At 45.2% G+C, this 130137-nt stretch overlaps 2 protein-coding genes across 2 annotated transcripts in view; both read right to left on the bottom strand.

Annotated features, from left to right (window-relative positions):
• Positions 1-23497: 23497 nt before the first annotated feature.
• On the bottom strand, positions 23498-99904 carry YPEL2 (yippee like 2). Its single transcript, XM_087717087.1, has 5 exons — positions 99740-99904; positions 55206-55517; positions 36482-36525; positions 33915-34023; positions 23498-23872 (listed from the first exon to the last, which is right to left on the bottom strand). The coding sequence occupies exons 2-5, from the start codon at positions 55320-55322 to the stop codon at positions 23783-23785; spliced, it is 360 nt and encodes a 119-aa protein (XP_087573213.1). The 5' UTR covers positions 55323-55517; positions 99740-99904; the 3' UTR covers positions 23498-23782.
• A 21147-nt stretch (positions 99905-121051) lies between these two features.
• GDPD1 (glycerophosphodiester phosphodiesterase domain containing 1) overlaps positions 121052-130137 on the bottom strand; it is a 61929-nt gene continuing 52843 nt past the window's right edge. Inside the window, exons 9-10 of the mRNA XM_087717086.1 lie at positions 129978-130029; positions 121052-122310 (exon numbers count right to left, since the gene is read on the bottom strand). Of these exons, the coding sequence (XP_087573212.1) occupies positions 122188-122310; positions 129978-130029 (175 nt within the window). The 3' untranslated portion in view covers positions 121052-122187. The remainder of the gene's footprint in view (positions 122311-129977; positions 130030-130137) is intronic.

Below are 130137 nucleotides of genomic sequence, written 5' to 3'. Positions count from 1 at the left end.
TAGGGATGGGCATCCATCGGACAAAATTGCTTGGAGTGGGTGGCAATTGGATGCTGGCCTTTTTTCAAGGTCTGGAAGAGATTTTATTTTTATTTTATTTTATTATTTATTTTGTTTTATATTTTATTTATTTTATATTTTATTTTATATTTTATTTTATATTTTATTTTATATTTTATTTTATATTTTGTTTTATATTTTGTTTTATATTTTATTTTATATTTTATTTTATATTTTATTATATTTTATTATTTTATTATTATTTATTATATTTTATTATTTTATTTTATTATTATTTTATTTTATTTATTATTTTATTTTATTTTAATTTATTTTAATTTATTTTATTATTATTATTTTATTATTATTATTTTAATTTTAATTTTTAAATTTTTATTTTTTATTATTTTTATTTTATTATTTTATCATTTTATTTTATTATTTATTTTATTTTTATTTTTTTATTTTATTTTTTTATTTTATTATTTTATTTTATTTTATTTTTTGCTAGTCCCTTTCAATACAATACAATAGCAGAGTTGGAAGGGACCTTGGAGGTCTTCTAGTCCAACCCCCTGCCTAGGCAGGAAACCCTATACCGTTTCAGACAAATGGCTATCCAGCATCTTCTTAAATACTTCCAGTGTTGGGGCATTCACAAGTTCTGGAGGCAACTTCTGTTCCACTGATTCATTGTTCTCACTGTCAGGAAATTCCTCCTCCTGCTTCTTGTTTTACTCTCAGGTGCCTTGGATAATATCTTGACTCCCTCTTCTTTGTGGCAACCCCTGAGATATTGGAAGACTGCTATCATGTCTCCCCTAGTCCTTCTTTTCATTAAACTAGACCTACCCAGTTCCTGCAACCGTTCTTCATATGTTTTAGTCTCCAGTCCCCTAATCCTCTTTGTTGCTCTTCTCTGCACTCTTTCCAGAGTCTCCACATCTTTTCTACATCGTTGTGACCAAAACTGAATGCAAATATTCCAAGTGTGACTTTACCAAAGCCTTATAAAGTGGTATTAACCCTTCACGGGATCTTGATTCTCTCCCTCTGTTTATGCAGCCTAGAACAGAGGGATAGAATCCAGATCATGAGAAGTGTGATTTGAACGTCCCTTCCTTACTCGGTTGCCGAGGCTTCCCCTGGCCAAAAAGCTTTTTGAAGGCTGTTTAATTATTGAGTTAAACCAGTGGAGAGAGGAAAGGCAAGGGGCATTAATTCGACAGCTGTAATGAGCTGCGCCTTGATCGGCGTGTCTCTTAGATGGTTTTTATACCTAAGGCAGGACTAGAACTCAGTGTTACCTAGTAATTAAGCCAAAGTCACTTAGATGGCTTTTATGCCTAAAGCAGGACTAGAAACTCAGTCACCTGGTGTTCAGGCCAAAGTTACCCAGCCAGCTTTCATGCCTAAGGCAGGATTTAGAACTCAGCGTCCCTGGAGCACCAGATATGATCAGCAGATAAGATCAGCATTAGACATCCCGCTAAGAAAACTTTAATCTGTCTCTTGGCCAAACTGCAGGCATTGAAAACGTCTGTTCCTGGGCTATAAATACTTAACTTTTTCTTTTTCCCTCGAAAAGCTGAAACAAAAATAGCTGTAATGAGGAGATGTTTCCCTCCCTCCACGCCAGTTTTCCAAGGCCTCCTGGAACCGTATTATTTTTGAAAAAGGTTCAAGGCGTTGAATGGAAAGAGGGATTGTGCTTTCGGTCTTTGGAAAGGTTAAAATCATTGCAATAAGTTTTCGGTTGGTTTATTTATTTTATTTTATTTTATTTTGGTATGTCAGCCTCTGCTTTAGCCTGGTGGGAAGGAGAGAAACACGGTTTCTGCAAAGGAAAATGAGATATCTCAGCAAAGTTCTCCCTTTTGGGGGTATCCGCTGTCCTCAGCAAATGTTCCTAGCACCTCATCTTAAATACAATAACACCCCAGTGTGTTTTTATTTCCCCAAGAGACACACCGTCAGGGATAATGCTTGCTCATTGAAAAGAGCACCAAGAGAGAACACACAGTTTTGAACAGCTGCACCATAAGGCACGGCTGGGGATTGTGCATCAACACTTCAGGAAAAGTTGTCGGAGGCTGCCTCGCCATTAAGACGAGAGAGAAAAAGAAAGAAAGAAAGAAAGAAAGAAAGAAAGAAAGAAAGAAAGAAAGAAAGAAAGAAGAAAGAAAGAAAGAAAGAAAGAAAGAAAGAAAGACCAGTTGTTAAATCCGCGACAGGTCAAAACTGCGCTCGACTAAGCTGCGCCCGATTAAACCGCGTCGCTGATGTCATCAACAGGGCGACAACAGCCAGCGCGAAGAAAGAAGGGCGCTTTAAATAGCGCTTTGAAAGCAAGCTGATTCAACTTAAGGTAAGGGTTAGGTTTAGGGTTAGGTTAAGGGGTTAGGGTTAGGTTTAGGGTTAGGTTAAGGGTTAGGGTTAGGTTTAGGGTTAGGTTAAGGGTTAGGGTTAGGTTTAGGGTTAGGTTAAGGGTTAGGGTTAGGTTTAGGGTTAGGTTTAGGGTTAGGTTAAGGGTTAGGTTTAGGGTTAGGTTTAGGATTAGGTTTAGGGGGGTTAGGTTTAGGTTTAGGGGTTAATTTTAGGTTTTAGGTTTAGCGTTTACAGTGTGCTTCTGCTGTTGTCGCCCTGTTGATGACGTCAGCTACGCGGTTTCGTCAAGCTCGGTTTAGTCGAACGCGGTTTTGTGGTGGAACCGTTAAATCTGCAAAACTGTTACCGTACGACTACTATCAGAAATAAAGATATTTCAGGCTTGTCAGCTTTTAAAAGAGACCACCATATATCTCTGCTATTAAGCAAGGCAGAAGAGAATTGTTGGGAGAAATGTCCATCTGGGTTCAGCTCCAAGTGGGAAAAAAGACACTGGAAACATGGAGGCTGATTGGAAAGATGGTTGAATGGTGAACAGGACCACATGGATTTGAAGTCCTGGGTAGCTGACCACATGGAGGAGAGAGAGAGAGGGGTGGAGGGAGATATTGATACTGTCAGGCCTGCAGTTATATCCCTTTTACGATATTTGGCCTGCCACACTCTCTCTTATTTCATTATGCTGTTTCATTAGTGTAGTAGTTGGGAGGGGGGAATAGAAAGGAGTAGAATTGTGGAATGGGTTGTTGTCATTCTTTTCTAGAAGCCCAAGGTCATCTTTTATCTCTGCACCTCTGCACCTGACCGGAAGCAGCTGGATGGAGATGCTAGTGTGAAAGAAGAAGATTGGATCATGTGATGGATTTGTGGGTGTGGGGACAAGATCATGAACTTTCAACTGGGTGGGAATCCTAGGTAACTTCCAGAATTGGGATTCCACAGATCCCATTTTTCTCCTTTCCTAACCATTTTCTCTCAGTTCATCTCTTGCTCTCTTTGATATTGTATTTTTCTTTAGTTTCTTTTTTCTATTTCTATCTCCTACTCTTAAATTCCCTTCTCCCCCCCCCCCCGCTTTTGTATATCTTCTTGCTTTCACCTATCATTCTTCTTTGATTTATTTGAGAAAACCCTCCCTTGGATTTCTCTTTTTTGCTCCCCATTATTTCTCTCTTTACTTTTAGATTTCTTTTCCCTTGAATAGTATTTTCCTTTTTCTCTCCCTCCCTGGCAAGGACTTTTAGGGCAGTGGTGAAATTCAATTTTTTTTACTGCTGGTTCTCTGGGTGTGATTTGGTGGGGGTGGCAGGGGAAGGATACTGCAAAATCCCCATTCCCTCCCCACTCTGTGGCCAGCCAGAGGTGATATTTGTTGGTTCTCCGAAATACTCAAAATTTCCCCTACTGGTTCTCCAGAACCTGTCAGAACCTTCTGAATTTCACCCCTGCTTTAAGGTCATCCCAGCGTTTCTCAATCACATCAATGCTGGCTGGGGGATTCTGGGAGTGGAAGTCCTCCAATCTTAAAGCAGACTGGCTGGGGAATTCTGGGAGTGGAAGTCCACCCCTCTTAAAGCAGGCTGGCTGGGGAATTCTGGGAGTGGAAGCTCACCCCTCTTAAAGCATGATGGCTGGGGAATTCTGGGAGTGGAAGTCCTCCCCTCTTAAAGCATGATGGCTGGGGAATTCTGGGAGTGGAAGTCCTCCCCTCTTAAAGCATTCTGCCTGGGGGAATTCTGGGAGTGGAAGCTCACCCCTCTTAAAGCATTCTGCCTGGGGAATTCTGGGAGTGGAAGTCCACCCCTCTTAAAGCATGATGGCTGGGGAATTCTGGGAGTGGAAGTCCTCCCCTCTTAAAGCATGATGGCTGGGGAATTCTGGGAGTGGAAGTCCTCCCCTCTTAAAGCATGATGGCTGGGGAATTCTGGGAGTGGAAGTCCTCCCCTCTTAAAGCATTCTGCCTGGGGAATTCTGGGAGTGGAAGCTCACCCCTCTTAAAGCATTCTGCCTGGGGAATTCTGGGAGTGGAAGTCCACCCCTCTTAAAGCATGATGGCTGGGGAATTCTGGGAGTGGAAGTCCTCCCCTCTTAAAGCATTCTGCCTGGGGAATTCTGGGAGTGGAAGTCCTCCCCTCTTAAAGCATGATGGCTGGGGAATTCTGGGAGTGGAAGTCCTCCCCTCTTAAAGCATGATGGCTGGGGAATTCTGGGAGTGGAAGTCCTCCCCTCTTAAAGCATTCTGCCTGGGGAATTCTGGGAGTGGAAGCTCACCCCTCTTAAAGCATTCTGCCTGGGGAATTCTGGGAGTGGAAGTCCACCCCTCTTAAAGCATGATGGCTGGGGAATTCTGGGAGTGGAAGTCCTCCCCTCTTAAAGCATTCTGCCTGGGGAATTCTGGGAGTGGAAGTCCACCCCTCTTAAAGCATTCTGGCTGGGGAATTCTGGGAGTGGAAGCCCACCCCTCTTAAAGCCTGCTGGCTGGGGAATTCTGGGAGTGGAAGTCCACCCCTCTTAAAGCAGGCTGGCTGGGGAATTCTGGGAGTGGAAGCCCACCCCTCTTAAAGCATGATGGCTGGGGAATTCTGGGAGTGGAAGCCCACCCCTCTTAAAGCAGGCTGGCTGGGGGATTCTGGGAGTGGAAGCCCACCCCTCTTAAAGCATGTTGGCTGGGGAATTCTGGGAGTGGAAGCCCACCCTCTTAAAGCATGGTGGCTGGGGAATTCTGGGAGTGGAAGCCCACCCCTCTTAAAGCATGCTGGCTGGGGAATTCTGGGAGTGGAAGTCCACCCCTCTTAAAGCAGGCTGGCTGGGGGATTCTGGGAGTGGAAGCCCACCCCTCTTAAAGCATGCTGGCTTGGGAATTATGGGAATGGAAGCCCACCCCTCTTAAAGCTTTGCTGGCTTGGGAATTCTGGGACTGAAAGTCCTCCCCTCTGAAAGCATTTTGAATGGGGAATTCTGGGAGTGGAAGCCCACCCCTCTTAAAGTTGCCAAATTTGGCAACCATGAATGTATCCCAATCCCTCATCATTACAATGTTCTATTCGAACTGATCAAAGCACCCAGTCACTGCTTACACACGTCTAATAAAAGAAAGTCCATTTTTATTCGGGGCCCCTCATTCTGTTACCGAACAGCTGAAACCCACAGGAAATTCTTCCTAATCGTTCGTCCAATCCCTTTTCCTGGACCTTACTTTGAACTCTGATTCAAGTCCTACGGCCTCACGCTTTTAGCAGAGGGAAGAATGCCGTGAAATTCCAGGACTTGCCGTGGGCGCCAGGTTGGAGAAACTCTTCCCCCATTTCTTTGCAGGGCTGGCTCTAAATTTAAGCGACGTCGGCTGTCCTCGTCCGTGCAATCTTTCATTCCTGGACGCATGCCCCTGGGTTAGGTGCCAGGAATGCCTCCAACACAGCAATCTGTGGCAGCATCGTGGGAGACTTGAAATGTGCGCTAAACAGAGGTTGCTGCATGCTGGTGAGAACATTGTCAAGGGTTGGGAAATGACCGCAGAGACTAAGGATAGCGCAGCCGGCTGGAGGGGCAGAAGGCTAAACCAGGGGTCTCCAACAATGTTCCCTCTAATTTTTTTCCACTGTGAGCAGAAAAGTATGGTGTTTGAGCGGCACATTTTCACGCCTGAACCCCTGAATATTTTTTTTCACAGATGTCACCTAACACAATAACGAAATCAGTATTATTTGAAACTCAAAGTTATGTTTGTTCAAGGTACCCGCTTAATTAAAAGTGTGATATGATATCAGTATTACTTAACAACGGTCCTGCTTAGCAACCAAAATGTTGGCTCAGAAACTCTGGCATTGAAGCGTGCATGTCTTAAAGCTGTCAAGTTACAAGACCCTCGCACCCCTAACCCTTTAGACAAAAAAAAACCCAGGGGTGTTCAAACTTGACAGCTTTAAGACTTGTGGACTTCAACTCCCAGAATTCCTCCTCCAGTCATGTTGGCTCAGGAACTCTGGCATTGAAGCCCGCAAGTCTTAAAGCTGTCAAGTTACAAGACCCTTGCACCCCTAACCCTTTAGAAAAAAAAAACCCAGGGTGTTCAAACTTGACAGCTTTAAGACTTGTGGACTTCAACTCCCAGAATTCCTCCTCCAGTCATGTTGGCTCAGGAACTCTGGCATTGAAGCCCGCAAGTCTTAAAGCTGTCAAGTTACAAGACCCTTGCACCCCTAACCCTTTAGAAAAAAAAAACCCAGGGTGTTCAAACTTGACAGCTTTAAGACTTGTGGACTTCAACTCCCAGAATTCCTCCTCCAGTCAGGTTGGCTCAGGAACTCTGGCATTGAAGCACGCAAGTCTTAAAGCTGTCAAGTTACAAGACCCTCGCACCCCTAACCCTTTAGAAAAAAAAACCCAGGGTGTTCAAACTTGACAGCTTTAAGACTTGTGGACTTCAACTCCCAGAAATCCTCCTTCAGTCATGTTGGCTCAGGAACTCTGGCATTGAAGCCTGCAAGTCTTAAAGCTGTCAAGTTACAAGACCCTCGCACCCCTAACCCTTTAGAAAAAAAAACCCCAGGGTGTTCAAACTTGACAGCTTTAAGACTTGTGGACTTCAACTCCCAGAATTCCTCCTCCAGCCATGATCCCTGGGCTAAACGGTAGAGCTCAGGCCCCCATCCCCGAGAGGGTAAACCCCACCGTTCTTCGTAAGCCTTCCTACAAAAAACATGGTGTACAAAATTAACACACACATACACCACTCCTACAAAGAATGAAACATTTTGGGAAGCATTTTTTAAAAGGCAGAATATTGTTATTTCCCTAAAGGAGAAATATAGGGACTCAATGGTGGCTCAGCGGCTAAGACGCTGAGCTTGTCGATCGGAAAGGTCGGCAGTGCGCCGGTTCGAATCCCTAGCGCCACGTAACGGAGGGAGCTCCCGTGACTTGTCCCAGCTTCTGCCAGCCTAGCAGTTCGAAAGCACGTAAAAAATGCAAGTAGAAAAATAGGAACCACCTTTGCTTGGGAGGTAACAGCATGTGTCTTCGGCGTTGAGTCATGCCGGCCACATGACCACGGAGACATCATCGGACAGCGCTGGCTCTTCGGCTTTGAAACGGAGATGAGCACCGCCCCCTAGAGTCGGGAACAACTAGTACATATATTATCGAGGGGAACCTATACCTCTATGTTTATAGTGGATAATGCTATTTTAAACCAGGGGTGTGAAAAAATGCAGCCCATCAGCCAGCAGGAAGCAAAAATATCACTCTTGTTTGGGGGCGTTTGGAGAGAAAGGGATAAGAGGCGAAAAAGACTTCTTCCGTGGTTCCTTATCTGATTAGGTGCCAGTAACTCGCTATAGAGTCTAAGTAACCACATTCTAAGTGGACCTAAAGCATCAGTTTACAATACAATATCTGCTCTCTACTCCATCCGGTTTCGTTTTGACTCAGCAAGGCTATATTTAAATCTCTTTGTGGTTGGATTTTCACTTTTCCTTCAGCAGCTGATAATGGACTATTTTATAACCAACCACCAAGATCTCGAGAGCTTGTGCTAATGTTCATGGGGATATTTTTGGACAAGATGTTTGACTTTTGAGTATAAATAGCAGGCCAGAGTCTTTTTCTCCCCTCCCCCGCCCCCAAAGATAGGTGTATGCTAGGAGTAGAAGCCGAGCAGAAAGCAAGTACAAGGTCAGTTAAAGGAGACTGTGGCCGCTAAACAGAACCAGCGTGGCCCGAAGATCTCCAAATAAATTGAAAGCACGTGGAAGTCTGTAGGGCGGGGGAGGTCAAAAAAGTCAAGATGGCAGTTGCCATTGGAGGTCTGCTTGGTCTTTTTGAGTATAGAACACAGAACAACTAATAATAGAGTTAGAATAGCAATAGCAGTTAGACATATACTGCTTCATAGGGCTTTCAGCCCTCTCTAAGCGGTTTACAGAGTCAGCATATCGCCCCCACAGTCTGGGTCCTCATTTCACCCACCTCGGAAGGATGGAAGGCTGAGTCAACCTTGAGCCGGTGGGATTAGAACCGCTGAACTGCAGATAACAGTCAGCTGAAGTGGCCTGCAGTACTGCACCCTAACCACTGCGCCACTTCGGCTCTAAAGAAGGGACTTTGGAGGTCTTCTAGTCCAACCCCCTGCTTAGGCAGTAAACCTTACACCACTTCAGACAAATAGCTATCCAACATTTTCTTAGAGACTTCCAGTGTTGGGGCATTCACAACTTCTGGAGGCAACTTCTGTTCCACTGAATAATTGTTCTCACTGTCATGAAATTCCTCCTCAGTTCTAAGTTGCTTCTCTCCTTGATTACTTTCCACCCATTGCTTCTTGTCCTGCCCTCAGGTGCCTTGGAGAATAGCTTGACTCCCTCTTCTTTGTGGCAGCCCCTGAGATATTGGAAGACTGCTATCATGTCTCCCCTAGTCCTTCTTTTCATTAAACTAGACATATCCAGTTCCTGCAAATGTTCTTTATATATTTTATCCTCCAGTCTTTGTTGCTCTTCCCTGCACTCTTTCTAGAGACTCCACATCTTTTCTACATCATGGAGACCAAAACTGGATGCAGGATTCCAAGCGTGGCCTTACTAAGGCTTTATAAAGTGGTATTAACCCTTCACGGGATCTTGATTCTAACAACCAGTTGGACTAGAAGACCTCCAAGGTCCCTTCCAACTTAGTTACTCTGTTATTCTGTTTCTCAGAGAGTCCGCTTCCTGCACCTGTTGTGGGCACACTGCCGTACTTCAAATCCAGGAAGGATTACATCCCCTTCACCCAGTGTTGGTTCCCAACAAGTTTTGCACCAGTAGGTGACACATTTTTAACTTCTCCAGAGGCTGGTTGTCGTTTCCAAGAATTAAGCCCTTAGATCTTGTTACAGAGTCTAAAATTCAGGAATCCTAAAGATGGAGCTAGCTATGTGTGTAGCACAAAGTGTGTGTAGCCAGAAGCAACACTGGAAGTCTTTAAGAAGATGTTGGATAGCCATTTGTCTGAAATGGTATAGGGTTTCCTGCCTAGGCAGGGGGTTGGACTAGAAGACCTCCAAGGTCCCTTCCAACTCTATTATATTGTATTGTATTGTATTCTATTCTATTGTATCTATTCTATTCTTATTCTACTCTTATTCTATTCTTTTTCTATTCTATTCTTATTCTATTCTTATTCTATTCTATTCTTTTTTTATTTTTTTATTTTTTGAATAAACACAAACACCTTAAAATCATCTTCCATTACAAATTGTAGAAAGTGTGTCAATTGGTTACAAAGAACTTTCGTGCATCCTTTCCACAGCTATATATCACATATATATATGTGATATATTTTACATCACATATATTTATATATATTGCTATCATCATACCTCATCCTTCATATGACTATAGTTGTTTTAACGTTCCTTTATAACAAACATTTCAAAATTTAAAACAAAACCACATAGTGGCATTCTCTTATCTATTATTTATCTATTTTCAATATCATCCAACCACATTATACCTTTATAACACATTCAAAATAAAAATTAATTATGTTTAATAACAAAATTTTTAGACCTCTTTTCTTAATCATTGTTTACAATTTATATCCAATTTCCCTTTTATCGTGTCAATACAAATTATGACATTATTATCATTATCAGTCATTTATTTAACAATAGTTTGACTAGGTTTAACTTACCTTTTTTCCTTTTTTCACCATTTAAAATTTATACCAAATTTCTTATTATCAAACCAATACATATGTATACATTTTATCATTATCAATTATTTACTTAACATTATCACTACATTTTTAACATAATGCTTAATTTTAACTAAATTTAACTAGTGTTTTATTATTAATTTTTATATCTCAACCTGTGTCTTTCCAGTAATAGGGTAGTCCTATTTCTTTTGCCATTTGTGGAATTAGTCTTCTCGTTATTTCCTTAATCAAATTTGTTTGGACTTCTCTTCGCAACTTGTTGCTTGTTACATATCTTGTAAAATCTCGAAACCCTCCATCAGCTTCTTTAATCAGCTTCTTTGGTTATCAGTAGTGTTTTTGTCAAAGTTTCTCTCCTTAAGTCCATCCATTCTTCTCTTTTTTCTTCTTCTATACCTTAAAATCTGTAATAAAGCACCTTTCCATCTATCTTCGCTTTCCTTGTTTCACTCTTTCCATCTCCAACCACACTCAGTTCACTGTCAATATCCACGGTTATCTTGCCTCTTTGTTCATTTTTCCCTTGGGTTTTTAGGACTCTAGCCTCCATTTTTTCCATTTGCTGATTATCTTCCGTTTTTCCATCAGGTTTTACCACATTAAAATTTATATTTTCAATATTTTCCCATCTCTTCTCAATTCTCTCTGTTGTTTCTAATAATTTTTGAATTCCAAACATAATCTGTTGTAATGTTATGGTTTCTTTTTTAAGTCGTGCCATCCTTCCAATTAGTATGTTGAATGTTTGAATGTTTATTCAAGGGGGACTCAGGGCGGCTCACAACTCAAACCAGGGAAGGGGGATACAGACAAATTAACAACAACACAAAACAATACATAATTTAAAAACACGCAACAATCATACCATTTGAGATAGGGGCAACGGTTCTTTAGCCCCAGGCCTGTCGGAACATCCAGGTTTTAAGGGCTTTGCGGAAGGCCTGGAGGGTGGTGAGGGTGCGAATCACCACAGGGAGTTCGTTCCAGAGGGTCGGAGCAGCCACAGAGAAGGCTCTCCTCCGAGTGGTCGCCAGTCGACACTGGCCGGCGGATGGGATTCGGAGGAGGCCTAGTCTGTGGGACCTAATTGGTCTAGTGGAGGTAATCGGCAGTAAACACTGCCACTCTAGTTTAAAAACAAATCTTTTTCTTCACTTCTTTCCAGCTACCAACAAGCATCCAGAGAGCACCTGCATAAACAACCCATGCTCTTCTCTATGAACAAGCTGAATGCTTTGAAGTGCAAGGTCAAAATGATCAAAGAGAAAAAAGAAAAAGCAATGTTTTCAGGTCTCATCCTCCAACCTCCAAGTGGCAGTGTAACTTCTTTTCCCTCTAAAATTACTACCTTCTTTATATTTCTTTTATAACTTCTTTATGTTTCAGGCTTAGAAGAAACAAAGTTCTTAAATGAAACAAAATAAAAAGAAAGAATCCATCCCAGCCAGTATTGTAGAAATAAAGGAAAAGATTTAATCCACTGGTAAAAAAAGGAATAGAAGAAGAAAATCCGATACTTTCACTTTAAAAAGTAGAAAATGTTCACAAAACTTCCATCGATAGAAAAAAATAAAAAAAGATAACACACTGTCCAATAATGCTTAATTTTACCGCTTATTTCCTTTTCTTTACCAGTTTAATTTAACTTCATTTTTTTTGGGACAGTCTTTTATAAAAATAAGATTTCCTCACCAGATGGGCACACTTTCTTTTTCTGCTTTTCTCCCATTGTGGAACTGTCCCAACTTCAGCAGCTTGAGGCTGTGCTTTTTGTCACCGGCAAGAAGAGATTATCTTGGATCAATCAGGGACTTTGCGGTGTCGCTGAGATCAGCAAGACGTACTCTTCTCTGTCACCATCTCTTCGGGATGGTTTAGAACCAAATGGACCATCCAGCAGCAAAGGTGTCAACTGCAAACTCGTATTGTATGAGGTTGCACGTCGTACAATCACGATGTCAGCTCCTTTCCCCTTTCTATTCTTATTCTTATTCTATATTTTGTATTCTACTCTATTCCATTCCATCCTATATTTTCTATTCTATTCTATTCCATATTTTCTATTCAACTCCATATTTTCTATTCTATTCTATTCTAATTCTACTCTAAATCTAGCTTGTATTCTAAAATTTCAGTAAAAGTCCAAGTTGCCTGCTTCATTTTATGTTCCCAATTATCCAGAAGGTTGAAGGCTTGTGTTAGCCTCACTTATATCTAAGACTCCTTCTGCCTTCTAATTTTCCGCACAACAGCCCTGTGAGGTGGATTGGGCTGAGAGAGACTGACTGGGCCAAAGTCAACCAGCTGGCTTTCGTGCCTAAAGTGGGACTAGAACTCGCCATTTTCTAGAGATTGGTCCAAAGTCACCCAGCTGGTTTGCATGACTAAGGAGGCGCTAGAACTCCCAGTCTCCTAGTAATTGGCCTAAAGTCAGCCAGCTGGCTTTCAAAGCTAAGGCAGAATTAGAACTCAAGAGTCCTGATGTTTGGCCCAAACTCACAAAGCTGGTTTATATGCCTAACGCGGGACTAGAACTCACCATCTCCTGGTGATTGGCCCAAAGTCACTCAGCTGGATTAGAACTTACCGTCTTGTGGTTTTTAGCCTGTTGCCTTCATCACTAGACCAAACTGGCTGTGTTTACAAATTGCCGTTGGTTCAATGTTGTGGCCCAGCAGGAGCCGTTGGAGCTGCCACCAGACTCTGACAGCGAGGGGCCCTCTGAGTCGGCTCTGGAGGATGTGGAAGACCCTGGACAGGGTTGTGACTCTGAGAAGGGCCCAGAGAGACTGGTTGGTCACCAGGTGGTGCCTGAGCCTTGGACCAGTGGGGAGGAGACAAGGGAGAGTGATCCAGAAGCCAGCAGTGAGTTGTTCCTGGATGCATGCCATCAAAGAGCTACTAGGTGTCAGGAACAATTACTCAATTACAGTAGGTAATTGTGCTCAGCTGGTGGTCATTAGGCTCCTCTCCAGACTATAAAAAAGACTGCTTGTGCACAGGCCCCTCTTGCAGAAGTCAACGCATTGACTAAAAAGAACTGTTGTAACTAACTTGGCAGGCTGGATTGCTGCCAAGGTTTGTCTGAGTTGCTGCCAAGGTCCTTATCTGTTTGTTTGCTTGGCTTTCAGCCACCGAGATTTTGGTCTTGCTATTAAAGGACATTCCAGTTAAGCTTGTCTCGGCATTCGTTACTGGATGAAGGAGGGGGTCAGAACACATGCCTAATGCGGGACTAGAACTCACCATCTCCTGGTGATTGGCCCAAAGTCACTCAGCTGGATTAGAACTTACTGTCTCGTGGTTTTTAGCCTGTTGCCTTCAACACTAGACCAAACTGGCTCTCTGTGTTTACAAATTGCCGTTGGTTCAACAAGCCGCAACTGGCTGCAAGGTCACACATCAGCCGAAACACAACGTAGCAAATGGCTGGCACCCGTTTGAAACACTGTCCATGGAACTGCTCTGATTACTACGGTGCCCACGTCCCAATCTGCCAACTTCAAGATCCATATTGCCCAGCCAGCACAGTTATGCTCTCTTGACAGGTTATGTGATGGTGGTTGGTCTCAGCTCTTGGGGGCCACTTAGATCAGGGGTGTCAAACTCAAGGCCCACGGGCCGGATACGGGCCATGATGTGGTTGGATCCAGCCCGTGGGGCCATACTGGAAAATGTAAGGGGCCAGTTTGTGTTGCTTTAGCCCAGTTTACACAGTGTGAAGAGGAAACATGGGACCAAAGTGGTTTTGGCCCAGTCTACCCAGTGCAAAGGGGAAACATGTCAGAAGTTTGAGGAGTGGCATCAAGGTGGCCATGGACACTCAGTCGGCCATGCCTATCCAGCCCTCCAAGGTCAGCCACAGCCCTGTTGCGGCCCTCAATGAAATTGATTTTGACACCCCTGACTTCGATCCATTTTCTCCAGAAGTGTTTTGACCCGCCAGCAGAGCTGGCAGCAGATTTGGACAGTGAGGAGGTTGGGGAGGAACCTGGGCCAGTCCTGGAGTCTGGGGAAGGCTCTGAGGAGGGCTCTGTGTCGGAGGCAGAGAGGGGGCCAGGGCCGTATGCCAGTTATCAGCTGTCGGACATCAGTGAGGCAGAAGAACAGCTGGAGCCTGTTCCCAGAGTCCACATGCGCAGAGCTGCCAGACGAAGGGAAGAGCTAAAGAACAGGGGTCGACTTGGGAGTAAAGCCACAGGTGGATGATGAATGGCCCCTCCCAGAGGAAATAAAAGAGGAGCGAAAGGGGAGTGGAGTTTACAGGAGACAATGAGTTCGCTCCATTGGTTCGTGACTCTCCGAGGCTCCTTGCCAAGTTTTGCAGAGATCGGCCTGGCAGCTCTCCAAGCCTGATAAGGTCTGTGACCATAAATCCTCCATTGAAAGACTTTGCTGGATTTGAATGAGCAGAATTCACAGCAAATTAATAAAAGGTGTTTTTATTGGGACCAGGAGTTTGCTTCATGCTCTTGGGAAGCCTCGGTCAGAAGAACAAGAACCATCTGTCCCCCGTCTCCTCCTTCAGAATGTCTAATGGTGCTTCCATCACTACATAACTTGAGTCCTTCCACCTGGCTGTAGGCTGTCCTTCTCTCTCACTTTCTGCTTTTCCCACCATGAATGGACTTCTCAAATCCATCGTGTCCCTCCTGTCTAGAACAGTGTTTCTCAACCTTGGTAACTTGAAGATGTCCGGACTTCAACTCCCAGAATTCCCCAGCCAGCATTCGCTGGCTGGGGAATTCTGGGAGTTGAAGTCCGGACATCTTCAAGTTGCCAAGGTTGAGAAACACTGGTCTAGAAGCTACAGGAGAGGAACTCGAAAATATTTGGGAAAACATATCCTCTCCTTTCCTCCCCCCCCCCCAACTTCTTTTTGTTCTAGCAATGTTGTACAAAGCCCATCCAGGATCGTATCTTCTGTCGCCATGGAAACGGTGCGATACCCAAAGAGGGGTCCCTTCCTCTCGTTGCCATGGGAACAAAGAAGCAACTGATGAGGAAGCACAAAGGCAGCTGGATGGCTTTTTAAAAAGACAATTTAGCCTCAGGCGAGTTTATATGGCTTTGGGATAGTCTTTGTTATTGTATTCAGAAGCCATCTAACTTCTGAATACAATTTTCAGTTTATCCCTTTAGCGTACAAAGAGATATGCGCCATGTACGGCTGATTTAAAAAAAAAACCCCATCGTTTGCAAAGATTTCGGAGTTGAAAAAGCTGTCATAACAGAAATAACATGTGTGTCTTCTGGATCTGTAGAACCACTGTGCCCATCATCCCCAGCTGGTGCTGCCATTGGCTACGCAGTAGATGGTAGAGAGGAAATATGTGCAGATAGAGGTAGCCCTCAATTCACAACCATTTATTGAGTAGCTGTTCAAAGTTACAGCGGCATTGAAAAAAATGCTTTATGGCTGTTTTTCACACACTTACGACCGTCGCAGCATCCCCATTATCAGAACTGGGGGCACTTGGGAACTGGCATGTCCTTATGACGGTTGCACTGTCATGTGATCAGCATTTATAACCCTCCCAGCTGGCTCCCAACAAGCAAATTCTATGGGGGTAGCCAGATTCACTTAATGAACATATGACTCACTTAACAACCGAAGCCGTTTGGTTAACCACTGGCAAAAAGATCATAAATTGGGGTAAATTCGCTTAACTCTTATTTAGCAACCGAACTTGACTAACAATCACAATGGGGCTCCCATTGTGGCTGTTAGTTAAGTACGACCTGTAGTCCTCGACTTGCGACCTGTGAGTGTGGCAATTATGGTCATTATGGTCGTGACAATCATAAAGCAGGTTATTCTGTGACCGGAGCCATTTTTAAGACTGGTTCCCCCCCCCCCACTGTGGTTGTTAATATGAATATGGCGGTCATAAAGTGAATGTTATGGTCATTAAGCAAACCCCTTGTTAGCTATGGGGTGATTTTTGACCGAGACTAGAAATAAATGCCAGTTTCCACGAAAAATGTCATAAATTGTGGTCATGTGACCACAGGGCACAGGCTATGGCCATAAATGCAGGCCGGTTGTTAGGGGCGGGCCCAACATGCAGTCACATGACCACAAGAGGGCGGAGCCCAACATCAGCACTTCAAACATGGGCCATCAGTCCCTCTGGGGAAGTCGGTCGTAAGTCAAGGTAACGCTTGACTTATGACCACAATTGAGCCCAAAATTTCTGTTGCTATGTGAGACTTTTATCCCAGTCTATGACCTTTCTTGCTACAGTTGTTAAGTGAATCCTTGCAATTCTTAAATTAGTAACATGGTTGTTAAGTGAATCTAAGTTCCCCATTGACTTGCTCCTCAGAAGGACGCAAAAGGGGAATCACATCACCCCGGGACACTGCAACCGTCATAAATATGAGTCGGTTGCCAAGGCTCTGAATTCTGATCACGCGACCTCAAGGATGCTGCAATAGTCGTGAGTGTAAAAAACGGTCATAAACCACTTTTTTCAGTACTGCTGCCACTTCGAACCGTCATTAAACGAGGACTGCCAGTATATTTGCAGAGTGACAACATCGAAATTGTTCTTGCCTGAAAATCATGACCAACATCGGTTTTTTGGTTTTTTTTTTTAATATTTGAAAACCTTTTACTTTTCTTTCAAATGAGCATCAACATATATGTTGTAAATCAGACAAAACAATAATGCTCCCTTCCTTCTAATACTGACGTCGCATGTACAATATGCCAACATGTGACACGGTTTAAAACAAATTAGGCCATTAAAAAAAACCAATAATAGACAAGTAAACATTTATTACTAAAGCAAAATAAGACCTGAATAATTTGTCAAACAAACAAAACACCCATAAAATAAAACCAAGATATATTTTTTTTGTCTTAAATATTAATGTATAAAGTATGCACAGTTCTGTAAACACAAAAATGTCCAACATGATGGGCTGGTATTAGAAATATAGTCTCTTTATTTACGGGAAGGATAAAGGATATCCATGATACCTTTGCAATAATTATAATCATCTTTGCCTGCACAAGTATTATTATGCAGCGTTTATTTATTTTTTTAACTTAAAAACCATTCCTTTTTTTTCCTCCCCGAACGTCTTTCCAACTCTCTATTTCTTTAAAAAAAATATTTATTTTTCTAAAGTACAATTCCTGAACGTTTTACACAAGGTTATATCCCGCTTCTCCAAACAGAAAAACAGATTGCTTTAGATGGATTCTCAGATAGAAGCAGAAAAAAAGGTGATTCATCATGAAATGATGCTACGAAATGTATATTTAGCACACTAATGATCTCGGGCCCAAAACGCACACCTCCCCGGACAACGCTTGTCATGATTGCATTTCGAAAGGGTGTGTGTGTGTGCATTTGTGTGTCTGTGTTTGTGTGTGTCTGTGTGTGTACCACAAAGTGTGTAGTCAACAGGGAGGAAGAGGGGAGTGTGTTTTCTCTGTCATTAACAGCAACACGGATGCACAGCGCAATTAGGTTAGCTGGTGGTATTGGTCCATTTTGTATTTTATTAAAAGTCAGACACTTTGGAAAGAAAATAAAAATACAGCCTGTGTTTTGGTAGTGTGATGAAAGAGAGATGATTTACTGGGATGCAAAATATGGTTTTTACTGGGATTTAGGGACTGGGAAATGGTCCTATAGAAAGAAGGACACTCCAAAACTTTTATTTCCGGTTGCTATTTCTGTATTTTATGCAACAGTTCGATCCAGCTGGGGCAAAGTTTTAATCACTTTAGGTCTAGAAATGCTATTCTGGAGACCACCAAAAGAACAAGGCCAAAGGGGACCGAAGAGAAGGCAGAATCTACTTCCCTTCGTCCCCAAATCGAAGAACCAGGATTGCTAACGCCTATTCAGACCGGTTTCTGATCCAAAACAAATAAACAGAACAAGCTAGAACTGCAGAAACCTGGTTTACGCCAATGCAGTCAGTGCGACAATTTGTGTTGCCTTGTTACAAAATGCCTGCGCGTGGGGAAAACCCGTTCGGGGGGTGGGGGGGAGAGACGGGACACAGTTCTATTCCAGTTATTTCTCAAGCGTGGTCGCTTTAAGAGGGATGGACTTCGACTCCCAGAATTCTCCCTGCTGGCTGGGGAATTCTGGGAGTTGAAGTCCAGACGCCTCTTAAAGGGGCCACGCTTGGAGGAAAAAAAAACTGTAGGAGGCTGACGGAAGAGTTTTGTAAACAGCTCCCTGGTAAATAAAACACCACACAAATCACAAGCAGGCCAGGATGACAACAAGACTCATTCACAGCTTAGTGGGTTTTTGTAACATGATGGCAGCCATGAGGAGGACAAAAATGAAAGGGGAAGAAAACAGACTCTTTGGCTTGGATCGAGATGCTGGGGAAACCTGTAGAATTTCTCCTTGTCCAGGGCAGAAAACTGCCACGGGACTCCCTTTTCTCCCACCTGTTTGCCGTAAAAATATTGCAGTAAAAACAACAACATCGCAGCATGTTCTTTCACTGCAATAAATTGCAATAAACACAAGAACAACAACTCATAATCAAATAAATAACAGTCGCTTGCATTAGCCTGTAAATTTAAAAAAAAAAAAAAGAGCTTTTATACTGCCAGCTGGGAGCCCTGAGGAAAAAAGACACTTATGGGCTAAGAAAAGAATTAATTAAAGCTTCCCAGAGTCCTAACGGATCTATTGAAAGTTGTTTTTTTTTCTTTCAAAGTTGGCCCTTTAAAGGGGTGTGGACTCCAACTCCCAGAATTCCGCAGCCAGCATGGGGGATTCTGGGAGTTGAAGTCCACTCCCCTTAAAGGTTCCATGTTTGAAAAACACAGTATTTAAAGAGACAAGAAAAAGAAATGATTTCTCCGCTACGAACAGTGTCACAAGGGTTTTGGGATCTATCGGCCCCAATTTTCTTTTATCGTTTGGATCTATTGCAAAAAGGGGACGTCACTCCGAAACAGCAAGTTTGATCAGAAGGCGCATCGGTGCATGTCACCCAAATTGTCTTCATCCTCTTAACTGGCTTGCCACCTCAGGAATAGCAAAGGACACCATCCCGTCACCAGTGAGGAATGTAGGACTGTAACCCTAACCCTAACCTTCTCCTTCTCCTCTACCTGAGCTGAAGAGTGATCTAGAACCCAAGTCTGGAAGCATCCAACTTCCCAAATGTCTGAACGGCTCCTCTTATAGAAACCTGGATTAGAAATCCATATCCTAGGTTGACCTGTATGACTGATGGTTTTAATATACTGAGCCCGTACCATTGGAGATATCTTGGAGGCCTTCAAGGCAAGACCGATGGAGGAATTTTAGATGGTTGCACACCAACATTTTTTGGAGGCTGGTGCAAAGTCCTGGTGAAGAAATCTCACCTTTTCCTCAAATAAATAAGCAACCTCCACTCGACCCAAATCGGCCTTTCAAAACACAACCGGACGCAGTGCGTCAAAATCACAGTCGTAGATAGGAAGTCCACCTCACCATGTCAGAAGCTGAAGGATGCTACAATTTTTAAGGATGGTCCTCTATCCCAGGATTTCACAGGATCTCAGCAACTTTTGTGTGTTTCTCAAACTTGGCGACTTGAAGATGGGTGGACTTCAACGCCCAAGGATTTCCCAGCTCCCAGTTCTGGGAGTTGGAAGTCCACCCATCTTAAAGCTGCAGAAACTGAGAAATTCTTGTACCTTCCAGATCAGAAAGATCAAGAATTGAGGTTAAGAGCTAGGCTGTGGTACTACTGGTCTCTACCCCAAAACACAACTGTGCTTGAGGTGTTGGTTTCCCACTGCCCCAAAATCACAACGACCAAAGGGACCTGCGTGGCGATTCTGCAATCTGGGTATATTTTCCTGCAATACTTTTCTCGAACATTTGATCATGAGCCCTGGGGATTCTGGATTTTGCTGGAATTAAAGCTGCTTTGTAGCCCCAGGCTCCGAGATGCAAAACCGCGGTGATATTTCATGTTAGCTTAGGGTTATCTATAGTTAGGCCCAGCTGTGGCCAGCTGATAACGTCCTTGGAAACAATTCAGTCTCTGTTCCTGTCTAATTCCTACCGAAGTTGTGACAGATTAGATCTTCTATATATTCTGTTTCTCAAATTTTAATCAGGAATGCCTCTTGGGACCTAAACTTGCATTTGTTTTTTTAAAATTATTATAATTTTGCAAGGAGTCCAGGATTGCAGGCAGATATTCTTTTTGCTCCTCTTGGAAAATAGGACTGGCTGAAAGTTAGCAAATTGTTCAAAGTCACACCATGAGTCTTATATCTGTTTGAGCCCATAACTCCTTAATTTTAGACCATCTACTGTACCATATTCTCGATTATTGTTTCCATATTCCTTCTCTGACAGTAATGTGGGCTAGAAACCTCCTTGAAGTTCCATGCTTTAAATCAGTGTTTTCCAACCTTGGCTATTTGAAGATGTGTGGACTTCAACTCCCAGAATTCTACATGCTGGCTGGGGAATTCTGGGAATTGAAGTCCGCAGGTCTTAAAGAGTACCAAGTTTGAGGAACACTGATGTAGGGATTCATGGTTAAATAATCTACCCCTTCTTCCTAAATCTCCCATCCAGAAGTTCCAAACAAGTCTTCCTTTGGTGTGGCACATAATATTAATATTGTGGGAACACGGGTCAGTCTTAACACCAGCACATAACTAAGTTCCTGAAAAATTTAAAGTGAAAATAAAGCTTTTGTCCCCTCCCTGTCTCTCTCGATGGTACAATCCAATTCAATATAGCAATAGCAGTAGACTTATATACCGCTTCATAGGCCTTTCAGGCCTCTCTAAGCGGTTTACAGAGAGTCAGCATATTGCCCCCAACAATCTGGGTCCTCATTTTACCCACCTCGGAAGGATGGAAGGCTGAGTCAACCCTGAGCCGGTGAGATTTGAACCGCTGACCTGCTGATCTAGCAGTAGCCTGCAGTGCTGCATTTAACCACTGCGCCACCTTGGCTCTTATTCAGCTTCCTGCTCTCCCAATTATTCTGCTGACTTGGAAATTATCTCTCTTCCCCCCACAAGCCCCCTCCCCAAAGGTCCAAAAAGACACCAGGACATTAAAAAAAAAATCCATTTGCTAAGACCCTACTTTATCTCTTGCCAATTATGGAATGTTTCTCTATGGGCTGCTTTGTGTCCTACAGAGGACCACACACAGAACAATTTCCACCCCTTACCCAAATGAAATTGAATGAAAGTAAAAAGCAGGAGCGGGGGAAATATAATAACCAGAATGAGGTTAAACTCAATGGTTCCACCACAAAACCGCGGTAGACAAAAGCGCGCTCGACGAAAGCGCGTACGTGACGTCATCACAGCGCGACGAAAACAGCACGCTGTGAGCGGTAAACTTAAAATTAACGCGTAAATCTAAACCTAACCCCCCCCAAACCTAACCCTAAACCTAACCCTAAACCTAACCCTAAGCCTAACCCTAACCCTATACCTAACGCTAAACCTAACGCTAACCCTAAACCTAACCCTAACACTGAACGTAACCCTTAACCTACCCCTAACCCTAACCCTAACCCTTACCTTTATGTGAATCGGCTTGCTTAAAGCGCCCTTTTTTCTCCGCGGTCGTATTTGTCGCGCTCCTGATGACGTCACGTACGCGCTTTAATCGGGCGCGCTTTAGTCTACCGCGGTTTTGACGGGTCACGAAACTCAATGCCATTCGAACTAGACCTGTATGAAAAATTTCACACCCTTATTGACCGATCCTATAAAATGCAACGGAGAGGAATTGGAGGGCTTTGGAGGGAGGGGGAGGACAGAGACACAGCCCTAGAAATTTTTTCCAAGGTCCTTCAGCCTCCCATTTGACCTCAAGGCTCTCCTTGAACCCGAAAGGAATGCCTTCCAAGAATGCTGTCCCCAAGATAAGCCCGTTTGCAGACTTAGTTCATCCAGATTTATCTCCTGCAAAAGCTGGAGGGACAATTAAATCCTTAGCTAGGTCAGTGGGGCAAGGATGCCTTTTAAGCCACCCGGTGATAACACACGTCAGGGGAGGATTCCCCCCCCCCCAGCTTTGCAACCTGAGAATAAACGGGATCGCTTTCAGACAAGCTTCTGCACCTCAAAAGATCCGATCCAACAAAGGAAGAAAATGCTCAACCTTATGTCCAAGTCCTCTTCAGATCATCAAAGCGGGCGGGGTGGTGTTGGTGTTAAGAGAAGATGGAGATGCTAGCCACAGGAATGGATGCCCTGCTTCCTCTTATAAAGTTACTTAATCTATTTATTTTTCTCAACACAGAGAAACAAAAAGGAATTTCCGGTCAAGCCTGGTGATTCCTGCTCTTTAGCAGAAGCGACCACCTCTTTTGGATTCACTGTTGTTGACCCCACCCAACTTATTATTGTCATTCGCAAGGAAGACCCTCAACAAAGTAGGAAGTCCAGAGACCCTAAACCACCAGCGCTAAACTTCTGGAGGAGAAAGGGATACAGGAAGAAGGAACGATCTTCCCAAAACAGAAATGAAGGAATGGATGGAATCACCAACGGATGGTCTACAGGTCCTCCTGGTTGACCCAAATTTGAACACCTCCAAGGCTCTGAAATATTTCCTTCGCACAATGTCATGGCCAAAACCTGCTCCTGGGTGAGGAAACGTTCTAAAAACAACCGACAAGACAAGAACATTGAGCTTTGGGTCTCCAACATCAACATGGACACACCCCACAGCTGGCGTTGCTAGGACACCTGTAATTAGGCATCGAGTGACTCCTGCATCCCTCTTTCTCCTTTTTTTGCTTCTGACACAATCTGTGCATCCTTGAGGAACCTCAACGGCGTGAAGCTAGATGACAGCCCGAAACAACAACGTCGACAACAACCCCGAGATAATCAGGCTTATCTCTGCAGAGTTTTGGGATTGGGCTAATTCTCTAGAAACCAAAGGATGTTAAAAACATCCCTTTTCAATCGATATTTCCCTCTTCCTTTTCAACAAGCTCAGCGTAAAAGACAAGATCAAGAAAAGCCACCTCAGATCCAAGGAGTATCCCAGGTAGCTGCTTGGAGAATACTAGGACTAGCTAGCCTAAAATTAGGAGGCGTACAATATTTTGTTTTCTTTTGAGACGCAGAGAAAAAGACAGGCATGAGGTATATATATTATTTGTACAGTCCCGCGAGTTTCAAGCCATGGTTTGTCAGGATTTAAAAGGACAAAGGGGTCGAGCGAAACTCCGACCCATTCCCTCTCATCTGCCCCACACCCCAAATCACTGATTTCCCCGTCCCCCCAGGAGTCATAAACCTGGACTTTAGCCCCCTCCCCTCCCCAAAAGGCAACCATCCATTTCTACTGAGTCAACGGTTTGGCATTGGGCTCATCCCTTGGTTTTTGTTGTCGTTTAAAAAAAAAAACAGAAATAAGAAGAAACACCACGCGACACAATGCCAGAAAGAGGAAGACCAGAAGGCGCTAACTCGAGGCTGGACTCGCAAACGGATATGGAAAGCGAAGAGACACGGGGGGGGGGGCGGTGTCGGCCGGTCGCCGGTTCAGGATGGCAGAGAGGGGTGTGCGAGGAAGCGTGTCTCAGGACGACGACGAAGCCGCCGGATGTGTGGAACCCAGCGAATGCCGCTCGCTCGCTCGTTCTCGGAGATTAAATGTCCAGTCGGAAGAGTGAACCCTCGCGTGGATCAGTCGTCATTCTTTCCGGCGGCGGTTCAATCCCAGCCGTTATCTTTGATCATATGAGCTAATTCAATGATGTATTTGCCTTCTTTATATTTCTGACTGCTCTCAAAAGCGTGTTCCTTTGAAACAACGACAACAACAAAAAAGCCAGTTATAACATGAATAATAATCAAACATACGTTTTCTTTACTATACGTTTCTGGTGAAGTCCCCAAACAGGAATATTTCAGGTTTGAAGTCTTTATGTTGTTGTATCATCCTTTCCAGCCACGTATGTATTTTAGACCAATATTTTCTCACTTCTACACGTGTCCACTACATATCATAGTATGTGTCAGGTGCCTGGTGGCATTTCCAACATTTAGCCGATTTATCCTTGAACATTTTCACCAATCTTGCTGGTGGCAAATGCCACCTATAAAACATCTTACACATATATTCACAAAGTAATAGAGACATCAATATTATATATATTTATGTCTCTATTACTCCCTGAATATATGTATATGTATATGTATATGTATTATATTGAACAAATGAGAAATTATGAAACAAAGGCCACACTTGGAATACGGCATCCAGTTTTGGTCGCCACAATGTAGAAAAGATGTGGAGACTCTAGAAAGAGTGCAGAGAAGAGCAACAAAGAGGATTAGGGGACTGGAGGCTCAAACATATGGAGAACGGTTGCAGGAACTGGGTATGTCTAGTTTAATGAAAAGAAGGACTAGGGGAGACGTGATAGCAGTGGCTCCAATATCTCAGGGGTTGCCCCAAAGAAGAGGGAGTCAAACTATTCTCCAAGGCACCTGAGGGTAGAACAAGGAGCAATGGGTGGAAACTAATCATGGAGAGAAGCAACCTAGAACTGAGGAGAAATTTCCTGACAGTCAGAACAATTAATCAGTGGAACAGAAGTTGCCTCCAGAAGTTGTGAATGCCCCAACACTGGAAGTCTTTAAGAAGCTGTTGGATAGCCATTTGTCTGAAACAGTATAGGGTTTCCTGCCTAGGCAGGGGGTTGGATTAGAAGACCTCAAAGGTCCCTTCCAACTCTGCTATTGTATTGTATTGTATTGTATAAAGAGGAATATTTATAAGACACTATGTTGTAGAATGAAAAACCCGAAATTAGAAAAAAGAAATACCAATAATGGAAAGCTGTAAAAGTCTAATTGTGATTTTAATGTTTGGAAAATGTTGAACAAAAATATAAATTAAAAATAAAACATTTTACACAGGATTGTATTTGCACAAAATTGGAAAAGCGAAGAGATTCCTACAGAGGAGAATGTGATTAGGAAAATATTAGAATGTGCAGAAATGAACAGATTAACACTGGCAATCAAAGAGAAAGAACAAACTGATTATTATATTACATGGGAAGCATTTTACCGATGGTTAGAGAATAAACATAAAAATTAGAAGTAAAACTAGCTGTGTTAAAATGTATTAATTAGAAGGAATATAGTTAATAGAGTTAGATAAATTAAGAAGAGGATTGTTATAATGTCAAACATGTAAGATATTGACGTTAAGTTGGAATAGATAAATAATGAATATGATTGTAAAACTTAACTGTTATTGCACAAAATATTTGTACCCAGGCCACACACTGTTTAATGGACTATTCGTATTAAGATAAAATAAAAACTTATAAAAAAAACAACAAAAACATTAACAAAATCTGGAAGGGAGGCGTGTGGTTTTGAGAGTTACGTTCAAACTTTGCTTAAAACATTAATGAAGTAAACTCAAAGGCGCTTTTGTCAAAAGGCAACAAGACTGGGTTTTTTTTCCTGGAGGATTTTGGTCTTAAAGTTCCTTGATCTAAAACAGTGTTTTCAAACATGGCAGTGTTAAGATGTGTGGACTTCAACTCCCAGAATTCCCCAGCCAGCCATGCTGGCTGGGGAGTTCTGGGAATTGAAGTCCACACATCTTAATGGTGTAAGTTTGAAACAAACAAATAAAAAAAAAAACCTGATACATCCTCCTTTTCCAATTTCCAAACTCCTACCAAAAGGGACAATGATGGCACAAAGGGGATGATGATGGCACTATAAACTCTTCCCCTTTTGTATGTGTGTGGCAATGTCACACCCACAGGAGGGGTGCATTTGCATGGTGACTCTCCTTAGGATTAAGAAGAAATTTCCTAGAACCAAGTAGAAAATGCCTGATAGTTAGAACAATTACTCAGTGGAACAACGTTTTCTCCAGAAGTTGTGAATTCTCCAACACTGGGAGTTTTTAAGAAGATGTTGGACAACCATTTGTCTGAATTGGTACTATAGGATTTCCTGCCTCAAGGTCCCTTCCAACTCTGCTATTCTATTCTATTCTATTCTATTCTATTCTATTCTATTCTGTTCTGTTCTATCATATTAAATTCTATCATATTCTATTCTATAACCATGTTGCTTGTATCTTTGCAATTCATATTGGTTTATTTGTTCCTAGTACGATTTCATTGCTTATTAGTAACCTATGACTATCACTAAGTGTTGTATCTTAGGATTCTTGATGAATGTATTTTATTTTTATGTACACTGAGAGCATCTGCACCAAAGACAAATTCCTTGTGTGTCCAAACACACTTGGCCAATAAAGAATTCTATTCTATTCTATTCTGTTCTATTTTATTCTATTCTATTGTTCTGGATGAATGTATTTTATTCTCCTTCTGTACACTGAGAGCATATGAACCAAAGACAAATTCCTTGTGTATCCAATTACATTTGGCCAATAAAGAATTCTATTCTATTCTATTGTTCTGGATGAATGTATTTTATTCTCCTTATGTAAACTGAGAGTGTATGCACCAGTGGTGGGTTTCAAAAATTGTTCGAACCTACTTTGTGGGAGTGGCTTGCCGCCCATGTGACCGGATGGGAGTGGCTTGCCACCCATGTGACCGGATATGAAGATGCCGACGACACTTGTCAGAACCACCTTAAATTACCTCACACACAGCACTGGCATGCATAAGAATGTGATGTAAGCTTGTTTTTTAAAAGGCATCTTTGGTTTGCGTTAAAACAACTTCAACACACGGGATGTTCTGATTGCACCACAAACGCAGTAGTCATCCTTACCTTTCACAGAAGCACTGAGTTTTATAAATATGAGCATGATAGTGTAGAATAATCATATCCAAGGACCAGTGGTGGGTTTCAAAAAATGTTGGAACCTCTTCTGTAGGTGTGGCCTGCTTTCCGGGTCCACTGGTGGAACCTCTTCTAACCGGTTCGGTAGATTTAGCAGTTAGACTTATATACCGCTTCATAGTGCTTGCAGCCCTCTCTAAGCGGTTTACAGAGTCAGCAACTTGCCCCCACAGTCTGGGTCCTCATTTCACCCACCTCGGAAGGATGGAAGGCTGAGTCAACCTTGAGCCGGTGAGATTAGAACCGCTGAACTGCAGATAACAGTCAGCTGAAGTGGCCTGCAGTACTGCACCCTAACCACTGCGCCACCTCGGCACAGATTTGACGAACCGGTTCTACCGAATAGGTGCGAACTGGTAGGAACCCACCTCTGGTATGCACCAAAGACAAATTCCTTGTGTGTCCAATCACACTTGGTCAATAAAGAAATCTATTCTATTCTATTCTATTCTCTATTCTTCTTGACAATGTATTTTATTCTCCTTTTGTACACTGAGAGCATATGCACCAAAGACAAATTCCTTGTGTGTCCAATTACATTTGGCCAATAAAGAATTCTATTCTATTCTATTCTATTTCATTTCATTCCATTCTTCCTATCCTATTCTTATTTCTATCCTATTCTTATTCCCATCTTTCTTATTCCTATTCTATTCTTATTCTTACTCTCTTATTCCTAGTCTCTTATTCCTATTCCTATTCCTTTCTGGTTTCAATAAAGATAAAAAAAATACAAATATCCGAGGCTTGAAGTTCAAGAATCGAGAATGTTTGGTGTATTGTTTTTGTTTTGATCGAGGTTCCTTTTCATTCCCGCTCTGCTTTTCTTCTCTATCAATTGTGCCTCTCCCTGAGATGCATCAATCTAGGGCACGCTATAAATATTTGAATTGAATAATGAATGAATTATCGGAGTGAAATTCCAGGGCCTTGCTGTAATTCTAAGCATTGGTTTTTATTCTCTGTGTTCTAAAGAGAAGGATGGATCACCTCTTAGAGCTGTTATTTGCCAGGTTTTGACTCAAGACTCCATGGCATCCAGGTATGGCTTTACAGGTAGTCCTCGACTTACAACAATTTGTTTAGTGACCATTCAAAGTTACAACAGAACTGAAAAAAAAAGTGACACGACCGTTTTTCTCAGCTACGCCCGTGGCAAGATCCCCGTGGTCAGGTGATCAAAATTTGAATGCTTGGCAACTGACATGTATTTAGGACGGTTGAAGTGCCTTGGGGCCACTTTTGCTAACCTTCTGACAGTGGCAAGCCCGATTCACTTAACAACCGTGTGACCAACATAACCATAGCAGCAATTCACTTAACAACTGGGTCGAGAAAGGTCATAAAATTTGGGGGGGGCTCATTTAATGGTCTTGCTGAGCAACATAAATTTTGGGCTTGATTGCGGTCGTAAGTCTGAGTGGCGCGGTGGCCTGGAGGTGGAGCTCTCACCTCATAATCAGGCGGCTGTGAGTTCGATCCTAAATACAGGCAAAGATTTCTCTCTCTGGGCATGATGAGAATATGTATCTGCTGAACAAAACTCTGCCCTGGGGACAGGCAGGGCAGCTGGCCAGTAAATACTCTGCTAGCTCCATTCAGTTGTCCAGACTTCACCCCACAAGGGATTACGGTGTCGTTAAACAAAGGGATGACGATGACTAAATGAACTGTCATTAGAGTGGTGAGGTGGCCTAGAGGTGGAGCTCTCGCCTCACAATCTGTGAGGCTGTAAGTTCGATCCTAGGTAGAGGTAGATCTTTCTCTCTCTGGGCACAATGAGAATATGTATCTGCTGAACAAAACTCTGCCCTGGCAACAGGAAGGGCATCTGGCCAGTAAAACACTCAGCTCCATTCGGTTGCCCAGACTCCACCCCGCAAGGGATTATGGGGCCATTAAAAGATGTTGACGATTGTGGTTGTAAGTCAAGGACTTCTTATAGTGCAGCAAAGGAGTAGCTCGCTAGAGTTTCCACAGAAGCGAGGCGCTTGTATCGCAAAACACTTTGCTTAGTGTGAAAAGCCACAGACGTAAATAGTGAGAATGACACATTTTCTTAAAATATCACAGGTCTAAAGTGTGCACATCGGAACATTTGAAAGAATTTGTTCTGCTGAAATCCAGAAGGACAGTTATAAACTTGTTTTTTAAAAGTAGTCTTAGACTTACAACCAATTGTTTAGCAACTGTTTGGAATGACGACACCTTCCCGCCAAAAGCTACTTACGACCTGCAGGTAATCCTTGACTTACGACCATAATTGAGCCCAAAATTTCTGCTAAGTGAAACATTTGTTACGTGAATTCCCTCCCCCCTTTTTATGACCCTTTTTTGCCATGGTTGTTAAGTGAATCACTTCAGTTGTTGAGTTAGTAACACGGTTGTTAAGTGAATCTGGCTTCCCCATTGACTTTGCTTGTCAGATGGTTATAAAAATTGGTCACATGAATTTGGGTCATAAAATATCAACCAATAAGCATTTTTGCTTGCCCGAAAGTCGCAAATACAATGTCATAAATACGAGTCAGTTGCCAAGCAACCTGATTTTAGTCACGTGACCATAGGGATGCTGCAAGAGTCATAAGTTGAAAAATGATCTTAAGTCACTTTTTTCAGTGCCGTTGTAACTTTGAACGGTCACTAAAAGAACTGTTGTATGTCGAGGATGTTCTGACCCGGCCTTAGCAGAAGCAAGAAACAGCCTCCTTGTCACAAAAAAAAACCCTCCTGTGAATTAATGGCATCCGCCCACCGAAAAGCCCAGGCCATAGTCCTTCAAGGAGTTAACTGCAATACAGACCTTATCAGTTCCTTACGATAACTGCAAGCCCGAAAGGCTGTAAGTTAAGTTCTGGCAAGCAGCCTTTGATGCACGAAACACCATGAGCAAAATCTTCAGAAATACGAACTGTTGTCTCCTACGACAACCACTACCCTTTCCTTTTATTTATTCCCCAGCCAGGGAGGAGCCATTCAGCATCTATGGGTGCTTTGCTTCCTGTGTCTACTCCTTGTCCTCCGTTGTTCTCCTCTCCTAACAGCTCTGCACATACGTGCATCTGGAACAGGTCCCACCTGTTCTTCCGCCTCACTTATCTCAGCCTCCAAAGGCAACTGCCTCTCCGGTGGCTGGGAAACGTTGGACGGCCCTGGCTCTACCTCTCTCTGCATCTGATCATCAGAGTCTTCCCCAGACCCCAGAACTGATTCAAGTTCCTCCCCAATCTCCCCATTGCCTGAGTCTGCTACCAGCTCTGCTGGCAGCTGGTGGGCCACAACAAGAGGACTTTCTATATTATAAAAATTATGATGCTTGCGATCGTGTTTTGGGGCATTTGACAATCACCTCACTTTGTGGTTTGCTGTGTTTCGTGATCACATGACCAAAATTTGTGACCTTTTTTGCCAGTTTCTTGTGTTTAGAGCTGAATCACTTTATGACCCTGGGGTTCACTTAACAATTGCCACATTCATTTAATGACCACTGCATTCATTCACTTAATGACTGCTACATTTGCTTAACAACCAATGCAAAAAAGCAGAAAAAAGAGAAGAGCCAGGTCGCATGATGTCTTGACTTATGACCAGAATTCCAAGCTCAATGATGGTTGTAAATCAAGGACTATTTGTAAAGTACCAGATATGTACTACAGGTAATCCTTGACTTAGGATTCCACAATTCTCTGTTGTTAAGTGAGACATTTGTGAAATGAATTTTGCCCCATTTTACGACCCTTCTGGCAACTGTTGTTAAGTGAATCACTGCTGTGGACATGTTAGTAACTTGGGTTATTAAGTGAATTTGGCTTCCCCTTTGACTTTGCTGGTCAGAAGGTCGCAAAAGGGGATCAAGTGACTCCAAGATGCTGCAACCGTCATAACTACGAGCCAGTGGCCAAACGCCTGAATTCTGATCACGTGACCACGGGGATGTTGCAATGGTGTGAAAAATGATCGTAAGTCACATTTTCCACGGCTGTTTTAACTGTCAACCTTGAAGCGGACCTGGCCCAAACTGTTTTGAAGCTTCGGTGTTGCCAGACTGCAGCTGAGGGATTGGGAGAGGGGGGAAATAGAGATAGCTGGGGTTTTGTAGCCAAAACAAAATACTTTCTCCTGGGAACCAAGGTCATTCTCCTGGAAACCAAGGACATTGGTCAGAGAGAGAGGCGGAGTGACATTACCAGGCAACCGGACAGAACCTCAATTGGACCATGTGACTGATTGCACAGATGACTTACTCTCTGGAGAAAAATATTGTGGGGGTGTAAGATACCCCTAACACTCCTCAGCGTGTGTGTTCTGTTAAGATACAGCCTGTTGTGCCTTAAAATGGCTTCTACTGTACTGCCGTAAAATGGTTTCTACTGCACAGCGCAGTGGATTTTGCCATGGTAACAGCTTCCCGTTCCACAAGGAAGCTCCCTCAAGTAAGGGGGAAAATCCAACATTACAAATTACATTTGATCCGGTCAATTCCCCCCTATAAATGAATAAATAAATACCCAGCCAATGCCAGGTTATTGGCTAGGATCCAATAAAACTATTACTGGAGGAATCTACCTGCCCCAAGAGTTTTGTTAGCTATGGGTGTATTACTTGGAACTCTGACATTAACTTTGAATGGCCATTAAATGGACGGTTGTAAGTCGAGGACCGTCAGTGTTTTATCTTTTAACCTTTAATTTTTCTTCGCGTGGTGAACGTGTGTTTCTCCCACGCACATTTAAACTCGGTTACTGATGCTCGACCTTCTGCCCTCTCCTTCTCTATGACCTTTCCTTCCATTGCCTTATTAATTGCTTAATAAGATTGCATCGCTTCTGCCATTAAGCTTATTCAGGTGGATAGCAATAGCAATAGCAGTAGACTTATATACCGCTTCATAGGCCTTTCAGGCCTCTCTAAGCGGTTTACAGAGAGTCAGCATATTGCCCCCAACAATCTGGGTCCTCATTTTACCCACCTCGGAAGGATGGAAGGCTGAGTCAACCCTGAGCCGGTGAGATTTGAACCGCTGACCTGCTGATCTAGCAGTAGCCTGCAGTGCTGCATTTAACCACTGCGCCACCTTGGCTCTTTTATGGCCTGGAAGGCCTGGATGCCTGGAAGCATTCAGAGAAAATTAAGTGCAGGAAGTTCTCGACTTACAAAGGTTCATTTAGTGGCCCTTCAAAGGTACGGTACGACGGCGCTGAAAAAAAAGTGACCTAGGACCGTTTTTCCTCACTTTACGACCGTGCCAGCATCCCCGTGGTCAACGTGATCAAAATTCATAGATTTATTTGGCTTACATGCCACCCGTCTCCCAAAGGACTCAGGGCGGCATATGACATAAAAACACATATTACAAAAGTTAAAAGAAAGATTAAATAGAATATATCCCAAAAAAACCCAATAGACATTTACAATGAGATTTAGAAATTAAATTAAAATTGACAATCCAAATTAATAATTTATTTTATTCAGGAAAGGCTTGCTTGCTGGAAAAGCCAACTTTTTAGGGCACGCCAGAAGGACCGGTGCTGAATGGCAGATGGCAACTGGCTCATATTTATGACGGTTGCAGCGTCCTGGGGTCATGTGATTCACTTTTGCGACCTTCTGACAAGCAAAGTCAATGGAGGAAGCCTGATTCACTTAACAACCGGGGTTACAATCTTATCCGCGATTCATTTAATAACTGTGGCAAGAAAAGTCGTACACTGGGGCAAATGCACTTAACAAATGTTTCACTTAGCCACATCAATTTTGGGCTCAATTGTGGTCGTAACTTGAGGACTATGTGGATTTATGGCGATTACAATGTCCAGGGTGTGTGTGTCACGTGATCAACGTTTGGGACCTTCTGACAAGCAAAGTCAGCAGGGAAACCAGATTAAAATTTACACAACCGTGTTACTAACTTAACAATTTCAAGGATTCACTTAACAAAATTTTCACTTAGCAACCTACCCGTGTTTCCCCCAAAACAGGAGAGGGTCTTATTTTCTTTTGACCCCGGAAATAAGCGCTTGGCCTTATTTTTGGGGAGGCCTTATTATTTTTGAGGTGCAGGAAGCCTCTTAACCTCAGCTCATGCGCCGCGGATCAGCTGATCCAGAGACGGGCGGAAGTTCTGTCTCTGTTCCGCGTGGATGGCAGGTGCTTGTGTGGTGTGTGGGCAGAGGTGGGTTGCAGGAGGTACGCACCGGTACGGCGTGCCAGGAGCACCGGATACCGTTCTGGTACGGTTCTCCGGAGGGCCCACCTGCCCGCCCGAAGCTCCTTACTGGTCTTCTAAGTCTTCAGTGCCTGCGCAACACTCCGCTGAGCACCTGGATCGTTGCGGAGGCTCGCGGAGGCACTAAGACGCATGTGTGCATTGCGCGCATCCATGTGGATGCCGCCGGGCCCGTTTCAACCATACTGGTTGTAACGGAATCCGGAACCCACCCCTGTGCGTGGGGCATGTCCCCTCCCTTCCACCTCCCAGGAAGTGGCGGGGACTGGCTGCGCATATGTTTAGATATTTTCATGGAGGGCTTATATTCAGGGGAGGGCTTATTTTAGCGCATGCGCTCAAAAGCATTGATGTGGCTAAGTGAAACATTTGCTAAGTGCCTTTGCCCCAGTATACGACTTTTCTTGCCACAGTTGTTAAATGAATCACGGATAAGTTTGTAACCCTCGGTTGTTAAGTGAATCAGGCATCCCCGTTGACTTTGCTCGTCAGAAGGTCGCAAAAGCGAATCACACGACCCCAGGACGCTGCAACCGTCATAAATATGAGCCAGTTGCCATCTGCCATTCAGCACCGATTGGGCTCATTATCTGAGGAGATCTTATTTCCGGGGAAATAGGATAAATTATGGGCTCAATTGTGGTTATAACTTGAGGACTACTTGCACCGACTCCCTGCAGATTGAAAGCCGGGGTTTTCAGGGGGGGGGGGGAAAATATGTTCGGTCCTTGATATCAGATTAAGAATCAACCCATCACTACTCACATATTTCCAACCAAGCGTGGTTTTGCAGTTTTCACAGTAAATATCAGCCACAGCATGAAGTCCCGTTAGCAGAATTCGCTCCTCTGCAGGACCACAGCCCACATTCACTCTGCGGGTGACAAGGGGATGGGAAGAGGGAGAAAAATTTTAATTTCCCCGAAGGAGCAAATTATTAACTTCATCACAGACTGTCAAGCGTTACCAACTAACCAATTTTGTTGTATTTATTTTGTACAACAACAGACTATGCTAACTATCTTCCAGAGCAGTGTTGCTCCAACCTGATCCCTTTAAGAAGCGTGGACTTCAACTCCCAGAATTCCCCAGCCAGCATGTGGACTTCAACTCCCAGAATTCCCCATCCAGCATGTGGACTTCAACTCCCAGAATTCCCCAGCCCGTGTGGACTTCAACTCCCAGAATTCCCCAGCCAGCATGTGGACTTCAACTCCCAGAATTCCCCAGCCCGTGTGGACTTCACCTCCCAGAATTCCCCAGCCAGCATGTGGACTTCAATTCCCAGAATTCCCCAGCCAGCATGGCTGGCTGGGGAATTCTGGGAATTGAAGTCCACACCTCATAAAGTCACCGAGGTTAATTAAAAAAAAAATACTCCTCCGGGGTACAGAAATATTAAAAACAAAAGTCACTTTTAAAGACCCGTTTCACAAATTGTACACTGAGTTTTTACAAAATTCGTGTGAAATATTAATAAGGCTTTAGGAAGCCTTAGTAAGGCCACAGCTGGAATCCTGCATCCAGTTTTGGTCCCCACATGACAGGAAAGATGTTGAGATAAAGTACAGAGAAGAGCAACCAAGATGATTAAAGGCCTGGAGATAAAAACATATGCAGAAAGTTGCTAGAATGGGTTTGGCCAGTCTAAAGAAAAGAAGGATTTTGGAGGGGACGTCATGGTGCCAGTATTTGAGGGGTACCACAAAGAAGAAGAAAAAAAGTGTGTGTGTCAACTTATTCTCAACTTTAAGCCATGGGGGGAACTTCAACTCCCAGAATTCCTTACTCGGTGTGACTTGAATTCTGGGAACTGAAGTCCACATATCTTTAAAGTTGCAAAGTTTGGGAAACACTCTGCTTATCAAGATTTCCATCGTAGAAAAAAGACAACGTTATTCTGTCCTATAGGCCTTCATTCAAATAATAGAAAACTACATTTCCCCCATTAAAAAAAAAATTACCAAAAATCCCCACACACTTCTATGAGGGTCTAGGCTCATTCAAACCAGCATTTCAACTAACTGGGGTTTTTTGACAAGATGCAATGAATGGAAACTAATCAAGGAAGGGAACCAACCTAGAAATAAGGAGAAATTTCTTTGACAGTCAGAATAGTTAACCAGTGGAATAATAGCTTGGCTCCAGAAGTTGTGAATGCTCCATCACTGGAGGTTATCAAAAGCAGACTGGATAACCTTTTGACCAGGATACTATAAGGTCTCCTGCCTTCCACAAGGGGTTGGACTAAATGACCTCTGAGGTCTTTCCCAGACCTATGATTGTGTTCCATTTTTGTATCCTAATTAGTTTAATGAAAAGAAGGACTAGGGGAGACATGGTAGCAGTCTTCCAATATCTCAGGGGCTGCCCCAAAGAAGAGAGAGTCAAGCTATTCTCCAAGGCACCTGAGGGTAGAACAAGAAGCAATGGGTGGAAACTAATCAAGGAGAGAAGCAACCTGGAACTTCATGACAGTTAGAACAATTAACGAGTGGAATCACTTGCCTCCAGAAGTTGTGAATTTTCCAACACTGGAGGTTTTTAAGAAGTGATAGAACAATCATTTGTCTGAAATGGTGAAGGGTTCCCTACTTGAGCAGGGAGTTGGACAAGAAGACCTCCAAAGTCCCTTCCAACTCTGTTATTCTCCTGGTTGAGCAGGGGGTTGGACTAGAAGACCTTTAAGTTCCCTTTCAACTCTTTTATTCTGTTATTCTCCTGCTTGAGCAGGGGGTTGGACTAGAAGACCTCCAAAGTCCCTTCCATTATTCTGTTACTTTCCTGCTTGAGCAGGGGGTTGGACTAGAAGACCTCCAAAGTCCCTTCCATTATTCTGTTATTCTCCTGCTTGAGCAGGGGGTTGGACTAGAAGACCTCCAAAGTCCCTTCCATTATTCTGTTATTCTCCTGCTTGAGCAGGGGGTTGGACTAGAAGACCTCCAAAGTCCCTTCCATTATTCTGTTATTCTCCTGCTTGAGCAGGGGGTTGGACTAGAAGACCTTCAAGTTCCCTTCCAACTCTGTTATTCTGTTACCCTGTTATTCTCTACTGTCAAACCACAAAAAGTAACACAGCTGTTCCTTACAGCTTATCTTTCAGTAATAAGATAATTTCCTCCCCATCTGGAAGTTTTATTTTAGTCCTCCAGCAACAGATAGCCTTAAAAAGGAGAACAAGGTTAAAACCATTACGGTTCACAGTCCTCTCTGTTGGCTAATTGTGTCCCAAGACCAGGCAGACCTCATGAAAAAAAAGCTACGGTGAGATATTTTACAAAGACCAACAACGACCACAATACTTTAAAAAAACAAAAACACAAAACACTCACACTGAATTGAAGAGATAGGCTCGCCCTTGACTTCCCTGGAAAGACTGAAAGGCAAGCAAAAATAGGATAAAATAAAATAAAAATTGATTAAACTCGGTGGGTAGTATACAAAAGCAGTTCTAAAAAAAAGGTATATTCCTTTAAGACAAAAGTTTTCCTCAACTGTGACAGCTTGAAAGTGTATGGACTTCAACTCCCAGAATTCCCCAGGCCGGCTAGGGAATCCTGGGAGTTGAAGTCCACCTATCTTCCAGCTACCAAAGTTGAAGAAAAATGTGTTAAGAAATTGCTAGACGCTCTTTAGCGATTTCTGAATTCCCCCCCTCTTTTTCTTGCGTTCTTATCACACCATTCCGCACCAAGTCTCCTTAACTAAAAAAAAAAAAGAAGAAAGGGAAAGAGATTTTTGTTTTATTTTCTTTGCAAAAATGTCTCTGTGCCAAGAGATGTCAATAGTTGATGGAATTGTGTCTGACTTGAGCATTTATGGGGAAAAAATAGACTAGCATTCAACAAAACACACAGTTATTTTAGCCTGCAAGCCCAGGGGGAAAATATGTCAGCTAGGGAGAAAAAAAAAATCAAAAGCCCAGACAGACAAGCGAAAATCAGGGGGGGGAGGGGGGAGAAGAGATCTGAAAATACAGATTTTTTTTAAAAAAGGGAAATTTATACTCAGCAACACTCTATAAATAACAAGAAAAAAATTGGCACTTACAGGAGGTCCTCATTTGTTTAGCGAGCATAACAAGTTAACAAAGGCACTAAAAAAATGACTTATCACCACGTTTCACACTTACGACCACTGCAGCATCCCCATGGGCCACACGATTGAAATTCAGGTGCTCGGCAAGCGACTCGTATTTATGACCGTCAAAATCAAACGGAGTGGGGGGACCGGGGACGGACCAATTTGCTTAATTTAGGGATTCACTCAACAGGCTGTGGCAAGAAAGGTCGTAAAATGGGGCAGAACTCGCTTAACAACGGTCTCGCTCAGCAACGGGCATTTTGGGGCTCAATTTTGGTCGTACGTCAAGGCTCACGTGTGATAGCTTTCTTGTCCCTTTTTGTATAAGGTGGGCAGCTATATAAATTAGTTAAATCAATAGATATTTCCAAACTGGTAGTCCTTGACTTATGTCCGGTCGCTTAGTGAATGTTCATGTTATGACGGACACCCCCCCCCCAAAAAAAACAGCTCTTACGATGGAGATTCGAACTTTAAGCAACCAGTCCATATTTACAGACATTTGCAGTGTCCCTCAAACAGCTAACTGCAATTTCCGATATTTTTGCTGGAAAACAATGCCTGCATTGGATTTTCTTAACAAGTTTAATGTTCATTGACAACTGTGGATTCACTTAAAGACCGTGGCAAGAAAGTCACAAAATTGGGTTGGTCATGTGATAATCTGAAAAATAACCGGCATGACTTACAAACGTAATTCTGGCTCAGTGACGGTCGTAAATTGAAGATTACCTATATGGACCAATAACCTTAATTTGCAAAACAATTTTATGCAACCTGATTCCAAGGTTTTTTTAAAATACCCTGTTGGTTGTAAAGAGAGCAAATTTTCTAAAATTAATCTCATTCCAGTAACTGTCATGTGCCTTTAAATTTGTCAGCTGCCAAATACAGTTGAGGTCCAGCCAGCCAATCCAGTATCACAGTCCTGGGCGTGCCCCGCCTCCTCTACATGGCTCCACCTTCATTTAAAGGGAAACATTCTGTTTATGTTCTGAGTTTTTTTAACATCTGGAAAAATAAGCATTTGGTTTGGATTAAAGATGCAGGCAGAGGAAGAGCCACGCCACAAGGAGCTTTTGAAAGGGCACGTTTTCGTCATGGAGGAGTTTAAATTCAGCGCATTGATGGAAAATGAAAACACATTTGCTCAAAGAAATAAGAGAGAGCTCTTTGTTAAGTTTCTCATGGGGATTGCCAGATATTTCTTTTGCTGCTTGCTGGAAACCAGCCATACCAAAATTAAGATTATTTTGTTCAGTGTCTAGACCAGAGTTTCTGAAACTCGGAACGTTAAGAGAGGTGGATTTCCACTCCGAGAATTCCCCAGCCAGCACGCTTTAAGGTGGGTGGGCTTCCACTCCCAGAATTCCCCAGCCAGCATGCTTTAAGAGGGGAGGACTTCCACTCCCAGAATTCCCCAGCCAGCACGCTTTAAGATGGGTGGGCTTCAACTCCCATTATTCCCCAGCCAGCACGCTTTAAGATGGGTGGGCTTCAACTCCCATTATTCCCCAGCCAGCACGCTTTAAGGTGGGTGGGCTTCCACTCCCAGAATTCCCCAGCCAGCATGCTTTAAGGTGGGTGGACTTCCACTCCCAGAATTCCCCAGCCAGCACGCTTTAAGATGGGTGGGCTTCAACTCCCATTATTCCCCAGCCAGCACGCTTTAAGATGGGTGGGCTTCAACTCCCAGAATTCCCCAGCCAGCATGCTTTAAGAGGGGAGGACTTCCACTCCCAGAATTCCCCAGCCAGTATGATTGAAGAGGAGAGGACTTCCACTCCCAGAATTTCCCAGCCAGCATGCTTTAAGAGGGGAGGGCCTCCACTCCCAGAATCCCCCAGGCAGAATGCTTTAAGAGGGGTGGACTTCCACTCCCAGAATCCCCGGCAGAATGCTTTAAGAGGGGAGGACTTCCACTCCCAGAATCCCCCAGCCAGCATGCTTTAAGAGGGGAGGACTTCCACTCCCAGAATCCCCGGCAGAATGCTTTAAGAGGGGAGGACTTCCACTCCCAGAATCCCCCAGCCAGCATGCTTTAAGAGGGGAGGACTTCCACTCCCAGAATCCCCCAGCCAGCATCCTTTAAGATAGGTGGACTTCCACTCCCAGAATCCCCCAGCCAGCATCCTTTAAGATAGGTGGACTTCCACTCCCAGAATCCCCCAGGCAGAATGCTTTAAGAGGGGTGGACTTCCACTCCCAGAATCCCCGGCAGAATGCTTTAAGAGGGGAGGACTTCCACTCCCAGAATCCCCCAGCCAGCATGCTTTAAGAGGGGAGGACTTCCACTCCCAGAATCCCCCAGCCAGCATCCTTTAAGATAGGTGGACTTCCACTCCCAGAATCCCCCAGGCAGAATGCTTTAAGAGGGGTGGACTTCCACTCCCAGAATCCCCCAGCCAGCATCCTTTAAGATAGGTGGACTTCCACTCCCAGAATCCCCCAGGCAGAATGCTTTAAGAGGGGTGGACTTCCACTCCCAGAATCCCCCAGCCAGCATCCTTTAAGATGGGTGGGCTTCCACTCCCAGAATTCCCTGGCCAGCCTGGGGAATTCCTATGCCATTATTTATTTATCTCTCTTTACAAGGCATCTATAGTGCTTTAACTGAAATATGTGACCCAGGAGGGTGTACAACGATGTAAAGTCCCAGGAAATATAAATACTAAGCCACCAAATGAAGCGACCACAAAAACACACATGAACAGGGGAAGGCCCATAGGCACCAATTGTCTGGAATCCAAGTTTTTCACCATCTTGAGGACAAAAAAGGAAGACCCCCTTCTGAGCTCCAGGGAAGACATTCCAAAGATGGAGGATTGGCCAGGGAGAAGGACAGCTGCCCCATATCCTTATCCCAGGATCCTCTCGAGGAGGAGGATTCATGAGGAGATCTTCTTGAGATGTTTGAACACCTCACAATGGGGTTGACTATGGCAAGTGGAGAGCCTGGTGAAAGGTTTCCGAAAAACGCCCTGATTGATTCATGAGTATCGAGCCAAGTTTCAATACAAATTTATTTATTCATTCATTCATTTATTAAGAGCCCCATTAGGCAAGATCTGTTCGCAGTCAAGCCTATGCTTGGTTTGATTTATAGCTGAACTTTACCCCTCTTCCTCCACTCAGTCTGTGTCATAAATCACATTCCCCTATAAGATGCACCCCTCCCAAGCCTGCTGCAGAAATCTGAGATCGGACTCCAGTCGACAGTATGCGTGGTTATCTCTCCTCATAAGGCTACAAGTAGTGCAATGGCCGTAACTGCGAGGAGTAGTCATCAGTTACTTTTTTCAGTGCCGTCATGTCAGAACGTGTCTCTATATGAATGAATGGCTGTAACCAGAGGACTACCTGTGCATATGTGTTGTGGCCCAGCAGGAGCCGTTGGAGCTGCCGATGGACTCCGATAGCGAGGACCCCTATAAGTCTGCTATGGAAGATATGGAGGACCCTGGGCAGGGTTCAGACTCAGAGCAGGGACTGGAGTGGCTGGTTGGCCACCAGGAGGCACCTGAGGCATGGAGCAGTGGGGAAGATCAAAGGGAGTTTGTCACTGATGCCAGGCAATGAAGGGTGAAGAAACGGAGGCCGCAGTTACGGAGACAGACTCATAAGAGATAATCAAGCCCAGGTGGTTGTGGCTTGGCCCCTCCCAAGAGAGTATATAAGAAGAGACTTTGGGAGGAGTCCTTTTGCAGGACACAACCATTCATAGTAATCTGGAGAACTCCTTGTCTGGTCTTGCCAGTGAGTCGTGTCTGAGCTTCCACACAACAGGATTATAATTGCTGTGAATAAAGAGTGGCAAACAGCTAAGCCTGTGTCTGCGTTCATTACCGGACGGAGGGGGGCCAGAACACATATGTGTTTGCGGTGCAAGGCCAGTAGTGGCGGGGCGGGGTGGGGCCGGAGAGCAGTTTAACAACCGATTCACCCAAACCTGGCCGAACTGGCTGAATCTCACTACTGTTTGTGAAAATACAGAAAATATATATAATATATAGTCCCCAACTTACAACAGTTCATTCGGTGATGGTTCGAAGTTGCAACGTGATTTATGCCCACTTTTCCACACTTATAACGGTTGCAGCATCTTGTCACGTGATCAAAATTTGGATGCTTGGCCCCCGGCATGCATTATGACGGTTGCAGTATCCTGAGGTGATGTGACCCCCCCGGACCCCTGCTTTAGCGAGCTTCTGACAAAATCATTGAGGAAGCCAGAATTACGTCACAACCATATGACTAACTTAACAACTGGACTGATTCACTTAACAACTGGTGCAAGGAAGGCTGTAAAACGGGGCCAAACTCACTTTGCAGCCGTCTCCTTAGCAACCGAAATTTTGGGCAAAATTGTGGTCATAAGTCCAGGACTGCTATATATGTATATGATTGTTTTTACATATCTATATATCTATATCTATATGCATATTTATACATCTATCTGTCTATCCGTCCATCCATCCATCCATCCATGAAAAACAAGGAATATATTTGTATATACATAAACATACATATACATAAATACAGTGTATACACAAAGGTGGTCCTCGACGTACGACAGTTCATTTAGTGACCGCTCAAAATTACAACAGCGCTGAAAAAAAGTGACTTATGACCATTTTTCACACTTACGACCATTACGACTTGAAAACTGGTTCATATATACGACGGTCGTAGTGTCCTGGGCTCATGTGATCCCGTTTTGTGACCTTCTGACAAAGAAAAGTCAACGGGGAAGCCAAGACTCACTTTACAACCGCGTGACTAACTTAACAACTGCAGTGATTCACTTAGCAACGTTGGCAAGAAAAGTCGTAAAATGGGGCAAAACTCACTGAACAAAGGTGTCACATAAATTTTGGGATCAGTTGTGGTCGTAACTCGAGGACTATCCGTCTATTCCTTGGTTTTCATATGAATGGACGAACCTATGCTAAAAAAATATCTCTTGATTGTTCAACCATTGAGTTTTCAAAGTCGGATGTTCCCCTGGCTTGAAATTCTCAGGAGGGAATTTCTGATCAGAATTTCAGAAGCCAAGGCAGGCCCTGGTGTCACAGACACACTCCTTACATGTCAGTCGAACTCCCAAAGTGGCACAAGATCGCGACAGCCACACAATTAATCTGCCAGCGGCGTCTTCGAATCGATGTCAGCGGGATCAAAAGCCGAAAAAGAAAACGAAAAAATAATAAAAATAAAAATGCCGCTGTAGCTCAGGCAGCATTGGTGCCAACCCTCATTTATCACTTAGAGACCCAGCAAAAGAAGGGAAACACACACACATACAGACACACACACACACAGACATACAAAGCGGATTCACAAATGTGTCAGAAAGGCCAGTAAATCTTCCTCAATTATCTGACAGTTCCCTTGCTTACATGACAGCTGAGTCAAAGGCAAGGAAAAGAAATCTTAATTTTTTTTATGCTTGCAGAGAGAGAGAGAGAGAGAGAGAGAGAGAGAGAAAGAGACAGAGAGACACACAGAGAGAGAGACAGAGAGACAGACACAGAGAGAGAGACACAGAGAGAGACACAGAGAGACACAGAGAGAGACAGAGACAGAATCAGAGAGACAGAGATACTCAGAGACACAGAGAGAGACACACACAGAGACACAGAGAGATATTGAGAGAGACAGAGAGACAGAAAGAAAGACAGAGAAACAGAGAGAGAGAGACAGAGAGACAGACACACAGAGAGAGACACAGAGAGAGACAGAGACAGAATCAGAGAGACAGAGATACTCAGAGACACACACAGAGAGACAGAGAGATATTGAGAGAGACAGAGAGAAAGACAGAGAGACAGAAAGACAGAGAAACAGAGACAGAGAAAGAGACAGAGAGAGAGACAGAGAGAGAGACAGAGAGAGAGAGACAGAGAGAGAGAGACAGAGAGAGAGACAGAGAGAGAGAGACAGAGGCAGAGAGACAGAGAGAGACAGAGAGAGACAGAGGCAGAGAGACAGAGAGAGATAGAGAGAGAGACACACACACAGAGAGACAGAGAGATAAATATTGAGAGAGAGAGACAGAGACACACACACACACACACACAGACAGAGACAGTCAGAGAGAGAGAGAGAGACACAGAGAGATATTGAGAGACACACAGAAAAAGACAGCGAGAGAGACAGAGAGATAGACAGAGACCGACAGAGAGAGAGAGACAGAGAGAGAGAGACAGAGAGAGAGACAGACACACAGAGAGAGACACAGAAAGAAATATTGAGAGAGAGACACAGAGAGAGACAGAGAGAGACACAGTCAGAGAGAGACACAGAGACACACAGAGAGAGACACAGAGAGACAGAGAGAGATATTGAGAGAGACACAGAGACAGAGAGGGACAGAGAGATAGACAGAGACAGAGCTAGAGAGAGAGAGACAGAGCGAGAGAGACACAGAGAGACACAGTCAGAGAGAGAGACAGAGAGAGAGCGAGAGAGACAGAGACAGAAAGAGAGAGACAGAGACAGAGACAGAGAGAGAGACACACAGAGAGAGAGACAGAGAGACAACGAAACTAAAATAGCATCACATCAGTGGATTTTTTAAAAAGAAAAAATACAACTTTATTACCACAAGAGTTCTCGGCTCCCCATCTTCCCTTGAAAGGTGTGACCCAGGTAGCAAATGCCATGATTTATCGGTCATCCTCGACTTACGACAACGATTGAGCCCCAAAGTTCTGTCGCTAAGCGAGACGGTTGTGAGGTGAGTTTTGCTCCATTTTACAGCCCAGCCTTGGTTGTTAAGTAAATCACTGCAGTTGCTAAGATGGTTATTAAGTGAATCTGTCTCCCCCACTGATTTTAGTTGTCAAAAATCCGCAAAGGGGTGATCATAGGACAGCTGGACACTGCAACCGTCATAAATACGAGGCAGTTGCCGAACGTCCGAATTCTGATCACGGGACTGCGCGGATGCTACAAGGAAAGGTCATAAGACATTCTTTTCATTGCCAGTGTAATTTTGAACGGTCGCTAAATGAATGTTGTAAGTTGAGGACTATCTTCTACTTCAGGGTTATGTTTATTACTCACGGGGGGGGGGGAGCATTAGACAGGATAGTAAATCTGCTTGTCCAGACAAAAATTCGGTCCAGCTTCCTTCTGCTTCCAAAAAGGAACATCCAGAGATGCTACCTCTGTACATAAGAACAGTAAGGACAGTCCTCGACTTACGACCACACTTGAGCCCAGAATTGATATGGCTGTGAGAAATTTGTTAAACGAGTTTTGCCCCATTTCGCAACCTTTCTTGCCAGATTTGTTGTGAATCACTGCAGTTGTTAAATTAGTCACACGGTCGTTAAGTGAATCTGGTTCCCCCCTGCCCCCAATGGATTTTGCCTGTCAGGAGGTTGCAAAAGGGGATCACACGATTCCGGGACACTGCGACCCATCATAAATATGAACCAGTTGTCAAGCATTTGTGTGTAAATGACCACGGAATGCTGCCGAGGTTGTAAGTGTGAAACACGGCCATAAGTCACTTTTTTTCTGTGCCGTTGTAACTTTGAATGGTCACTAAACAAACTGTTGTAAGTTGAGGACTACCTGCATTCAATTGTTGCTATAGGTAGTCCTTGATCTATAACCACAATTGAACCCAAATTTCTGTTGCTAAATGAATCATTTGTTAAGTGAACTTTGCCCCATTTTACGACTTTTCTTCTACAGTTGTTAAGTGAATCACTACAGTTGTTCAGCCAGTAGCACCATTGTTAAATGAATCTGACTTCTGATTACTTGACCCCAGGACACTGCAACCGTCATTAAGATGAGTCAGTTGCCAAGCATCTGAATTCTGATCACAGATACTGCAACAGTCGTAAGTGTGAAAAATGCCATAACTCACATTTTTCAATGCTGTTTAAACTTCGGTCACTAAACAAACGGTCATAAGTCTGGGGCTACCTGTACTAAATGGGGAATTTAAAAACAGTCATTATAACTAGTAGCTATACAGATTTTCCATAAATCTGTGAATTATTTGATGGTCTATCCAGAGCATGCAGGTAGTCCTCGGTTTACGACGACAATTGGGCTGAAAACTTCCGTTGTTTACTGAGATATTTGTTAAGTGAGCAGTGTCCCATTTTAGGACCAGCCTTGCCACAGTTGTTAAGTGAATCCCTGCAGTTTGATAATTTAGTCACACGATTGTTAAGTGAAGCTGGCTTCCCCATTGACTTTGCTTGTTGGAAGGTGACAAAAATTGACCACACGACCTTGGGACACAGCAACCGTCATAACTATGAGTCACTTGCCAAGCGGCTGAACTCTGATCGCTTGATCATGGGGATGCCGCAGAGGTCGTAACTCTGAAAAATGGTTGTAAGTCCCTTTTTTGGGAACTTCAAACAGTTATGAAACGAATGGTTGAAAGTCCGTTTCTGGACATACATCTGGAAGCCGACACGCCTCACCTTAGCAATGCAAAGTACTGGCTTATCCTAAGCCCATGATGGCGAACCTATGACACATGTGTCACAGGTGGCATGCAGAGCCTTCTCTGTGGGCATGCAAGCCGTCGTCCCAGCTCAAATCCAGCGCGCATGTGCGCGTGCCTCCCACCCACCAGCTAGTCTTCGGGTCTCTGCTGTGCATGCACCGAGGAGGCGGGGTGCATGCGGGAGACACATGCGCATGGGTGGGTGTCGCCTGTGAATGCTGGGGGCGCATGCACATGGGGCGGTGGAGCATCGGGTGTGAGGTGTGACCATTTTTGCTGCCAGGAGGCTGCAGGGAGGCCCGACTGGGCCCTAAACACAGTGCAGGGCGAGCATAGTGGGCGTCTGCGCATGCGCAGGGGTTGGGATGCATAGGGGTTGGTTTTTGCATGCGCATTGCATTGCACGCGATGATAAAAAGGTTAGCCATCACTGTCCTAAACCAGGGATCAGCAAACTGTGGCTCCGGAGCCGCATGTGGCTCTGGAGCCGCATGTGGCTCTTTCCTTCCTCTGCTGTGGCTCCGTCACTGGTCGGCGCCACAATTTTGAGAGGAGCTTCCGGTGAGTGGCTGGGGGAGAGAATCACAGTGCACCAGGAGAAGACTCTATGGCAAGGGGAGGGTTTTCCAGTTGTCTCCCCAATTGATAGGGCTTTCGGTTATGACAGGTAGAGGAAAAAGGACGCCGCGCTAGGAGGAGACTCTATGGTGGGGGAACTGAACTTCCGGTCAGCTCCAGAATTGAACCGGGGGCTTCCGGTTAGGACCTTTGTGGCTCCCGGTGTTTCCTTTTCGGTGGGAAACGGGTCCAAATGGCTCTTTTGAGTGTTTACGTTTGCCGACCCCTGTCCCAAGCGAATCCTCTCCGCACAAAACGGCAGTGACCAATTCGATCTTTTACATGCTTGTGACACAAGATTAAGTTTTGAGCTTAACAGGCAAATTCTTTTTATAAAAACCAGATTCTTCCCCGATAAGATTATTTGAAAAGCCTTTCGCTTTGTTTATGGGAATGCTATTTTAGAAATCTTACAGAGGGGAGGGAATCGCCCTTCATCCTGTTGAGACCAGCAACACAAACAAAAACGATACGATTTATAGCATGCCATTTTTGAAATCTGGGAAACTTTGCACTATACACAAGAAACTGTGTGCAAGTTTAAAACAACCGTGATTTATAGCAGGGGTGTGTAACTGGGTTTCCTCGAGGGCCGGATCAACATTGCAGTTCTCCCTTGGATGGATTGGGGGGGATTTGGATTTTTCTGTGTGGATCTGAAGCATCGGAACGTCCCCCTCGCTGCTTCAAACTCTCCTGTTGTCTTGCTCTACGTTTTACTGACCACCAAACCCTCCATTGCTCCACACAACACAACCTCTCACCAACTTCTCCCTGTGCCACCAAAGCTGGTCATCTCTAGGGATTTGCAAAAGCTCTTGAAATAAGAAAATGAACTTCAAATTTAGGGGAACGGTTTGCAAGGCCCAGGCATGGATGCATTTATGATTTTGCACCAAAAATTATATCGAATACAATATAGAATACAATAGCAGAGTTGGAAGGGACCTTGGAGGTCTTCTAGTCCAACCCCCTGCCTAGGCAGGAAAACCCTATACTGTTTCAGACAAATGGCTATCCAAGACTTCCAGTGTTGGGGCATTCACAACTTCTGGAGGCAAGTTGTTCCACTGATTAATTGTTCTCACTGTCAGGAAATTCCTCCTCGGTTCTAAGTTGCTTCTCTCCTTGATTAGTTTCCACCCATTGGTTCTTGTTCTACACTCAGGTGCCTTGGAGAATAGCTTGACTCCCTCTTCTTTGTGGCAACCCCTGAGATATTGGAAGACTGCTATCATGTCTCCTCTAGTCCTTCTTTTCATAAAACTAGACATACCCAGTTCCTGCAACCGTTCCTCATATGTTTTAGTCTCCAGTCCCCTAATCCTCTTTCTTGCTCTTCTCTGCACTCTTTCTAGAGTCTCCACATCTTTTCTACATCGTGGTGACCAAAATTGAATGCAGTCTTCCAAGTGTGGCCTGACCAAGGCTTTGTAAAGTGGTATTAACCCTTCACGTGATCTTGATTCTCTCCCTCTGTTGATGCAGCCTAGAACTGTGTTGGCTTTTTTGGCAGCTGCTGCACACGGCTGGCTCATATTTTAATGTTTGTCTACTAGGACTCCAAGACCCCTCTCACAGTTACTATTATTGAGCAAGGTACCACCTATACCGTACCTGTGCCATTTAGGCCATCGAGTAATTACCAAATATCCACAGAAATAGCTAGCTTTTGTGTAATGATGAAATGGTTGAAGATTCTGGCCAATTTTATTGCTGGGATAGTCAAACCTTTATTGGATTATTAAAAGAGATTTACGGAGATCCTTTTTTTCCCCCAATGGCAGAAGTTTCCCTAGAGCAGAGGTGTCAAACTGGATTTCTTTGAGGGCAGGATCAGCATCGTAATTCTCTTCCGTGGGCCAGCAAAGAGGGGGGAGCATTGGACAGACGTCTCCAGCAGCACCCTGTCAGCCAAAATCGGGCAAAATCCAAGGCCCCCACAGGATCTGTTTTCAGTTGGCAGAATGCTGCAGGAGGTCATGGAGGGCAAAAATGAGGTAGGGGAGTGCACGCAGCCCAGTTTAGCTGGCAGAGACACCGCCGGCCGGTCATTTTGGTATTTTTAGGCTGGCCCCACCCGTGGTCCAGATTTAAGTACACCATGGGCCGGATAGGTGATGGGATTCAAAATGTATTAGTACCGGTTCTGTGGGCATGTCTTTGTGGGCGTGGTTTCGCTCTGTGGGCGTGGCAAGGGGAAGGATACTGCAAAATCCCCCATTCCCTCCCCACCCCACTAACCTGTTTTCCAGATCCGTTCTCCTGTTCAGGGCAACAAAAGAAGAAAGGCAGGGAGGCAGCAGGGGCGGGGCCAGCCTATTTGACAGTTCTCCAAACCACTCAAAATTTCCGCTACCGGTTCTCCAGAACCTGTCAGAACTGGCTGAATACCACCTCTGGGTTGGATATTGAGTTTGAGACCCCTGCCCTAGAGAATAATCAGATCCGGACTGCAAAACTCTAAATAACCAGCAGATGGCAGCGCGAAGGATTCGGTGCTGCCCTCTAGTGGGTTTCTGCAGTTTTGCCGCTCAGATCTCAAAGCCCTATTTTTCCAGGCCCAGCTACAAATATTTCCCTTTTGAGGCACTTTAAGTGCGATCGTTTGGTTTGAACGAAAGGAAAGAGAAGATGTAGGATGCCAGAAAAGCATTCTTCACATATTTCCATAATCCAGCACATTGCTTATTTCTTCTAAAGAGGAAAAAAGATGAAGTATCAAACTACAAAAGAAGAGATTATTCTGTTGGAACTGTGTATGTCTGGGTGCAGGGGTGGAACTTAATTAAAAATCCCAATTCCGGGTGCAAATTCAAGTAGTCCTTGACTCACAACGACAATTGTGGCTAGAACTACTGTTGCTAAGCGATGCAGTCGTTAAGCGAGACACCATGACACCGTGTCCATTTTTTGTCTGGCTGTTAAGCAAATCACATGGTTGTTAAGTGAATCCCCTCTGACTGTTAGAAACTGGGAAGGTGATAAATGGAGGCCCTCGGATAGGGCAACCATATATATAAAATGGCTCTGTGTGTGTGTGTGTGTGTGTGTGTTTGTGTGCTCCAGCATAACTCTGGAACACCTCAAGAAATTTCAATCATAGATGATTTACTTGCTGGAAACAAATACTGTGCGGGTAATAGACGCTTAACACCCCAAGGGGGGTATGTTCTACAATACAATACAATAGCAGAGTTGGAAGGGACCTTGGAGGTCTTCTAGTCGAACCCCCTGCCTAGGCAGGAAACCCTATACCGTTTCAGACAAATGGATATCCAGCATCTTCTTAAAGACTCCCAGTGTTGGGGCATTCACAACTTCTGGAGGCAACTTCTGTTCCACTGATTAATTGTTCTCACTGTCAGGAAATTTCTCCTCAGTTCTAAGTTGCTTCTCTCCTTGATTAGTTTCCATTCATTGCTTCTTGTCCTGCCCTCAGGTGCCTTGGAGAATAGTTTGACTCCCTCTTCTTTGTGGCAACCCCTGAGATATTGGAAGACTACTATCATGTCTCCCCTAGTCCTCCTTTTCATTAAACTAGACCTACCCAGTTCCTGCAACCGTTCTTCATATGTTTTAGTCTCCAGTCCCTTAATCCTCTTTGTTGCTCTTCTCTGCACTCTTTCTAAGAGTCTCCACATCTTTTCTACATCTTCTTAAAGACTTCCAGCATTGGGGCATTCACAACTTCTGTTCCACTGATTAATTGTTCTGTCAGGAAATTTCTCCTCAGTTCTTTTTTAATATAATTCTTTATTTTTGAATAAACACAAACAGACAAAACACAACAAACACCACAAAAAAAATATTCCATTACAAATTGTAAAAAGTGTGTCAATTGGTTACAAAGAGCTTTCGTGCATCCCTTCCACAGTCATCACCTACAATTCATATCAAGTTATATATTTTCAATCAAATATATTTATATATATTACCATCATCATACCTCAATCTTCATATGACTATAATTGTTTTTACGTCCCTTTATATAAAACTTTCCAAAATTTAAAGCAAAACCACATGACGGCATTCCGTTATGTATTTTCAATATCATCCAGCAACATTACATCTTTATAACACTTTCTAAATAAAAATTAATTATGTTTAATAACAAAGTTTCTAAACCTCCTTTCTTAATCACGGTTTACAATTTATATCCAATTTCCCTTTTATCATGTCAATACAAATATTACATTATTATCATTATCAATCATTTATTTAACAATATCCGTCATCATTTCATTTTTGGGGGGGTCTTAGTTTAACTAAATTTAACTTACTCTTTTTTTTTTAATATTATAAGCTTTCATACATAACAGAGTTTCTAAACTTCCTTTCATGATCACCATTTAGATCCTCTTATAAAAACCAATACATATGTGTACATTGTTATCATTATCAATTATTTATCTAACTATATCCATTAGCACTTCATTTTTAACATAATGCTCTAATTTTAACTAAGTTTGACTAATATTTTGTTATTAGTTTTCATATCTCAACCTGTGTCTTTCCAGTAATAGTGCAGTCTTATTTCTTTTGCCATTTGTGGAATTAGTCTTCTGGTTATTTCCTTAATCAAATTTGCGTGGACTTCTCTTCGCAACTTGTTTTTTGCATATCTTGTAAAATCTCGAGACCCTCCGTCAGCTTCTTTAATCAGCTTATCTTTGGTTATCAGTAGTGCTCTTGTCAAAGTTTCTCTCCTTGAATCCATCAATTCTTCTCTTTTTTCTTCTTCTATATCTTGAAATCTGGGGTAGAGCTCCTTTCCATCTATCTTCCATTTCCATGTTCCACTGCAGTGAGAACAATTAATCAGTGGAACAGAAGTTGCCTCCAGAAGTTGTGAATGCCCCAACACTGGAAGTCTTTAAGAAGATGTTGGATAGCCATTTGTCTAAAACGATATAGGGTTTCCTGCCTAGGCAGGGGGTTGGACTAGAAGACCTCTAGTCTTCCCCAATTTATTAAGAGACCCACGTTGGCACATCTGGGGAAATCCGAATCTGAAAGCTTCCCTGTTTTCCCCACCCAGTTGAAGGTTCAAGATCTTGCCCCCACACCACAGGTGGGTTTCAAAAATTTTTAGACCCTCTTCTGTAGGTGTGGCCTGCTTTGTGGGAGTGGCTTGCTGGCCTTGTGTCCAGGTGGGAGTGGCTTGCCGGCCATGTGACTGGGTGGGAGTGGCTTGCCAGCCATGTGACTGGGTGGGCATGGCCAACTTGTAAAATGTGATGAAACGCACTTAACGCTCTTGCTTAGCAACCAAAATGTTGGCTCAGAAACTCTGGCATTTGAAGCACACAAGTCTTAAAGCTGTCAAGTTACAAGACTCTCGCACCTCTAACCCTTTAGAAAAAAAACCCCAGGGGTGTTCAAACTTGACAGCTTTAAGACTTGTGGACTTCAACTCCCAGAATTCCTCCTCTCGCTCTTCATCTTGATGATGTGCGGACGGGTGGGGGAAGGGAGCTGGAACCTGTTCTAACTGGCACTGTAGATTTGTGGAACCTCTTCTATAGAAGAGGTTAGAATGGGCAGGAACCCACCCCTGCCTGCCCCACACCCACAAGTCCATCACATGGTCCAATCTCTCACTGCCATGCTGGCAGTTCCACCCATCCAGTTCCGGTCAGGTGCAGAGACAAAGGATGACCTTGGCTTTCTAGAAAGAATTTTGTTATGGCTACTTGTCATCTAACTCCTTGCAATCCCCACCTCCCAGTTTCCCACAATAGAAAATGCATAGTAGAATAACAGAAAGTGTGGCAGGCTAAAGATCCAAAAGGAATACGGCTGCAGCCCTGACATAAGGACTGTTTTTCACACTTACGACCATTTATAGCATTGCCGCTTGAACACAGGCATGAAATTATGATGGTCGCAGTGTCCTGGGGTCACGTGATCCCTTTTTGCGACGTTCAGAAAAAGCAAAGTCAATGGGGAAGTCAGGTTCACTTAACCACCGTGTGACTAACTTAACAACTGCAATGATTCACTTAACAACCGTGGCAAGAAAGGTGGTGAAGCAAAGCCAACTTCCCTTAACAATTGCCTTGTATAGTAATGGAAATTTTGAGCTGAATTATTTGTAATTCAAGGACCATCTGTACCTGTAGCAATTGGTCATCAGATTGCTACAATGGTCATAAGTGTGGAAAACAAGTCACTTTTTTTCAGTTCTGCTGTAATAGGGTGGGCCAAGAACCACTTGGACCCGTTTCCCACCGAAAAGAAAACACCGGGAGCCACAAAGGTCCTAACCGGAAGCCCCCTGTTCAATTCTGAAGCTGCTGACCGGACGTTCAGTTCCGCCACCATAGAGTTTCCTCCTAGCGCGGCATCCTTTTTCCTCTACCTGTCATAACCGAGAGCCCTATCAATTGTGGAGACCACTGGGAAACCCTCCCCTTGCCATAGAGTCTTCTCCTGGCGCACTCTGCTTCTCTCCCCCCCCCCCCACTGGAAGCTCCTCTCAAAATTATGGCGCCGACCAGTGACGGAGCCGCAGCAGAGGGAGGAAAGAGCCACATGCGGCTCCAGAGCCGCAGTTTGCTGACCCCCTGTGATGTAACTTCAAACCGTCACTAAATGAACTATTGTAAGCCGAGGACTACCCGTACAGTTGAGATCAGCCGAAATCTTTGTAAAGTCCAGTTGCTCAAACAAATGCTTGAAAGAAATAAACTAAACGTTCCAGTTTTTTACAAAATTTCATCACCCGAGCTCTGCCAGGGTATAAGCGCCACAATTTCACTCCACAATCACACCTTGGAGGCCTACAATGTTCCTCCACATGGAACCCTCAAAGCCCCATTTTCTCCTTTGCTTTCACCAGACTCCAGTTGGGCCAGAAAATGAAACCACAATATGGATCTTCTTAGTAATCAAAACCAAGGCTGTAGAAGCAAAATCAAATTTAAGTCATTTTAAAAAAAAATCATCCTTGCACCTGCCAGAAACAAGGACACACAATGAACCCACAACTTTTTTAAAAAAAAAATGTATGAAAGTTTGCAAACATTTTGCTTCCCGGAACAAATCTAAGGAAAGTAGATTAAAAAGCATCAAGCAATCCATTTACCTTCTTGAAATAGAAACTATTGATGAAACTACTTGTATTCCCCCGACAACACAATTTGTTAACACACACATACAAAACCTGCACAACTCTTCTATGCCACACAGGTAGTCCTCAACGTACGGCCATAATTGAGCCCAACATTACTGTGGCTAAGCGAGACAGCCGTTAAGTCATTTCTTCGCGCCAATGTACGACCTTTCTCCCCTGCCGTTGTTAAGTGAATCACTGCAGTTGTTAAGATAGCAACATGGTTGTTAAGTGAATCTGGCTTCCCCTTTGACTTGACAGAAGGTCCCAAAAGGGGATCACAATGACTCCGAGACCCTGAAACCGACATTAATACAAGTCAGTTGCCAAGCATCTGAATTTGGATCACATAATCGTGGAGATGCTGCAGGCGTAAGTGTGAAAATGGCTATTTTTTTTCAGTGCCATTGTAACTTTGAATGGTCACTAAATGAATTACCGTAGGTTGAAGACCATTGTTCTCACCCAGGCTTCCTTAAAAAGCAAGAAGCAGAGTCTTAGCCCCCGCAAAACCTCTTTAATTTACACGACTTGTGAATTCCTTTCATTCACAGTCCGCAAGGCTTGGCAAACAGTCTTTCCAAGGAATGTTTATCCACACGCACCTTATCTCACTTGGAGAGCTGCCAGATAAGTAGTTTCCTAATGCAGGGCAAGGCAAAACTTGGCACAGAGTCTCTTATAGCCACAAACAGAACTTTCCTCTCTTGAAACGACCGAATGGCTGAATTGTTTCCTGCAAAAGCCCCCTCCCCATTCGCTCCTCTTCTGTTTCCTGTGGGAGGGGAGGGGCCAATCACCTTCAAGGTGTGGCTTTACTCCCACGTGGACCCTCCTTTCGTAGTTATTCTCGTCTTCTGGCAGCTCTGCACATGCGCACACTGGGAACAGGCTCCAGCTGTTCCTCTGCCTCGCTGCTGTCTAGCTCCCTCTCTGCCTCCGACGCAGAGCCCTCGTCCGAGCCTTCCTCAACCCCCAGGACTGGCTCCTGTTCCTCCCCAGCCTCCTCACTGTCCGACTCTGCGGCCACAACAACTACACAACTATCTATAGTCAATTTTGTTTTCAAAGAAGATCCACTGAAGAAGAGTTTTTGGATAGAAAGAATTTAGGGGCTGCTGTTTGATCGTCTTCCCCAAAGTTGGCTCTGGCTAACTATATTATAATTACAATTAGCAAGTTGCTTATTCTGGAGAAAAAGCACAGGTAAGTCCTGGAGTTACCACCATTTGTTTAATGACCGTTTGAAGTTGCAACGGCACTGGAAAAAAAAAGATTCATGACCATTTCTCACACTTACGACCGTTGCAGCCTTCCCATGGTCCTGTGATTTACAGCTGTATGCTTGACTACTGACTCACATTTATGACGGCTGCATTGTTCCGTGTGTGTGTGTGTGTGTGTGTGTGTGAGATGTGATCCCCTTTTGTGACCTTCTGGCCAGCAAAGTCAGATTCACTTAACAACCGTTTGACTAACTGAAGAACTGCAGTCATTCACTTAACGACTGTGGCAACCAAGAATAGAAGAGAATTCTTGATTGGCCAAATGTGATTGGACACGCAAGGAATTTACAAAGGCCGTAAAACGAGGCAAAATGCACTTAACCAATGTCTCACATAGCAACATACCTTTAAAATTCTGTTTGCAGCTCAAGGATTATTTGTCAATGGAACTTCTGTTAGTATTGTATTGAAGGATGGGTGTTCAATTTCCCAGGCACTCTAGCAATCCTCCCTGCTTGAGGATGACCTACCTTTGAAATTAGTTCATCGTGGTTGGCCAGGTGAGCCCTGCAATGGATGCAGCTGTACGTGCGATGGCACGAAGGCAGGTAGGCTTGGAATGTCTTGGACCGCGTCATCTTCACCATTGGCGCCACCGAATGCTGCGTGAACTCGGAGGTGGCCCAGGAGGTCCTCCGACACGACGGGTCGCAGGGGAAACACTGGAGCACGCAGGTGAAGGCCGTGATTCGGCAGGGGGCGGGTGTGGCGCAGGCTCCACACACGGGCGATGACTTCGGGAGAACAAAAGCGCGCACGGGAGCCAACCGACCCACGTTAACCTGCGCGGGCAAAAGGATAAAAACAAGAATGGGTTTTCCAAAGAACAGTCAGCGCGCGCATTAACTTTCAGTGTTCCAGTTCTAAGTAAGGTATCTCAGGTTGCTGCCATGTCAGCCTTGACAGGTAGACCCAGGTAAGAGCCCCGGGGGTGAAGTGCTTAGAATACAATATTATAGACCAGTGACGGCAAATCTATGGCACGCGTGCCCAAAGTGTCATGAGAAGCCATGTCGCCCGGCATGCGCAGCCTTGCCTGTTCGTCTTCCGTGTTTCTGGTGCCCATGTGCGCGCGACGATCAGCTGTCCTTCGCACGTGCGACAGTGTTGAAAACTGGTGTGCTCATGTGCACCGGCCAGCTGATAGTTGGGTGTGCATGTGCGCTAGAACCTGGAAGTGCGGTTTTTCCAGAGCATGGTCCTAAAAATCGGCATCATTCACCATCCCTGTTAGAGATTAACTCTGCCCACAGCCGGGAGTTCAATCCTGATGGGCTCAAGGGTGACTCAGCCTTCCATCCTTCCGAGGTCGATAAAATGAGGACCCAGATTGTTAGGGGACAATGTGCTGACTCTAATCCGCTTTGAGAGGGCTGTAAAGCAGTGTAAAGCGGTATATAAGTCTAATTGTTATTGCTTGCGAAGGAAGGAAGGAAATAAGGAAGGAAGGGATCTGTGGTGGCACCGTGGTTATAATGCAGCATTGCAGACTAACTCTGCCCACAGTCACGAAGTTCGATCCGGGCTCAAGGTTGACTCAGCCTTCCATCCTTCCGAGGTCGATAAAATGAGGACCCAGATTGTTGAGGGTAATAGGCTGATTCTAAACCGCTTAGAGTGGGTGTAAAGCACTATGAAGTGGTATATAAGTCTAAGTGCTATTGCAAAGGAAGGAAGGAAGGAAGGAAGGAAGGAAGGAAGGAAGGAAGGAAGGAAGGAAGGAAGGAAGGAAGGAAGGAAGGAAGGAAGGAATCAATCCGGGGGGAGTACAGTGGTTATAATGCAGCATTGCAGACTAACTCTGCCCACAGTCACAAAGTTCGATCCTGACTGGCTCAAGGTTGATTCAGCCTTCCATCCTTCTGAGGTCGATAAAATGAGGAGCCAGATTGTTGAGGGTAATAGGCTGATTCTAAAACCGCTTAGAGTGGATTGTAAAGAATTATGAAGTGGTATATAAGTCTAAATGCTGTTGCAAAGAAAGGAAGGAAGGCGGGAGGGAGGGAGGGAGGGAGGGAGGAAGGAAGGAAGGAAGGGAGGGAGGGAGGGAGGGAGGAAGGAAGGGAGGGAGGGAGGGAGGAAGGAAGGAAGGAAGGAATGAATCCAGGGGGAGTACAGTGGTTATAATGCAGCATTGCAGACTAACTCTGCCCACAGCCACAAAGTTCGATCCTGACTGGCTCAAGGTTGACTCAGCCTTCCATCCTTCCGAGGTCGATAAAATGAGGAACCAGATTGTTGAGGGTAATAGGCTGATTCTAAAACACTTAGAGTGGATTGTAAAGAATTATGAAGTGGTATATAAGTCTAAATGCTGTTGCAAAGAAAGGAACGAAGGCGGGAGGGAGGGAGGGAGGAAGGAAGGAAGGGAGGGAGGGAGGGAGGGAGGGAGGAAGGAAGGAAGGGAGGGAGGGAGGAAGGAATCCAGGGGGAGTACAGTGGTTATAATGCAGCATTGCAGACTAACTCTGCCCACAGCCACAAAGTTCGATCCTGACTGGCTCAAGGTTGACTCAGCCTTCCATCCTTCCGAGGTCGATAAAATGAGGAGCCAGATTGTTGAGGGTAATAGGCTGATTCTAAAACCGCTTAGAGTGGATTGTAAAGCACTATGAAGTGGTATATAAGTCTAAGTGCTGTTGCAAAGGAAGGAAGGAGGGAGGGAGGGAGGGAGGATTGAAGGAAGGAGAGAAAAGGAAGGAAGGAAGGAAGTCCTGGTGGCGCAGTGGTTTGAATGAAATATTGCAGGCTAACTCTGCCCACAGCCAGCAGTTTGATGCTGATTGGCTCAAGGTCGACTCATCCTTCCATCCTTCCGAGGTGAGTCCAATGAGGATCCAGATTATTGGGGGCAATGTATAAACCACTTAGAGAGGGCTGTAAAAGCACTGTGAAGCGGTATATAAGTCTAAGCGCTATTGCTATTTCCTTCCTTCCTTCCTTCCTTCCTTCCTTCCTTCCTTCCTTCCTTCCTTCCTTCCTTCCTTAGTAGTTAGAATGCAATATTGCAGACCGACTCTGCCCACTGCTAGGAGTTCGATCCTAACCGGCTCAAGGTTGACTCAACTTTCCGTCTTTCCGAGGTGGGTCAAATGAGGACCCTGATGGTTGGGGGCAAGATGGCTGACTATGTAAACCGCTTAGAGAGGGCTGTAAAGCCCTGTAAAGCGGCATATAAGTCTAAATACTATTTTTAGTGCTATATATTTGCGATGCCTCTGGTGTCCCCAGGTTCACACGATTCCCCCTTTGCCACTTTCTGACAAGGGAAGTCAACGGGGAAGCCAGATTCACTTACTCGTCAGAAGGTCGTGAAGATGAGTGACCCTGGGAACACAGCAATCACATGACCCTCGGGGTCATGTGATCAAAAGTTGATGGCTTGGCAACTGGCATATACTGTCCTTGCCACTTGCCAAGCAGTCAACTTGATCACATGACCACGGGGAACGCTGCCACGGTTGTAAATATAAACAACAATCATAATCCACTTTTTTCAGTGCTGTTATAGCTTTGAAGCAGGAAATGTCCAAGCTTGGAAACTTTAAGACTTGTGGACTTCAACTGCCAGAATTCCCCATCCAGCCTGCTGGACCGTCCCTTTTAAAGCAGGTGGGCTAGGGAATTCTGGGAGTTGCAGTCCACAAGTCTTCAAGTTCCCAAGTTTGGATGCCCCTGCTTTGAACGGTCAACTACACAAATGGCTATTAAGGCAAGCGCTCCCTTTATTTGCCCCATTTGAAAGGGGAATCCCCAGAAACCGGATCAAGGAAAGGAGAGGGAGAAACTGACTTGCCCCTGTGCCTGGAACAATCCGATCCGTTTTCTTTTAAAGGTGAACCAAGGATTCAATTCCAACTTTGCTGAAGTTTTTCCACCGCGATACCCATCACAAGGGCTGGCTTTGTGCAATACGTTGGGCCAGGTCAAGGAAGCCCCCAGGCGGTAGATGCGCAAAATATTAAATTTGGTTCATTTCAGCTCGTTTTTTGGTTTGCTGTTGGGCAATTCTGTACTTGTGGTTTGATTACGCTTTCGGATTTTGTGGGCCTTAAAAAAAACGGACCAGTTTGGCCACTGCATTTGTGAAGGAAACGAGAGGGAGGAAGAAGAAAGAGCAGGGAGGAAGGGAGGAGAAAAAACAGGAAGGAAAGTTGGAAGGAGAGAAGGAACGAAAGTAGTTAGAAGGGTGAATGAAGGAAAGAAGGGAGGGAGAGACTGAGGCAGGGAGGGAAGAGAAAAACAGGAGGGAAGGAGGGAGGGAAGAAAGGAAGGATGGATGCATGGAAGATAGAGGAAGAAAGGAAAAACAGGAAGGAAAGATGGAAGGAGCAAAGGAAAGAAGGGAGGAGTGAAGGAGGAAGGGAAGAAAAAATGGATGAATGCATGGAAGGCAGAGGGAGAAAGGAAGGAAAAACAGGAAGGAAAGATGGAAGAAGCAAAGGAAAGAAGGAAGGAGTGAAGAAGGAAGGGAAGAAAGGATGGATGAATGCATGGAAGGTAGAGGGAGGAAGGAAAGAGCAAAGGAAGGAAGGAGTGAAGGTTGAAGGGAAGAAAGGAAGGATGAATGCATGGAAGGTAGAGGGAGAAAGGAAGGAAAAACAGGAATGAAAGATGGAAGGAGCAAAGGAAGGAAGGAAGGAGTGAAGGTTGAAGGGAAGAAAGGAAGGATGAATGCATGGAAGGTTGAGAGAGGAAGGGAGGAAGGAGCAAAGGAAGGATGGAAAAAACAGGAAGGAAAGATGGAAGGAGCGAGGGAAGAAAGGAAGAATGGATGCATGGAAGATAGAGGAAGGAAAGAAGGAAAGATGGAAGGAGCAAAGGAAGGAAGGACAGAAAAAACCGGAAGGAAAGAAGGAAAGGAAGGAGGGAGGGACAGATTCCTGCAACCACAGGGCATCACTGTAGCAAGCAAACCAACTAATACTCTTTAAAACATCCTACGTAAACCACAGTACCCAGTAACCCCAGAATGAAAAAAACCAGTTCCTGGCCTGTTAGAAACCAGTCCACCCAGCTGGAGGTGAGCAGCAGGCAAGGAAAACTGCACATGTGCAGGACTTAGGGTGTGCACTCCTCCTTCGTCCCAACCTGTGGAAAAATGGTCTTCCACAAAGCCCCATTCCTGGTGCCAAAAGGTTTGGGGACCCCTAACATAAAACCTACAGTGTAAGGACTGCAACAGCCACTTTGTAGAAGAAACAGAAGAAGGGACTAGCAGAGGTCATCTGTCAAGACCAACAAGCAGCCAAAAAAAACCCCCTCTTTCAATTGCACAACAAACGGACAGACTGAACCATAGTTTCAACTGGGAAACCGTGACCATCCAAGCCAAGTCCAAAAACTCTAGGGAATTTCTAGAAGCTTGGCACTCGGCCGCCCACAGGCACATCGAGATAAGCAACGTTTACCCACCATTCAAAACAAGACACTGTAATCAAAGGGCCAAAGAGGAAACCAAACACCAAAACATCTCCTTCCCGGCAATCTACACTCCGCTAAGCAGAGATAGAACAGCAAAATTAACACTAGGCCATTCAACAAACGGTAAACAATATCCCAAATCAAGGAAATGCCAACTCAGACAAACAAACTAACAATAAACAGCAGCTTAATCAAGGATCCTTCAAGAACACGCCCACCAACATGGCTAGCCACTTGTATATATAACTGTGAAAGGGATCTTGGAGTCCTAGTGGACAACCGTTTAAATAGGAGCCAGCCGTGGGCAGCAGCTGCCAAAAAAGCCAACACAGTTCTAGGCTGCCTAAACAGAGGGAGAGAATCAAGACCACGTGAAGGGTTAATACCACTTTATAAGGCCTTGGTAAGGCCACACTTGAAATATTTGCATCCAGTTTTGGTTGCCACGATGTAGAAAAGATGTGGAGACTCTAGAAAGAGTGCAGAGAAGAGCAACGAAGATGATTAGGGGAGGCTAAAACATATGAAGAACGGTTGCAGAAACTGGGTATGTCTAGTTTAATGAAAAGAAGGACTAGGGGAGAAATGATAGCAGTCTTCCAATATCTCAGGGGTTGCCACAAAGAAGAGGGAGTCAAGCTATTCTCCAAAGCACCTGAGGGTAGAACAAGAAGCAATGGGTGGAAACTAATCAAGGAGAGAAGCAACTTAGAACTGAGGAGAAATTTCCTGACAGTGAGAACAATGAATCAGTGGAACAGAAGTTGCCTCCAGAAGTTGTGAATGCCCCAACACTGGGAGTCTTTAAGAAGATGCTGGATAGCCATTTGTCTGAAACAGTGTAGGGTTTCCTGCCTAAGCAGGGGATTGGACTAGAAGACCTCCAAGGTCCCTTCCAACTCTGCTATTGTACATCAAAATAAGAGTAAACTCCAACTCCCTTCAATCACTGATGATGTTACCCAGTTGGGTTATGAAATGTCTGCAAGAAAACCACCAAGCTCAGAGAATACCAAGGATCACACAGTCCTCCTCCTCCTCCACACCCCTCCCCCTACTAGTACTGATGATGTTACCTAGCTGGGTCATGAAATGTTTGTAAGAAAGCCACCAAGGACCCTAATCAAAGAAGATTAGGGGCCTGGAGGCTAAAACGTATGAAGAACGGTTGCAGGAACTGGGGATGTCTAGTTTAATGAAAAGAAGGATGAGGGGAGACATGATAGCAGTCTTCCAATATCTCAGGGGTTGCCCCAAAGAGTAGGGAGTCAAACTATTCTCCAAAGCACCTGAAGGCAGGACAAGAAGCAATGGGTGGAAACTAATCAAGGAGAGAAGCAACTTAGAACCAAGAATATATTTCGTGACCCTTAGAACAATTAATCACTGGAACAATTTGCCTCCAGAAGTTGTGAATACCCCAACACTGGAAGTCTTTAAGAAGAGACCGGACAGCCATTTGTCTGAAATGGCACAGGGGTTCCTGCTTGAGCAGGGGGTTGGACTAGAAGACCTCCAGGGTCCCTCCCAACTCTATTATTCTGTTCTGTTACTGTCTTATTCTATCTCTCACCATGTGTGTCTGTCCCATGGAAATCCAGAATGGTAAAGGATCTCCTGCCATGGGCAGGGGTGGTGGTGGGGGTTGGACTAGAAGACCTCCAAGATCCCTTCCAATCCTATTATACCATCTTCTACGAATTCCAGACGAGTGGACAGCCTGGATATGCACAATTTAAAAGGAGAATTCAAAGCAGACCGATCTTGGAGGCCTTGGGAATAAGAGGAGCCACCAAAATAGCTAGGACCCGGCCCCCCAGCCACAGATGGAAGCCAGAGGTCTGGAGGCCTAAAATAGCTCATTCCTGCCCACATTTCCCAAGTTATTAGAAGCCAAGCAAAACAGCTGTGGACAGAGAAAGGCTGTGTGTGTGTGTGTGTGTGTGTGTGTGTGTGTGTGTGTGTGTGTGTGTGTGTGTGTGTGTGTTGGTGGTTCTCTCTGCTTGCTTGTGAACAAACCTACAACAATCCCTCTTCAGTCGTGGAGTTCCTGAGCTACTAAGAGAAAATGGTTGAAAAGAGGAAAGAAGGGGAAGGATCTACTATGGTAGAATAGAATGAAATTCGGTAAATATTGCCAAAAGTATATAAAGCAGATAGGATGTGCGGGAAATAGATTTAATACTATTAATTTGTGGATAATTGGGAAATGTTTACCATATAAAATTAAATTCGAGGATATGTGTTATTGAGAGTAAAACAGAGTAATGGATGGAAATGACACGTGAAATTTGAATAACTTGGCACGGCAAATAATGATATTGTTTATATGTTAAGAAGAAATTAAAGTTAAGCTGGAAAATATGGAATAAGATGACTGAAATGTGGAATGAAAATGTGATGTAAAATGAACTATACATAATGGAAGATGTAAAGGGGGGAAACCTGGACAAAAAATGTGTTAAAATATGTAATAAAAAATAAAAAAACGTCATTAAAAAAAAAATCAATCCCTCTTCAGTCCAGCTCCTTGCAAAACCTAGTCAAGGTGCATTAGGATCAAACAGAACTGGTTTGGTTTTTTTCCTGTCCTTTTAGATGAGTGTGTGTGTGTGTGTGTGTGAGATTTCACAAAAGTATACAGGTAGTCCTCGATTTACGACCATAATAGACCACTGGCTGTTACGGTTGAAAGTTGTCGTGTTATAAATCATGGGATTGGACCCCAATTTTACTCCTTGACATACAACCTTTCATTTAGTCACTTTTGGAAGCTACAGCAGCACCGAAAAAAGGGATTTGTGTCCATTTTTTCACACTTATGACCGTTGCACATTCTCGTGATGATGTGACCAAAATTTGGATGCTTGACAACTAGTTCATATTTATGATGGTTGCTGCGTCCCAGGGAGTTGAAGTCCACCCCTTTTAAAGAATGCTGGCTGGGTGATTCTGGGAGTGGAAGCCCACCCCTCTTAAAGCAGGCTGGCTGGGGGATTCTGGGAGTGAAAATCCACCCCTCTTAAAGCAGGCTGGCTGGGTGATTCTGGGAGTGGAAGCCCACCCCTCTTAAAGCAGGCTGGCTGGGGGATTCTGGGAGTGAAAATCCACCCCTCTTAAAGCAGGCTGGCTGGGGGATTCTGGGAGTGAAAATCCACCCCTCTTAAAGCAGGCTGGCTGGGGAATTCTGGGAGTGAAAATCCACCCCTCTTAAAGCAGGCTGGCTGGGGGATTCTGGGAGTGGAAGCCCACCCATCTTAAAGCAGGCTGGCTGGGGGATTCTGGGAGTGAAAATCCACCCATCTTAAAGCAGGCTGGCTGGGGAATTCTGGGAGTGGAAGTCCACTCATCTTAAATCATGCTGGCTGGGGAATTCTGGGAATTGAAGTCTACCTCTTTTAAAACGTGGCTGGCTGGGGGATTTTGGGAGTTGAAGTCCACCCATCTCCAAAGTTGCCAAGTTTGAGAAACACTGGTTTAGATATTGATCAGCGGAGAGGAAGGAATTAAGACTCCTGCATGCAATTGCCGCCAGTTTCTATTGCTGTGAATGTATGTGTGTGTGTCTGTGTGTGTGTATACACAGAAGTACAAGTTCCTTGTGGTTTATTTTTTCCTCAGGAACGTGCCACAGGACTGTCGCTCCGTGGCATCTTTCCACGTGGCCTGATGGATGTTTTGCCGAGTGTTTCTTGAGCAGCAGCCAAATTCTCCACCAAATATTTTCTCTTCCCCTTTGCCTGCCTTTCCAATTACGCCAGTCCTAATGGATTTTCCGAGATGTCGTGTCAGCCAACACAAGGTCTCAGCAAGCCACTGTTTCCCTGCCACAATTGTGTTTGCCGAGGACGAAAACAGCCAGACAAAGTTCAAACCTCAAAAGGACTTGAAACGGATTCCACTTATTCCAGATCGGAGAACAACAACCTCTTTTCCATTTGTTCTTTTTTTTAATATTTTATTTTTATTTCCAAGTGAGAAGATGCAACAACCGAATGTGCCTTGAAGGAAGTTTTGCAACACCAAAGAATCCAGCTTGGAAAAGTTTTAGAGGGTAAGAAATAAATAAGGCCTGGGGAAACCAACAATTTAAAAAGCGTTGACATATGAAAATAAGCTGCTTACAGATTGGGCAACCTTCTCTGGGTAGTCCTCGACTTAAGACCACAACTGAGCTAAGCCAGGCAGTTGTTCAGTGAGTTTTGCCTCGCTTTACGGCCTTTCTTGCCCTAGCTGTTAAGTGAATCGCTGCAGTTCTTAAGGTAGTAACTGGTTGTTAAGTGAATCTGGCTTCCCCCTAGACGTTGCTTGCCAGACGGTCACAAAAGGGGATCACGACACCGTCATAAGTACATGTCAGTTGTGCAGAAGCAAAAAAATACTGGGCAAAAATGTGAATGTGGTTGGAGAAGGCGACACAGCAACACATTGAAGTAAAACCTGAACTGTTCTTGTTGGGTATCTCGTCAGAAAAACATCGTAAAAAAATGTATATTTGATTATTCATGTAATAACTGCAGCTAGAATTGCATTTGCACAAAATTGGAAAGGTGAAAAGATCCCCAAAGATGAAAATGTGATTACAAATATACTAGAATGTGCAGAGATGAATAGATTAACGCTTGCAGTTAAAGGAAAAAAAGAATCTGATTATTATTATAATATATGGGAGCGATTCCATCAACGGTTAAAGAATAAATATGAAAATAATGTATTATAAAGTTAAATAAATGAAGAAGAGAAATGTTATAACAACAGATATGTTAAGTTTTAAGTACTAGTATTAAAATAAGGTTAGATTTATAATGAACATGGTGGTAAACTTTAAGTATTATGACCACAAAAGATTGTACCCAGACCACACACTGTTTAATGAATGATGTAATGTTTGTATTAAAAGAAAATATTTTGGGGGGGATATGTACATGTCAGCTGGAAACTAATGAAGGAGAGAAGCAACTTAGAACTGAGGAGGAATTTCCTGACAGTGAGAACAATTAATCAGTGGAACAGAAATTGCCTCCAGAAGTTGTGAATGCCCCAACACTGGAAGTCTTTAAGAAGATGTTGGATAGCCATTTGTCTGAACTGGAATAGGGATTCCTGCCTAGGCAGGGGGTTGGACTAGAAGACCTCCAAGGTCCCTTCCAACTCTGCTATTGTATTATTGCATAGCTGCCAATTGTCTAAATTTTGATCACGTGATTATAGGGATGCTGCAACTGTTGTAAGGGTGAAAAATGGCCCTCAGTTCTTAACTTTGAATGGTCACTCAAGCGAACAGTTGTAAGTCAAAGACCACCAGTATAATGTCAACAAAACCATCAGTTTACAGATCCAATCTTACAGTTAAAGGAACGACACTTCTGAAAGAAAGCAAGGAGAAATGCTATTTTTGCAAAACAAAACTCTCTTTTTGATATATTCAAGCTATCCTTTTAAATGAGGTTCCATGCAAAGTTTCCCATATTGCAGAGACTCCTCGACTTATGATGAAAATTGGAAACCAGAATTTCTGTTGCTCGTAAAGCAAGGCAGTCGGTAAGTGAGCCATGCCCAATTTTACATCATTCCCCCCGCCATGGCATAGGTATAGTCCTCAACTTACGACCACAATTGAACCCAAAACTTAAAGGAAACATTTGTTAAGTATGTTTTGCCCCATCTTACGGCCTTTCTTGCCACAGTCGTTAAGTGAATCACTGCAGTTCTTAAATTAGTAATCTGTTTGTTAAGTGAATCTGGGGTCCCCTTTGACTTTGCTTATCAGAAGGTTGCAAAAGGGGATCATGTGACCCCCGCAGACTTTGCGGCCGTCATAAATATGAATCAGCTGCCAAGCATCTGAAATGTGATCACTCAACCATGGAGATGCTGCTAAGGCCATAACTGTGAAAATTGGTCGTAAGTCACTTTTTTCAGTGTTGTCGTAACTTTGAACTGTCACTAAATGAACTGTTGTAAGTTGAGGACTAGCTGTAGTTAAGAACAACAGTAACTGCTGAACTGTCCTTAATTGAGTCATGTGGTCATTCAGTGAATCTGGCTTCCCCAAGAATCTGACTTGGCTTATGGGAAGTCACAAATCTATAGTCACAAGTGGCGGTTAGATGACCCCAGGATGCTGCAACCATTGTGAATACACATTAATTGTCAATTTTCCAAATTTGGATGATGTGACCCTGGAAGTACTGCAATGGTCATAAGTGAGGGGATCAGTTGTAAGTCACTTTTTCGGTGCGACGTTGCACCTTCGAATGACCACGAAACAATTGGTTGTAAATCAAGGATTACATGTATTCAGACTGCAATACTCTGAGTAGCCTCTAGATGGAGACCGTCTACATTTTTGTGACATGCTTTGCTACCGTCTGGTGGTTGTTTGGAGTTCTGCAGCCCAGATCTTGCCCAATTCCCCACCTTTGATGAGAATGCCTTGGAGAGAATTGAGGTATATTCCTCAATCTATCAGTAATAGAATAGAATAGAATAGAATAGTTGGAAGGGACCTTGGAGGTCATCTAATCCAACCTCCTGTTCAAGCAGGAGACCCTACCATTTCAGACAAGTACCAAGTCAAGGTACATTAGAATAGAATAGAATAGAATAGAACAGAAGATGGGATGGGATGGGATGGAATAGAAATGAGAATAGAATAAATAGAATAGGGGATGGGACGGGATAGAATAGAAATGAGAATAGAATAGGGGATGGGATGGAATAAAATAGAATAGAATAGGTACAGGAAGAGAAGAGACGAGGAGAGGAGAGGAGAGAAGAGTTAGAAGGGACCTTAGCAATGTTCCCTCTAATTTTTTTTCAGTGTGAGCGGAAAAGTATAGTGTTTGAGCGGCATATTTTCCTGCCTGAGCACCTGAATTTTTTTCACAGATGTCACCTAAGACAACAACGAAATCAGTATTATTTGAAACTCAAAAGTTATGTTTATTCAAGGTACCCGCTTAATTAAAAGTGTTATGTAATATCAGTATCACTTAACAATGGTCCTGCTTAGCAACCAAAATGTTGGCTCAGGAACTCTGGCATTGAAGCATGCAAGTCTTAAAGCTGTCAAGTTACAAGACCCTCGCACCCCTAACCCTTTAGACAAAAAAACCCCCAGGGGTGTTCAAACTTGACAGCTTTAAGACTTGTGGACTTCAACTCCCAGAATTCCTCCTCCAGTCATGTTAGCTCAGGAACTCTGGCATTGAAGCACGCAAGTCTTAAAGCTGTCAAGTTACAAGACCCTCGCACCCCTAACCCTTTAGAAAAAAAAACCCAGGGTGTTCAAACTTGACAGCTTTAAGACTTGTGGACTTCAACTCCCAGAAATCCTCCTTCAGTTATGTTGGCTCAGGAACTCTGGCATTGAAGCATGCAAGTCTTAAAGCTGTCAAGTTACAAGACCTTTGCACCCCTAACCCTTTAGGAAAAAATACCCCAGGGGTCTTCAAACCTGACAGCTTTAAGCCTTGTGGACTTCAACTCCCAGAATTCCTCCTCCAGTCATGTTGCGGCGACGTCATCTGCGTGGATCTGCTCCATCTTCGGGTTTTTTCACAGGGGGCAGGGCTGCTGCTGAAGATGCCAACGAGCCCCCACCGCCACTAGAATATGCATTTGTTTAGCATGACATAGAATAGTCTTTCAACCAAAAGTATGGAATAAAAGAGAGACTGATAAATATTTTAAAAAAATAAAACCAAAAAGCAGCTATTTATTTGAGTTCCAGATAAACATTTAGTTCAGATTTAATAGTGTTTCAGAGATGTGGCTGTCAGCTATTTGTGTATGTATGTTATTATTATGGAAGGTTAGATGAGATTTCACCAACATTATTCACCCGATTAATGCATTCATTCTAATAATCGAGTCTGACTCTGAATTACAAATCTATGTCTGAAGAATCTGGGTTAAGTTTTGGATTGGAAATTTGGGGAACATGAAAGTTTATGCATAATTTTTGTAATTTTTTTCATTGGGTCTTAATAATGATTTTATTCATTTGGGATTTGGGGGTCTTTTTTCATAGGCTTAACACAGCTCTAATTTTGTCATTAGGAGCAATGTAACATTGGCCACTAATGTATTGTATACAGGTTGCCTTAGAAGGTAATACTTTTTGTATAGTAGGAACTTAAAGATAGGCAGACTTCATACAGATAAACAATTGAGAAATATTGTTCTTTTTAAAAAGCAGTGTGAATTGCTGCACCTTTCTCATATTAAGTATATTAGCTCAAGTTCATGTTAGGAAAAACTTTCAGTCTTAAAGGTTTGGTGAGGAGAAATCCAAAAATTCTTTTAAAGAATTTAAATTAAATTTGAGGCTGCCTCTGCTTTCACTCTCCCTCCCTCAGCTGTGCAGCAGCGGCAGTGGCAGCTCTCAGCCTACGGCAGCAGCGTCACGCAGGCTGTGGAAGGAGGAGGAGGGAACCAAAGAGAGGCTTTTACCGGGCCTGCGCCCCACAGCCAGGACCGTCCTTGCGCCTCAAGCCGCGTTTCTTCCTGCAAAGCCCTTCGGGCAACCCGAGAGTTCCGCCTGATGCCCGAAGGGCTTTGCAGGAAGAAACGCGGCTTGAGGCGCAAGGACGGTCCTGGCTGTGGGGCGCAGGCCTGGTAAAAGCCTCTCTTTGGTTCCCTCCTCCTCCCCCTCCTTCCACAGCCTGCGTGACGCTGCCGCCGTAGGCTGAGAGCTGCCGCTGAAACAAGTCTGGGGAGGTCCTTTGCGGGCGGCCAGTTCTAGCCGCCCGCAAAGGACTTCCCCACGTTTGCTTTGAAAGAAATCTCTGCGCGGCAGTTAGAAACTGCTGCGCGGGGTTTTCTTGCCATGTGCGCGGCCGCGCAGCCGCACACCTTAGAGGGAACAGTGGACCTTAGAGGTCTTCTAGTCCAACCCCCTACTCAGGCAGGAAACCCTATTCCATTTCAGGCAAATAGTTGTCCAATCGCTTCTTAAAACATCCCAGATTTCAGTTCCCCAAATTCCTTGCCAGAGCGGTCAACATAGTGGCCTCCACGCACCTGGAAGGCATCAGATAGAAAAAATAGTGGAAAATCATCTTTTAGCAGAGACTCCTGGGTTTTTTCCTTTCCTGTCCCCTGTGCTTCATTTGCAGGGAGCATCTGTTTGTGTTGCAGCCGAAACACCCTTCCCTGAGCCAAAATACACAATTATTATAGCCGTGTTTTTTTTTCCAAATGGGGGCTCCAAGCCCGCTTCGTCGGACCAAGTTAGCGGCACAGATTCATTCGTGCGGTATCTTCAGCTGAGCTTTGAACAAAAAACCATAACTGGCTTTGCACAAACTCTGCAAAGCCAACACTAAACAAGACGTTGTTGTTGTTGTTAGTTGCGAAGTCGTGTCCGACTCATCATGACCCCATGGACAACGTTCCTCCAGGCCTTCCTGTCCTCTACCATCCTCTGGAGTCCATTGAAGCTCACGCCTACTGCTTCGGTGACTCCATCCAGCCCCTCCTTCTCTGCCGTCCCCTTCTTCTTCTTTTGCCCTCAGTCATTCCCAGCATGAGGCTCTTCTCCAGGGAGTCCTTCTTCCTTCTCCTTAGGTGGCCAAAGTCTTTGAGCTTCTTCTTCGGGATCTGGCCTTCTAAAGAGCAGCCAGGGTGGATCTCCTCCAGGACTGACCGGTTGGATGGCCTTGCAGTCCAAGGGACTCAATGCAGGAGTCTTCTCCAGCACCAGAGTTCAAAGGCCTCCATTCTTTGGCTTCCTTCCTTCTCATTCGGTGGCCAAAGTCTTTGAGTTTCCTCTTCAGGATCTGGCCTTCTAAAGAGCAGCCAGGGTGGATCTCCTCCAGGACTGACCGGTTGGATGGCCTTGCAGTCCAAGGGACTCAATGCAGGAGTCTTCTCCAGCACCAGAGTTCAAAGGCCTCCATTCTTTGGCTTCCTTCCTTCTCATTCGGTGGCCAAAGTCTTTGAGTTTCCTCTTCAGGATCTGGCCTTCTAAAGAGCAGTCAGGGTGGATCTCCTCCAGGACTGACCGGTTGGATGGCCTTGCAGTCCAAGGGACTCATTGCAGGAGTCTTCTCCAGCACCAGAGTTCAAAGGCCTCCATTCTTTGGCTTCCTTCCTTCTCATTCGGTGGCCAAAGTCTTTGAGTTTCCTCTTCAGGATCTGGCCTTCTAAAGAGCAGCCAGGGTGGATCTCCTCCAGGACTGACCGGTTGGATGGCCTTGCAGTCCAAGGGACTCAATGCAGGAGTCTTCTCCAGCACCAGAGTTCAAAGGCCTCCATTCTTTGGCTTCCTTCCTTCTCATTCGGTGGCCAAAGTCTTTGAGTTTCCTCTTCAGGATCTGGCCTTCTAAAGAGCAGCCAGGGTGGATCTCCTCTAGGACTGACCGGTTGGATGGCCTTGCAGTCCAAGGGACTCAATGCAGGAGTCTTCTCCAGCACCAGAGTCCAAAGGCCTCCATTCTTTGGCTTCCTTCCTTCTCATTCGGTGGCCAAAGTCTTTGAGTTTCCTCTTCAGGATCTGGCCTTCTAAAGAGCAGTCAGGGTGGATCTCCTCCAGGACTGACTGGTTGGATGGCCTTGCAGTCCAAGGGACTCAATGCAGGAGTCTTCTCCGGCACCAGAGTTCAAAGGCCTCCATTCTTTGGCGCTCAGCTTTCCTTGTGGTCCAACTTTCACAGCCATCCATTGCAACTGGAAAAACCACAGCCTTGACTATGCACACTTTTGTTGGCAGGGGGATGTCTCTCCTTTGCTTTTAAAAAAAAAATAGTATATTTTTTTAGCTTCACTGAGCTGCTCGCCACGACAAGGGGGAAAACATGACATGCCATAGATAAAATCCCAGCCAGGGTCTGGGTTTTTGAGAGGCGAACTTCCAGAGTCTAAAATAGAACTGAAATCTTTTCCAAACAAATTGCATTCGGAGACCATCCAAGCAAAGAAGATCAGCAGGACAAACGGCGATAACTAAACCCTGGTTTTTATCTCTTTCCAGATGTAACGTAAACACAGCTTTGTGCGCTGCTGGCAACCTGTGGGTTACAAGCGGTCGAAAGGTTGTCCAAACGGACTGCAGGGAGTCCTCGAGGTACGGCCACCATTCAGCCCCAGGTTGATGTTGCCAAGTGGGACGGACATTGGCTTAAGTGAGCTTCACCTCCTTCCTTGCCACGTTTCTCAAGCGAATCGCTGCGGTCCTTAAGTTAGTCGCACGGTTGCTAAGTGAATCCAGCTTCCCCGTGGACTTCCACGACATTGCAACTGTCGTAAATATGAGTCAGCCGCCAAGGGTCTGAATTTGGATCCCGTGACGGCGGGGGATGTTGCATCCGTCCCAAGTGTGAAACACGGTAGCAAGTCGCTTTTATCAGTGCCGTTGTAACTTTGAACGGTCACTAAATGAACTGTCGTAAGCCGAGGACTCCCCTATATTGGGTTAGGTCCTGTGATTCTCTCTTTATATACCCACTGGCCTCTGACCCACTGACACTGCTGGAATTGGGTATGTCTAGTTTAATGAAAAAAGGGGAGAAATGATAGCAGTGTTCCAATATCTCAGGGGCTGCCCCAAAGAAGAGGGAGTCAAACTATTCTCCAAAGCACCTGAGGGCAGAACAAGAAGCAATGGGTGGAAACTAATCAAGGAGAGAAGCAACTTAGAATTGAGGAGAAATTTCCTGACAGTTAGAACAGTTAATCAGTGGAACAATTTGCCTCCTGAAGTTGTGAATGCCCTAACACTGGAAGTTTTAAAGAAGAGATTGGATAACCATTTGTCTGAAAGGGTACGATTTACTGCCTGAGCAGGGGGTTGGACTAGAAGACCTCCAAGGTCCCTTTGACTGCATAAGATCCCTGAGCAATCCCTGAGTTTTGGTCGCCACGATGTAGATGTAGAAAAGATGTGGAGACTCTGGGAAGAGTGCAGAGAAGAGCAAGAAAGAGGATTAGGGGACTGGAGACTAAAACATATGAAGAACGGTTGCAGGAACTGGGTATGTCTAGTTTAATGAAAAGAAGGACCAGGGGAGACATGATAGCAGTCTTCCAATATCTCAGGGGTTGCCCCAAAGAAGAGGGAGTCAAGCTATTCTCCAAGGCACCTGAAGGCAGAACAAGAAGCAATGGGTGGAAACTAATCAAGGAGAGAAGCAACTTAGAATGGAGGAGAAATTTCCTGACAGTGGGAACAATTAGTCAGTTGCCTCCAGAAGTTGTGAATTCTCCAAATTGGAAGTTTTTAAGAAGAGATTGGATAATCATTTGTCTGAAAGGGTAGAATGTTTCCTGCCTAAGCAGTGGTTTGGTCTAGAAGACCTCTAAGGTCCCTTCCAACTCTGTTATTCTATTCTATTCTATTCTATTCTATTCTACTCTACTCTATTCCAATCTATTGTATTCCCTATCCTATCCCATTTTCTAGAGCAATTGAAGGCAGGACAAGAAGCAATGGGTGGAAACTAGTTAAGGAGAGAAGCAACCTAGAATTTCCTAATGGTGAGAGCAATCAATCAAATTTCCTGACAGAACAATTCATCCGTGGAACTCCTTGCCTCCAGAAGTTGTGGGTGCTCCATCACTGGAGAACTTCCAAAAGAGACTGGACAGCCATTTGTCCAGAAAAGTATACGGGTACTCCTGCTCGGACAGAGAGGGGGTTAGACTAGAAGACCTCCAAGGTCCTTTCCGAGACTCGTGTTCTTTATTCCTCTTTGCGGCAAAACCTTCCGGCTGGAGTATGAACTTCAATATCCCAGCTTTTTGTTGTGCGTCTCAACTCTTACAATGCCCTGTGGAATTGAACAGACCTCACCTCTCCCTGACGAAGACAGCTTAGATAAAGGCGCTTACTCCTTTAATCCCCCAAATACATCTGCCACAAGACCCATAATGGGGCAATCAATGGCAAAGAAGAGGACTATAATTAATTAAAGAGCTCAACCTTCAAATTAAGGACATTCCTTGAGGTAGGCCATAAGCTAGTAATTACCAAGAATGGCTGACACAACCCACAATTATACCCAAGCTGTTGGCTCTGGGGTAAATTAATAACTGATTATTAGCCTTCATTACCCTTAAAAAAAAAATAACAGGGACTTTAGGATGTATTTGTGTATTCCGTTCCTTACATCCTGTATCCCATACCAACAAATCATTACCACCAAATTTATTTACTTGTATGTCAAATGTAGGGACTGCCCATCACATGCATGAAAGAATTCTGGAGGGTATATAATTAATAAAGATAAATGTTCCCCTCGCACATGGCTGACTCTAGGGGGCGCTGGTGCTCATCTCCGTTTCAAAGCCGAAGAGCCAGCGCTGTCCGAAGACGTCTCCGTGGTCATGTGGCTGGCATGACTCAACATTGAAGGCGCACGGAGCGCTGTTCCCTTCCCACCCAAGGTGGTCCCTATTTTTCTACTTGCATTTTTTTACCTGCTTTCGAACTGCTCGGTTGGCAGAAGCTGGGACAAGTCACGGGAGCTCCCTCCGCTACGCGGCGCTAGGGATTCGAACCGCCGAACTGCCGACCTTTCTGATCGACAAGCCCAGCGTCTTAGCCACTGAGCCACTGCGTCCCAACCTTAACACCAACCTTAACAACTGTTTTTAAAATTCCTCAGTGGTGTTTCTTTGCAAGCTACAGGTAGTCCTCGACTTACGACCACAATTGAGCCCCGACATTTGTTGCTAAGCAAGACAGTTGTCAAGCGAGTTTTGCCCCCTTTTTGTGACCTTCCTTGCCACCGTTGTTAAGTGAATCCCTGCAGCTGTCAAGTTAATAACACGGATGTTATGTGAATCGGCTCTCCCCCCCCCCCGTGGACTTTGTGTGCCCAAAGGTCACAAAATGGGATTGCCTGACCCCTGGGACGCTACAACCGTCGTAAAGATGAACCACTTGCCAAGCATCCGAAGTTAACAGAATAAGGGAGTTGGAAGGGACCTTTGGAGGTCTTCTAGTCCAACCCCCTACTCAGGCAGAAAGCCCTATAGCCATGATGCTGAACCTATGGCAATTGTGCCACAGGTGGCACGCGGAGGCGTCTCCGCTGGAACGCAAGCTGTCGCTCCAGCTCAGCTCCACCGTACATGAGTGCGCACCGCCCACTGCCCAGCTGATATTCGGGTCCCACGCAGGGTGCATGTGGGAGATCCGTGGGGTGTGTGTGGGTGTTATGCACACGTGGGGGGGCATGGGGAAGTGCAGGGGGGGTCACACGCGCATGCACAGGGGGCGTGTGTGTGTTGCATGCGCATTGCATTATGAGTGTGACGATAAAAAGATGACATCCCTGCCCTATCCCATTTCAGACCAATGGTTGATCCTGTGACCACGGGGATTCTTCCAACGGTCGCCAGTGTGAAAATCAGGCACCAATCCCCTTTTTTCGGGGCCGTTGTAACTTTGAATGGTCACTAAATGAATTGCTGTAAGTCGAGGACTCTCACGTCATTCCCCATTGGAGGATTACGTTTCTGCCAAGAGCAAGCTAACAACGGTGATTAGGCTGTTGACTCCAGGAATGAGGTCCAGCCCCACCCAGATTGAGTGTATTTTGCGTTGTTTTTAAGATGTTTCTTTTTAAAATTGTTTCATTATTTTAACTCTTTATATTAACTTTTTCTGTAAGCCGCCCGGAGTCCTACAAGATTGGGCAGCATATAAATTTATTAAAAGTTAAAGTTAAAGCTCAGTTAGAGAATTAAATTTCTTGGATCATGGGAAAAGTTCCTTTCCATGAAAATCGAATGGAGCGAGGGGGAATCTGCCTGCCTGGTCCAGCTGCTCCGTTTAAAAATCAGGCGTTATCCCAAGAGGCTTCCAGTCACTATTCAATCCACTTTAATTCTGCCCCCTTTTATTTGATTTGATTTGTATCCCGCCTTGATTATTTTGACAAACAACTCAAGGCAGCGAATATATGCAACACAGCTGCCTCCTCCTATTTCTTCCACAACCACCACCCTGTGAGGTGCGTTGATGTGAGAAATGGACTGACCCAAAGTCACCCAGACGGCTTTCATGCCTTCGGTGGAACTAGAATTCTCTGTCTCCTGGTGTTTGGCCCAGTCATCCAGCTACTTTCCCTGCCTAAGGCAGAACTATAACTCACCGTCTCCTGGCGATTGGCCCAAAGTCACCCAGCTAGTTTTCATGCCTAAGGCAGGACTATAACTCACAGTCTCCTGGTGATTGGCACAAAGTCACCCAGCTAGCCTTCATGCCTAAGGCAGAACTATAACTCACAGTCTCCTGGTGATTGGCACAAAGTCACCCAATCGGCTTTCATGCCTTAGGTGGAACTAGAACTTGCAGTCTCCTGGTGATTGGCCCAAAGTCATCCAGCTAGCTTTCATGCCTAAGGCAGGACTATAACTCACTGTCTCCTGGTGATTGGCACAAAGTCACCCAGCTAGCCTTCATGCCTAAGGCAGAACTATAACTCACAGTCTCCTGGTGATTGGCACAAAGTCACCCAGCTGGCTTTCATGCCTAAAAAAGGACTAGAATTCGCTGTCCCCTGGTGGTTTTCCCAAAGTCATCCAGCCAACTTTCATGCCTAAGGTGGGACTAGAATTCACTGTCTCTACTTTATGGCGATCACTTGCTACTATAGAACATGCTATAACAGAGTTGGAAGGGACCTTGGAGGTCTTCTAGTCCAACCCCCTGCCTAGGCAGGAAACCCCTACACCACTTCAGACTAATGGCTATCCAACATCTTCTTAAAGTCTTCCAGTGTTGGGGCATTCACAACTTCTGGAGGCAACTTCTGTTCCATAGGTTCTCACTGTCAGGAAATTCCTCCTCAGTTCTAAGTTGCTTCTCTCCTTGATTAGTTTCCATCCATTGCTTCTTGTTCTGCCCTCAGGTGCCTTGGAGAATAGTTTGACTCTCTCTTCTTTGTGGCAACCCCTGAGATATTGGAAGACTGCTATCCTGTCTCCCCCGGTCCTTCTTTTCATTAAACTAGACCTACCCAGTTCCTGCAACCCTTCTTCATATGTTTGAGCCTCCAGTCCCCTAATCCTCTTTGTTGCTCTTCTCTGCCCTCTTTCTAAGAGTCTCCACATCTTTTCTACATTTTCTTAAAGACTTCCAGTGTTGGGGCATTCACAATTTCTGGTGGCAAGTTGTTCCACTGGTTAATTGTTCTCACTGTCAGGAAATTCCTCCTCAGTTCTAAGTTGCTTCTCTCCTTGATTAGTTTCCACCCATTGCTTCGTGTTCTACCCTCAGGTGCCTTGGAGAATAGTTTGACTCCCTCTTCTTTGGGGCAACCCCTGAGATATTGGAAGACTGCTATCATGTCTCCCCTGGTCCTTCTTTTCATTAAACTAAACCTACCCAGTTCCTGCAACCGTTCTTCATATGTTTGAGCCTCCAGTCCCCTAATCCTCTTTCTTGCTCTTCTCTGCACTCTTTCTAGAGTCTCCGCATCTTTTCTACATCGTGGCGACCAAAACTGGATGCCGTATTCCAAGTGTGGCCTTACCAAGGCCTTACAAAGTGGCATTAACCCTTCACATGATCTTGAATCTATCCCTCTGTTGACGCAGCCTAGAACTGTGTTGGCTTTTTTGGCAGCTGTTGCACACAGCTGGCTCAGGTCTTCTGGTCCAACCCCCTGCTTGAGCAGGAGACCCAAGACCATTTCAGATAAACGTCCAGTCTCTTCTTAGAAGACCTCTAGTGATGGATCACCCACAGCTTTGGAAGGCAAGTTGTTCCATAATGGACATGCTCCATTATGGAACAACAACAACTTATCTAAGTTGAGAACTATTGCTTCACCAATCTCTTATCCAGCCTCTGTTTAAAAATCTCAAAATCAAACGTTTTTTCTTTTCTTTTCTGGTTTTTCAAACTGCCCAAATCTAATCTTTAAAGGAAATAATCTTTAAAGAGCATCTGACAAGTAGGAAATCAGAGTTTATGAACCACAACACAGACCCCAATTTTAAGGCGAGGTCCACATCTCAACAAGCCAATTTTATCACTTCTGGACTGACAATCTGATCGTTGTTTAAGACAGAGATTAGTCTTGAAGTGCCCACAGATAGACAGATAAGAGAAGCTAAGCTTGCAAGAGACAGAACATTTAAAAAAAAAATCCCTCAGCAATTTAGTCTGCAAAAAGAGAAGAGAGGGTGGGGGGAGAACCTTGAAGGATGAACTAACAAAAAAGGAAATTGTATTTTTCTTTTAGGTTTAAATTTAAAAAAACAGCTTCCCCTTCCCTGTAGGCTGCAGGCGATGAAGGAAGAAAACAGCCATTCCCAGCGTTTCGTATGCAGAAAGAACACAATGGGTTCACACAACCATCACCCAAAAGCATCTAGAGAGTTTGGCTGATTTTGACACAATGACACAGGATACCTGTGTCAATCTCTAACTCTACGACTTAAGGCACCAGGCTAGAAAACCAGGTGATTGTGAGTTCTAGTCCCACCTTAGTCGTGAAAGACAGCTGGGTGAGTTTGATCCGAACACCAGGAGACGGTGAGTTCTAGTCCCCACCTTAGCCGTGAAAGACAGCTGGGTGAGTTTGATCCGAACACCAGGAGACGGTGTGTTCTAGTCCCACCTTAGCCGTGAAAGACAGCTGGGTGAGCTTGATCCGAACACCAGGAGACGGTGAGTTGGGCCAATGGGCCAATGGGCCAATCACCAGGTGACTGTGTGTTCTAGTCCCACTTCAGCTGTGAAAGGCATCTAGGTGGCCCAATCACCAGGTGACTGAGAGTTCTAGTCCCACCTTAAGCATGAACACTTACTTGGGCTAGTCACGCCTTCTCAGCCCAGCCAATCTCACAGGGTGATGGTTGTTATCGTTGTTGTTGTTGTGGTTGTGGGAAAATTCTGAGGAAGCAGAAGTATTAGATATGTTCCCTGTTTTCAGTTGTTCATTAAAAGTGAAAATAAAGGTTGTTTGTAAACAACAAATTAAAAAATTAAAATCTGCCCAAAACTGTCTTTATAAGGAATCTTGGACAGAAAACCTAATATTCAGATAATTCAGGATTTAGAGCTTAGAGTTGTAGGCCAACCCAGAAGAAAGCTTGAAGCCTAGATGAAAATTATACCAGTCTATAGGACCTGGTGGCTCAGTGGCTAAGACGCTGAGCTTGTCGATCAGAAAGATCGGCAGTTCGGCGGTTCGAATCCTTAGCGCCACGTGACGGAGTGAGCTCCTGTTATTGGTCCCAGCTTCTGCCAACCTAGCAGTTCGAAAGCACGTTAAAAAAGGCAAGTAGAAAAATAGGGACCACCTTTGGTGGGAAGGAAACAGCGTTCCGTGCGCCTTCGGCATTGAGTCATGCCGGCCACATGACCACAGAGACGTCTTCGTACAGCGCTGGCTCTTCGGCTTTGAAACGGAGATGAGCACCGCCCCCTAGAGTCAGGAACGACTGGCACATATGTGCGAGGGGAATCTTTACCTTTCCCTTATAGCAATGTTTCTGAACCTTGGCGACTTTAAGTCCTGTGGATTTCAACTCCCAGAATCCCCCAGCCAGCACAGCTGGCTGGGGGATTCTGGGAGTTGAAGTCCACAGGACTTAAAGTCGCCAAGGTTGAGAAACACTGCCTTATAGGATCTGGTGATGAAGAGGGGGGCAGGCCTCGATGCCCCTTCCAAAGCCCACCAGAAAAAAATGACATTTTGGCCACCCACAGAGCAGAAGCGGTTGTGTTTACTACGGATGAAAGCGGAGCTAATTAATATTTGCTAAATGACTCCGGACATCATCCTGCAGGAGGCGTGGGTGACTTAAAGCCTCCTCATCCGGTTCTCTGCCTCAGGGGTTTTGGAGGCATCCGGTGACACCCAGCCTCCCTTTGCATTAAAAAAAGCATCAACAAACAGAATGCAGAGGTTCACGGTTAGCTGTACGACTTTTCTCTTCTGGATCGCGCAAAACAACGATGACTCAGTCTCTAAACATGGCATGGCTCAAATGCCCAATTCGGCAGCCTTCTTGTGGGCATTTTACAGGGAAGGCAGTTTTCCTGAAGATAGGCCCAGAGGGCAAATAGACAGGGCTAATTCTTGGCCTGCAACATCAAACCAATGAATCTAACTTGGTGTTTCTCAAACCTGGCCAGTTTTAAGACCCGTGGACTTCAAATCCCAGAATTCCCCTGGGAAGCCTGCTTAAGAGGGGTGGGCTTCAGCTCCCACAATTCCCCAGGCGGCATGTTTCCCAGAATTCTCCGGTCAACAAGCTTTAAGAACAGATGGACTTTCAATAACTACTTGGGATTAGCAATGGGGAACTATTTCTGGAGTTGAATATGCCACACTACAAGTATTGTATACTCTATGGATGATTTAATATAATGCTCAATGATAATGATGTATTTAGTTATGTTTGATGGATAACCAGTGACCTTATTTTGACTGTAAAAACTGATGCACAAAAGTCTGTAACCAAACAAATGAAATTGAGGAAAGTTTTTTATACGTGTTGTTTTGTTTTTGTTGGTTTTAAAAATTATATATTATATAATTATATAATATAATATATATTATAATATAATATAATTATAATTATATAATATATATAAAACACACACACACACACACACGTGTGTGTGTGTGTGTGTTTTATTTGTGCTGATAAATAAATAAAGGGAGACTAGTATAGATCTATTTCAAGCTATTTAGCTCTCATCAGCTAGCCATACCCTTACTGGGATTCGAACCTGCGCTATATTACATATTAGGCAGACATCTTAGCCATTAAGCCACAGGCTCTGATCCGTTATCAGCTGAGCCAGGGAGAAAGGTATATATTTAAAGTCTCAACCCCTGGTATGCCCCAATTATGGGAAGAAGCTAACTGCTTCCATTCTCTTGTTATATTTGTGTTTTATTTGTGCTGATAAATAAATAAAGGGAGACTAGTATAGATCTATTTCAAGCTATTTAGCTCTCATCAGCTAGCCATACCCTTACTGGGATTTAGGGTATGGCTAGCTGATGAGAGCTAAATAGCTTGAAATAGATCTATACTAGTCTCCCTTTATTTATTTATCAGAACAAACACAACACAAATGTAACAAAGGCAACAGTAAAAATATTGGCTTTCTGTCTGGATGGTCTCTTGTGATGAGCCGATAGACAGAGAATGGAAGCAGTATGCCTCCTCCCATATTTGGGCATACCAGGGGTTGTGACACTAAATACATACATACATACATACATACATACATACATACATACATACATACACACACACACACACACCAGGGGTTGTGACACTAAATACATACATACATACATACATACATACATACATACATATGACAGATGGACTTCAAGTCCCAGAATTCACCATGCTGACTTGCCAAGTGTTTTTTAAAAAAAAAAAAAAACCACAAAACCAGCTGACTCAAATGCTGCCCTGGTTTAACCTGAGTATGTGGCCCAATTAATTTTTATTATCGTTTATATTGACATTTATAAGTGCACAGCGCAGTTTAAGCCATGTGGAACACAGAGGTTTGGGCAACATTAGATCTGTCACCAATATTCCTTACAATCGTTTACGAGTCAAAAGAGTTTGCATAATGTTTTTATGGCGTTGCGATTCGGGTATCAAAACAGCAATGGCCACTCTCAAAAATAAAGGTAGAATCAGGCCAGGTCTGTCCTTGGACGGAACGAATAAATGGATTGGGAACTGCACAGAGCTGGTTATAAGATGGGCAGCTATATAAACACACTATATTGCCAAAAGTATTCGCTCACCTGCCTTTCCCCGCATATGAACTTACTGTGAGTGACCTCCCATTCTTAATCCATAGGGTTCAATATGACGTCGGTCCACCCTTTGCAGATATAACAGCTTCAACTCTTCTGGGAAGGCTGTCCACAAGGCTCAGGAGTGTGTTTATGGGAATTTGTGACCATTCTTTCAGAAGCGCATTTGTGAGGTGTTGGAGGAGTTTACGTGGCCTACCACTTCATGGCTGAGTTGCTGTCGTTCCCAAACACTTCCACATTCTTATAATACAGCTGACAGTTTGACTGTGGAATATTTAGGAGCGAGGAAATCTCACGACTGGATTTGTTGCACAGGTGGCATCCTATCACAGTTCCACGCTGGGATTCACTGAGCTCCTGAGAGCGACCCATTCTTTCACAAATGTTTGTAAAAACAGTCTGCATGTCTAAGTACTTGATTTTATACCACCTGTGCCCATGGAAGTGATTGGAGCACCTGATTCTGATTATTTGGATGGGTGAGCGAATATTTTGGCAATATAGTGTATTTTAAATAAATCAATTTCAGAAGTGAAGACTAGGCTGGAAAACTCTGAAGGCATCCAAAGGTATAATAAGAAAACGTTTTTGCTCTGTTGCAGGTCACCAGGAATTAAACCTGAATTAGGTAAGAAGGTAACTCTGCTTTGTCAACAGAGGATCCTATGGACCAATGTCAAATTCCATAGGGCAGTTTTTCTCAACCATGGCAACTTTAAGATAAGCAGACTTCAACTCCCAGAATTCAAGTGGCTAGCATGCTCCAAGATGGGAGAACTTCAACTCCCAGAATTCCCCAGCCATCATGCTTTAAGATGGCTGGACTTCCACTCCCAGAATCCCCCAGCCAGCAGGCTTTAAGAGGGGTGGACTTCCACTCCCAGAATTCCCCAGCCATCTTGCTTTAAGATGGGTGGACTTCCACTCCCAGAATTCCCCAGCCACCCTCCTTTAAGATGGGTGGGCTTCCACTCCCAGAATTCCCCAGCCATCATGCTTTAAGAGGGGTGGGCTTCCACTCCCAGAATTCCCCAGCCATCATGCTTTAAGATGCGTGGATTTCCACTCCCAGAATCCCCCAGCCACCCTCCTTTAAGATGAGTGGATTTCCACTCCCAGAATTCCCCAGCCATCATGCTTTAAGATGGGTGGACTTCCACTCCCAGAATTCCCCAGCCACCCTCCTTTAAGATGGGTGTATTTCCACTCCCAGAATTCCCCAGCCATCAGGCTTTAAGAGGGGTGGACTTCCACTCCCAGAATTCCCTAGCCATCATGCTTTAAGATGGGTGGACTTCCACTCCCAGAATTCCCTAGCCATCATGCTTTAAGATGGGTGGGCTTCCACTCCCAGAATTCCCCAGCCATCATGTTTTAAGAGGGGTGGACTTCCACTCCCAGAATTCCCTAGCCATCATGCTTTAAGATGGGTGGACTTCCACTCCCAGAATTCCCTAGCCATCATGCTTTAAGATGGGTGGGCTTCCACTCCCAGAATTCCCCAGCCATCATGTTTTAAGAGGGGTGGACTTCCACTCCCAGAATTCCCCAGCCACCCTCCTTTAAGATGAGTGGATTTCCACTCCCAGAATTCCCTAGCCAGCCTGCTTTAAGATGGGTGGGCTTCCACTCCCAGAATTCCCCAGCCATCATGCTTTAAGAGGGGTGGACTTCCACTCCCAGAATTCCCCAGCCACCCTCCTTTAAGATGGGTGGGCTTCCACTCCCAGAATTCCCCAGCCATCATGCTTTAAGAGGGGTGGACTTCCACTCCCAGAATTCCCCAGCCACCCTCCTTTAAGATGGGTGGGCTTCCACTCCCAGAATTCCCCAGCCAGCATGTTTTAAGATGGGTGGACTTCAACTTCCAGAATTCCCATGCCAGCATGCTGCACCATCACGCTGATTGAGGATTCTGGGAGTTGAAGTCCACACTTCTTCAAGTTGTCATAGCTGAGACTCACTGGCCTCCAGAAATTCACCATGCTGGTCATAATCCAGGACCTGGGGAAGGGGTCAAAATGGAGAATGGGGAAAAAAAACCCATATTTCCATTACTAGATAAGATCTGGATTTTTCCCAATAGCTTTGGCGTCCCCCTCCAGGATTCAGCATCCAGCCAGAAAATATAGAAATCCTTAAATTAAGCCAGATGTTTCTACCGTAAAGCTGCAGTTCCAATCCAGCTGCTGGTAAGTGGGACAGATGTCAGCTATGCCTAAGCATTTTGGGGGGGGGAACAATATTAGGACTGTCTCCTTTTTTTGCAAAAACCTTTTGCAAAAACCTGTCTCCTTTGTTGCAAAAACCTTAGAAAAAAACCCCACAAATCTTATTTGTCCCCAATTTCTCGTCCTGGAGAAAACTCACCGTCTGTCATTTGACAAAGCGCAGAAACGTTACAAAGCTTTTATAGCCGCCAAGCCAGCAAGAGATTAAGAACGGTGCATGGATTCAAAAAAAAAAGAAGTTAATTAAGCTAAAATGTGCACCAGGGAGACGGCTGAATCTTTTGCAAATAGTCAAAAGCATCTTAGCAGAGAAGGGAAGGGGGGGGGGAACCCCTGCAAATCATTTAAAATAAAAAGGAGAGAATGTAAGGTTTTTTTTTTTTAATTTTTATTTTTACGGTGGTACCTGCTTTGCCCATGGCAGCTTTTCAAAGCCAAAGTCCTCAACTTACAACAGTTCATTTAGTAACCAAAGTTACAACGGCAGTGGAAAAAAGCGTCCGTTTTTCACACTTATGACCGGCAGCATCCCAGCAGTCACGTGATCAAAATTCAGATGCTTGGCAACTGACTCATATTTACGACGGTTGCACTTGTGACTATATATGCACTTGCGACTTCCCATAAGCCAAAGTCAAATTCTTGGGGAAGCCATATTCACTTAATGACCCAATGAGTCACAGGTCAGCATTTACTGTTGTTCTTAACTACAGGGAGTCCTCGAATTACGACAGTTCATTTAGTGACCGTTCAAAGTTACGCCGACACTGAAAAAAGTGACTCGCGACCATTTTTCACAGATATGACTTCAGCAGCAGCTCCACGGTTAAATGATCAAATTTCAGATGCTGGGCAGCTGATTCACATTTATGACCGCCGCACTGTCCCCGGGGAGTCACGTGATCCCCTTTTGCGACCTTCTGATTAAGCAACGTCAATGGAGGAAACCAGATTCACTTAACAACCGGGCGACGAACTGAACAACTGCAGCGATTCACTTAATGTGGGAAGTTATCATTCAGCCCTCTCCCAGAAAAATGAAATATCCTAGGAAATATTGAAAAGGCAGAATATTTCTCTGGATGTGAAAAGAAACATGTTTTAAAAGACAGAATAGTTGCCTGTAGCTTTCTGCCCATCTCCAGCTAATGGGCCATTAAGATGGCCAGGCTAGCCCACTTTACATAATAAAGACTTCTCCTCACTGCAGCTGTAGGGGGAAGGGATATTACTCAACTGACCACAAGGCAACTGAGAACTCATCACAGCCTAGAGAGTAGCCCCCTGCATGGCACCATGGGAGTCTGACAACCAGTCAGAATACATTTCTTACACAGGAACAGGAAACAGAGAGGTGGGACTAAACAGGGTATAAAAAGCCTAGCAAGCCCCTTCCTCAGCCCTTCTCTTCTTCTCCACCAACATTGAAGCATGTGATCACCTTTTCTGTCCAGGGCTCAAGCCATGTGGTCCTGTCCACCATTAAAGCATCTTTCCAAGCAGCCTCCATGTCTCCAGTGTCTTCTTCCCCACTTGGAGCTGAACCCAAAAGGACATTTCTTTTAACATTAACAACAAATGTGGTGAGGAAAGTCGTAAAATGGGGCAAAACGTAACAAATTTTTCCCTTAGCAACATAGCAAAATTGCCAGCGGCTTCATTTTTTTTTCTTGTTTGGCGTCTCCGATCAATCATCGTAGCTTTTCCATCAGAGCAGGGTTTTAATTTATGTTTGATATCATCCTCCCTTTGCATAATTTGCAAAAAGGGGGGACTCTGCCATTGCTGAAATTCACAGCCACATAGGCCAAAAAAAAAAAAAATCCACCTTGTTTTAGATCAAGCTAACTTGCCTTTTATTTTATTTTTTGCAAAAAGATAAGGCTGGCAAAAGCTTCTTTTAAAAAAATCTTTTTTCTTTACTGTGGCTCTGATGCCCCTGTTCATTTTTATACTTTCTGCTTCATTGCTACATTTCCCCACCCCAAAACTATTTTGTGCCTTCTGCTGAAAAGAATTGGGTGATCAGGAGGACTTTTGATGATCTCCCATTAAGTCAATGTTGACTCCCAGCAGGCACATAAAATGATGATGATGATGATACAATAATACAATACAATAGCAGAGTTGGAAGGGACCTTGGAGGTCTTCTAGTCCAACCCCCTGCCTAGGCAGGAAACCCTATACCGTTTCAGACAAATGGCTATCCAGCATCTTCTTAAAGACTTCCAGTGTTGAGGCATTCACAACTTCTGGAGGCAACTTCTGTTCCACTGATTCATTGTTCTCACTGTCAGGAAATTTCTCCTCAGTTCTAAGTTGCTTCTCTCCTTGATTAGTTTCCACCCATTGCTTCTTGTTCTACCCTCAGGTGCCTTGGAGAATAGTTTGACTCCCTCTTCTTTGGGGCAACCCCTGAGATATTGGAAGGCTGCTATCCTGTCTCCCCTGGTCCTTCTTTTCATTAAACTAGACCTACCCAGTTCCTGCAACCGTTCTTCATATGTTTTAGTCTCCAGTCCCCTAATCCTCTTTCTTGCTCTTCTCTGCGCCCTTTCTAGAGTCTCCGCATCTTTTCTACATTGTGGTGACCAAAACTGGATGCCGTATTCCAAGTGTGGCCTTACTAAGGCCTTGTAAAGTGGTATTAACCCTTCACGTGATCTTGATTCTCTCCCTCTGTTGATGCAGCCTAGAACTGTGTTGGCTTTTTGGACAGCTGCTGCACACGGCTGGCTCCTATTTAAATGGTTGTCCACTAGGACTCCATGATGATGATGATGATGATGGAGCAACAATAAGTTTTTTTTTTAAGTAACCGAGTGATAATATATTTCCTGGTGTAAAGTCTGGTTACAGATAGGCCTTTCTTTGAGAGAACAAGTAGGGGAGAAAGAAGTTATTTTGGTCCTGGGTTTAAAATATCTAAACAAACACACACACACACACACACAGAATTTCACACAAGGCAGGCTTGTAATGCTGAAATACACACATGCGTTCCAAACTCCCAGGCAAGGAAAATTGTCTGGTTGAATGAAAATGGAGTTATCCTACTAAACCAATATTTCTCAACCTTGGCAATTTTAAAATGTGTAGAATGCCATTCCCAGAATTCCTCAGACAGCCTGCTTTAAGAGGGGTGGGCTTCCACTTCCAGAATTCCCCAGCCAGTCTGCTTTAAGAGGGGTGGGCTTCCACTTCCAGAATTCCTCAGCCAGAATGCTTTAAGGTGGGTGGACTTCCTCTCCCAGAATTCCCCAGCCAGCCTGCTTTAAGAGGGGTGGACTTCAATTCCCAGAATTCCCCAGCCAGCCTGCTTTTAAGAGGGGTGGGCTTCCACTTCCAGAATTCCCCAGCCAGCAATGCTTTAAGACTTGTGGACTTCAACTAAGAGCCAAGGTGGCGCAGTGGTTAAATGCAGCACTGCAGGCTACTGCTAGATCAGCAGTTCGGCGGTTCAAATCTCACCGGCTCAGGGTTGACTCAGCCTTCCATCCTTCTGAGGTGGGTAAAATGAGGACCCAGATTGTTGGGGGCAATATGCTGACTCTCTGTAAACCGCTTAGAGAGGCCTGAAAGGCCTATGAAGCGGTATATAAGTCTACTGCTATTGCTATTGCTAAAAATAAACTCCCAGAATTCCTCAGCCAACTTTTCTGGCTGAGAAATTCTGGGACTTGAAGTCCACAAGTCTTAAAAAGTTGCCAAGGACCCTTGTTTTAAAAGGCTGACTCCTTTCAGCCAACTTTCCTGGCTAAAGATTGGCCAGTTCATTTATTGCGGATAACCTGACTTCTGAAAGCCGTTTTGCCGCATGGGGCAGGCAACATGTAATCCGGTAATCCGTTCTGAATGCTCCTTTGGCGAAGAGCAGAGAGATACTTGGAACTTGGTAAATGGATCTTATGCAACAGAAGAGATTAACCTCGTGCTAACAGCACCTTGCTGCCTTGATCAATGAAACCAAAGCTGGCTTGTTTTTTTTTAATTTTTAAACAAGACCTTGCTTTCTGCAGCTAGCTAGTTTAAAAAAAGGAAAGAAGAAAAAGAAGATGTAAACCAGAGAATCTTAATTTCAAACCCCACTTCTCCTTAGATATATACTCGGAGGAAGGGAAGGGAGGAAGATGGATGGTTTTGAACTTTTAGGGAGTATCATCCATGCTAGAAGGGAGTTGGGGTTGCAGAGAAGAGGAAGAGGAAGAAGAGCGTGAGGTCCTTGGTGCTCTCTGGGCTTGGTGGTTTTCTTACTGACATTTCACGACCCAGTTAGGTAACGTCATCAGTGCTAGAAGGAAAGGGGGTGTGTGTGGAGAGAAGGAGGGAGGAGGAGGACTGTGGGATCTTAGTGCTCTCTGAGCTTGGTTTTCTTACAGACGTTTCATAACCCAACTAGGTAATGTCATCAGTGCTAACAGGAAGTTGGGGTGTGTAGAGCCGAGGTGGTTAAATGCAGCACTGCAGGCTACTTCAGCTGACTGCAGTTCGGCGGTTCAAATCTCACCGGCTCAGGGTTGACTCAGCCTTCCATCCTTCCGAGGTGGGTAAAATGAGGACCCGGATTGTTGTTGGGGGCAAAATGCTGACTCTGTAAACTGCTTAGAGAGGGCCGAAAGCCCTATGAAGCGGTATATAAGTCTAAGAGCCAAGGTGGCGCAGTGGTTAAATGCAGCACTGCAGGCTACTGCTAGATCAGCAGGTCAGTGGTTCAAATCTCACCGGCTCAGGGTTGACTCAGCCTTCCATCCTTCCGAGGTGGGTAAAATGAGGACCCAGATTGTTGGGGGCAATATGCTGACTCTCTGTAAACCGCTTAGAGAGGCCTGAAAGGCCTATGAAGCGGTATATAAGTCTACTGCTGCTATTGCTAACTGCTATTGCTAGAGAAGAGGAAGAGGAGGAAGAGGAAGAAGAGGATGACTCTGGGTTCCCCAATGCTCTCTGAGTTTGGCTAGTTGTCTGCAGACGTTTCGTGACCCAACTAGGCAACATCATCAGTGCTAGCAAGGAGTGGGGTTCGCTCCCTGTTTACAAATGTGACTCGCCCTGTCAGTGAGGGGGGTATGGTCTTGATGGTTCTTCGATTAGGCTGTTGTTTACTGATTTGGTAGTTCTTTGATGGGGGTATGGCTTACTGCTCGATGGCTGGTCTATTATTAATCTCGGTGGTGATCCCTGTTGATCAAGAACCTACACGGACAGGGCAAGCCACTCATATATAACAAGAGAGCAAACCCCACTCCCTTCTAACACTGATGATGTTACCTAGTTGGGTCACAAAACGCCTGCAAGAAAACCACCAAGCTCAGAGAAGCACTAAGTCACCGATCCACAGTTCTTTTGAGGAACCCCCTCCTCTCTGGGGCAGCCCCTCAAATATTGGAAGACTGCTCTCCTGTCTCCCCTGGTCCAGTGGTGGGTTTCAAAATTTTTTGGAACCTACTCTGTGGGTGTGGCCTCCTTTGTGGGAGTGGCTTGCCGGCCATGTGACCTGGTGGGAGTGGCTTGCCGGCCATGTGTTTTCTCTCTCTCTCTCTCTCTCTTTCCTTCCTTCCTTTTATCTCTCTGTCCCTTTTTTCTTTCATCTCTCTCTCTCACTCTTTTTCTTTCTTTTTTCTTTTATTTATTTATTTCTTCCTTCCTTTCCCTCTCTCTCTCTGTGTCAGTCAGTCTCTGTCAGTCTGTGTGTGTGTGTGTGTGTGTGTGTGTGTGTGTGTGTGTGTGTGTGTATGTGTGGCAGTGGTGGGTTTCAAAAATTTTTGGAACCTACTCTGTGGGTACGGCCCCCTTTGTGGGAGTGGCTTGTTGGCCATGTGACCTGGTGGGAGTGGCTTGCTGGCCATGTGTTTTTTTTCTTTCTTTCTCTTTCTCTCTCTCTTTCCTTCCTTTTGTCTCTCTGTCCCTTTTTTCTTTTATCTCTCTATCACTCTTTTTCTTTCTTTTTTCTTTTATTTATTTATTTCTTCCTTCCTTTCTCTCTCTCTCTCTCTCTCTCTGTCAGTCTGTCTGTCTGTGTGTCTCTCTCTGTGTGTGTGTGTGTGTGTTTGTGTGTGTGTTTGTGTATGTGTTTGTGTATGTGTGGCAATGGTGGGTTTCAAAATTTTTTTGGAACCTCTTCTGTAGGTGTGGCCTGCTTTCCGGGTCCACTGGTGGAACCTCTTCTAACCGGTTCGGTAGATTTGACGAACTGGTTCTACCGAATAGGTGCGAACTGGTAGGAACCCACCTCTGCCCTGGTCCTTCTCTTCACTAGACTAGCCAGGCCCAGTTCCTGAAACCGTTCATCGACAATCAATTAAATATGAGCCAGCAATGTCCAGCGGCAGCCAAAAAAGCCAACGCAATCCTAAATTGCATTAACTGAGGGATCTCCTAGTAATTGACTCAAAGTAACCCAGGCGGCTTTAGTGCCTAAGCAGAACTAGAAATCACTGTCTCCAGGTGGCCTGAGATATCCAACCAGTTTTCATGCCTAAGTTGGGACTAGAACTCCCTGTCTCCTAGTGATTGGCCCAAAGTCACCCCGTCGGCTTTCATGCCTAAGCAGAACTAGAATTCACTGTCTCCTGATGATTGGCCCAAAGTCACCCAGCTGGCTTTCCTGCCTAAGGCAGAACTAGAACTCACCATCTCCTAGTAATTGGCCCAAAGTCACCCAGCCAGTTTTCATGCCTAAAGTGGGACTAGAACTCAGGCTCCTGGTTTCTAAGACACCAACTTAGCCAGTACATTAAAGTGGCTCTCCAATGGCATGACCGAACCTGTTTTTTTTTTAATGTGCAATGCATTTTATGAGCAACGTGCATAAAAAACAGGGCAGAGGTTTGATCAAAACCATCATGGCCACCAATTTAACTTTTCCAACTCTATTGTACAACTCCACCCTCATTTCTCCACCAGAGTCTTTTCTCATGTGGGTAGGTCAGTTCCGGGATCTTATGGGACTTTCAAACAGAAAAAAAAAGGAGACCAAGAAGCAATTGATGGATCTCACCAGACCAGTACAGTGAGTTTGACACCCCTGGCCAAGACAGTGGTCGCCCATGATGGTGGTTACTGGCTCTTATATTTGGGGTTTTACTTCTGTAAGCTGCCCCATAATTACTGATGGATAGATTATCTTAACAATATCTTATTGACTAGAGCAGTGTTTCTCAACCTTGGCAACTTTAAGATGTCCGGACTTCAACTCCCAGAATTCCCCAGCCAGCGAATTCTGGGAGTTGAAGTCCAGACATCTTCAAGTTGCCAAGGTTGAAAAACACTGGACTAGAGTCACAATCTGTAAAATGAGATTATCGACTCTGATCCACCTTCGTTGCTTTCTGTGGGTTGATTTTATCTGTGGCTTAATTTGAAGGAGGAAGGCGGGTTTTATGCTGTTAATTTCAATTATATAACTGTAATTGTCCTGGGGCATTCTGTCATTTTCACCCGAAGTTGCCCGATGCAGTGGGACAGAAATTGAATCAATCCAAATTAATCTTTGAAATAAACAAGATTCAGAAGAATGCACGTTGTTATTTATCTGTGCCCCCCACCCCCGTGGTTTACCTTACCACTGGACCACAATTGATCCCAAATATTACGTTGCTAAGTGAGACATTTCTTAAGTGAGGTCCCCCTCCCAATTTTACAACCTTTCTTGCCAAAGGTGCCAAGTGAATCCCTGCAGTTCAATTCAATTCAATTCAATTTATTACATTTATATGCCGCCTTTTTCCCCCGAAGGGGACTCAGGGCGGCTCACAACTCAAACCAGGGAAGGGGAATACAGACAAAAATTAAAAAAAACAAAAACAAAGCATAACAATATATAATTTAAAACACACAACAGTCATACCATTCTAAACGGTTCTTTAGCCCCAGGCCTGTCGGAACAGCCAGGTTTTAAGGGCTTTGCGGAAGGCCTGGAGGGTGGTGAGGGTCCGAATCTCCATGGGGAGTTCGCTCCAGAGGGTCGGAGCAGCCACAGAGAAGGCTCTCCTCCGAGTGGTCGCCAGTCGACACTGGCCGGCGGATGGAATTCGGAGGAGGCCTAGTCTGTGGGATCTAATCGGTCTAGGGAGGTAATTAAGGAATCAAGGAATTACCAACTCAGACAAAAACAAGTGCCAACGCTAAACAAGCTAATGAAGGAACTGCCAAGAACACTCCCATCAATGCTAACAGGGCAAGCTATGGCAAATAAACAGAGCAAGCCCTTCTCCCTTCCAGCACTGATGATGTTACCTAGTTTGGTAATGAAATGTCTGCAAGTAAACAGTCACGCTCAGAGAGGTCCATGGATCCACAAAAGTGAGAGAGTTGTTAAGTGAATTTTGCTCCATTTTACAATCTTTCCTGCCCCGGTTGTTAAGTGAATCACTGCAATGGTTCAGCAACACGGTTGTTAAGTGAATCTGGCTTCCCCCACTGACTCTGCTTGTCAGAAGGTTGCAAAAAGCAGTCACATGACCCAGGATACTGCAACCGTCGTAAATATGAGTCGTTTACTAAGCGCCTGAATTTTAATCAAGTGACCATATAGGGATGTTGCAACGATCATAAGTGTGAAAAATGGTCTTAAGTCACTTTTTCCAGCACCATCATAATTTTGAACAGTCATTAAACGAACAGCTGTATGTCGAGGAATATTTTATACTTAAAATAAAATAAGTGTATTTGTATTTATTTGTCTTGTATGCTGCCCACTCCCGAAGGACTCCGGGCGGCTCACAATAGACAAGGGAAGGGGAAAACTGGACAAAGACAACACTTTAAAAACAAGAACCGCAACATTCAACATTCACAATTTCCGTGGGGCTGGATGTTTCACAAGCCCCCCGGCCTGCTGGAGCAGCCAGGACTTGGTGGCTTTGCGGAAGGCCGGGAGGGTAGTAAGGGTCCGGATCTCGACGGGGAGGTCATTCCAGAGGGCTGGAGCTGCAACAGAGAATGCTCTCCCCCGGGATTGTGATGGTGCAGAAATATGGGATGTGGTGTTTAGGGAAATTAGAGCACTTTTGAATGTAAATTTAGACATGTCACCGAGAATTGCATTGACTGTTGCTGGTGGAAAAAAGCGATATAAATGAAACCAAAAGGGAATTGATTGCAAATTTGATCATGGCAGCTAGATTGGCTAAATATTGGGGATGAAATTGGGATATTCAAAGGAATGAGTGGTACAATGACATCTGGAGTATGAGAACAAATGATAAATTAACAGCAGAAATTAAAATTTTAAATGATGAAATACGGGAAGATTTTATAAAATCAGTGTTGGAGGAAGGCAAAGGGAATAAACCCACTCAAGAATATTAGTTCTTTTGGATAAGGGGATAAGGGGCACAATTGGAATATATTGTATATCTTTTATTGTTACAGAAGAAATATAACAGAAAAAATGGTCTCTGGGGTGTGTACACTGTAATATTTGAATTCCCACTCCTTTTTTTTGCTATTTAGATATACACTATATTGCCAAAAGTATTCGCTCACCCATCCAAATAATCAGAATCAGGTGTTCCAATCACTTCCATGGGCACAGGGGTGTATAAAATCAAGTACCTAAGCATGCAGACTGTTTTTACCAACATTTGTGAAAGAAGGGGTCGCTCTCAGGAGCTCAGTGAATCCCGGCGTGGAACTGTGATAGGATGCCACCTGTGCCACAAATCCAGTCGTGAAGTTCCCTCGCTCCTAAATATTCCACAGTCAAACTGTCAGCTGTATTATAAGAACGTGGAAGTGTTTGGGAATGACAGCAACTCAGCCACGAAGTGGTAGGCCATGTAAACTCTTTCAACATCAGTGTGCGACCTCACAAATGCGCTTCTGGAAGAATGGTCAAAAATCCCCATAAAGACACTCCTGAACCTTGTGGACAGCCTTCCCAGAAGAGTTGAAGCTGTTATAGCTGCAAAGGGTGGACCGACGTCATATTGAGCCCTATGGATTAGGAATGGGATGTCACTTACAGTAAGTTCATAGGCGAGGAAAGACAGGTGAGCGAATACTTATGGCAATATAGTGTATATGTACTGTGTTTGTATTCTTTGTATTTAAAATGAAAAAAATAAGTTACATAAATACATTTCTTTTAAAAAAAGCACCATGGAAAGGAGATTGGCTTGGGGCCATCTGCAGCTTGTTTCTTGCCATGTTGCACAGTAGGAACTCCCCCACCCCCCAAAAAAGACTACAGATAGTCCTCGATTTACAATTCTTTTAGTGACCATTCAAAATTATGACGTCACTTGAAAAAAGTGTCTTAGGGCCATTTTTCTCGCGACTGTTGCCGCATCCCCATGGTCAAAATTCAGATGCTTGGCAACTGGTTCATATTTATGACGGTCGCTGTGTCCCTGGTCACGTGATCCCCTTTTGCAAACTCCTGGCCAACAAAGTCCACGGGGAAGCCAGTTTTATGACGGAGGCTTCCCAAGAGCCTGAAGCCAACTCCTGGTCCCGAGAAAAACACCTTTTATTAATTGGCTGTGAATTCTGCTCCTTCACATCCAGTAAAGTCTTTCAAGGGAGGATTTACAGTCACAGACCTCATCTGGCTTGGAGAGCTGCCAGGCCAATCTCTGCAGAACTTGGCAAGGAGTCTTGGAGAGTCACGAACCAATTAAGCGAACTAATTGTCTCCTGCAAACTCCACTCCCCTTTCGCTCCTCTTTTATTTCCTCTGGGAGGGGCCATTCACCATCCACCTGTGGAATTACTCCCAAGTCAACCCCTGTTCTTTAGCTTTTCCCTTCATCTGGCAACTCTGCTCATGTGCACACTGGGAACAGGCTCCAGCTGTTCTTCTGCCTCACTGATGTCTGACTCTGGAGGTAGCTGATAACTGTCAGATGGCCCTGGTCCCCTCTCTGCCTCCGACACAGAGCCCTCATCAGAGCCTTCCCCAGACTCCAGGACTGGCCCAGGTTCCTCCCCAACCCTCCTCACTTTCCGAATCTGCTGCCACAACAGCCAGATTCACTTAACAACCCAGTTACTAACTCAACAACTGCAATGATTCACTTGACTGTGGCAAAGTCATAAAATGGGGCAAAAAAACCTCACTTAAATGTCTCATTTAGCAACATGAATTGCAGTCGTAAGTTGAAGACTTCCTGTACAGATTTTCTTTAGGGTTGCATTTGGAAAAGGCAATCCCCCCCCCCCACCAATTTTGCCCTACATTTACAGATCATGTAAAAAGAATGCTTGGCCAGAGAGATGAACCAATTGTGAGAAAGCACACTAAATTTGGTTTGCTGGACGGTTTCAGTTGAGACGCATCTTTAACAGCCTTTTCAGTTTAAGACGCAGACGTCAAACTGCATTAAAAAAAAAAACACCAAAATAAGTTTAAAAACTGTCCAATGGCAGGCTCTCCATTCTGCACACACGAAGGGAAAATCCTCCCCTCTGATTCCCCCTTTGCAGCATCAGAAAATAAACCTTATCAACAAATAAAAAGAACCTCACTCCCAGCAGTGCTGATAAATAAATAGAAACAGTCACATGCTTTGCTGAAGGGCGAGAAGTGGGGAGGAAGAGAGAGAGAGAGAGAAAATACAGTTAGGAATTGATAAGCTTTTTCGGTGCCGGGAGCTGCTGCAAGCTGTCAGCAACTCAGGGGGACCACAGATGCAAGAGCCAGGGTAGACTACAGAACCCCTGCTGCACAGCAGATTGCAAACTTCCAAGGCTTCTCAAATGCAATCTTGAAGATTTGCAAGGGTGCTAAAAGCAGTACAGCTTTTTTTTTTTAAAGAGAATTTTGTCCAAAGCTATGGAAGGACCAGGGGAGACAGGATAGCAGCGTTCCAATATTTGAGGGGCTGCCACAGAGAGGAGGGGGGGTCAAGCTATTCTCCAAGGCACCTGAAGGCCAGACAAGGAACAATGGATGGAAACTGACCAAGGAGAGATTCAACCTGGAAATCAGGAGGAATTTTCTGACAGTGAGAGCAATCCACCCATGGAGCAGAAGTTGCCTCTGGAAGTTGTGGGAGCTTCATTAAGAGCCGAGGTGGTGCAGTGGTTAGGGTGCAGTACTGCAGGCCACTTCAGCTGACTGTTATCTGCAGTTCAGCGGTTCAAATCTCACCGGCTCAAGGTTGACTCAGCCTTCCATCCTTCTGAGGTAGGTGAAATGAGGACCCAGATTGTTGGGGGCAATATGCTGACTCTGTAAACCGCTTAGAGAGGGCTGAAAGCCCTGTGAAGCGGTATATAAGTCTAACTGCTATTGCTATTCATCACTGGAGGCTTTCAAGAGGAGACTGTCAGCTCTCCTCCATTAATTAGGAAAGAAAGACCACGAGACTCCATGTGAGGAAAATCAAATGTACTTTTACTATTTAAGAATGGATAAAAGGCAAAGCGTAGCGAAGTCTGATTAATTAGACGCAAAAGCAATTGATATATAGAATGGCATCACAGTCCCAGTCCAATCATAAGTCTTCCAAATGTCAGGTGCAAGATAACTTCAAAAGACATCACGAAGATGGAATGTCGGTGCCGTTAGACCTGGCGGGAAACACCCACGCATGCGTAGTCCGATCAGTCGGTGAACTCCAGAACCTTCCACCAGCACAATGAGTAACCCCTCCCAAATGCCATGCCCTCCCTCCCCATTTCATGGCAGCTGAAGCGATAGCAAAGCAGAAGCTGACAGAGACTGGACTGCCCTCTGTCAGAAATGGTGTAGTCTCTCCTGCTTGGGGGTTGGACTAGATGACCTACAAGGTCCCTTCCAACTTGGTTAATCTCACCCATATAAATGCAAACTGATGGGACTCTGAATGTTTTCTTTCCCCACTTGAATTGCAGCCTTGCAAAAAATAAAAAATAGCTGTTTAAAAAGGTAGCCCACCATACAAGTTGCATGTTAAACATAATTTAATTTTAAACATTTAATTTAATTTAAATATGCAGGGCATCAATTGCAGAAAAAAAATATTTTTCCCCTGCTACATAATCTTTCTTGCTTTGATCACTTGATGGAGATTTGTTTACTTACAGGTGAAAGGTTTTTTTGCGACAGGTTCACACAATTTTCAGAATTGTTTTCTCCCACATCATTCAGAACTTTTTTTAAAAAGTTCAGGGGGGTGTTCTCTGGACCATAAAGAGGCAATAAGAGTCTCTGAGCATAGTAAAAGTGTTTTTACTACTAGATTACAAGGGGCTGCTCTTCCCTGCACTCGTTTTTCCCCCAGAAACTACCATCAAATCTGGTACTATCCAAGAAACAATGTTTATTAAGTTTCGGTTATTTACTTAGCAAGCTGCAGCTGACGCTTAGAATTGGGTTGATCTTAACCATCTTTCCTAGCTAACAAATTTTATTTGAATGGGTCAGCTGGAAAAAAGGTGTTTTAGGATCAACCCAATTCTCCTGCAAAACTCACACAAGGACACAGAGTTAGGAGACAATGAACCGTTAAAAGTTATTTCCATTCAAACACAGCTGTGGGAAGTTATCATCCAGCCCTCTCCCAGAAAAATGAAATAGCCTAGGAAATATTGAAAAGGCAGAATATTTCTCTGGATGTGAAAAGAAACATGTTTTAAAAGACAGAATAGTTTGCCTATAGCTTTCTGCCCATCCCCAGCTAATGGGCCATTAAGATGGCCAGGCTAGCCCACTTTACATAATAAAGACTTCTCCTCACTGCAGCTGTAGGGGGAAGGGATATTACTCAACTGACCCACAAGGCAACTGAGAACTCATCACAGCCTAGAGAGTAGCCCCCTGCATGGCACCATGGGAGTCTGACAACCAGTCAGAATACATTTCTTACACAGGAACAGGAAACAGAGAGGTGGGACTAAACAGGGTATAAAAAGCCCAGCAAGCCCCTCCCTCAGCCCTTCTCTTCTTCTCCACCAACATTGAAGCATGTGATCACCTTTCCTGTTCAGGGCTCAAGCCACGTGGCCCTGTCCAACAATAAACCATCTTTCCAAGCAGCCTCCATGTCTCCAGTGTCTTTTTCCCCACTTGGAGCTGAACCCAGAAGGACATTTCTTTCAATACAGCCTTACCTGAAGGACGGAATCTAAACAAAATTAAATTCTCCCTTCCCGTCTGGGGGAAAACCAATATATTGAAAAACTGCTCAATTTTCCCTTCAGCAAAGGGCAAGCAAAAAAAGATTTGAAAACAAGCGTTTTTTAAAAAAAAACCAAGGCAAACTTTACAGAGATGAAGACCTATAAGAATCATGTTTAGAAGGCAGCCAATGCACTACAGTTAATTGAATGTAGAGATTGAAAAGGATGTGCTTTTAAGGCTCACTGGCTTCCTTCCATAATGCCGAGAAGGACGTCAATTTAATAAAATAAATAATACAATAGATTTTGGTTACTTAATTGGGACAAGAGCTGAGATGACAAGTTTCCTATTGGATCCAACAACGATTGTGGCGGCCCCAACACTGGGGGGCTTCTAAGAAGAGACTAGGGCAGCCATTTGTCTGAAATGGTGGAAGGGTTTCCTGCTTGAGCAGGGGGTTGGACTAGAAGACCTCCAAGGCCCCTTCCAACTCTCATTACTCTGCTTGAGCAGGAGGTTGGACTAGAGGACTTCCAAGGCCCCTTCTAATTCTTTCCTTCTGTTATTCTCCTTCCTGAGCAGGGGGTTGGACTAGAAGACCTCCAAGGCCCCTTCTAATTCTTTCCTTCTGTTTTTCTCCTTCCTGAGCAGGGGGTTGGACTAGAAGACCTCCAAGGCCCCTTCTAATTCTTTCCTTCTGTTATTCTCCTTCCTGAGCAGGGGGTTGGACTAGAAGACCTCCAAGGCCCCTTCTAATTCTTTCCTTCTGTTATTCTCCTTCCTGAGCAGGGGGTTGGACTAGAAGACCTCCAAGGCCCCTTCTAATAATTTCCTTCTGTTATTCTCCTTCCTGAGCAGGGGGTTGGACTAGAAGACCTCCAAGGCCCCTTCTAATTCTTTCCTTCTGTTATTCTCCTTCCTGAGCAGGGGGTTGGACTAGAAGACCTCCAAGGCCCCTTCTAATTCTTTCCTTCTGTTATTCTCCTTCCTGAGCAGGGGGTTGGACTAGAAGACCTCCAAGGCCCCTTCCAACTCTTTCCTTCTGTTATTCTCCTTTCTGAGCAGGGGGTTGGACTAGAAGACCTCCAAGAGGCCCCTTCCAACTCTTTCCTTCTGTTATTCTCCTTTCTGAGCAGGGGGTTGGACTAGAAGACCTCCAAGGCCCCTTCTAATTCTTTCCTTGTGTTATTCTCCTTCCTGAGCAGGGGGTTGGACTAGAAGACCTCCAAGGCCCCTTCCAACTCTTTCCTTCTGTTATTCTCCTTTCTGAGCAGGGGGTTGGACTAGAAGACCTCCAAGAGGCCCCTTCCAACTCTTTCCTTCTGTTATTCTCCTTTCTGAGCAGGGGGTTGGACTAGAAGACCTCCAAGGCCCCTTCTAATTCTTTCCTTGTGTTATTCTCCTTCCTGAGCAGGGGGTTGGACTAGAAGACCTCCAAGGCCCCTTCTAATTCTTTCCTTGTGTTATTCTCCTTCCTGAGCAGGGGGTTGGACTAGAAGACCTCCAAGGCCCCTTCTAATTCTTTCCTTCTGTTATTCTCCTTCCTGAGCAGGGGGTTGGACTAGAAGACCTCCAAGGCCCCTTCTAATAATTTCCTTCTGTTATTCTCCTTCCTGAGCAGGGGGTTGGACTAGAAGACCTCCAAGGCCCCTTTCCAACTCTTTCCTTCTGTTATTCTCCTTCCTGAGCAGGGGGTTGGACTAGAAGACCTCCAAGGCCCCTTCTAATAATTTCCTTCTGTTATTCTCCTTCCTGAGCAGGGGGTTGGACTAGAAGACCTCCAAGGCCCCTTCCAACTCTTTCCTTCTGTTATTCTCCTTCCTGAGCAGGGGGGATTGGACTAGAAGACCTCCAAGGCCCCTTCCAACTCTCATTATTCCGATTGGCAAAATCAGCTTCACTTGGCAGTCAACAAGGAAAGGATCCAGCCCTTTAAAAACCACCAAGAAACCAAGTCAGAGCCCCAAGCAAGAGGCAGGATCAAAGAGAACCTCCAAAGCCAAGAGCAGTCAAAGACACCTCCAAACTTCTCAAAGGTGGTAGCGGTGGTGGGGAGATTGGAAGAGAAGCTGGAACCTCGGCGAGAGGGGCTCGGATGCTCACGCAGAGGGGACGCAAAGCGAGGGTGACTCCGGAGTAAGGCGATTGCAGCCACCCCGGAGTTACAGAGGGAAGCAGGAAGCCGAGCCCAAAGGCGCCTCGGGCGGCGGGGGGGAAGCCAGCCAGGACGCCGCGCCGGCCGGCCAGCCAACCAGCCAATCCACTAACCCAGCCGGGGAACACAGCGCGCTTGGACAGGGCCGTCACGTCGCCTGCTGCTCCAACTGGGCGCTCCGCCGCCGGGCACCGCTCCAGCTCCGATCGCTGCAGGGGGATGACCCTTCTCCGGGCCAGGCTTGCAAGGCGAGCGCCCCAAAACGCCTCTCCGTCCAAGCTCCGGCCCTTCCTAGCCCCCCCAAATACAAGCAAGACCCCCCCCCGAAAATAACTCCGGTCCTTTCCGTCCTCCTCTTCTCCATCCCGGCCGCCGGACTCACCTGCCCAGCGCGGGACCGTCTGCAGCCGCCCGCAGAAGGTAGACGGCGGACGGTGCCCGGGAGAACGCCAGCCTCCTCCAGCTCCGCGGCTGTTTTCTCCTCTAACCCACCAACTCCGAAGAGCCCCCAAGCTTCTTCTGCCCCCGCTCCGCGGGACTCCCTGCCCTTTTATAGGCTCTGTCTCCTCTCCTCCCGACGACCCCCCCTCCCCTCCCCACGTTGGGCCTTGATGGCCAGGTGAGCAAGCCAATCGTAGCGGCCGGGGCCCTAGCAACACCCAGCGGGTTGGCGCGAGGCGGCGGCTGGCTCTGGAGAGATGGGCCAATGGGAAGGGGGAGAGGGGGCGGGTGGCACCCACCCCCAGTGAAAGCAGCTGGGAGGGCAGGCAACAGCTGGGCGGCCCCGGCAGCCAATGGGAAGCGCGGAGGCCTCGCCAGCATGGGAGGCGGGCGGGAGGATAACAAACGGAGCGCGGGGCGTCTTAAAGCGACCCCGAGATCCCCCCCCCCATTCTCCTCAGGCGGGGCTTCCTCCCACCGCCACCGAAGGGCCGCTTGAGATGCCCCTCGGGAGGGCTTGGCACGAAGCGCGCCCGCTGCGTCTGCCCGCGATACCCGCCTCAAAGCATCTTTCCAATCCTCCCGTCGTAAAAACAAGACGCGCCACGTTCCCACGACCGCGTTTTTGCACGCGATACCCGCCTCAAAGCATCTTTCCAATCCTCCCCTCGTAAAAACAAGACGCGCCACGTTCCCACGACCGCGTTTCTGCACGCGATACCCGCCTCAAAGCATCTTTCCAATCCTCCCCTCGTAAAAACAAGACGCGCCACGTTCCCACGACCGCGTTTTTGCACGCGATGCCCGCCGCGATACCCGCCTCAAAGCATCTTTCCAATCCTCCCCGCGTAAAAACAAGACGCGCCACGTTCCCACGACCGCGTTTTTGCACGCGATACCCGCCTCAAAGCACCTTTCCAATCCTCCGCTCGTAAAAACAAGACACGCAACGTTCCCATGACCGCGTTTTTGCACGCGATACTCGCCTCAAAGCATCTTTCCAATCCTCCCCTCGTAAAAATAAGACGCGCAACGTTCCCACGACCGCGTTTTTGCACGCGATACCCGCCTCAAAGCATCTTTCCAATCCTCCCCTCGTAAAAAATAAGACACACAACGTTCCCACGACCGCGTTTTTGCACGCGATACCCGCCTCAAAGCATCTTTCCAATCCTCCCCTCGTAAAAACAAGACACGCAACGTTCCCACGACCGCGTTTTTGCACGCGATACTCGCCTCAAAGCATCTTTCCAATCCTCCCCTCGTAAAAATAAGACGCGCAACGTTCCCACGACCGCGTTTTTGCACGCGATACCCGCCTCAAAGCATCTTTCCAATCCTCCCCTCGTAAAAACAAGACACGCAACGTTCCCACGACCGCGTTTTTGCACGCGATACTCGCCTCAAAGCATCTTTCCAATCCTCCCCTCGTAAAAACAAGACATGCAACGTTCCCACGACCGTGTTTTTGCACGCGATACCCGACTCAAAGCATCTTTCCAATCCTCCCCTCGTAAAAACAAGACGTGCAACGTTCCCACGACCGCGTTTCTGCACGCGATACCCGCCTCAAAGCATCTTTCCAATCCTCCCCTCGTAAAAATAAGACGCGCAACGTTCCCACGATCGTGTTTTTGCACGCGATACCCGCCTCAAAGCATCTTCCCAATCCGCCCCTCGTAAAAACAAGACGCGCCACGTTCCCACGACCGTGTTTTTGCACGCGATACCCGACTCAAAGCATCTTTCCAATCCTCCCCTCGTAAAAACAAGACACGCAACGTTCCCACGACCGTGTTTTTGCACGCGATACCTGCCTCAAAGCATCTTTCCAATCCTCCCCTCGCAAAAACAAGACGCGCCACGTTCCCACGACCGCGTTTTTGCACGCGATACCAGGCTTAGGGAGATTTGGGCCGCTCCAGGACCACTGAGGGGGATGATGAAGTGCTGGAGCGAGATTAATATCGGCCTCCTCACCTCCACATGGACACATACCTCAATCAGGTCATAATTGTACCTTTATTCATTGCATTCAGACATACCAGCAAATATATGAAAAAGAGGAACAGGTTCTTCTGTAAAACATCATAAAAAACAACGACACACCTCAGTATATAAACAAGAATGAAACAATGTACACAAGCAATGGATTCAATAAAGGTTAGGTCAAACAAAAAGGGACGCCGTGGCTCAGTGGCTAAGACGCTGAGCTTGTCGATCAGAAAGGTCGGCAGTTCGGCGGTTCGAATCCCTAGCGCGGCGTAATGGAGTGAGCTCCCTTGACTTGCCCCAGCTTCTGCCAACCTAGCAGTTCGAAAGCATGTAAAAAATGCAAGTAGAAAAACAGGAACCAACTTTGGTGGGAAGGGAACAGCGTTCCGTGCGCCTTCAGCATTGAGTCACGCCCGCCGCATGACCACGGAGACGTCTTCGGACAGCGCTGGCTCTTCGGCTTTGAAACGGAGATGGTCACCAACGCCCCCTAGAGTCGGGAACGACTAGCACATACGGGCGATGGGAACCTTTACCTTTACCTGATGTCAAACAAGGCTGCAAGTCCATTTTGCTATCCCGACAACGTATAAAGCAGTGTTTCTCAACCTTGGCAACTTGAAGATGTCCGGACTTCAACTCCCAGAATTCCCCAGCCAGCATCCGCTGGCTGGGGAATTCTGGGAGTTGAAGTCCGGACATCTTCAAGTTGCCAAGGTTGAGAAACACTGGTATAGAGGATGAACTATATATCCAATCTTATTTTTCTTTTTAAAAATTGGGCTTTGTAGAAAGTTTTTTTTTTTAATCCTTTTCATGGGCCCCCTTTGAGCTCCATGGGCCCCGGAACAATGGCTGCACCCCCCTCTCCTCAGGCCTTGGGGGCTGGGGGCTCCATGAGTCGTCAGAATGAACCTTTTATGGGTGGGGGGGGAGGGTTGGTGATGAAAACCTGGCATTTGCTTTTGGGGAGCCGTTCTGTTCCCCCATCCTCCTTGGATAGCGTGTTGAGGGGGGGGGGCTTTGGTAAAAAAAAAATGGTGGGGGGAAATGGCTGACAGGAGGGGTAGGAGGATGAGTTTCCAAGCCCTGAGGGAGGAAAGGGACTTGTTATCTAGTTAAAATGTATTGTTATTTTGTAGCAGTGATATTTTCCACTTATTTGCTTCAGATAGTGTTTCTCTCTCTGAGCGCCTTTTAAGATGGGTGGACTTCCACTCCCAGAATTCCCCATGCTTTAAGAAGGGTGCATCTTAAAGCATGCTGGCTGGGGGATTCTGGGAGTGGAAGCCCACCTCTCTTAAAGCCTGCTGGCTGGGGGATTCTGGGAGTGGAAGTCTACCCATCTTAAAGCCTGCTGGCTGGGGGATTCTGGGAGTGGAAGCCCACCCCTCTTAAAGCCTGCTGGCTGTGGGATTCTGGGAGTGGGAGCCCACCCATCTTAAAGCCTGCTGGCTGTGGGATTCTGGGAGTGGGAGCCCACCCATCTTAAAGCCTGCTGGCTGGGGGATTCTGGGAGTGGAAGTCCACGCCTCTTAAAGCCTGCTGGCTGGGAGATTCTGGGAGTGGAAGCCCACCCCTTTTAAAGCCTGCTGGCTGGGGAATTCTGGGAGTGGAAGTCCACCCCTCTTAAAGCCTGCTGGCTGGGGAATTCTGGGAGTGGAAGTCCACCCCTCTTAAAGCCTGCTGGCTGGAGGATTCTGGGAGTGGAAGTCCACCCCTCTGAAAGCCTGCTGGCTGGGGGATTCTGGGAGTGGAAGCCCACCCCTTTTAAAGCCTGCTGGCTGGGGAATTCTGGGAGTGGAAGTCCACCCCTCTTAAAGCCTGCTGGCTGGGGGATTCTGGGAGTGGAAGTCCACCCCTCTGAAAGCCTGCTGGCTGGGGGATTCTGGGAGTGGAAGCCCACCCCTTTTAAAGCCTGCTGGCTGGGGAATTCTGGGAGTGGAAGTCCACCCCTCTTAAAGCCTGCTGGCTGGGGAATTGTGGGAGTGGAAGTCCACCCCTCTTAAAGCCTGCTGGCTGGAGGATTCTGGGAGTGGAAGTCCACCCCTCTGAAAGCCTGCTGGCTGGGGGTTTCTGGGAGTGGAAGCCCACCCCTTTTAAAGCCTGCTGGCTGGGGGATTCTGGGAGTGGAAGTCTACCCCTCTTAAAGCCTGCTGGCTGGGGAATTCTGGGATTGGAAGCCCTCCCCTCTTAAAGCCTGCTGGCTGGGGGATTCTGGGAGTGGAAGCCCTCCCCTCTTAAAGCCTGCTGGCTGGGGAATTCTAGCAGTGGAAGCCCACCCATCTTAAAGTTGCTCAGACAGAGAAACACTATTGCAGTATCCCGGGGTCCTGCGATCACCTTTTGCGACTTCCTGACAAGTCAAGTCAAGGGGGAAACCAGAATCATTTAATGATTGTGCTACTCACTTAACAACCGTAGCGATTCACTCAACAACTGTGGCAAGAAAGCCCATAAAACGGGACAAAAATTAACAACGGTCTTTCTTAGCAAAAAAAAAACCAAAAAATTGCGGCTTAGTTGGGGCTGTAAATTGAGGACTAGCAGTGTTTATCACGATGGCTCCCATGTTGGCCTTGAGGATGAACGGCCTGGCCTGGAGGGGAAATCTGATGATGGACTTCTGATGTGAAGTGACCCTTTCCAGCCCACTGCAGATGGCTGATTCCCAGAAAGTCAATGTTTGGACATGACATTTCTATTCTGACAACATCAAGTTTTCCTTGGTTCACGGTTTTGACATTTTACATATCAGTGGTAATACTCACCTTTGAAGCACAGATATTTCCCTTTTGCCTCCGGCCACATTAGCAGCGTGAATTCTTTTCGGTTTTCACCCACCACATCAGCAGCATCGGAGCTGTGTACAGATAGTCCTTGACTTGCGACCGCCAACATTTCAGTGGCTAAGCAAGGCAGCTGAGTTTGGCCCCATCTTACGACCTTTTCTTTTTTTCTTTTTGCCACGGTTGTTAAACAAATCAGTGAATCACATGGTCCTTACACAAACCCATGGACTTTTATTAGATTAACAGAATTGGAAGGGACCTTGTAGGTCATCTAGTCCAACCCGCTGCCCAAGCAGAATACCCTACTACACCATTTCTGACAGATGGCGGTCCAGTCTCTTCTTGAAAGCCTCCAGGGTTGAAGCTCCCACAACTTTTGAAGGCAGCTTCTGTTCCATGGGTTGATTGTTCTCAAATGTCTGAAAATTTCTCCTTATTTCCAGGTTGAATCTCTCCTTGATCAGTTTCCATCCATTGTTCCTTGTCTGGCCTTCAGGTGCCTTGGAAAATGGTTTCTCTCTCTGGCAGCCCCTCAAATATTGGAAGACTGATATCCTGTCTCCCCTGGTCCTTCTCTTCACTAGACTAGCCAGGCCCAGTTCCTGCAACTGTTCTTCATGTTTTAGTCTCCAGGCTTTTGATAATCTTAGATGGATTCAGATTAACAGAGTTGGAAGGGACCTTTAGGTCATCTAGTCCCACCCCCTGCCCAAGCAGAAGACTCTACACCACTTCTGACAGATGGCAGTCCAGTCTCTCCTTGAAAGCCTCCAGTGATGAAGCTCCCACAACTTCTCTTCTATTCTTTCCTATTCTATTCTATTCTCAGACAGATTAACAGAGTTGGAAGGGACCTTGTAGGTCACCTAGTCCCACCCCCTGCCCAAGCAGGAGACCCTACACCATTTCTGACAGATGGCAGTCCAGTCCCTTCTTGAAAGCCTCCAGAGATGAAGCTCCCACAACTTCCGAAGGCAACTTCTGTTCCATGGGTTGATTGTTCTCACTATGAAAAAATGTCTCCTTATTTCCAGGTTGAATCTCTCCTTGATCAGTTTCCATCCATTATTCTTTGTCTGGCCTTCAGGTGCTTTGGAAGGTAGCTTGACCCCCTCCTCTCTGGGGCAACCCCTGAGATATTGGAAGACTGCTATCATGTCTCCCCTAGTCCTTCTTTTCATTAAATTAGACATACCCAGTTCCTGCAACCGTTCTTCATATGTTTTAGCCTCCAGTCCCCCAGGAGCTCCACATCTAACTTTTAAATTTGAGATAGGTAGGATATTGGTTTAACGTCAGATTGTGTGTGAATATGTCTTGGGAAGCACTGTGTTGAGGCTGTTAATTTATGCCTTCAGCCCCTTAGGGGGTGGCGTGTGTCTTTAAGGCAGTGCTTCTCAACCTTGGTTATCTGAAGATGTGTGGACTTCAACTCCCAGAATCCCCCAGCCAGCAGAGCGGAGGTTGTGCATGCATGTGTGGGGGTCGGGGGGGGAGCGCAGGTGGGGGGGGCGCTCCCCCCCTTGCAGCCCATTTTTTGGTCCCAGGAAACCTACTAGGCTCAATATGGGGCGCAGGGGGGTTGCACATACAGCAGGGGAGAGCAACGGGGGGGGGTTCGTCTGTGCATGTGCAGGGGGGGGCAGGTATGTGTGTCACATGCGCATTGCATTAGGTGTGCATTCGCACAGCTTTCGGCATCCGACAAAAAGGTTAGACATCCCTGGCCTAGTTAATATTATTTGCGGTGCTGTTGGTCAAAGCAGCGTTTACTAAATTATTTTCCTGTGGCAAACATTTGCAGGTCAATGGACACTCTGAAATTGCATGAAGGAGGGTCAAGGGATAGAAGAGGTTGGGGACCCCTGAAGGTCAGTTGGCTGAGTTGACGCCAAACACCCCCCTTGTCACCTCAAGGCTGGATTATTGCAACGCGCTCTACATGGGGCTACCCTTGAAAAGCATTCGGAGACTGCAGCTAGTCCAGAATGTGGCCGCGCGAGAGATATTGGGTGCACCGAGGTACACCCGTGTTACACCTGTCCTCCACGAGCTGCACTGGCTACCAATTGGTCTCCGGATGCAATTCAAGGTGTTGGTTATTACCTTTAAAGCCCTACATGGCTTAGGGCCAGCGTACCTTCGAGACCGCCTACTGCCACATACCTCCCAACGGCCGGTAAGATCCCACAGATTGGGTCTCCTTCAGATGCCGTCAGCCAGACAGTGTCGGCTGGCAGGCCCTCGGAGGAGAGCCTTCTCTGTGGCTGCTCCGGCCCTTTGGAATCAGCTACCCCCAGAGATCCAAGGTGGCGCAGTGGTTAGGGTGCAGTACTGCAGGCCACTTCAGCTGACTGTTATCTGCAGTTCAGCGGTTCTAATCTCACCAGCTCAAGGTTGACTCAGCCTTCCATCCTTCCGAGGTGGGTAAAATGAGGACCCAGACTTTGGGGGCGATATGCTGACTCTGTAAACCGCTTAGAGAGGGCTGAAAGCCCTATGAAGCGGTATATAAGTCTAACTGCTATTGCTATTGCTATCCGGACCTTACCCACTCTCATGGCCTTCAGGAAAGCTGTAAAAACCTGACCTCACTGTTGAGGTCCAGCCCCGATTAGAATGAATGTATGTGGTGTTGTGATTTTAAACTGTCTTTTTTTCTCTCTTTTTTCTCTCTTTTTTGTAAGCCGCCCGTAGTCCTTCAGGATTGGGCGGCATATAAATTTTGATAATAAATAAATAAATAAATAATAAACACTGAGCCATAAACTCGAGTTTACAAATCAAAGTAAGCCAAACGGATTATGCCTTGTGGGGCCTTCTTCTTCACAAGGACTCCAACCATTCACCCTACTTGTTCAACCTGCTCCCGACACAGAGGAGAACTTGGTTGAGAAGAAGGCAAGGCCTCCAAGCAAGGAATGTCACCTAGAAGGAACCTGTCTGCCTTTAGCCAGGAATGTCTGTCTTTTGCAAAGATTGATGGCTGGGAGACAGCAGCGTAGGCAGGTACCATCACAGAGGTGGGTTCCTACCGGTTCGCACCAGTTCGGTAGAACCGGTTCGTCAAATCTACCAAACCGATTAGAAGAGGTTCCACCAGTGGACCTGGAAAGCAGGCCACACCTACAGAAGAGGTTCCAAAATTTTTTGAAACCCACCACTGACACACACACACACACACACACAGAGAAAGAGAAAGAAAGGAAGGAAGAAAGAAATAAAAAAAGAAAGAAATAAAAAGTGAGAGAGAGATGAAAGAAAAAAAGGAAAAAGGGACAGAGAGACAAATGGAAGGAAAGAGAGAGAGAGAGAGAGAGAGAGAGAGAGAGAGAGAGAGAGAGAGAGAGAGAGAGAGAGAGAGAAAACACATGGCCGGCAAGCCACTCCCACCAGGTCACATGGCCAGCAAGCCACTCCCACAAAGGATGCCACACCCACAGAGTAGGTTCGAACAATTTTTGAAACCCACCACTGGACCATCAGCTGAACTCTGAACTTCCAGGAGTGAACAGAAGATGTTTGAGGGGAGCAAATCTGAGAAGGAATTTCCTTGCAGCCTTCAAACTCCTTGCACTGGTGATGTTGCCTAGTTTGGTAATGAAACGTCTGCGAGCCGATAGCCAAGCTCAGAGACCCCCAAGGACCCCACAGTCCTCCCCCACCGACCTCACTGCAAACCACATTCCATTCTAGGACTGATAATGTTATCTAGTTTGGTAATGAAATGTTTGCAAGAAAACAATCCAGCTCAGAGACCATCAAGGACCACACAATCCTCCTTCTCCACCTCTTCAGCACTCCGTTCCAGCACTGATGATGTTACCTAGCTGTGTAATGAAATGTCTGCAAGAAAACAGGTCAGAGCACACCGGGCTCTCCTCAGTTCAACCCTGAGCTGGAAATATTCTCTTTGTCTGTACAAACCCATATCTATATCATCGTTTCCACGTGAAAGAAGAAATATAAACCAGATAAGGTAAGTTATTAGGTTTCAATAACTTCAATGTTATGAATCTAACCACTGCACATTACACACAGTGGTTTACCACAAAAACTGGAAGGAATCTCAGAGGTCATCTAGATCAACCCCCTCCTCAGTGAAGGATCTGTTAGAGCCCTGTTTTTCAAACCTGGCAATTTTAAGATTTGTGGATCTCAACTCCCAGAATTCCCCTGCCAGCCTGCTTTAAGATGGGTGAACTTCCACTCCCAGAATTCCCTTGCTAGCATGCTTTCAGATGGGCGGACTTCCTCTCCCAGAATTCCCTTGCTAGCATGCTTTCAGATGGGTGGACTTCCACTCCCAGAATTTCCCAGCCAGCAGGGTTTAAGATGGGTGGACTTCCACTCCCAGAATTCCCTTGCTAACATGCTTTAAGAGGGGTGGAATTCCCCTCCCAGAATTCCCCTGCCAGCCTGCTTTCAGATGGACGGACTTCCTCTCTCAGAATTCCCTTGCTAGCATGCTTTCAGATGGGCGGACTTCCACTCCCAGAATTCCCTTGCTAGCATGCTTTCAAATGGGCAGACTTCCTCTCCCAGAATTCCCTTGCTAGCATGCTTTCAGATGGGCGGACTTCCACTCCCAGAATTCCCTTGCTAGCATGCTTTCAGATGGACGGACTTCCTCTCTCAGAATTCCCTTGCTAGCATGCTTTCAAATGGGCGGACTTCCTCTCCCAGAATTCCCTTGCTAGCATGCTTTCAAATGGGCGGACTTCCTCTCCCAGAATTCCCTTGCTAGCATGCTTTCAGATGGGCGGACTTCCACTCCCAGAATTCCCTTGCTAGCATGCTTTAAGATGGGCGGACTTCCACTCCCAGAATTCCCTTGCTAGCATGCTTTCAGATGGGCGGACTTCCACTCCCAGAATTCCCTTGCTAGTATGCTTTCAAATGGGCGGACTTCCTCTCCCAGAATTCCCTTGCTAGCATGCTTTCAGATGGGCGGACTTCCACTCCCAGAATTCCCTTGCTAGCATGCTGTAAGATGGGTGGACTTCCACTCCCAGAATTCCCCTGCCAGCCTGCTTTAAGATGGGTGAACTTCAATTCCCAGAATTCCCTTGCTAGCATGCTTTCAGATGGGTGGATTTCCACTCCCAGAATTCCCCTGCCAGCCTGCATTAAGATGTGTGAGCTTCCACTCCCAGAATTCCCTTGCTGGCATGCTTTAAGATGTGTGAACTTCCACTCCCAGAATTCCCCTGCCAGCCTGCTGACATACATTCCCAAGTGGGAAATTCTGGAAGTTGAAATCCACACGTTATAAAATGGCCAAGATTTTTTTTAAAAAAATACTAATGCAAAACAAACTTTCTCCTCTCCAGATGTACTGGATAGATACAAACTTAAATCCAGCATATCTGGAGGTCACCGGCGTGTGGAAACCCAACGGCCGAGCTAGAACAACAAGTTTTGCAAGCACAGAAACGCAGAAAAAGCAAGAACGTCGTAGCCCGAGCTCCTGTTTGTGTTAACCACGAAAACCACGTTTTGCCAGAGGGGAAAAATAGCTCTGCGGTTTTGTATTAAGATACAATCTGGTTTTTTGACACACCACCCGAGCCGTCTCCGCGGAGCAACGCGCAGAGGTAGAAATGCTGACTTGGAAGTCGAGAGCTCCTGAAGCAGATAATTGCAGTGGAAACAAAACATTAAAAAGTTGACAATTGGAAGACGGAAAGGGGGAGGCAGAAATCCTACACCCGGTAAATAAATGTCCTTGCAAATCCTGACCCTTCTCCTATATTTAGAGTTTTAGAAGCACCAGTTTCTGTCCTGAAAATGTGTAAACTGTAGGCTGGGGGTGTTTTTTTTTTAACCTCTAAACCTCATTTAAGTTTGGGCCTGTAGGAAGTTTGCACCCACCCCTTTGCTCGAAAAATGAGATATCCTGGGAAATATTGAAAAGGCAGAATATTATATTTCTCTGGATCAGAAATGGAGAAACATGTTTTTAGGCAGGCAGCAGACTCACTCTTAATAGCCCCCACCTTTGTCAATGGGCCATTAAAAGGCCTGGGTCAGTCTATTCTACATAACAAAGATATCCCCCTTCAGCTACAGGGTGATGGCATTAAGGCATGATAGGATTAGCCCTTTAGCCATCTCACCACAGGGCACCTGGGAAGAAGCAATGCTCAACCAAACCTGGACTCAAAGCACAGCCTAGAGAGTTGCTCCTGCACGACCCCATGGGAGTCTGACAACCAATCAGAACGCAAGATCAAGATCAAAGGCCAGAGAGGGCATAAAACCAGGGACTTTCAGCATCTCCCCCTCTCTATTCTTCTTCACCCAACATCTGGAAGCATGGGATCCCCCCTTTCTGTTCAGGAGCTCAAGCCATGTGGTCCTGTCCACCATTAAACCATCTTTCTAAGCAGCCTCCATGTCTCCAGTGTCTTTTCCCCCACTTGGAGCTGAACCCAGAAGGACATTTCTTCCAACGGCCCCTTCAGTTGGCTTCCCCGACAGACAACCTTGAGTTGGGTGCAGAAATATCCTCGCCAGGAAGCACAAAGCTGTAAAAATAGAGCTTGTGGCCAGCAGTTTCTCACATTCAGTACTTTCAATTTTACCCACCGAATTTGAGGGTGGGGGGGGGAGTTAAATGTTTGCTAACTTAATGTTTGCTGACTTGCCGCTTCGCCACAATGAGAAGTATCCGTTATTGTGTGGCTGGGAAAAAAGAATTGCAATGTTTAATTTTATTTGCACCTTTGGTGGACGGCTCTTTAGAGCTGAAAGGGGAGACTGTAAAAATATCCAAAATTACACAGAATCCAAAATAATAAAAAAAAAAGATTTTCTTTGGGTTTCCTTTTTAGGCCCCAGAATAGAAAGATGGAGGAATAAAATGACAGGGATTGAGATAATATTATTGGTGGGTGGTGGACATCCAAAGGGTCAATGAAAGGATGTGGGAATATGAACCATCATCATCGTCATTGTCTATCTATTTGCAGGATGAAGGCCTCTTCCACGTTTCCAATCTATACCATATTGTGTTGTATTGGGGGTTTTCAAGCTGTGAAGGCTTGAGGGGATTCAGAATAAGAGTTGTGAGGAACCTTGGAGGTCTTCTAGTCTAACCCTGTTTATGCAAGAGACCTTATTCCATTTCAGGTTTGAAACTACCTAATTTAAAACTATATTATGATGCAGTGGCATTATCTGTAATTAGTGATTGGACTCATTTAACTAATGATAGAATATTGAATATTGAGGGACACCATCTGGTATATGGTTGGCATGCTTATCTGTTATTCAACAAAAAATTGGATAAGAATTTCAAAAGTCATATTTTAAGAAATGCTTTACCGCGGGTCTGGAAAAAATACCAATATAAATTAAATGACAAGATACCCATGTGGGCAATTCCTAGACACGCAATTGAAAATATGAATATAGCACAAAAACAGGACAGAATTACTTACAGACAGCTTCTTACCTCGGAAAGGGGGGTATTACAATTAAAATCTTTAGAGGTATTAAAAGAGGAGAAGGTAGTTCAAACATGGTTCCAGTATGGGCAATTACAGGCTAGGTGGAAAATAGATCAAAAAATTGGTTTTATCCAAGTTGAGGATAATTTGTTTAAACAAATAAGAGATCAAAGCTTAATGCATATAAAGAGGATATATAATGTATTAATACAGATGGATTCGGAAACAGAATTAGTTAAAGATTGTATGATAAAATGGGCTCAAAATATTGAAGAACCAATAATGTTGGATACATGGGAAAGACTCTGGGTAAGAAATGTGAAATTTACACAAGCTCAAAATCTGAGAGAAAATTTTTACAAAATGTTCTATAGATGGCATTTAGATCCTAAAAAGTTGGCTTCTATGTATCCGAATGTACAGCCTAAATGTTGGAGGTGTGGTTCTCTCGATGCTACATATTATCATATATGGTGGACCTGCCAAAAGGTTAAGGCATTCTGGATAAAAATATGGTGGATTATGCAAAATATCTTTAAAAGAAGGATAAAGTTTATTCCTCAGTTATTTTTACTAGGTATAAGTACTGACTTTACAGTGGTAGAGACTAACTTGATTCTGCACCTAATAACGGCAGCAAGACTGTTGGTGGCGCAATACTGGAAGAAGGAAGATTTGCCTACTATTCAAGAATGGACATTAAAAGTAACAAACCTAGCAGAGATGGCTAAAATATCGGCATATCTTAAAGATCACTCAAATGAGAGATATAAACGAGACTGGAAAAAATGACTATATACAAAATAAATATGGGACCAAGAAATTCCAGTTAGCCTATGCTTAAGATCAGAAATGATTTAAATTGTTTAAAGTTAGTTCAGCAAGAAGAAGCTAAGGTTAATGTAGAATGTCATTAATTTCTTTAATTCTTTTTTCTCAATAGATTTTAGACTGTGTTAGTTAAAAATCCATACTGTGTACGGGTTCTGGGAAGTCGGGGGGGGGGAAGGAGGAGCGGGGTTGGGGGGGTGGAGGGAGGGAGGGGCATACAAAAAAATTGTACTTCGATGTTTTAATGATTGACGAATGATGAAATATTTGTGTTTTAAAAGAAATAAAACCTTTGAAACATAAAATGAGATATTCTCTGCCAAATTAATTCTAATGCCCAGGGATGGAAATAAATGAGGAAATCTTTAGGTTGGTATGCCCCCTGGTGGCAAAATGAAATATTGCCACTTCTATAAAAGTGGGAAATGCCAATTGTTTTATTAGTTGGGAGGTTGATATCCTGATTCCTTTTTTCCCCCACCAGGGCTTGGCAGTGGCATAAATTGTACTTTCTATCTCTCCGCCCTTTTCTCTGTAACGACAGAGGTAGGCCATGCCAGATCAAGAAAGATTTCGGCTTAGGCCCAAATGTCACAGTAAGATTTCTCTGGCTTGAAGCAAATATGAACTGATCCTGTTAAGAATCCGAATTAAACATGAAATCGCATTTTTTTTCTTTATTGGCAGTCCTCGACCTGCGACCACAATTGGGACCAGCAACATTGATTCAGGAATTCTGGGAGATGAAGTCCACACACCTTTTAAATGGGTCCAGGCTGAAAAACATCTCCAGTTCTTTCTACTAGGAATTTTTATCCTGATTACCCCCTGAAATCTAATTGGCATTTAAACCCTTTTTATTTCCCATCCTGCCTTTTAGAAAAACAGCAATTCTTCCCTGAGTGGGTTTCAGCCGGTACGCACCGGTTTGGGCGTACCAGTTGGTGAAATTTAGCGTGCCTCCTAGTACCCGTTCTTCCGGAGGCTCAGTACCGGAGTGCTCCCTCCCCTGGCTTCAGCACTGCTCTGGGCTACTGAAAAGCCTCCCTCTGCCTCCTTCCTCCTCCTTCACAAGCAGCTTGAAAACAGCTCTTCTCAAAGAGAAGGAAGGAGGGGAACTTATGACAATTGAGACCAAAATTTTGGTTGCTAAGCAAGAGCGTTGTTCAGTGAGTTTCACCACATTTTCCAAGTTGGTCATGCCCACCCGATCACACGACAGCCAAGCCACTCCCACCTGGTCACATGGGTTCCACCACAAAACCGCGGACGACAAAATTGCGGTCGACGAAAGCGCGCATTTGACGTCATCACAGTGCGACGAAAACATCGCGCTGTGATGGAAAAATGTGAAAATAAAGCGAAAACCTTACCCTAACCACCCCAAACCTAACCCTAAACCTAACCCTAACCCTTAACCTAACCCTAAATCTAACCCTAAACCTAACCGTTAACGTAACGTTAAACCTAACGCTAACCCTTAACCTAACGCTAAACGTAACCCTAACGCTCTAAACCTAACCCTAACCTGTATGTGAATCGGCTTGGTTTAATTTTATTTTTATTTCAATTTTTAATTTTTTTAGTTGCGCTGTGATGACGTCAAATGCGCACTTTCGTCGATCGCGCTTTTGTGGAACACAGTTTTGATGGGTCACATGACCACCAAGCCACTCCCACAAAATAGACCACACCTACATAATAGGTTCTAAAAAATTTTGAAACCCACCACTGGTCCTCTGCATGGAAAGTTCTTTAGAACCTCGAAAGCAGTTGCAAACAGTCCTCGACACATAACGGTCTGTTTAGTGACCGTCCAAAGTTACAATGGCACTGAAAAATGTGAATTATGACCCTTTTTTTACACTTAAGATCTTCATGGTCCCGTGATCAGAATTCAGACTTTGGGCAAGAGACTCATATTTTTGACGGTTGTGGTGTCCCGTGGTCACATGTTCCTGTTTTGTGACCTTTGGACAAGCAAAGTGCATGGGGAAGCCAGATTCACTAACGGCCGTGTGACTAATTTAAGAGCTGCAGCGATTCCCGTAACAATTGTGGCAAGGAAGGTCTTGGAAGAGAGAAGGGAGACAAGGGGAGGAAGAGAGGGGTTAGGAGAGAGGGTAGAGAGGGGTGGGAAGAGGAGGAAAGAAGGAGTGGAAAGAGGAGAGAGGAGAAGGAGAGAGGAAGGGGAAGAACAGAAGGATGATAGAGAGAAGAAAGGAGGTAGGAGGGAAGAGAGAGGGAGAGGAGGCAAGAAAATGATGGATAGGAACGAGGGAGGAAGGAGAGAAGGGAAAAGAAGGCGGGAAGTGAGAAGGAGAGAAGGAGGGAGGGAGAGAAAGGAAAAGAAGGGGGAGAGAAGGGAAAAGAAGGGAGGGAGATGAGAGGAGGAAGAGAGGGGTTAGGAGAGAGGGTAGAGAGGGGTGGGAAGAGGAGGAAAGAAGGAGTGGAAAGAGGAGAGAGGAGAAGGAGAGAGGAAGGGGAAGAACAGAAGGATGATAGAGAGAAGAAAGGAGGTAGGGGGGAAGAGAGGGAATAGGAGGCAAGAAAATGATGGATAGGAACGAGGGAGGAAGGAAGGAGAGAAGGGAAAAGAAGGTGGGAAGTGAGAAGGAGAGAAGGAAAAAGGAGGGAGGGAGGAGAGAAAGGAAAAGGGGGAGAGAAGGGAAAAGAAGGGAGGGAGGGAGATGAGAGGAGGAAGACAGGGGTTAGGAGAGAGGGTAGAGGGGGAAAAGAGGAGAGAAAGGGGTGGAAAGAGAAGAGAGGAAGGGGAAGTAGAGAACAGAAGGATGATAGAGAGAAGGAAGTAGAGAGGAAGAGAGAGGGAGAGGAGGCAAGAAAACGATGGATCCACACTCCTTTTGCACTACTCAGCTGACCCCAGAGGACAAAGATAAACCTCCAAGTGGCCTCAACGACCCTCTAAAAGGATGCAAATGACCAGCTGTCTGCAAGGAGAATCAATCCTTCCATTCTCCACTATCCACTCAGAGTTGAAGAAGCTTCGTGGAGGAGAAGCGAAACGTCTTCAAAGAAAAAACAGGAAGTCCAGTTGCCTCTTAAGAAAAAAACACCTTGGGGATGTTCTCCAAAAGACATTTTCCTTCCACTAAGGAATTACATGGAGCCTGGACACCAGTGGTAGGTTGCAGGCGGTACACCCCAGGACGGGTGTACTGGTGTCTGCTGGGAGCACCAGGTACCCCTCAGTATAGTGCTCCAGAGGGCCCACCTGCCCGCCCGAGCTCCTTACCTGTATTTGAGCTCTTTGGTGCTTCCGCGCATGGCGCCTGAGACGCTCCGCTGAGCAGTTGGAGCATCGCGGAGGCGTCGCAGGAGGTAAGGACGCATGTGCCGGTGTGCAACGCCGGCCCCCATTGCACCATACTGGTTGCACCGGGACCCGGAACCCACCACCGCTGGACACCAACTTTTCCAGTGTGTCTTGGCATTGGACAGGTGCATGATTGTTCTCCAACGATCTCAATTGTGTGTTACACTAATGTGTACAGGTAACCCTCGATTTAATGCCGAGGTTACAATGGTGCTTTAAAAAGGGGCTCAACAACCAATGCTCACATTCACGACATCCTCCTGCAGCATCCTCTGTGATCACACAATCATTTCATGTCATTTCATTTATTTCATTTGTATGCCGCCCTTTTCCCCGAGGGGGACTCAGGGCGGCTCACAAGTGGAGCAAGGGAAAGGGGATACAGACAGTTTGACCCCAACACAAAACAATACATAATTTAAAAGCGCAACAATCATACCATTCGAGATAGGGGCAACGGTTGTTTAGCCCCAGGCCTGTCGGAACAGCCAGGTTTTAAGGGCTTTGCGAAAGGCCTGGAGGGTGGTGAGGGTGCGAATCTCCACGGGGAGTTCGTTCCAGAGGGTCAGAGCAGCCACAGAGAAGGCTCTCCTCCGGGTAGTCGACAGTCGACACTGGCCGGCGGATGGAATTCGGAGGAGGCCTAATCTATGGGATCTAATCGGTCTGGTGGAGGTAATTGGCAGCAGGCGGTCTCTCAAGTACCCAGGTCCAATACCAGGAAGGGCTTTATAAGTGACGACTAGCGCCTTGAAGCGTATCCGGAGACCAATAGGCAGCCAGTGCAGCTCGCGGAGGATAGGTGTTACGTGGGTGAACCGAGGTGCACCCACGATCGCTCGCGCGGCTGCATTCTGGACAAGCTGAAGTCGCCGAATGCTCTTCAAGGGCTGCCCCATGTCAAAATTTGCACAACTGGACAAAACAAAACAAGGCATTAAAAATGCCTTAACAGAAAAAAACAACAACAACGAAAGGCAAGAACACATATGCATATATTGTGTCCTCCCCAGTTGAATACAGAGAGGTGTATTGCATCAATAAGTTTCCCCTTCTGCAAGAGTCAATTTTTAAAAAAAAGTTTAAATGCCTTACTTAGTTTGGTCTTTGTGGGGTTTTTTTGAAGTTTGTATTTTGATTTTCTGAATTACACACACACACACACACACACAAACATACACACACACACACACACACACACAAACACAAAACCCTGAAGCAAGCCTGACTGAGGACAGGGAGGGAGAAAAATAGTTAGCTGGGGTTTTGTAGTCAAAACAAAAAAGTTTTCCCGTGGGAACCAAGGACATTTCAACAGGTGGCTGGGAGAGGAGGAGCAAAGTAACCAAGCAACCAGCCAGCACCTCTATTGGACCATTGTCCTAGATCCAAAGAGGACATCCTGTAATCTAAGCTAAGGATGAACTGTGCTTTGCCAGTTGCGGCAGAGAACTAAAGCAATATTTTTTTCCTTTCTAAATTGAATTTGTCATTAATCATTTTACCTTCTCCGTGTGAGGGAAAGGTCAATTCCCGTAACGTTAACTCTGTTGCGGCAACTCTTAACGAGACTACGACAAAGTGATGTTCCTCAAATAGTTGGGGGGAGGCCAATCTCTGATCCAAGCCACCGTTTAATCATCTTCTAACGGCATCCCGAGAGATTGCTAGCTTGGAACTCAACTGTGCTTCTTACGAGTAGTCCTCGCTTCCTGTCCGCTCGTACAGCAGCCGAAGTTAAGAGGCAGCACTGAACGAGGGGGACTTACAACGGTCCTCGGTGCTTCATCCCAGCAATAACGTAATTGTGATTTGGGTGCTCGGCAACCAGCTTGCAATTATGACATTGCAAGAATCTCGTGGTCACAATTGCTATTAGTGACCTTCCCTGCCGGCTTCCGATAAAGTGAAAATCATTGGGGAAGCCAGCAGGAAGTCAAAAATGGGATTGTGGGACTGCAAGATTCTCTAGGATTTGCTGAACAATGGCAATTGGGACATCGACGTTCCGATAAAGTGAAATCATTGGGGAAGCTAGCGGGAAGTCAAAAGTGGGGTTGTGGGACTACAAGATTCTACAGGATTTGCTGAACAATGGCAATTGGGACATCGACGTTCCGATTAGTGAAGTCACTGGGGAAGCAAGTGGGAAGTCAAAAATGGGATTGTGGGACTGCTAGATTCTACAGGATTTGCTGAACAAGGGCAAGTGGAACATGAACATTGTGGCTTATGACCATGTCATTTAAGGATGGAGTTCCTGGTCCTGATGATCGCTGGTAAGTGAGGACTACCTGTGGAGAATGTAGAACTCTCTTGGGAAAGCAGGTTTTTATTTTCTCCTTTGAAGATCGCATAAAAGTAGTCCTTGACTTACAACAGTTCATTTAGCGACCGTTGTACAAGGTGAAAACTGTTTTACGACCATTTTTCACACAACTGTTGCAGCATCTCCATGGTCACATGATCAAAATTCAGATGCTTGGCCAACTGATGTATTTATGACATTTGCAGTGTATTTACTTAACAACCTCATGGTTTGCTTAATGACATGATGTGCTCAATAACCATGGTTAACTGGCTTAATGCTTTTTGTAAACCAATCTTAAAATTTAATCAGGTCACGCTTAGTGACCACAACAACTTATAGGTGGTCCTCGACTTATGATGACAATTGAGCCCAAAAATTCTGTTGTAAAGTGAAAATTTGTTAAATGAGTTTTGCCCTGTTTTACGATTTTTCTTGCCACAGTTGTTAAGTAAATCATTGCGGTTATTTAGTAACCTGGTTGTTAAGTGAATCGGGCTTCCCCATTGACTTTGCTCTTCAGAAGGTCACAAAAGGGATCACGTGACCTTGAGACATGTTATAAGTCTGAACCAGTTGCCTCAAACATCTGGATTTCGAGCACAGGATCCTGGGGAATGCTGCGAGAGTTGTAACTGTGAGAAACGGTCGTAAGTCCCTTTTTCCCCTTGCCGTCGCAACCTTGAACAGTCACTAAATGAACTCTGCCTGGCCAAAATTCCAGGCTCAGCTGCGGTCATTAAATTCCAACCTGTACTTTGAAAGCAGAAACCAGAGCAAAAAAAAGATAATCTTTGACACGGGGGAAATGAATGTTTTTGAGCAGGAAGGCAATTAGATTTCAGCGCATCAATGGTGAAAGATTGTTTTCTTTTTAATGCTCTAATCCCAAAACTGCTACATAGGTTGCAGTACAGATTAAAAAGCCAAGCTCAGGAATAGCTACAGAGAAGCAGAATACAAAATCTACATTCCTGTTTCTAAAAAAAAAAAGACATTTTTTTCCCGCCTCTCCCAGGTTTTAAGGGCGTGTTCATCCTGTATTGAGAGGGGGGGGGCTCAGCTTCCCCCAGTCTGCTTACCTTTCCCCCCCCAAAAAAAGTCACCATTTAAAAATAATTTAAAAAAAGCAAACCAAATTCCATTTTCACCAAGATAAGCCTGGTGACCAAAACGCCCTTGTAAACAACAGAGATCAAGTAACCGAAGGATGTTTGCCAAAGAAAGATATTTTTTTTTTCAACACTTGGTGCCAAAGTTTTCCAGGACGGCATTCCTATTTAAGCAAGTGGATCCTGCGGCGACACGAAGGGCAGAGATATTTCTACACCGGCCACGAAGAGGGCTAATTTGAAACGAAACCCAAAATGCCGAAAAAGTTTGAACTGGGATGGATTGCCACCTCGGCAAGAGGTGTTCAACATTAATAGGCAGGCCAAACCTGAACTCTAAATTTGTCAATTAGAATTATATACCGTATTTTTCGGAGTATAAGAGGCACTTTTCACCCTAAAGAGGGTGAAAATTTGGGTGCATCTTATACACTGAATATAGCCCCCCCCCACGCTGCCCTCCATCCTTTGGCCTCTACCTCCCAGCAATTTGCCTCCTTGCAGCAAACAGCAAGTTTCAGTTCCAGCTTCAGCACAGCCTGATTAGCAGAAGCAGCTGATTGTAGGTCGGATCGACCTCCCAACCATCAGCTGTTTCAGGCTGCAGGGATTGCCTATTGCCGCCTCCGCTCGCCCCATTTTCGGCCTCTGCATCCCATTTTTGCCCTCTACACGCCTCCGAATGCCCAATTTTCCGCCCATTCTGATCCCCGCTGCCTGAAATGGGCAGAAAATGGGGCACATGGAGGCCGAAAACGAGGCATGCAGAGGCCAAAAATGGGACGCACGGAGGTAGCAATTGGCTCTCACAATCCCTGCAGCCTGAAACAGCTGATCGTGGACAATCAGCTGTTTGTGCTAATCAGGCTGTACTGAAACTGAAAGTGGCTGTTTGCTGCAAGGAAGCAAATTGCTGAGAGGCAGAGGCAAAAAAATTTTCTTCTGCTAATCAGGCTGTGCTGGAACAGGCTGGTTTTTGTTTGTTGCAAGAAGACAGAGGCAGATTTCTCCCCCCCCCCATTCCCCCCCCCAAAAAAGTTAGATGCATCTTATACTTCGGAGCATCTTATATTCTCAAAAATAGGGTATATTCGGATTTGTCAACAAGGAAGAAAACAAAACAAAAAATAATATATTTTTATCTCTTGCACTAATATCCAGATTTCCCCGTTATTAAACCTCTTGTCCATCCCGGCTCATGGCGGCAGAATTTGACTGACCTATAGAGGTATGGTGCAGTTATTATGGCCTTGTACAATAAATTAGCCAAACGACCCCTTATCCTACAGGTGCAACTATTGACATGTTCGAGATCAGGGTTTCTCAATATTGGCCACTTTTAAGATGGGTGGAAATCCCTCAGTCAACATCCCGGAATTCTGGAAGATGAAGTCCACCGCTTTACAAGTGGAAAAAGTGGATAACCACTCTAGATTTGAGATTAGAACCAGTGCACAGAGGTAGGAAGTCTCTAATGGAAGTCTGTCTGGTTTTTGCAACTTTTAAAAGACTGGTGGACTTCAACTCCCAGAATCCTTCATTCGGCATCCTGAAATTCTGGGAGTTGAAGTCCACCCATCTTCAAGTGGAAAAATGAGGGATAACCACTCTAGATTTGAGATTAGAACCAGTGCACAGTGGTAGGAAGTCTCTAATGGAAGTCTGTCTGGTTTTTGCAACTTTTAAAAGACCGGTGCACTTCAACTCCCAGAATCCTTCAGTCAGCATCCCGAAATTCTGGGAGTTGAAGTCCACCCATCTTCAAGTGGCCAACATTGAGAGACTAACCCTTCTAGAACAAGCACAAAAGATGTAGGAAGTCTCTAACGGAAGGCCGCCCGATCTTTGCAACTTTTAAGGCCGGTGGACTTCAACTTCTAGAATTTCCCAGGCTGGGGAATTCTGGGAATTGAAGTCCACCCATCTTAAAAGTTGCCAAGGTTGGACATCCCTGGTCTAATAACGTATGAGTGCGTGGGAGATCCAGCCCTAACTCGCTAGGCCACAGCTACTAATTCGACAAAGACACAAAAACAATAGTTGTTCTCCACAGGAAGCCACCTCTGATATATCCAAGGAGGACATTACTGGCCACGGGCCTCCTATTTAGAGTGGTTGTCTCAGGTGCTGTCAATCATCCGCTTTCAACTCACGGAGAAGTTCAGGGGAGCCATCGTACGTCTTTCAACACCAAGGGCCTGGCTGGAAAGGCTTCGGTGGACACCCCATGAGGTCAGGTAGTGTCCCCCACCCCAATTTTTCACGCGGCCTGGCCAAGGGACCTAGGTCTCTAGGGTGAGCAGGTGACCATTCAAACCAAGCTATTTACAAAGGAGGAGAGAAAGTCGACCCTGCCATCGAGGGCCGTCGGTGAATACGGCCTGCGTGGGCGTGGCGTGACTTTTAAGAACGCAGTCACCGAATTTGACGGCGGGTGGAGATTGGCTGGGGGGAAAAAAAACCACTCCAAGGGAAGGGTGGATTCTCTCCTTGGCCTCGGTTGGGCTCACTTCCGATCTCTCCTCCGAAGAAGCGTCAGTGGCGGCAGCTCCGCCGGGCTTCACGCCGGGTAGTTGTGGAGGAATTCCTTCAGCTTGGTGGGGTAGTCGGTCATCACGCCGGTGGCCCCCAGGTCGAAGGCTCGCTTGTATTCCTGGTCTTCGTTCAGCACCCAGATGTAGACCTGAAGGAAACAGCTGGACGTCATCTCACCTTCCTCTGAAATCCCCACAAAAATGTTTTTTTTTCGACCTCACTCCCTTCCAGAGGTGGGATTCAGCCGGTTTGGACCGATTCAGCCGAACCGGTAGTGGAAATGGTTCCACCACAAAACCGCGGTAGACTAAAGCGCGCTCGACGAAAGTGCGTACGTGACGTCATCACAGTGCGACAAAAACATCGCGCTGTGAGCGGTAAATTTAAAATTAAAGCGAAAACCTTACCCTAACCCCCCCAAACCTAACCCTAAACCTAACCCTAACCCTTAACCTAACGCTAAACCTAACGCTAACCCTTAACCTAACCCTAACGCTTAACGTAACCCTAAACCTAACCCTAACCCTGAACCTAACCCTAACCCTAACCCTAACCCTAACCCTAACCCTTACCTTTATATGAATCGGCTTGCTTTAATTTTATTTTAATTTTAATTTAATTTATTTTTAATTTTTTTCGTCGCGCTGCTGATGACGTCAGGTAGGCGCTTTAATCGGGCGCGCTTTAGTGGACCGCAGTTTTGACGGGTCACGAGTGGAAATAGCGAGGGGGCCCATCCACCCGCCCCAGCTCTATGCTGTCCTATTAAGGCACATTTTCAAGCCAAAGTGCGTGCGTGGAAGGCTGCGCGCATGCATGGATGGCACGCGCACTCCCATGTGCGAACCGGTAGAGAAAGTAGCTGAATACCACCCCCGCTGCCTTCCCAGAGGAAATTTCACTGCTTGTGGGATCAACTACTTTAGTTCCCATGTGACATGTATGGACTATTTATTGATTTATGTCGAGGTATTGAGGATTTAATAGCTGCCAGCTGATGAAAGGTTGTAAGCTGTAATCAGCAAGACTGATGCAATGAGGCTGATTCATTGCAGCTATGGTATCGCCTCTGATGGGGTCCACACAAGTCATTGACTGCTTTAAGAGGAGTCTATATATAGGTGGTCAATAGAGAGAGGTTTCTCCCTCTCAGCGTGTATTCAGTTCTCTCCTTGTGTCTGTAGCGAATGGTAAGGGAATTTATCAGCTGCATGTATATGTCTGTATAGAGTTGCATATAAACCACTGTTAATTGTCTTAAAGCTCTGTTTGTGCTGTGTTATTGCTCCTGGGTTTATCATATAATACTAGTCCTACTGTCAAAACTCTGACAATTTATTACACAGGCTAGTCCTCAACTTACGACCACAATTGAGCCCAAAACAGGGTGGATAAAAACCCCGATGATTTTTTTAAAATAATATTTTTTTAAAAAAATCAGACTTTTTAAAAATCAAAATTTTAATAAAATGCTTTTGGAGTAAAAACAGCTATTTATGAACTATAGAAATCTATAGTTTTCTATTTAAGACACAATAATACTTTATTTAAGAGCCGAGGTGGCGCAGTGGTTAAATGCAGCACTGCAGGCTACTGCTAGATCAGCAGGTCAGCGGTTCAAATCTCACCGGCTCAGGGTTGACTCAGCCTTCCATCCTTCCGAGGTGGGTAAAATGAGGACCCGGATTGTTGTTGGGGGCGATATGCTGACTCTGTAAACCGCTTAGAGAGGGCTGAAAGCCCTATGAAGCGGTAGATAAGTCTAACTGCTATTGCTAGTTTATTCAGCATGAAATGGAGCTTAGTTATGTAGCATGAGGCTGTAGATTCTGCAATATTTACATTTTTGGTCAACTCATTCTACGAATCCGCGCTCTGCGATCGAAATAGGAAACCTTCATTTTGTTTGCAAATACTAATATTAAAGATTCTAACTGCCAGCATGAATGAGTCCTTACATTAAAGAGCACCTGTCATTTATTTTATTTTATTTTTTTGGGGGGGGGGGGGGGAGAAAGCTTTATTGAGAATTTAAACCACTAAATACAAATACCTTTAAAAATAGTTTTGTATAAGTTGCAATCCTTTTTGACAGTACTAACATAATCATTTACTATTCAAATACCTTTTTATATAGTCCTAGTTATTTGGTATTTGGTATTTATTCGATTTGTAAGCCGCCCTATTCCCCGAAGGGACTCAGGGCGGCTGAACAAAAACCAGGGGAAGGGGAACAAATACAGAAAGTAAGACAAACAGGACAGTGATACAACAATTTAAAAAACACAGCAAGCACAGCAAATTCGAGTAGGGGGGGGGGGACTCAACTCCAGGCTTGCTGGGACAGCCAGGTCTTAATGGCTGTCCGGAAGGCCTGGAGGGTGGCGAGGGTCCGAATCTCCACGGGGAGCTCGTTCCAAAGGGTCGGAGCAGCCACAGAGAAGGCCCTCCTCCGGGTGGTCGACAGCCGGAATTGGCCGGCAGATGGAATTCGGAGGAGGCCTAATCTGTGGGATCTAATGGGTCTTTGGGAGGTAATTGGCAGGAGGCGGTCTCTCAAGTACCCAGGTCCAATACCATGTAGGGCTTTATAAGTGATAACTAGCACCTTGAAGCGTATCCAGAGACCAATAGGCAGCCAGTGCAGTTCGCAGAGGATAGATGTAACGTGGGTGTACTGTGGCGCACCCACAATCGCTCGCGCGGCTGCATTCCGGACAAACTGAAGTCTCCGAACACTCTTCAAGGGCTGCCCCATGTAGAGCACGTGAATTTATGTGAGATAAACTCACATGGAATTTAAGGGACAAGGAAGACTCAGAATATTATAGAATTTGAGATAACTGGTACCAATGGATAAATAATAAAAACATGAACATAGATGTATCGTGACCCGTCAAAACCGCGGTCCACTAAAGCGCGCCCGATTAAAGCGCGTACCTGACGTCATCAGCAGCGTGACAAATATGACCGCGGAGAAAAAAGGACGCTTTAAAAAGCGCTTTTAAAGCAAGCCAATTCACATAAAGGTAAGGGTTAGGGTTAGGTTTAGGGTTAGGTTAAGGGTTAGGGTTAGGTTTAGGGTTACGTTAAGCGTTAGGGTTAGGTTTAGGGTTAGGTTAAGGGTTAGCATTAGGTTTAGCGTTAGGTTAAGGGTTAGGTATAGGGTTAGGTTTAGGATTAGGTTAAGGGTTAGGCTTAGGGTTAGGTTTAGGGTTAGGTTTGGGGGGGTTAGGTTTAGATTTACGCTTTAATTTTAAGTTTACCGCTCACAGCGTGCTGTTTTCGTCGCGCTGTGATGACGTCACGTACGCGCTTTCGGCGAGCGCGCTTTAGTCTACCGCGGTTTTGTGGTGGAACCAGATGTATAGATATAATTAGAAACACCTGTCATTTCAGATATTTAAGATATTGGATATCCATTTGTATGAAGTGGTGTAGGGTTTCCTGCCTAAGCAGGGGGTTGGACTAGAAGACCTCCAAGGTCCCTTCCAACTCTGTTATTCTATTCTATTCTAGATCCATCATAGCAGGGCCTGTTAGTAGGCATCCACTCACCTGCTGCTGGCCACGCCCCTTACCTTGTTGTGTCCCTGCCGCATCACCAGCCGCCCCATTAAAAGAAATGGGACAGCTGCTGAGTCGACAGCGGGTCACAGGAGGAATCGCGGTGGGACAGATATGGCAGTTGCTCTTTTTTTTAAAATTGTGATTTAAACCGAGTGGGTTTAAATCAGGCCTTTTTACTAGTGACTTAAACCGTGATTTAAATCGACTCGGCTTAAATCAAGTCCCCCCCGGCCCAAAATGTCTGTTGTTAAGTGAGGGGTTCCTTAGGTGAGATTTTGGCCCCATTTTACAACCTTCCTCGCCACCGTTGTTAAGCGAGTCGCGTAAGTTGGTAGCTCGGTTGTTAAGTGAATTGGGCTTCGCCGTTGACGTTGCTGGTTGGAAGGTCGCACGAGGGGCTCACACAGCAGCGCTCGTAAGTGCGAACCGGTTACCGAGCGGCTGAATTTTGATCACGTGACCGTGGGGGGTCGTTGCAAAGGTCGCTAAGTGTGAAAAACGGTCATAAGTTTTTTTCAGTGCCGTTGTAACTTTGAACGGTCACTGAATGAACGGTTGTAAGTCGAGGACTACCTGTACTTGATACAGGCAGTCCTCGACTTACAACCTTTTAGTTAGTGACCATCCAAAGTCCCAACAGCCCTGAAAATAGTGACTTACGACTGTTTTTCAGACTCATGACCATTGAGGCAACCCTTCGGCCATGGGATCAGAATTCAAGGACGACCAGGGGTGACATGATAGCAGTCTTTCAATATCTCAGGGGCTGCCCCAAAGAAGAGGGAGTCAAACTATTCTCCAAAGCACCTGAAGGCAGGACAAGAAGCGATGGGTGGAAACTCATCAAGGAGAGAAGCAACCTAGAACTGAGAAGGAATTTCCTAACACTGAGGACAATTCATCAGTGGAACAGCTTGCCACTAGAAGTTATAGGTATTCCATTACTGGGGGTTTTCAAGGAGAGATTAGACAACCATTTGCCTGAAATGATATAGGGTTTTGCTGCCCAGGCTTGGGATTGGATTAGATAGAAGACCTCCAGGAGTCCCTTCCAACTCTGTTATTCTATCCAGTTAAGACAATTGGCTCATATTTATGATGGGTGGAGTGTCCCAGGGTCCTTCCTGTCTATCTTTATCTTGGTTATCACCTTTCTTCCTTCCTTCTTCCCTCCCTCGCTTTCTCTCTCATTTCTTCTTCCCTCCCTCCCCATCTCTTTCTTTCCTTCTTTCTTTATTCCTTCCTTCCTGTCTATCTTTATCTTAGTTATCATCTTCCTTCCTTTTTTCTCCTTCTTTCCCTCCCTGTCTTTCTCTTTTCTTCTTCCCCCTCCCTCCCCTTTTTCTTCCTTCCTGTCTATCTATCTTTATCTTAGCTATCATCTTTCCTTCTTTCTTTCTCCTTCCTTCCTTCCTCTCTTTCTCTTTTCTTTTTCCCTCCCCCTCTTTCTTTTCTTCTTTCTTTATTCCTTCCTTCCTTCCTGTCTATCTATCTTTATCTTAGTTATCATCTTCCTTTCTTTCTCATTCTTTCCTGCCCTCTCTCTTTTCTTCTTCTCCTTCCTTCCTTCCTTTCTTTTTCTTCCTTCCTTCCTTCCTGTCTATCTATCTATCTTTATCTTAGCTATCATCTTTCTTCCTTCCTTCCCTCTTTCTCTCTTTTCTCCTTCCCCCTCCCTCCCCTCTTTCTTTCTTTCTTCCTTCCTGTCTATCTATCTTTACCTTAGCTATCATCTTTCCTTATTTCTCCTTCCTTCCTTCCTTCCTTCCTTCCTTCCTTCCTTCCTTCCTTCCTTCCTTCCTTCCTTCCTTCCTTCCTTCCTCTCTTTCTCTCTCTCCCTCTCTCATGTGCCCTTCCTTCCTTCCTTCCTTCTTTCTTTCCTTCCTTCCTCCTCCCTGGAATTAAGGGGAAATTTCTTAACAGGGAAAAGAATTAATTAGTGGAACAATTTGCCTCCAGGAGTTGTGAGTGCTTCATCACTGGAGGTTTTTAAGAAGAGATTGGACAAATGGCGTAGGGTTTTCCTGTCTGAGCACAGGGTTGGACTAGAAGACCTCTAAGGTCCCGTCCAACTCTGTTATTCTATCCAGTTAAGGCAATTGGCTCGTATTTATGACGGTCGCAGTGTCCCAGGGTCATGTGACCGCCTTCTGTGACCTCCTGACGATCAACGTCAATGGGGGAAGCCAGATTCTCTTAACTGACTGAACAATTGCAGTGGTTTGTTTCACAACTGTGGCAAGAAAGGTGGTAAAATGGGACAAAGCTCACTTAGGAAGTGTCTTGATTAACCACAGAACTTTTGGGTTCCTTTACGGTCGTAAGTCGAGGACTCCCTGTAATCTCTTCAAATGCAGATTGCAAGGTTCCCCCCTCCTTCTTTTTCCTTACTTAAAGAGAGGTCTTTAATTCCCTTGAAAGGCATTTCTGACATTTTGGGAAGAGAATCGAAGGTTTTCTGTCCACCAGAAAGAGGCGACGAACCCCATAAATAAAACCATAAATAAAACTGGCTTTCAAGCGACCTTTGGTAACTCAGTGGGTGGGGGGGGATTAGTTTCAGGGAGGGGAGATTGCCCATCCTTCCTAGGCCTCAAAGGGGCTTCCGTTTGCTATGGCCTCAGCGGAGTCAACAAAATAGCACAACTTCGGCCTCAGTTGTTTGAAGAAGAAGAACAAGATAGACTTTGGGGTCAAGCAAACAGAGGGAGGGAACCAGAACTGGGGGGGTTTAAGCAGAAAGGAAAGAGTTTTAGGCTGGGCATGAGGAAGAAGGTCCTGATTTTAAAAAGCCCTCAGCCGGCGGAACAGCCCACCACATGAAATACTCTGTTCTCCATCAATGGAAGTCTTTAAAAACAGAGATTGGTGATCAAAAAGCTTCCTCATTTTGTTAAGTTGTCTAGAACAACAATAAAGCAGTCTTTAAAAAAAATAAGCCTAATAATTTGAACCTTCTACAGGCATTTATAGTTACTGACTTGCCTCCATGCAGCAAACAGCAAACAGCCAGTTTCTGATTCAGCACAGCCCGGTTAGCTGAATACTTAGTTCTCCATCGCTGCAAGTCTTTAAAACAAGACATTGGATCTCCCTTCGTAACCTCTCGATGAGAGAGGATCTGTACAGGTCGCCCTTGACTTACGACCACAGCAGAGCCCGGAATTTACGCTGCTAAGTGAGAATATATGGAATATATATGAGCTTCGTCCCAGTTTTACGGCCTTTTCTTGACACATTTGTGAAGTGAATCACTGCAGTTGTTAAATTACGTCACCCGGCTGTTAAGTGAGCCCGGCTTCCCTACTGACTTTGCATGTCAGAAGGTCGCAAAAGGGGACCACGTGCCCCCCCCCCCGGGGACACGGCAAGGGTCGTAAATACGAGTCACTTGCCAACAGTCTGAATTTCGAGCAGGTGGGCGCGGGGATGCTGCAACGGTCGTACGTATGGAAAATGCTAAGGAGTCACTTTTTTCCCCGTTGTAACTTTGAACAGTCGCTAAACGAACTGTTGTAAGTCGAGGGCGACCTGTAAGTCGCCCCCTTGCAACTTTCTGACACAGAAAGTCAAGGGGGGATCCAGATTCACTAAACAACTTCAGTCATTCGCTTAACAACAGAGGCATGAAGAGTTGTGAAATGGGGAAGAACCCACGTAGCAAATGTTTCACTCGGGCTCAATTGTGGTCGTAAGTCGAGGACTATCTCTGTGGTCCTGTCTAGAACGACCTGTATTTATCCCAAGTCAAGTCTAGAGTCTAGAGTTGAGATATTTAGAGATATTTTGTAAACAAATAAATGTCAGGCCTGCAGCCATCTTTTCTTTTGGATCTTTGGCCTGCCACACTTTCTATTCTTCTACTATGCGTTTTCTATTGTGGGAAAATGGGAGCTGGGGATTGTATGGAGTTAGATGATAGGTAGCCATAACAACATTCTTTCTAGAAAGCCAAGGTCATCCTTTGTCTCTGTACCTCTGCATCTGACGAGAACTGGATGGGTGGAAGCTGCCAGCATGGCGGTGGGAGATTGGACCATGGGATGGGCTTGTGGGTGTGGGGGGCAAGATCTTGAACTTTCAACTGGGTGGGGGAAACTGGAAAGCTTTCAGATGTGGGTTTTCCCAGAAGTGCCAACATGGCTCTTTTCATAAATCGGAACTTTGAGGAATCCTTTGCCTCGGACTCTGATTTACTTTTGGATGCTATTTGGAACCCTGACAATAAAAAAAATAATTCTATACCTGAATTCCTCGAGCCGTGAGGTGATCAAATAAGGCTTTCCTCATTAATAATCTGCAAAAATGGCAAGGAGATGATTGTCAATCCACGTTCAACCGCCAGCTGTCCTTTCCCTCCAAAATACAGATTAAAAAAAAAACTGCGACCGAACGTTTCCCTTTA

Source organism: Thamnophis sirtalis, unplaced genomic scaffold (assembly GCF_051295495.1).
Source record: "Thamnophis sirtalis isolate CommonGarterSnake01/CBP01778 unplaced genomic scaffold, rThaSir2_p1.2 scaffold_6, whole genome shotgun sequence".
Taxonomy (NCBI): Eukaryota; Metazoa; Chordata; class Lepidosauria; order Squamata; family Natricidae; genus Thamnophis; species Thamnophis sirtalis.
Note: the sequence above shows the minus strand (reverse complement) of the source record. Positions and strands in the feature narration are given on the sequence as shown.

Coding starts and splice junctions, on each gene's coding strand:
- YPEL2 (XM_087717087.1), bottom strand. CDS start 55,322: ATGGTGAAGATGACGCGGTCCAAGACATTCCAAGCCTACCTGCCTTCG. Junction 34,024..36,481: donor GCCTATCTCTTCAATTCAGT/GTGAGTGTTTTG, acceptor TGTCACCCGCAG/AGTGAATGTGGGCTGTGGTC. Junction 23,873..33,914: donor CCACGCTTGGTTGGAAATAT/GTGAGTAGTGAT, acceptor GTTGTTTCAAAG/GAACACGCTTTTGAGAGCAG.